At 42.8% G+C, this 103,911-nt stretch overlaps 4 protein-coding genes across 6 annotated transcripts; 1 reads left to right on the forward strand and 3 right to left on the reverse strand.

The window, feature by feature from the left end:
• Nucleotides 1–15,217: 15,217 nt before the first annotated feature.
• POU5F1 (POU class 5 homeobox 1) lies at nucleotides 15,218–40,661 on the forward strand. The gene is made up of 5 exons (XM_089500032.1): nucleotides 15,218–15,832; nucleotides 31,080–31,191; nucleotides 33,776–33,906; nucleotides 38,611–38,775; nucleotides 40,358–40,661. The coding sequence occupies exons 1-5, from the start codon at nucleotides 15,218–15,220 to the stop codon at nucleotides 40,628–40,630; spliced, it is 1,296 nt and encodes a 431-aa protein (XP_089356158.1). The 3' UTR covers nucleotides 40,631–40,661.
• A 7,069-nt stretch (nucleotides 40,662–47,730) lies between these two features.
• On the reverse strand, nucleotides 47,731–54,177 carry TCF19 (transcription factor 19). Its single transcript, XM_089490230.1, has 4 exons — nucleotides 54,126–54,177; nucleotides 52,253–53,177; nucleotides 50,523–51,165; nucleotides 47,731–49,111 (listed from the first exon to the last, which is right to left on the reverse strand). The coding sequence occupies exons 2-4, from the start codon at nucleotides 52,524–52,526 to the stop codon at nucleotides 48,874–48,876; spliced, it is 1,155 nt and encodes a 384-aa protein (XP_089346356.1). The 5' UTR covers nucleotides 52,527–53,177; nucleotides 54,126–54,177; the 3' UTR covers nucleotides 47,731–48,873.
• Nucleotides 54,178–56,688: 2,511 nt separating this feature from the next.
• Nucleotides 56,689–85,179, reverse strand: CCHCR1 (coiled-coil alpha-helical rod protein 1). 3 transcript variants are annotated; one of them, XM_089515005.1, is made up of 18 exons: nucleotides 85,044–85,179; nucleotides 82,161–82,247; nucleotides 80,673–80,877; nucleotides 77,903–78,413; nucleotides 76,704–76,846; nucleotides 76,503–76,623; nucleotides 76,304–76,414; nucleotides 73,372–73,521; nucleotides 72,052–72,162; nucleotides 70,897–71,003; nucleotides 69,636–69,748; nucleotides 65,132–65,210; nucleotides 64,621–64,751; nucleotides 63,455–63,664; nucleotides 58,970–59,071; nucleotides 57,361–57,512; nucleotides 57,161–57,272; nucleotides 56,689–56,890 (listed from the first exon to the last, which is right to left on the reverse strand). In XM_089515005.1, exons 2-18 carry the CDS (start codon nucleotides 82,228–82,230, stop codon nucleotides 56,790–56,792), a joined length of 2,529 nt encoding a protein of 842 aa, XP_089371131.1. In that variant the 5' UTR covers nucleotides 82,231–82,247; nucleotides 85,044–85,179; the 3' UTR covers nucleotides 56,689–56,789. The 3 variants fall into 3 exon arrangements, with proteins under 3 accessions (XP_089371131.1, XP_089371150.1, XP_089371140.1); XM_089515024.1 differs by lacking the exon at nucleotides 85,044–85,179 and adding an exon at nucleotides 84,682–84,702; XM_089515014.1 differs by lacking the exon at nucleotides 85,044–85,179 and adding an exon at nucleotides 82,426–82,692.
• A 6,599-nt stretch (nucleotides 85,180–91,778) lies between these two features.
• Nucleotides 91,779–100,937, reverse strand: LOC149321052 (uncharacterized). The gene is made up of 3 exons (XM_089490325.1): nucleotides 100,920–100,937; nucleotides 93,624–94,127; nucleotides 91,779–92,312 (listed from the first exon to the last, which is right to left on the reverse strand). Exons 2-3 carry the CDS (start codon nucleotides 94,102–94,104, stop codon nucleotides 91,813–91,815), a joined length of 981 nt encoding a protein of 326 aa, XP_089346451.1. The 5' UTR covers nucleotides 94,105–94,127; nucleotides 100,920–100,937; the 3' UTR covers nucleotides 91,779–91,812.
• Between the last annotated feature and the right edge of the window lie 2,974 nt (nucleotides 100,938–103,911).

Consider the following 103,911-nt stretch of genomic DNA (forward strand, 5'->3'; position numbering starts at 1 on the left):
AAAACAATGCCCAAAATATTGGTTGGCATAAGGTGACTTAGCACCTCCCCTGCTTAACCTATTATTCCTGTACTAATGATGCAGGCCTAATATACAAAAATTAAGCAGGCATAGCTTTGCCCACTGCTAAGTCTCCTTGCCAGAAAGGTTTGAGCTCTACAATTTCTGTGTCTGTGTTCTACTAAAAATAATGATTACAGATATTTATTTACAGATTTATATACTGCGTTTTGGCCAAAGGCCTGGTTCCCTACAAGGTATATAATACTCAACAAAACAATTACAAGGCACAAAACAGACCGACCATAGCCAAATTCTTAACTTAAAGGACCAACTCTTGAAAATTTCATTATCTTCTTGCATGTAAAATACACTGCCCATGATTTTCATACTAATAAACCCAGAATGCACAGTTTTACAGATCTGTATTCCCTCTCATCATGTATGGCTGTGGAAGCTGGACAATGAAGAAAGAGGACAGGAAGAAAATCAACTAATTTGAGATGTGGTGCTGGAGAAGAGTCCTGAGGATACAATGGAAGGGCCAAAATGGGTTTTGGAACAGATCAAGCCTGAACTCTCCCTGGAAGCCAAGATGATAAAATTGAGGTTGTTGTACTTTGGCCACATCAGAAAGGATGAATAATTGGAAAGGATAATAATGCTACAAAAGGTAGAAGGTAGCAGAAAGAGAAGATGACCACACACCAGATGGCTAGACTCAATCAGGGAGGTCACAGGCCTGAATCTACAAGTCCTAATCCGTGGAGGCTATGGGGGCTTGGAGATGTCTCATCCATAGGTTACCATGAGTCATGGTTGACTCCAGAGCAGTTAACAACAAACACAGATTAAGATTCCTAAAACCCTTAGGAGAAATACATTGTATATGACAATTCTCTTCTTCAGATGGGTTAGGTTTCCTGCACAAGTTAAATTTGCAGGCTCCCCTACCCAGCGTGGCTATTGAAGCATCCAGAGATTTGTAGTCCAAAACTGAGCTTTAACTACAAATCCACTAGCTGCTGTGTGTTTAGGGCAGTGGTCCCCTTGTGTTCCCAGCACACAGAGGTGCAGCTATGGGAGGGGGAGAGAAGGTAGATTTCAGCAGCATGGCAGCAATTCAGGTGGTGGGGGCAAGAATTGGGAATGCAAAACTCCCACAGGATACCCTTACTCATTCTTGCCATGATGGATTGAGTTTAGTGGAATTCCACCCCACCCCACAGCATCAAATCCCACTCCAGATTAAAGACCCGTAGAGATGCAGGCAGAACCAGATGGACAAGAGTCAAAGTGTTCTTTATTGAATGTCTCCAGATCATTTCAAAAGATGGACAAGAGAAATTGGCTACCATCCTCCTTACTCTTGTTATGTGCTTTCAAGTCAACTCTGCTCCCCATAAGAATTCTGCCCCTCAAATGAAATTCTCCTTCAGTTGCCACATTTCTAGCATTGCAGAGAACACACACTTAGGACTCTTCCTTTTGTCATTTTGTGTCTGCCCCTTTTCTTCAGATAACTGAACTGTATTTTTAAACACTCGGCCAAATTTGTAAATTACTGCAATGCTAGAAATTAGGGGGCTAAAGGAATATTTAATGAAGGGGCAGAATTCATATGGAGTATAATGCTCTCATTTTGATCTCTCTCTCACACACACACACACGCACACACACTACACTCTGCACCACACGTAACTCTGTTGTAGAACCACACCAGTCTCTTTGCCCATTTCCCTGCATTCCAAGAAGGTGCCAGCCATACTCCTGCAGACTTGGGTGTGTCTCAAGGCTCTTTGGGGCTTTGATTAAATCTAAGATTAAGAGGAAGCGACAATAAGGTTTAATGTTTTATTTATTGCAGTCCATTCCTAAGCAGTCTTCAGTAGATTGCTCAAGACAGTCCTATTGAGTCTGAGAGGTTTTCCTGCCAAACTTTTTGCTTTCTTTGAGGAATCAGCAGGCTTCTCAAAAGTGAGTGAGTTGAACTGAGCCTCAAATTGAAAATATTGGTTCTTTGGGGGCAAAAGCAAAGAAGCCTGGGATTGCCAGTTCCTAGTTTCATTCCTTCTTTCTATGCCCTCGATTTTGCAGGCCTGTGTTATGAAATGATTTTAAAAGCTACTGCTTCTGTTTAGTGTTTATTATGACCTGTGTAGTCTTCCTTCATATTGCTGTTGTGTTCTCTGTTACACATAAAACTTTAAAGAAAGAAGGAGCCCATGCTTTGTATCAGTCCAAATTTGTCCCCCTGGAAGGCTTTTGGGTGCTTGGGTTTGCTTTTTTATATGCCATTCGATCCCTGCCTACCTTAAGAACCATGGCACTGAATGTGGTGGCACAGCAGGCTGCTAATGTGACAGTAGGATACAGCCACCAGTGAGTGGAGTGGAGTAGGGGGGTTCTGGGGGCTTTCAGCCCCCTGGAAGTTGCCTGATCCTGCCTGAGAGGAGGGCAGAAAGACTGGCATTCACTCAAGCCCATTCTGGGTCAGAAGACAAGATCTCTTTCAGGCATTTCTTACCTTCCCTTATGATAGCTTCACTGTCTTCCAGTTTGTTTTCAAGCACAGTTCAGCATGTTGACCTCTATGACTTGAGTCCCAGCTATCCGAAGGATGGCTTTCAGCTGTATCAGGCTGCCTGCATCAAGGCCATTCTTTCAATTCCACCACAATTGTGCTTAGAAACAGCCTTTTTGCACTATAGCTCCCAGAATCCACCAGCCAGTGAGGTCAGTGGCAATGCTGAGTGCTGTGACCCTCCCACAAAATAAATTTTCAGAGGTTCCAGAATTCCCTCCCAAACGAGGCTAGACTATAACTCAGGTGTGGGAATCTTGTAACCCACCAGATGTTGGATTGCAATTCCTAGTAGGCTTAGCCAGAACAAACAATAGTTAGGAATACTGGGAGTTACAGTCCAACAACATCTGGAGAGCCACATGGTGCAGTCCTTTGACTGGCAGGTGAAGTCTTTTTTATTAATTTATTTTATAATGCCACCCCAGTGCGGGTCATGGTGTCATCCCCATAGCTATACCCATCATGAGCCAGAAGGCGTGGGGCAGCTAACATAAAGTGCAACACTACACAACCTCCCCCAATAAGCAAGAGCATGCGCTGGGCCTCAGGAAAGCCCCTTTGCCCCCCCCCCCAAAAGAATCCCCTACTACTACCACATTCTTGGCTTGTTGAAGCACGGCTACTCACTGGGTGCCACCCTTTGGGGTATATGGCCAGCCTGACCAGGGTCAGGAGGGCAGCCATGGTGGATTTCCCTTTTCTTTCTGAGGAAAAGCAGCCATGCTGGGAAGACAAACGCAGTGCGGGCCGGTACAGAGGTGCCTCATAATTTGCCACTGGCCACACAGGCTCCGCCAATCAGGCCAATATGTTCTTGGACACCAGACGTGCCATCGCTGCTGCCATCTGCCCAGCAGTATAACTCCTTCTGATGGATGTCACCTAGTGCAGTGCTTAGCCCCTGCACTCCCAGTGACACCAATGCCTTTACCCATCACCAGGCCAGGCCAGAGAATATGGCTATGCCTTCTGTGTCATTTGGTTAACAGATGGTTCAGTGGGCAGGGGGAGATAATCTAACTCCCTACTCCCAAGAAGATTCCCCACCATGGCATAAACTGTTATAAAAATACAAAAGCTTCAGTCTCCACTCACTTCCATGCCAGCATTCTCTGAAGATGCCAGCCACAAATGCTGGTGAAATGCCAGGAATAACATTTTCTAGAACATGGCCACATAGCCCGAAAACCCCACAAAAAACTATGGATGCTGGCCATGAAAGCCTTTGACTTCACTTCAGTCTCCCAGCCTGCCCTAATTTTAGTGAAACAAACTTCCACAGGCAGCAGAGCTAATGCAATATGTTAAAACTCCTTCAACAAGCCTTTTGACCTAGCAAGAGGTTGCTCTTATCGCTTTCAGAAGCCAAGCCAGCAAGTCTGGAGCCCAGCCAAAGAACTGTCAGCAGCACAAACACAGTCCCTTGGCCTAGTAGTGTGTCATTTCCACATGGCATACATTAATTCATATGCATTGTCACTCAGTGACTTGCTCCATCACCATGTGACAATCCCACAGTGTCAACATTCAGAACTGCAATGCTTTAAAATGGAGTCTGTTGGCCCATAGGACCCCATTCAACTCTATGATTCTATGATATTATGTGATATGGAAACTGTTGGCTGTGTTGGCAAGAAAACATAATTCACTTACAAATCACAATAATGCTTGGAAAAGCTGAAGGAGCTAGGAGAAGGAAAAGACCACATTACAGATGAATTGATTCAATAAAGGAAGCAATAGCCCTGAGCTTGCAACATCTGAGCAGGGCTGTTAATAACAGGAAGACCTGGAAGTCTTTCATTCATAAGATTTCCATAAATTGAAATCAATTTGGAAGCACATCACAACAAGAAGTCCTAAGATAGCTTGCCAGTGCTCTGCTTGAACATCAAGCACTATGGCAGAACATACCAGCAACACAAACAACATCAGCAAGAAACATTTAGAAACTGCTTTTATCAAGTCAATTGCCATCAAACTGGTTTTGTGATCCTATAAATGTGAGACCTCCAGGATTTCCTCTGATCAACAGCCCAGCTTAGGTCTTGGAAACTTGGACTGTGGTTTCCTTGACTGAGTCAATACATCTGCAATGTGGTCTTCCTCTTCTGCTAATGCAATAAGCCCCATTGTCTCACAACATGCCCACAGTATGACAGCTTCAGTTTGGTTATTTTGTCTTATAGGAAGAGTTCGAGCTCATTTATTAATCATTTTGACATTCATGGGCTGCATCCGCATTCCAGAAATAATTCAGTTTGACATCACTTCAACTGCCATGGCTGAGTGCTATGAAATTCTTGGAATTGTAGTTTGTTGTGGCAGAGAAGGCTAACAGTCTCACAAAACTATAGTTCCCAGAATTCCATAGCATTTACACACAGCAGTTAAAGTGTTGCCAGAATGGATTATTTCCACAATGCAGATGCAGCCATAGAATCACAGTGTTGCAAAAGACCACAAGGTCCAATCAAACCCCCTACCATGCAAGAATACACAATCAAAGCACCCCCGACAGATGGTCATCCAGCCTCTGTTTAAAAATCTCCAAAGGAGACTCCACCACTCTCCAAGGAAGTGTGTTCCACTGTTGAACTGCTCTCAGTATCAGGAAATTCTTCCTAATATTGAGGTGGAATCTCTTTTCCTGTAGTTTGAACCCATTGTTCCAGGTCCTATTCTCTGGAGCTGCAGAAAACAAACTTGCTCCGTCTTCAGTGTGGCATCAATTCAAATATTTAAACCTGGCTATTATGTCACTTTTTAACTTACTCTTCCCCAGGCTAAGCATACTCAGCTCCCAAAGCAGCTCTTCATATGGCATGGTTTCCAGACCCTTCACCATTTTCGTTGCCCTCCTGTAAACACAATGCAGCTTGTCAACATCCTTCTTGAATTGTGATGGCAAGAACTGAATACAGTATTCCAGCGGAGGTCTGACCAAAGCAGAACAGAGTGGCAGAACACAGTCCATGGTGTCTGTAGAACTATCCTCCAGCACTACATTTCATATGAATGGATCTTCTTTATCTGTCAGCTTTTGTCAATGTCCATTTTCACAACCATAAACAGAAATCAGAAATATGAGGGCACGAGTGATCCTGAGTTTGATTTTCAATTATATCTTAGTACAACCCTATTTTATGGTATTGAACTAAAAACCCTGGCTCATCATTAGTTGGCCTGACAGTTGAAGGCCAAACACTTGTGGAGGGCCACACTGTTCTTAAACGTACAATAAGTCTTAACTATAAGGTAACCAGGAGTGTACTCGGGTAAAGTAAGCAACCTGCTTCGGGCAGCAGATTTGAGGTGTCCTGAAACTGCAGGAATTTGTTATTTATTAATGCTGGCTTTTTACTGCCTGGCAAAGAGATACACTTATGGGATTTCCATCTGCCTCATGTCCCAAAGAATATGAGCCTGCCAGAAATTTGAGGTCTTCAGAGGAGGCCCTGTTGCATGTCCCAGTACTTTGTGAAGTTAGGTTGGTGGGCTCACACTTTCTCTGTAGCAGCACCTCAGCTGTGGAACTCCCTACCCAAGACAGTGGTGTCACTAGGGTTGGCATCACCCAGGGTAATAGCCCATTGTTGGCACACACCCCCCCATTGACTCCTTCCATTCCACACCATACACATTCCTTAGTAATGTTAATGCTACTCATAAATCGTGATTCCCATATATCACTGAATGTAATGGCAATAGTTGACACAAACAACTAGCAAAATAGCCCTGCCCAAGGAAGTTAGGCCGGCCCCATTGCTTTTGAGCTTCTGACAGGCAGCCAAAATGGTGCTTTTCCACATGGCATTCAATGTTTGAAATTGCTACTGGAATTCTAGGACTGTTTTAGACTGCTTTTAGGAGTTTCTAAAAAGTATTTTAATGTGATTTTAAAATATTTTTATTTTTCTATTGTTTTAATTCGTTTTCATTTGTTAATTGTCTTGGGAGCCCATGTACGATAGGAGGCAATACAGAAATTTAAGTAAGATAATAAAGAGGCTATATTTATTACTATACATGCACTTCGATTTGAATTTATCGGTGCCATTTCCTGCTCCACCTTAGGCAACAAAATGTCTTGGGCTGGTCCTGAAGGGAAGTCAATATTATTATTCCCCATCTATTAGAGCTTGGAAGAGTTATTTTTTTGGAATACATATCCCCAAACATCCCAGATAGGTGGGGGATTTTGAAAATCATACTACCCAAAACAAAGTTTCCCAATTCTGCCCATACAGCAGATGGGGTGAGGTGGAAACCAGGTGTGGGAGAATGTGGATTGCATTCATGTCCCTTAGGTTGTGCCGGCTGCGGTGATACTTGAACCACAGAATTTCTGATTTTGTAAGCAATTCTCTTAGCCTCTGTTTCAAACCCATGGAAGTGCCCCTACATTTGATAGTCCTGATCAGAAATCTGTACTTAGGACAAGAGGCTACTGTTAGAAGAGAACGGTTCCCAATTGGCAAAGCGGTCAGGCAAGGCTGCATTTTATCACCCTACTTGTTCAACTTGTATCCTACATAGAACGGGTTTGGACTTGAAAGAAGGAGGAGTGCAGAACGGACATCAACAATCAACAATATGGGGATGACTCTATATTACTAGTGTAGTGGTTCCCAAACACTGGTCCTCCAAATGTTTTGGACTTTAACTCCCAGAAGCTCTGGCCAGTCTGGCCAATGGTCAGGAGTTCTGGGAGCTGAGGTTCAAAAAATCTTGCGGACCAAAGGTTGGGAACCACTGTACCAGTGGAAAACATCTTAGACTTGGAACAATTACTAAGGCAAGTCAAAGAAGAAAATACAAAGGCAGGCTTAATGCTCAACATAAAGAAAACAAAAATGATGACTATGGAGGATCTACACAAACTCAAATTTATTATTTCATTATTTTATTAATTTTCATTATTTCAAGGAAATCAAAATACTTAAAAGATTTCCCGTACCTCGGATCAAACACTGATAGGATCAGGAACTGCAGTGAAGAAATCAGAAGAAGAATAGGAATGGGAAGGGCAGCAATGAAAGAACTTGACAAGACCATAAAATGTAAAGATATACAACTGAGCACCAAAGTTAGAATTATTCAAGACATTGTATTCCCCATCACAATGTATGGATGTGAGAGCTGGACAGTGAAGAAGAAAATAAATTCATTTGAGATGCGGTGCTGGAGAAGAGTGCTGAGGATACATACCATGGACAGCCCAAAAGACAAACAAATGGCTCCTTGAATGGAAGCTGGAAATCTCCCTGGAGAATATAATTGCTTGGATGAGTCTAACTTTAATGCTCAGTTGTATTTCTTTACTGTTTAGTATCTTGTCTAGTTCTTTTACAGCTATCCTTCCCATCCCTAGTATTTTTCTGATTTCATAGAATCATAGAACCATAGAGTTGGAAGAGTCCACAAGGGCCATCCATGCAGGAACTCTCAATCAAAGCACCCCAAACAGATGGCCATCCAGCTTCTGTTTAAAGACCTCCAAAGAAGGAGACTCCACCACTCTCCTGGGGAATGTGTTCAACTGCCGAACAGCCCTTACTCTCAGGAGATTCCTCCTGATGCTTGGGTGGAATGTCTTTTCCTACAGCTTGTACGCATTGTTCCGGGTCCTAGTCTCTGGAGCAGCAGAAAACAAGCTTGCTCCATCCTCAATATGACACCCCTTCAAATATCATATTATCTCTTAACCATCTCTTCTCCAGGCTAAACATACCCAGCTCCCTATGTCTCTGGCATGGTTTCCAGGATCCTGCAGCAGAGGACAGAATTTGGCCATTTTGGTCACCCTCCTCTGGACACGCTCTACTTTCTCACCATCCTTTTTGAATTGTGGTGCCCAGAACTGGACGCAGTATTCCAGGTGAGGCTTGACCAAAGCAGAATATAGTGGCACATGTACTTCTCTTGATTTCCATTCTGAGAGAGCAGAGTTCAAATACCCGCTCAGCCAAGGAAATCCGGTGGGTGATTTCCAAGTCACGCTCTTGCAGCCTCAGGAGAAGGCAATGGCAAACTTCACCTGAAGAAATCTTACCAAGAAAACCCAGATAGGACTACCATAATTCAAAAATGTCTCAAAAGTGGAGAGGCTCCTTTTGGGGCATTTTTTGACCTTGATTTCCACTGTACAGGGGATGGAAGAGGTTGTTTACAACTACAATGGGGTAAATTTGGGGAGGGGGCACTGTCAGAGGGTAGGGAGGTGTGAATGCCTCCTTGTGGGGAGGAAGCTGATGGGTCCTTTTGGAGGTGAACAGTGGGGAGGGGGGCTTCAGCCTCCTGAAACCAGAGAGAAAGGCAGCCCAGGAAACTAACCCAACAGGAGAGCCATCCAGGGCCTGGCAAGAGCTATTGATAACTTGACAGCTCTTTTAGCAAGACAATGGACACTGAAGGCCCTTTGATACATTGTCCTGGTCCCAGGGCCCTTGACACTTCTGGGGGCAGAGGGAGGGAGGGCTTGAGAAAGGAGGGAGAGAACTTGGACTCCTGTGGCTTTATCTCTCAGTCCTCAGTTGAGTTTTTATCACTTTATAGGCCTTGATGAGTACTAAATGCCAGTCAGATCCTCATCAGAAAGTCTGATGGACAATGACACCTACCAGTTAGGATTGTTAAAACTGGTCATTCGAGGATTAGGCAATTTCCAAATAATATGGAGAAGCCCAGCTTGCATTTAATATAAATTAATCATCTGCTTTTTCATCTGCTGCCCCCAGACTGTGGAATGACCAGCCACAACTGCTTTTAAAAAAGCATTAAAGACATCTCTCTTCTGGCAGGCCCACCCAGTCAATTTTAAATCATGACTTTTTCATTGTACAGTATATGTACTCTGAATGTACATATATGATTTTATAGTGTGGATTTAGATGTTTTTAATTGTGTTTTGTATTTTAATGTGTTGTACCCCATCTCGAGCCTTGAGGAGAAGTGGAGGGGGGAACAAAATCTATAATTATTAGTATAAATATTAAAATTAAAATAAATATATAAGAATAAAAATAAGTAAATAAGTAAACATATCCAGATCTTGAAAACTCAATTTTGTTTGTTTGTTGATTGAATCAACCCACCTGCAGTGTGGCCTTCCTCTTTTCCTATCACCTTCTATTGTACCAGGCATTATAATCTTTCCCAGTGAGTCACACTGTCTAGTGATAGGTCCTAAGTACGATAGCCTCCATTGTAGTTATCTGTCCTTAGTTTTGCTGCCTTGAAGTTAACTCTCTGCATGCATTATGGCAAGCCTATCCAACAGTTTTCTCAGCAAGATTTACTCAGAAGGAGTTTGCCATTGCCTTCCTCTAAGGATGAAAGAGAATATGACTTGCCCAAGGTCACCCAGTGGGTTTCCATGGCTGGGGGGGAGATTTGAATCCTGACCTCCTGCACAGCTAGCATGGCATAGTGGTTTAAACGTTGGACTATGACTCTGGAAACCTGAGTTCGATTCCCAGCTCGGCTATGAAAGCCACTGGGTGACCGTGGGCAAGTCACATGCTCTCATCCTCAGTAGAGGCAATTACAAACCTCCTCTGAACAGATCTTGAACAAGGATAGCCTTGGTGTCTGTTGCTGTACTTGTAGGCACCACACTCAGGTGAGTACACCAGGCCGAATCATTCAAGTTGTGCACATTATTTCTAAAGGCTGAAATGCTACACACACTTTTCTGGGCATAAGGTAAGCTCCACGGAAGTGATTTACTACTGAACAGACATGTATAGGGTTGTGCTGTAAATGCAGGTTCCTGCAGGGGAAATGTATTTATTTTATTCACCTCCTATCTTTCTCACGTGTCATCCAAAGCGGCTTACAATATAAGTTAAACCAAAATACAGCTAAATCAATACATAGTATAAAAGTGTTTTTTTAAAAAACAATTTGATTCCAGTATCAATTTGAAACACTTAAAACACTTGCAAAACACAGTAAAAGATACAGCACACTTATAGGAACAATACCCCCAAAGTCTCATATTATCAGAAAGTTTTTTTAAAACACAAGTCATCTCCAGTCCCTTCCTATATAATTCAGGAAAGCTTGTACCACTGCCTCATCAAATGTTTTTTCTATTAAATTACACTGTGTCTTTTTCTACAATATAAGGAAGATTTTACTCATTCAGATGAACTGTTACTCAACTCAGGGTGCATCTACACTGTAGAAATAATTAAGTTTGACACCACTTAAAGTGCTATTTAAGCACTTTAAATGCTGCAGAACTTAAATCTATTGAATCATGTAATTTGTAGTTTTACAAGGTCTTTAGTCTTCTCTGCCAAAGTGACTAAGGATTCTGTAGCCTGGAGCCAAGGCAGTTAAAGTGGTGTGAACCTGCATTATTTCTATAGTGTAGACGTTCAGTGGAACTTTAGAGCACAAATGACTTGGAGGTTGGTATTATTTAGAAATTTGTCCAGTGCTCTTTGCCAGCCTTTTTCAGCCTTTTTACTTGGAGGTACACTTTAAATAATTTTCAGATCTCAGGGACTCCTGTATAAAATTTGTATATCTACAGCTCATGAAAAAGAAATTAAGTTTATTTTTCCAGTCATAACCTCCTACGGAACCCTGGTTTCCAGGGAACCCTGGTTGAGAAATGCTGCTTTACACACTTTTTTTGGAAAGGGGTGCCCCCAGGGAGGTCGCCTCCTCCACAATGCAGAATTAATGCAGTCTAATATACTGTAACTGCCATGACTTAATGCTATGGAATTCTGGAATTTGTAGTTTTGTGAGATATTTAGTCTTCCTTGTCAAGAGATCTGGTGAGCCACCAAACTACAAATCCCAGAATTCCAAAACACTGAGCCATGGAACTTAAAGTGGTGTTAAACGGCTTTATTTTTGCAGTATGGCAGCACCTTATAAGTCTTCAAATCCTCCAGTCAGTCAGAGCTTCTGCAAGTTTTTGTGGTTGTTGCCAGCACAATGTAGCGGTTTGAGCATTAGGCTACAAACTCTAGAGAGCAGGGTTTGATTCCTTCCTTGAGCATCAAAGCCTACTGGGTGAGCTTAGGCAAATCAGAAGAAAAGCAGGATATAAAATAAATAAATGGGTTAAAATTTGACGTGGTTTGTTGCTTTGGGCTTCCTTTTGGAAAGAGGTAAAGAGGGAACAAACAAGAAAAGCAATGCACTGAAATCCAGAGCCATTTGCTAAAGAATAAGGCTGCAGTGCTTAAACCTGGGAATAAGGGTCACTTGGCCATGAAACCCACTGGGTTACCTCAGGCAAGTCACAGTCTCTCAGCCTCAGGTGAAGGCAATGACAAGCCTTCTCTGAACAAAAACTTTCCAAGAAAACCCCATGATAAGTTTGCCTTAGGGTCCCCATAAGTCAGAAATGGCTTGAAGGCACATAGTAGCAACAACAACAACCAGGGGTCACTGAATTCAATGAGTTTACTTTTCAGTAATTATCATGAGAGCCAGGGTAGTGGTTTGGGACTATGACTGGAGACATTTGATTCCCAGTTTGACCATGAAACCCACTGAGTGACCTTGCGCAAGTCACACACTTTCAACCTCTGGGGAAAGCAATGGCAAACCTCCTCTGAAGAAACTCCATGAAAGCCTTAGGGCTGCCATAAGTTGGAAAGACTTGAATTCACACAGGCACATGCGCGAGTGTGAGATTGGGCTTCAAAACTACAGCTGAGATGTTTCTATATAGGAGCTCATCGATTTTAATGTTAATAAAGCATGTTTATTTTTTCCCGTAAGGTACTGAAGACCTTAAAAGTATAGCATTACGTAAAAAACAAAACACTGTATATGATTTGGCAAGGTCTGGCCAGTTGTTTTGGGTTTTGTATCGAAAGGAAAAAAGAGGCCCAAATATAGTAGGCCTTTGGTATCCACTGGTGTTTGGTTCCAGGACACACACACACGGATACATGGATACCAAAATCCGTGGATACGCAAGTCAGATTAAATTGTGTCCCTTATATAAAATGACAAAATCAAAGTTTGCTGTTTGGAAATTATATTTCTTTGAAATATTTTGAAGCCGTGGATGCTTGAATCCATGGATAAAAAAAATCCATTGATGTGGAGGGCCAACAGTATAAACTACAAACCAAAACCAGTTTCCTAAGAAATCAAACTGCAACATTTTCTATACCAGGATGTAGAGATCTTGTAGCCCCCTTTGAGACTAATAGGAAGAAAGATGTTGGCAGCATGAGCTTTCATAGACTTCAGTACACTTCCTCAGATGTATTTGATGGGGTGGAAAGCCAGGGGTTTATGAACTGGGGTTCTGCAAGGGATCGTGACTGAAAAAGAACAGTCATTTTTCTTCCAACTCTGCATAAGCTGCAGATGCAATAATTTAATGCAGTTTCTTTCAGGCCTGAAAATTATTTTAAACTTTTCCAGTGTAAAATGGCTAAGAAAGACTGCTCCGCACACTTACCCAGGAGTAAGTTTCCTTAACTTTGATGAGTCTTACTTTTGAGGAGACCTGTGTGAGAAACAGCTGAAAGGCTGCTGTCATGATTACCTCACTGGGATTAAACCCACTGTACTCACCTCTTCATCAACATGCACAAAATCATGCATGAGACAAACAAATGCAGGTATCTTTTATACGCTGGATGATGGGCAGGCATCCAACAGCTGCTGCTGTTTGTACAGAATAGAAGTCTAGCCAATGGGGGGCTTTTGAACAGCTGCCTGCCATCAGACATTACTGGAGTCCTGCCAAAAATGAAAAGAAAGGAAAAACCAGTCTTTGGTGCCAAGGAACCCCCAAAATGGATGGCATAACTGAGATAAAGGTTTGGCCCTTGAAGAACTCAAAAGTCAAGTGCTAACTACTGTTGATGCCCATTGTTAATTGTTAATAGCCACCTTTCCCATCCTCTTGTTGTTGTTGTTATGTGCCTTCAAGTTGTTTCCCTAGAGCCAGGGTGCTGTAGTGCTTTGAGTGTTGGACTACAACTCTGGACTCCAGGGTTCAATTTCCAGCTGGATCAGGAAACCCACTGGATGACACTCTCTCAGCCTCAGGTGAAGGCAATAGCAAACCTCCTCTGGGAATGACATGAAGGCACACCACCACACCAAAGGGGCTTGCTGGGGCTGTGAGTGTGTGGTTCATCTAAAGTTACCAGTGGGTTTCCATAGCTGAATCCTGGTCCTCACTGTACTATACCACCCTGGCTTTCATATTCCAGAACCCAATATCCCCAGTCCTTTCACCACCTAACCAATACTTCCCCCACATGACACCCCAAGTGTCTTGTTAGCAGTGGATCCACCCATCCACCTGGGGATCTTGTCCTCACTCTTTGGAGGTTTTAGATCTCCTCCCTCACTTCCCCCAGGCTTTGAAGCCCTCTCTCAGTAGCCCAAGCCCTCCATCCCACTCAGCCATCACACACACCATCTCCAGCCTCTTTCCTTCCCCCAGGCGAAGGTCTGGGAAACCTATTGTCTAGGCCTCAATGGGCCTCCCCCAGACCTGCTGAGCTGAGGGACCATGGCTTTGGGGGTGGGGAGGAGCTGTGGAAAAGCCTCCTTTGGAAACCCAACCTTGACTGGGCTTTGAAGCTGGGGGGTGGGGAGGAAGAAGAGATGAAGAAAGACAGCCTAAGGGTGGGGACAAGCCCCCCCAAGCCCCCCTCCTCTTTGACCTCTACCTGCAAGAGAGGAGGAGCCCTGGGTCTCCTTTAAGTTGGAGGGTGGGTTCAAAAGCCCCCATCCTAGCTTGGCCACCTCTTCCTCCTGGCTCCTGAAGGCCTCCTTTCTCCTCCACTCCAGCCATTTGGGCTGGACATCCATCTAGACAGCAGCTGGCAAACCACCTTGGCCCTTGGAAGCTAAGCCCATTGACTTCACCTGCCTCCTTCCTTAGCATCCTGCCTCAGGATCTCCTGGATCCTTTCAAATCCTCATCTTCTTGGATCCACCCATCACCTTCTTTCTTTCTATCTTTCTTTACTTTTAAAGAAAATAACAACTATTAGAGAGAGAGTTTAGAAGGCCTTGCTTTGAGCCTTCTGGATCTCCTGCCAACTTCTTTTGAGGCTCTAAGAAGAAGAAGAAGAGGATACTCTCCCAACCTTGCTTTCCTCCTCTTCACCCCACTCACTCTTCCTCCAAAGCTGCAGAAAGACTCAAGTTGGCTTCCAGGGGAGACGTTTGGCCTTGGTTTTTGTTGCTGTTGAGTGGCGGGTTTTTGGGGGTGACATTGTCCAGACCCTGAAGAAGCAAGGAAGACTCTAGGCCTTGTTCATCCACAGCTGCGGGAAGGACTAAAATTGAGCCTCTCTCCCTTGACCAGAAGTGCAAAAGTTGGCTTCCAGTTTAGGAGCCTAGTCTGCCTTGACCATAAAACCAAAGGCTAGCTTCCAGAGTAAGAGCCTCTGCACCTGCCAGATCCTGAAGAAGCTTGGAAGAGCCAACTTTTGAGAAGAAGAAGTAGTAGTAGTAGTAGCAGCATCTCTGGTGCCCTTGCCTTGCCTCCTTGGGCTCCCTCCTGAGCCCCATCCCCTTGCTTTCTGAGCAGGGCCTTCCAAGGGCCCAGGACTGTCCAGGGTCCCCTCCTTGAGGCCCTTGACCTTCTCCATCCTGAGTGCCCCCCTTCTTCTCCCCATGGCGGGGCATTTGGGCCGGGGAGGGGAGCTGGGTCCCCCGGGGGGCTACCCCTTCTCTGCCCAGAGCCGCCTCAGCGCCCCTCACCCAGAGGCAGCAGCGGGGGCAGCGGGGGGCTTCTTGCCGGACCCCTACAGCGCCGGGGTCACAGCCGGCCAGGCCTTTGGCTTCAACCCCGGGGGTCTGGCGGAGGCCCCGGGGGGCGAGCTGCCCCGGAGCTTCTGCCCCTTCCCCACCGGCGGGGAGCCCTGGCCCTTCCCCGGAGGGGGCCCCCTGGGGCCCTCCTATGGCCTCCCCCAGCCGGGCCAGGCCCTGGCCAGGGCAGAGGTCAAGCTGGAGCCCGACTACCAGCCCCAGCTCTACGGGCCCCAGCAGCGCTACTACCTGCCCCCCGCCGCCCCGGCCAGGGCCAGCCCCGACGACGCCGGAGGGGCCTCCTCCTCCTCCTCGCCCCGGGGACCCCAGCCCCCCTGCAGCCCCGCCGCCAGCCAGCAGCCCCCCGAAGGAGCCAGCCCTTCCAGCAGCGCCAGCCCCCGCAGCCAGGGCAGCCAGAGCCCCGCCGAGGAGCCCCCGGCCCCCGGAGGAGAAGGCCAAGAGGGCAGCGGAGAGGAGGAGGTAAGACCAGGGTGTGGGTCCTCCTTTGGTAGCACGCGTCCTCCATTGGGGACAGGCCCTAAGAAGCATGCATTTACACTTCTATGACTGTTTTGAGCCTTTCTTGGGCCGTGGACGGCTTACCGGACGCGTCCTCATTTCCCCCGGACGCGTCCTCCAAAGTGTCCTCCATTTGGGGCCCGGCTTAAGGCGCGTGCATTTACGTTTCTAAGAGTGTTTCGACCCCACTGGGCCATGACCGGGCACGCCCTCCTTTTTCAGGACGCGTCCTCCAAAGTGCCTTCCGTTTGGGGCCTGGAAGCATAGGCTCAGCATGCCTTGACCTTGCTAGGAGGGCTATGGAGCTTGTCTTTGGCCATGGCCAGCCTTTTTCTAGAATGCCCCCCATTTGTCTTGAATGTCCTCTTTTTCCAGGACACACCCTCGGTTTTAAACTGTTGCAGGTTTAAATTAATGTGTTTTGAGTGATGTTGTTCATTGGTGACTTGTTCTTGCTCCCTGCCTCCATCCATGAGGGGTGGGCAAGACAGGATTTATTATTATTATTATTATTATTATTATTATTTCTTCTTCCTCTTCTAAATTATTAATTTATTTATTCCTTCTTCATCAGGTAAGACAGACGCATTTTAAAACAGGCCACATTCAACATATTACTATACAAGAGTAAGCCTAGTGTGTAGCGGTTTGAGCCTTCTTGGACTGTGACTCTGGAGACCAGGGTTCAAATCCCAGTTCAGCCAAGTAAACACACTGGGTTTACCTTGGGCAAGTCACACTCTCTCAGCCTCAAAGGATGGCCATGGCCAAAAAAAACCCTGAAGAAACTTGCCAAGAAAACCCCATGATAGGGTTCACCTTAGGGGTGTCATGAAGGCACACAATGAAAACAGTACTTGAGTTAAATCTGTTGCAATATCTATATCTTTATCTACCTACCAGGAATAGATAGATAGATTATGGGCCCGAACAGACAGGCCAAAATAAGGCTGCTTCGGGCCATTTTGGAGGTATGCTGTTTAAATGAAGCATGCATCCTAAGAGGCCAGAAGCTGTGCCAATGCGCTCCAGTCCTTAGGACTGGAGTGAGGCTTTGGTGCGGCTTCTGGCCTCTTAGGATGCATGCTTCATTTAAACAGAACACTTCCAAAGTGCCCATAGATATATATTGCAACATATTAACACAAGTATTTCTTGGGCCTCCCTGTTCATGGACTGCAACCCATGTTTTCATGCCATAATGAGGGAGGTTACGCCTAATGCCCCTTGTTAGTCCTCAAGATAAAGCAAGGAGAGTCCTACAGGACTCAAAGACCTTGGCTTATTAGTCTGGAAAAACAGTTTGCATTGGGATCATTCAGCTTCTATCATAGAGGTTGGTAGCTTGAGCTTTTGTAGACTTAAGCCTGTATCCACATACATCTGAGGAAGTAGGCTCAAGTCTACCGAAGCTCATGCTACCAACTTCTGTGTTTCCATTAATCTCAAAGGGCCTGCCAGATCCCTTGGCATACTCACCCCTACAGAGGATCTGTAAGTGCTAAAATGCCTTCTGGCCAGGGAATACACACTTACTGTTTCTAGTGAGGATGCCCACTGATGCCCTTATGCCCTATGAATATGTAGAGAGGATGTTCCCCTTATACTTATGTAAAACCTGTGGATTCTGCCTTATCTGTTTGGTTTCAAGCCTACTGATAAGGTATCTGGCTCTGGCAATCTTTGGAGTAGCGCAAGGTTGAAAAAGGGATGTTTGGTTTATACCCAGGAGACCTGAGTTCAGATCTGTCCCCCAAAACAAGGGAATTTGCATGGTCATGGGTTGCCAGTCAGGAAGGATAAAGCAGGACAAATAGTGATCACAGTCCTAGGTTATTTGAGACACAACCAGAACATACAGAGCTACCTTGCTTAGTAGTGTATAAGGCTCTTTAAAGTCAATATACTGCCTTCAACTTGAGCTAGCCACATGCCTCACTACTGACTATTCCTCACCTTTGACTATGATGGCTGGGGCTGCTGGGAGTTGCAGTTCAGTTATATCTGGAGGGAGGGATGCATGATTCCCACCCCTGGGCTACAGTGACTAGAGAATCTGCATCTAGTGTCAAGAAAGTCCATGAGCACTTTTCTTATTAAATATGTTAGAGGATAAGGACGAAAGGTTGCGTGGCAAGATCATCTTTTATGCGCCAACAACTGCCAGGTTTCTCCATGCTCAGTTTTGGAAGGTAGACAAGAAACTGGTAATAGAGGACAGGCTAACAAAGCTTTATGATGTAATTGTAATGCAACTGGATTTACTATGGAAGAAAGTAAACTCGGACCAAAATGTGGGATTGAAAAAAGATTGGCAGGAAATTCTGCATTTTGTTTTCTGGTGTCTAGTTGTGGTGTAATCCTATAATGTATGTGGGGTTTCGGGAATAAGGATTTGTAATTGTCGCTGGCTGTTAGTATCTTCATTTTATTTCGCCCTGCCCTTCTCAGAGATTACATTTCTTCAGATCCTCCATTCCCAATGTGTATATATATTCCAGCAAGTCTGGATGAAGTAGATTTTTCTATGACTTTTGTGAAGTAATTTCTTAGTCTTTGAGGTGCCACAAGATTCAGCTCTGGGTGTATCACTCTGCAGAATTAAAGCTGTTTGATGCCACTTTAATTTCCATGATTGTAATGTACATAATCCTGGGCTTTGTAGTTTAATGAAGTATTGAGCCTGGTCGGTCCAAGAGTTTCCAAACTACAAAGCCCAGGATTCTTCTTTGATATATATTAGCTTATAATAATTTTCATTAATTCGTACCGATATATTTTTCAAATGTCTTTGTTCCCAAATTTTATTCCATTCATATTCACAAAACTTACATCCTAATTCTTCTTCTCATGTCTCTTTCCAAATATTTTGGTATATTTCTTTACTTTTATTCTCCATTAATATTTTATACATTTTGCTAGTTATTCCTTTCATACTTTAATCTTCCTCTAGTTCTTTTCCTTTGTGAATTATTTGTTCAAATTGAGTATATTTTTTTCTTTTCTATATTCTTTTTCTTCCAATTTTTGAACCATTGTTCTATTTGCATATAATGAAACCATGACATTTTTATCCCCCTAAGTTTCTCTTTTATATTTTCTCTTCCTATTTTTAATTCTATCCATTTTCTATTTTATCTATCTTCCTTTCCTTTAATTCCTTATCTAACAAATTTCTTAATTTTGGGGGGAATGACTTTACCATTATTATTGGTACTATCAATGAATTTTCATTCAACAATTCTTTTTTATATTTACTGTATTCCATATTTCTACTATGTTTTTCATAATTGGGTTTTCAATTTCTTTAATTTCTTTCCTACTAAATTCTTTAAAGAAAATATTCCCTATTTTCATATGTATTTCTTCTTTTCCTGTTTCTAACCAGTCCAGATCTGATATACCTAACATACCTTCTATTACATATCTTAATTGATTGGCCACATAATATCCCTTTATATTAGGGAGACCTAACCCTCCCTTTCCCTGGGATCTATACCAAAACTAGTTCTTTTTCCTCCATTACAATATAGGTTTATTAATTGTTGCCACTTATTTAATTCAGCTTCTGATATTTTTAATGCTATCATTCTAAATAATTTTTTTTTTTAATTTTGGTAAGATTTTCATTTTAACTAGTGCTATTCTTCCAAACCGTGGTAGTTTGATTTCTTTATATTCTACCAGTTTTTCCCCAACTGTAAGCTACTCCCTTTCTTTCTCTATTTTTACTTGTACAGGTTGTCTGTAAAATGATAATGACTGAAAACAAATTATGGCAGCTTCCTAATGTTAATGTGGCACCTTGTGTGTCTGTTACCCTGTGTTTTGCCTGTTCCTTACATTCATGACACGTGCCTTATTTTCTTTTATTACTTGCCTCTTTTGTAATTATGATTTATGGCGTTACTGGTTTGCAATACACTTTTTGCAGATTAATTGGCAACATTTTAAAAAGGGAGTAGTACTTACAGGTTTCAAGTCTGCATAGTAGGAGAAGAGAGAAGCAGGAGAGAGAAGTTGGGTGAGAGATTAAGCAAGGGTAATAAAAAAATTTTAAGGTCTTATGTAACAGCTATTATTTCTGATCACTTTGTTTGCTTTGGGTCACTTTGGAGGTATGCTGTTTAAATGATGCATGCATCCCAAAAGTCCAGAAGCCACACCAAAGCCATGCTCCAGTCCTAAGGTTGCAGCAACTAGTATTCAAAAGTAGTCCACTTTCCATATAGGTAGGCTTTACCTGGCTATCGTAGTGAAGAAACAGATCATCTTTCCCTCAGTTGTCAAATCCCTCTTTCAAGCCATCTAACTCAGCAGTTCTTGCTATATTCTTTGACAGCAAATCCAAAAGGTTTAATTATAATTGCACATCTGAGCATGGAAGAGTTTAGCTTCCAAGATCAGACGTGATCCACTTTTCTCATATCAGTTCTTTCCAAAAGGAAAAAAAGAAGAAGGCATAGCTGTCAGGTAGCTGGAGCGCCCTTAACCCATTCCTTAGGTGTTATCTCCTGCTTATCTCTTTCTCTTTCATTCTGAGAACAATACATGAGTAGTCTTATGGGAGTTCAATGCTAAGTCTCCTGGGATTCCTGAACATTATCTCATGGTATGGAGAAGCAAGAATTGTGGTGCAGGTGAAGCGCGGTCTGCAAGTTCTGCATGTGTCTGTCCAGGGAAGGAGAGTTGAAGCTGTGGTGATAACATGTGAATACATCTTGGCTTTAGCAGCCTTCTATAATTTCTTTGAAAATTCCTGTTTTGCGAGCATTCTTTGCTTAGATCTAAGAGAGTATTGTGGTGAGGGTGAGTTCATGTTCACTTGGGTGTTTTATCTCCCAAACTGGACCCAAGGTGGGTTACAAAAGATACCTAAAAGCAGCAACTGTAAAACAGTACAATCCTAAAACACAACTAAAAACATCACATTAATATAACAAGTTAAAAATATAAAACCATTACAAACATACAAGAACAAGCAAGGTGCAGTTAGATATTAAGATTGCTTAAAGATAAAAGTGTTTGCCTGCTAGCCAAAGGAGAGCAGGGAGGGGGCCAGCCTACATAGCTTCCCATGGAAGGAAGGAGTGGTTGGAGCCTCTGCTGAGAAGGCTCTCACTCTCATGTCCTCACCAAGGCCAAGATAGGATTGGGAGATAGGTCAAGCATCAAAGACTGCTACCTTGATGTTTGACCTCTCATGCTGACACATCCCCTGAGGAATGCCATTGTCACTGATGCTGCTGAATCTTGCTTTTGAAACTGTGACTGGAGAAATCTAGCACAGTGACATTTGTAAAATGAGTGAGGTGCCACAAGACTGTTGTGCTGTTCTTTCAGTGGGAGCAGAGGAGAAAGATCTGGGCAACTACAGATGGGGAGTTGGCTGCCGTAGCTATATAAAGGAGCTGATAAGCCATTTGTAAGCAACCCTTTTGTAGCATCAGCTGCAAGTCTTTTAATTTGACAGGGACAATCCCTATTAATCTACTTTTTCAGTAACTTTTAAACTGTCTCAGTTCCTCTTGTCTTCTTCCACATCCCCCTTTGTTGTACCTTACTTCAGTTGCTGCATACTGACTTGAAAGTGCAAAAGGAGTCTGTACTCAGTCATTTCTTCAAGGAGTAGAGTTGGGGAAGAAACAGAATCTTGCCTTTCCCACTAGGCTCACAAGGAAGAAAACAGCCGCAGCCTTTTCTAGCTTGGGTGTTCTTCCTCATTAGTAACATTTGTCATCTCGGCTCCATTCTGATGTTTGGCCATACATGCCCCACTTTTTATCTGTGGAAGGTTGTAGGTAATTGGTGGGAGATTTGATTTCTAGTAGTCTGCAAGGTTTTATTTTCCTGCCAGATTAAATTTATTACAAACTTCAGGTTTGTCAGATTTACTCCTGGGTGCATTTAAAAAAAAGTGAATTCCAAGTGTGGAGTCAGATATAAAACATACACCCATAGAACTGAAGACCAAGTCCCTTTGAGCGCATTCTGACCTTGCCGAAAAATTGGTTTTCAGCGCTCAGAACTGAACCAAGATGTTTGACACAAAATCATACTCCTGGTTAACTCAAATGTTTCTTCATTACAGCACCCCAATTTAGGTGGCAAAAGACACTCTGTTGTCACTTGTTAAACCACTGTAAGTAAGGCACTCTTGCAAATCACCCTGATATTTGCTAAAACTTCTTCATCTTCCATGTGTCCACTCCTCCAGTGTTAGTGAATCTTGAGAACATCATGATGATAATATTTTTTGATTTCAGAAAATCATCTGACAGTGTTCCCCTTTTCTTAGCAAACTGATTAAATGCAGCTTCAATTGACTTAACTGCAGGTTAGAAGACAGTATTCAGAGGAGCTCATAAGGGCTTGCCCACAGATTCCAAGGAGGCTCTGAATTTGGGGACCGCAGGGCTCTATCCTGGGGTTCTCAGTTGTTGTGTGTCTTCAAATTGTTTCTGACTTAAACCTTAAAGTGAACCTGCCAGTGCTCTTCACCATTTGCATTGGTCACTTAAATGAAGGAAAGGAGGAAATCCTTGTCAAATTTGTGGGTTTCACAAAATGTGGGTGTTGACACAGACCTCAAAAGACAGCGCTAACATTCAAAATGACCTCGAGTCTAAAAAAGTAACTTTCCAAAGCATTCTGAAGCAGAAAAATTGAAGGGTGTTATGATTAGAGAAGGGGGACATAAACACACAGATACAATGTGAGGTCTAGCTGGCTTGACACTGGTAGGTATGTATAGCTTCTCAGGACTAGTCTTTCAGAAACCTAAATCAAGTGTGGTTTTAGTGTAGCATTTAGCAAGAAAGACAAATGCAGTTTTTGACTTGTGCAAACCATAGATTTTTAGGTTGAGGTTCCACAGGATTTTGTATCTGATCTGGAGTACTGTGTCCTTTTCTGGGTGGCACACTTTAAAAAGAATATAGTGGAGCTAAACTCAGAGGAGGACAGTAAAGATGTTTTCATTGGCACAGAAATACAGTAGTATCTTGAGAAGACTGAAAGTTGAAAGAAATGGATGTGTGGTCACAAGAAGAAAAGAGTCATATCACTCTTCAGGAACCTAAAGTGTAGTCACATGAAAGAGGACAAAGACTTATTCTCTGCTGCCCTAAGGGCAGGACTAGATCTAATGATGTAAAGTTTCTAGGAGGGCAGGTTTTGCTCAAAAGATTAGAAGGAACATGTTGAGACTTTTCTCTGCTGCTCTGGAGGGCAGGATAAAGATTACATCTGACGGGTTTAAAGATTTCCCCAAAAACCCAAGACCTGTGTATTAGAGACATTATGGTTGATCCACAACCAGATGGCACATTTTCTCTTTGACAGATGTGTGCATTTCTGCATCCTTTCTTTCTCATGAGAATCTGTAGATTAGATATATGTGTACTAATTTATTTAAGCATGAGTGTGCCCCATTTTCTAGTTTCAGGAGTGGGAATCCTGTGGCTCTCCAGATGTCATTGGACCATATCTACCATTATCAACGTTGATAATTTTCAGTGTTGATAATTCTGGGTTTTAGTTGTTACTGTGTGCCTCCAAATCATTTTTGACGTATGGTGACCCTAAGGCAAACCTATCATAGAGTTTTCTTGGCAGGTGTCTTCAGACCAGAAGCAAATGCATAGTTTGAGAATGTGCTCAGAGGCACCTTGTTCTGTAATCCTGTGTCTTGCCTTCCTAAACTGTTGGGGAAACTTTCCAATGGCCCTGGTTTGAGGACTGCACAGTCTTGGCAAGAAACAAAATAAATCCTGGTTGGACAGCCTCAAATCTACCCGCCACCATTCTAGGTAAAAGTTTAAAGCAACTTCAGGTATCCACTTTGAGTCTGTGCCTAAACTGCAGACTTCATGACCACAACACTTGTCCCAGTTTTGGGTTTTTCCTATTTTCTTTCCCCATTTCATTTTGTTCTGTCTAGCTATCCCAATGAATTATTGGTCAGGAGAAATTCAAAGTTTGCACATTCTTGTGATATTTGGTCATGGTTAGATTCCCCACTTGGTAATGGAAACCTGCTGGGTGACCTCGGAAGAGTCACACCCTCTCAGCCCCAGAATACCCCATGATAGTTTCGCCTTAGGGTCACCATAAGTTGAAACTACTTGAAGGCATACAATAACAACAAAGTCCAGTACAGGCACAGTTACCTCTTTTTCTAAGTTCCAAGAGATCTAGTATCTTTTTCAAATGCAAAAAGGGTCAGGGATAAGAACAAAAGAGGGCAATGAGAATCAGACCCCAGGCTTGCCCAAGGAAGAGAAGCTATCACCACAGAAGTTTCAAGGTTGTGCAATAAAAAAGGGGACATTTTAAAGAGGCATTTTCTGAAAGCTTTCTTGAGCAGTGGATTCCTCTGTTTGAATTTCAGACATGAATCTCCTTCTCAATCTAACCCACCCCATTCTGTCCCTGATACCTTGGTATCAGAAGCAGATGCTTGTAATCAGAAAGAACAGAGGACTGAGTTTTCTCTTCTAGTGCTTGATCATTTGAGGGTGTTATTAAGTGGTAAGGCTTCAATCTGTCTGCAAGCATTCTCTGTTCATTCTCCAATATGTGGAGGAGGTGGCAATACTTTTTTCCCACCAGGCCACCTTGAATGCCATTGAGGGGGGAGGCGAGATATAAATAAAATAAAATGAATAAATAAAACACATAAACGGGGGAAATGGATGTGGAGAAACTGGAGCGTGTCCAAAGGAGACTAAAATGGTGAAGGGTCTGGAAACCATGCCCTATGAGAAAAGACCTAGGGAGCTGGGGATGTTTAGCCTGGAGAAGAGAAGGTTAAGGGGTGATATGATAGTCCTGTTTAAATACTTGAAGGGATGTCATATTGAGGAGGGAGCTGACTTGTTTTCTGCTGCTTCAGAGACTAGGACCCAGAGCAATGGATGCAAGCTACAAAAAAGAGATTCCATGTAAACATTAGGAGGAACTTCCTGACAGTAAGGGCTGTTCGACAGTGGAACACATTCCTTTGGAGTGGAGTGGAGTCTCCTTCCTTAGAGGTCTTTAAGCAGAGGCTGGATGGCCATCTGTCAGGGATGCTTAGATTGAGATTTCCTGCATGGTAGAGGGTTGGACTATAGCCTTTCAAAGAAATTAATTTATAAAGTAAGGCTAGCAAAAGGAGGTATAAAAGAAGACCTTTTTTTATATCACGTGGGCTGCATCAACACTGCAGCATTAATGCAGTTTGACATTGCTTTAACTACCATAGCTCAATGCTGTGGAAACCTTAGATTTGTAATTTTGTGAGCTATTAAGCCTTCTCTGTCAAAGAGCAATGGTACCACAAGAAGCTACAAATCCCAGGATTCCATTGGATGGCACCATGGCAGTTAAAGTGGTGTCAAACCGCATTAATGCTGCAATATGGCAGCAGCTGTGGAAGCCACTTGCTACTTTTATGTGTCAAAGTAATGGTGAATTTAAACCCCTGAACGACCAAGTTAAAGTTTGGGTTAATAATTAGATAAATGTGACTATGATAACATCTAAAGGAGTAGAATGGAAATTGCAGATAAGAGGTTTGACAGAGTAGTATCTCTATTATGTACTAAGGGGTGGGAAGGGGTGGATTGTTGTCAACAAAAGGGAGGAAATTGTAATACTACTGTTAAATATCAATAATATGATTTTTAAAAATTAAACAAGTAGTAAAAACAACAACGGCAGACTTTGTTAGCACTGGCAGGGGAACTGAACCATAGTAGTATAATTCTGTCAACCTGTGTGCAGTCATTTCAGAGTCTGAAAGATTGCAAATCTGAGCCAAATTTTGCCTCCTCCTCTCCCCATAACCACCTTGCACCATCTACCATGTGTCCTAGTGGTTTGAGGGCCACTGTCTGGGAAAATGGGGGGTTGACATTGCTGGAGGGTATGGAGAGGAGAGCGGTAAAAATCACCCTCCCCGAAGCAGCCTCCAGTAGTTGGAATCATCTCTGTGGACTGGGAGTGCTCATCATGTTCTGGAAGAGAACTTGGGATCCAATCCATTGCTTTTAGCAGAGATTGGCAAAGTTAGTCTTTTGAACTACAATTCCAGGATCCTTCAGCCAGAACACTGGCTGGAGGATTGTAGGCATTGTGGTCCCAAGAAGTTACATTTCCCAGCTTTGTCTTTACAGATAGGAGGGCTTACTTCAGCTTCATCTCAAGGATGAACTAAGTCTGAAATAGGAGCTTTTTGTAGCATTCAGATCAGTATTCATGCATTTTCAAGACAGTGTTAGCAAACATTTCCAAGCTGGACCCTGAAGTGTATTAGGTTGTTTGACATTTTTGCTCCTTGAGGTGGAACAGAAAATTAGAGTCTTGACTTTATGCACAAGGAGCCAACTACTTAAGGCCAGCTAAAACATTTTGGCCTCAGAGACAGTTAATCCCACAAGCTGGAAAAATACCACCAGAGTAATTAAAGAACAATTTGTTGCCCTTTTCCTGACACTTGAAATCATCTGCCTGAGGCCTCTGTCTCAATGCTTAATTGCTGTCCTGCCCTGTCCTGTGATCAATATGATACCAGAGGGTACAATTACAACACTCTTGAACTTGTATAATTGTATTTTCAGATTGAAGAATCAAAGCTATTGTTTTTCCCCCCAATGCCAGCAAATGTTAAAACTTTGCCTTTCAATCACCTGGGACATCTCCACACTACAAAGCTATGATTCCACTTGAACTGCCATATTTCCATCCTATGGAATCATGGGATATGCAGTTTAGGAGGGGGACATTCAGCATTCTCAGTCAAGGAGCTCTAGTGCCCCACCAAATGGCAAACCCCAAGATATCACAGAACACAGCCTTGGTAGTCAAAATGGACAATCTCCTCCTTGTTTCCCTTCCCTATGATTTGGATAATGTCTTGCCTGATTAAGATCTTGAAGGCTTGCACACATTTTTATACCTTTTTGTAACCAATCAAGGTCTTATTCAAATATAGATTTTGGGGGGAAACTGCAGTGGTAAATTGCAAGAGGGTTTCTCCCTTCAATTTTTAACCACCATTGAAGAATGTGCTACCCAACTTACCTGCTGAAAGGTCCCCTGATGTCGACCACAACAAGCTCCACAGCTGGAGCATGTCAAGAGGAGTTTGACCAAAATGGTGAAGGGTCTGGAAACCATGCCTTATGACAAGAGACTTAGGGAGCTGCATATGTTTAGTTTGGGAAGAGAAGATTAAGAGGTGATATGACTGCCTTGTTTAAATGAAGGGGTGTCATATTGAGGATGGAGCAAACTTGTTTTCTGCTGCTCCAGAGAACAGGACACGGAGCAGTGGATTTAAACTTCAGGAAAAGAGATTGCACCCAAAAATTAGGAATAACTTCCTGACAGAAAGAGCTGTTGGAAAGTGGAACATACTGCCTTGGAGTGTGGTGGAGTCTCCTTCTTTGGAGATTTTTAAACAGAGGCTGAATGGAGTACTCAGGAGTACTTTGATTGTGAGCTCCTGCATGGCATGGGTTGAGTTGGACTGGATGTCCCTGTGGTCTCTTCCAGTTCTGTGATTCTATAATTCTAAGTATTGAATGACCTCAGGATGGGAATAGTGAACACTGTCTTCAAGTTGTTTCCAATTTATGGTGACTCTAAGGCAAACCTACCATGGGGTTTTCTTGGCAAGATTTAGAAGTGGGTTTACCTTTTGTTTCCTTGTGAAACTGAGAGAGTGTGACTTGCCCAAGGCAACCCCAGAGGCATGTTTAGGACAGTGGTGTGTTCTAGACTTTAGGCTTGATTTGTATGAAGTTTTTGTCTGGCAGTTGCTTGGTGTCCTTGGTTGGCACATCCATCATAGAACATGCTTGGCTCTCTGTGGCTGCATGTCTTAATTAAAAGCTTTGGCCGTGCAGGCAAAGTAACAAGCAATCTATGTGACATTTTAAAAGACTGGTGAATTTATTGTCTTGTAAACTTTTGTGAACCAGAGCCCATCTGGTGATGTCGTCTCTAAGGCCCTTTACTATAATGAAAAACTGGTTGGCCAACATCTGAATGTCTCTGAGGTTTTCCAGGGCTCCAGGGAATGCAGGTTCACAATACACAAAATATCATGTATCCTTAGATTACATAAACCTTGCCTTCTCCATCTTCCCTAGAAGATAATGAGATGCATGTGGTGCTCTGCATTACAACTAGTCCGCATGTACCTATGAGCTCCTGTCAGTAGTCCCAGCTCCTGCCAATCTAGCAATTTGAAAGCATGTGAAAATGCAAGTACAGTAGATGAATAGGTACCACTTCAGTGCTCTTTGTCTTAGTAACAGAGATGAGCACCATCCCTACTGCCAGACATGACTTTACAACCTTGTCAAAGGGGAATACCTTTACTTTACCTTTACAAATCCCTATAATAGTCTCACCATAAATCAGAGTCGACTTGGAGACACATAACAGTGTTGGATGTGGTGTCATAATTTCTAGGAACAAGATTTTTTCAAGAAAGAAAAATCAGAAATGTTTAAAAGAACACTGTATGAAGTGTTTAATTAAAAAAAAACCAGTACACAAAGACCTGCATTCCTTGTGGCTCTTTCTCCACCTGCCTCACACCATTTTAAAGAAAAAATCCTTTTTTGAGTAGGAAATGGTTAAGCTCTCTGATGGGCCATCTGTCTGGGACAGGATCATCCCAGTTACCTTTAACTGAAGGTAACTTGGTAGGCTTGCCAAAGGCAAAAACAACAAAAGGCACTTGTTTGCCCGTTTCCTTATCAGGGATGATTTCATGGCAATCTGCAGAGAGCAATAGAGGTTGTGTATTTGCAGGATGGCATTAGTCTGCAGGAAAGATCTAACAGATTAGAACTGTGACAGTTCAAGGGAAGCATGGAGCAGATTTGTCTATGGAGTTTTCAAGCTTTGTGAAGTCGAAGGCCAGCATCCATAGTTTTTTGTGGGTTTTTCGGTCTATGTGGCCATGTTCTAGAAGAGTTTCTTCCTGACGTTTCAGCAGAATCTGCAGCTGGCATCTTCAGAGAGTGCTCTCTTCCAGGTCAGCATTCTCTGAAGATGCCAGCCACAGATGCTGGCGAAACATCAGGAAGAAAATCTTCTAGAACATGGCCACATAGCCCGAAAAACCCACAAAAAGCATTTCAAGCTTGGTAATTGTTAAAGATTTTGTTGTTGTTATGTGCCTTCAAGATTTATGGCAACCCTATCATAAAATTGGAAGGGACCACAGAGGCAATCCAGTCCAATCCCATTCTGTCTTGCAGGAACTCACAATCAAAGTCCCCCCCCCCCCCAACAGATGGCCATCCAGCCTCTGTTTAAAGACATCCAAAGAAGGAGACTCCAACAGAAAGTGGGTTCCACTGTTGGAACAGCCCTTACTGTCAGGAGTTTCCTCCTAATGTTGGGGTGGAATCTCTTTTCCTGCAGCTTGCATACATTGCTTCATGTCCTAGGCTCTGGAGATGTAGAAAACAAGCTTGCTCCTTGTTCCATATGACACCCCTTCAAATACTTAAACAGACTTATAATATCGCCTCTTACCTACCCTGATCAGTTGTGGCTTTCAAGGACAAGGACGATCAATCTGTGTGAGGGGAGGCAGCCCAGACCTAATACTGTAGCAGCTATGATGTAGCCTTTATAGTATGTGGAGAGATTTTGTAGCACCATTGAGACTAACTGAAAGAAAGAAGTTGGCAGAATGAGCTTTAGTAGACTTCATTCCTCAGATGAATATAGTATTTAGGAGTAGTTAGGAGTGACTTTGTCCTTCCAATGAGTGCTATTCAAAGTAGGGGTCCATGGACTGGGGCCAGACTGGGAGCCATCAGCTGCTAGTCCTTAAAAAGTTTCCAGAAAAGAAAGAAACAATTGTAGCCAATGGTGCCAAGCATGGTACCTGTCCCTGGCACAGTGAGGCAAAATTGCTTAAATCCAATATCAGATAGCTTGAGACTCACTGTTCCAGATGACATTGTTATCTACTAGTTTTAGATCCGGTCTGTATGGGGGAAAGCACCATTTTGAGTTTCCACAGATTGGAAATGGAGAGAAGAGGGATACCATATTTGTGTAGAATGCATATAAGCCCTAATTTCCTTTCTTTTCTTTTCTGATCTTACTTTATTTTCCCAGTTTGGGTGGTTGCTAGACTAAGCTTAATCTGTGCAGAAAGTCATAGATAAGTGATTTTTCAAACCACATTTTGGAAAATATCTATGTAATGCTGACTGGGCAACTTGCATATTTCTGTCTCAGCTTTCATCCAGTTTAGGACTTCAGTCAGCTTATAACACAACCCATTTTTAAATGATTTTTAGTCTTTTCTTTAAGGACTGAATTAGTTTCAGGCTTCAATGTACAAAAAGAATCCTAAAGACAATGCAATGACCCAAAAATGCAGAACAGAATATTGAGTGAATATTTCTTGTCCAAGAAAACCATATGAAATGCATGGGGTTGCCATAAGACGGGTGACTTGGAAGTGCATACACATATGCAAGTTATAACAAAATCAAATATGAGGTATTTCAGTGATTTACACTGGCTTCTGTCACCACAATATATTACTATGATGTTTATCACACTATACTCTTAAAGTGCTACTATTCCACTTTGACTCCTCTAGCTGCCTCCTGTTGCATTCTGGGATTGGCAGTTTTAAGGAGGGGTATTTAGAATTCTCAGGCAGAGAAGTTCTCTGCCTAAGAATTCTAAATACCCCTCCTTAAAACTGCAAATCCCAGAATGCAACAGGAGGCAGCTAGAGGAGTCAAACTGGAATTGTGGCACTTTAAGGGTATAGTGTGATAAACATCTAAAACACCTTGTGTTTGTTTGTTTTGACTTGCCTGTTGCATCACCAGTGTACTGATTTACAAAAAGAGATTTCTAATCTGCAGAAACTATTTATAGTAGCTGACCAGTGGCTAAACTAATCATAATCTGGTTTTTACTGTCAGAATACTTATCTTATAATTGGGCTAATAAAATACAAATAGTTGGCAACCTAAGGAGGAGTTAAGTGGGACGAAAGGATGGCTTGGGGTTATGGATGTCTGAGGTGTGAGAGAAAGCTATATAAATTGCCTGGCTCCCTGGGAAAGGGAAGAAATAAGTGGTGTGGGATGTTATTGGTGTGTCTTCTCTGCAGAGAAACTGGACTTTTTTCATAAACCTATCTTTTCCTCTATTTTGCCCTCCTTAGGAGAAGACATCCTCTGCAGAAATGGAACAATTTGCCAAGGAGCTGAAGCACAAAAGGATCACGCTGGGCTTCACCCAGGCAGATGTGGGAATGGCCCTGGGATTGTTGTATGGTGGGTATAACAAAGGGGAGCTTGGAACTGCTGAGGGTTTTTTGCTTTTTTGGGGTGGGGGTGGTGGTAGCAGTCACATCATGTCTGACAGAATTTGAGCTGTGATTTGGATGGTCCAAGCCTGACAAGCTTATCTCATTACTAATAAACCCAAGGGAGATTTTAGCCAGATTTTTGCCTGGATGCAGTCGGGAGGTGGCAACGACGGCGGCAAAATCCCTGTGATAAAACCTGGCTGCATCCTGAATTTGAATATAACTAGGAAGAGGTAAAGCAGGTTTATTAGTAATGCATTAATCTCCTAACTCACTGGATAATTCTGCAGTTTTTGGCACTGCAGACAGAATTAATGCAATTTGACGCTGCTTTAATTTCCATGTCTTAATGCTGGGATTTGTAGTTGCCTGGAACCCCATAAAACTGCTTCACAAAAATCACCCTAAAACTCAAATCCAGGTTGCATCTGTACTCCAGAAATAATGCAATTTGAGACCATTTTAATTTCCATGTCTCACTGCTATGGAATTTAGGAATTGTAGTTTTGTTAGCTATTTAGCCTTCTCTGTCAGAGTTCTGCTACGGCAACAAACTACAAATCCCAGAATCCCATAGCAGTGGAATTCTTGATGCATGCATGTGTGTTTCTGTGTCACTGCATAACATACCCTCCAACTGTCCCAATCTGGCAGTGACAGTCTTAATTAATCCTCTGTTGTCCCACTTTTTCAGCTAAGTCTCAGTGTCTCTCCTCCTCCCTTTGTCCTCAGCTTACTTCAATTGCTGCAAACTGAGTACAAAGTGCAAAAGCAATTTACACTAATTAACTCAGCAGAAGGGAGTGAAGAGGAGCCGCTGGAATCTTGCTCTTCCCAGTCAGTTTTGTTTAACTTCATAAAATCAGAGTTAGAAGAGACCACATTGAATCAAAGAGTTGGAAGGCAGCACATAGAATCATAGAGTTTTAACATAAATATTCTAATTTGCAATTAAAGTAGTATACATTTAGAAAACAAAGATACAAAGAGGAAAAAAGAAGTGAAAAAAGAAAAGAAAAAATACATTAAACTAATACAAATATAGAGGTCTGACCTCCCTCTCAATCCAAACTGTAATGCAAAGAAAAGTATAAGAAAAAAAAATAAAATTTAAAAAATCCCATTTTATCAAATGTTCACTTTAAACACATGAAACTATGCATATGGAAATACACGTAGGCTGTGCATATGATATTGTAATTTAAAGGCCTAATTTTAATTTTGTTCGCTGTTTTATGTGACAGTTATTGCCATGACATTCAGTGATACACGGGAATTCATTTGTAAACTTTTTAAATTACACGGTCATCATCTTTACACAACCCTAAATAAAACTCATTTCCGCTAACTTCTATGGCTGCATTTCTCTTGTCTGATTAAATTTGCCCTTTCTTGGGAATCATATGTCCTGATTTGAGCTTCTAGCTGTTCTGTTCAAATACAAAGATCTTCATGGAGTAACCATTTCCAATTTTTAACTTATTATTTCCTTTTAAAAAAAGAGGCTTCTTGCAGTGAGGTGGCTAATATTATCTTATGACAAAGTATTTGTTTATACTTTGAATTCAGCATGTGCTTTGACTTTATCATACAAAATATAAAATAACCATTTCCAAAATTTAACCTATTCTTTCCTTTTAAAAAATGCCTTCTTGCAGTGAGGTGGCTACTATTATATTATCTTACAAAAAAGTCTTTGTTTATATTTATACCAACCTTGTAGGAGAGACTTTCTAATACAGTGATTTTTAAAAATTCAGCATGTACTTTGACTTTATCATACAAATGTAGCATAGTCTGCATCTGCACTGCAGAAATAATCCAGTTTGACACCACTTTGACTGCCATGGCTCCATGCTATGGAATTCTGGGAACTGTAGTTTTGTGAGACATTTAGCCTTCTGTCAGAGAGCTCTGGTGCCACAACAAACTACAGATCCCACAATTCCATAGCATTGAGCCATGGCAGTTAAAGTGGTGTCAAACTGGATTATTTCTGCAGTGCGGATGTAGCCATAGTTATAATAACCAAATGTAACAGCCAAATTTTAAATAAGGGCCTTCAAGTTCCAAATAACCAAGAATGTTTATCAGTTATCTTCAGCTTTTGTATTAAAATTATCTGTCTGATCAACACCTTTTTGGTTGATTAAATATACTGACTGATTAAATTTTGTAACTCTAATTTGTCTGTAGAGTATCGCATGCTGAGGACCTGCTTAATTTAATCTTTTGCTCTAGTATTTGTATAGGGAATGGAGATAAAAGGATATACTTCTGTATTTGCTGATTTGGGAGCATACGTATTTGGAGGAAAATGAACAGAACTGGAAAGCTGTTAGTAGGAGTTAAACTTAGATACCTCTCCAGTTTTGCAATTATTAGACTGAAATTATAAAACAAAAGAAATGGGTACAGTTGCCTATTGCCCCCAGTGATTCTCTAGTTAGGACTGAGGCCTTTCTGTTTCACACTTGCCAGATTCCTGTCTCACAATCCAAACCTAATTCTTGCCCCTTCCCTGCCACCCCCTTTTCTTCTTCCTGCAGGGAAGATGTTCAGTCAGACCACCATCTGCCGCTTTGAAGCTTTGCAGCTCAGCTTGAAGAACATGTGCAAGCTGAAGCCACTTCTCCAGCGTTGGCTGCAGGAAGCTGACAACAATCAGAACTTGCAGGAGGTGAAGTCCTGGGATGGGGAGGGTATAACTTCCATTCCTGGAATCAAGTATTCATGTATTTGTGTGTGCCTTCAAATTGCCTGTTGACTTCTGGTGACCCCATGAATGTCATAGGATTTTCTTAGGCAAGGAGTATTCAGAGGTGGTTTTGCCAGTTCCTTCCCTTGAAATACAGCCTACAGCACCTGATAGTCATTGTGTAGAAAGTGGAATTTGGGGAGGTGTTGCTTGTCACACAAACAGGTAAAAAGCAACACTTGCTGAAATCCCCTCTTTTTATACAACCCTTAAAGGAACAGGAGTCCTCTCAAGTTCTTAGTCTGGCAACACTGCATGTGCGTGCCTTCAAGTTGCCTCTTGATTTAAGGCGGTTCCATGAATTGGTTTTCTTAGGCAAAGAATACTCAGTTCCTTCCTTTGAAATATAGCCGACAGCGGTACCTAGTATTCGTTGGCAGTCTCCCATCCAAGTGCTAACCAGGGCTGACCATGCTGAGCTTCTAAGATCAGATAGGATCTGGTGACTTCAGGGTATGTAGGTTCCCAAATGTTATTTATTTAATGTATAAACTACCCTTCAGTAACACACATCTCCTGAGACTCGTGTAATAGTTTGCAAATAAGTGGCAGTCATAAAAAACAAAACAGATAGCAGTAAATTGCCAAAGCCCTAATGAGAAAATTAAACACCAGGAAACTTTAGGAGGTTGGAGAGATTAAGGTAAAGACAAAGTGTGATGGATCCCCTTTCCAAGGCTGGGCCTGTAGTTTCAACCCTTGCACTCTGTCCTTATCCCCTTTTCCCTCTTAATACTTTCCTGGATTGGGTACTGTGTGGGGCAGTGGCTGTGTTGTTTTGGAGAGTTTACAGTGGTAAGCATAACTAGACTCTCCACAAATTCATAGGCACAGATGAAAGCAGTTGTTAAAAAATAAGCAGAAGTTTATTAAGACACATTTAGATACTGTAATACATTAAATCCTAAAGTACTCAGTCATTGATAGCTCCCCTAAACCATAGTCAGTTCTTTCTTCTGGCTGACTGTCCTGGTTATCATCTTCTCTCTATCTCTGTAATCTTTCCCCTGTTTCTACCTGTCTCCACAATCTTTCCCCTATTCCTATACCCTGTCTCTCAGCAGTCTTTCCCTTGCCAGTCTATACCATCTTTTCCATCTCTCTCAGCAATTTTTCCCTGCCTCTGACCCATCTTTTCCCCTGTCTCTCTGCAGTCTTTCTCCTATCACTATACTATCATTTTCCCTGTCTCTGAATTCTGCCCCCTGTCTCTAAACCATCTTTTCCCTGTCTCTCTGCAATCTTTTCCCTGTCTCTAAATCATCATTTCCCTGGAGCTTATCGCTCAGAATTTTAAACCGGTTTCAGCCTCCTGGGTTGGAGCCAGGACACAGGATGGAAGCGGGGATTATCACATACTAAATCACCTCTGAATTGCTGGCTGCCATCAGCCCGGGTCCCTGTCGGGTCCAAGCTGTGCTCTGCCAGCACTTTTAGAAGTCAGAAGGCTTTCCAACTTCTAAAAAGTGCTGGCAGAGTGCGGCTGGGACCCAGGCTGATGGTGGCTGGCAGTTCAGCGGTGATTTAGTGGGCGATAATCCCCGCCTCCATCTCGCATCCCGGCTCCACCCTGGAAGGCTGGAGCCGGTTTAAAATGCTAAGTGATAAGCTCCCTTGTCTCTCTGCAGTCTTTTTCCTGTCTCCATACCATGATTTCCCTATCTCCCTCTGTCAATGGCAACCCTCCATTTTGTAACATTGGGCTGTGCTTGGCTGGTACCAGCCAGGCTTGCCCAGCTTCTACCTTCATAGGGAGCAATCTGGATGAACATGGTTAACGTACTAAAGATTTTGTCATGGTTGAAGACAACATAGGAAGCTGCTGTTATATACTGAATGGGATCCCTGATCCAGCTACTCTGCCTTGCTAACAGAGTTTGCCAAGGTTTCAGGAAGGATTCTTTCCAAACTTTACCTGGCCACCTCCCATCCAACTGTGGGTATACCTCCATTAACAAAACAGGTGTGTTCCAGGGCATTACTACTTTAACACAAACAGAAATAACATGGAAAGGGTACCACATAAAAGAAGAGCAGTTCAAGAGGATTTAGCAAACAGTTTATCCCAAACTAACAAGATCGACATATCAAATGAAACACCCTTGCATAAGTCAATTAAAACATGTTAAATCTTCTAGAGATCACTTGAAAACTTCTTCCAAAATGTAACCAGGGATTTCCCCCCTTTCTTTCGCTAGCCTCCACTTTTCTTATGATTTTCATTTTGGTGGCCAGACTTATAAATGTGTGCGTTTGTTTTTAACATGTTGGGGGAAGCTGGTGAGTCTGGTTGTCTGGTGTCTCAGTTTCTCTCTATATTGCTGTTCACTGATGGGATTTTCACTAAGGGATTTGGGCAGCTGATGCAATTTACCTTGCCTCTTGTAGACAGAGGCACACAGCTACAGTAGGAGTGACTAGAGCAAAATCCTATTCCTTCCCAGCTCAAGTTTTATTGCCTTGTTTATTGCATTGTCAGGATTATATGGTGTTGGGTCAAACCCAATAGAATATTGAGTCAAAATTTGCATTTGCTAAGGCAGAAATTAAAATGTATGAGCTTCCTTAATTTAAAAGTAAACTCTGTTAAGTCACTTCCCTTTGTAATTCAAAAATCTCCATTAACACATTTTAAAAGAATATATTATTTCTATTCTCTGGGAGTGAATAAACAGAATTGGTGAAAGAGGTAGAGAAAGTGCATTAACTCCAATATCTAGAAAGGGTTTTGTTTTGTTTTAGGTGAAAAAGGGGAAAATAGAGAAAAAAGTCTAGATAGAATACAGGCTGAGTCTCCCTTACTGGAAATTCTTGGGACCAGAGGTGTTTGGGATTTTGGCTTTTTTTGGATTTTGGAATACCTGCATTTGCATATATGTACATAATGAGATGAGAGCCAGCATGGCATAGTGGGTTGGGTGTTGGTTAATGACTTTGGAGACCAGGGTTTAATTCCCACCTCAGCCATGAAACCCAGAGTGACCTTGGGCAAGTCACATGCTCTCAGCCTCAGGGGAAGGCAATGGTAAACCTCCTCTAAACAAATCTTGTTAAGAAAAAGCCATGATAGTTTTGCTTTAGGGTCACCGTAAGTCGGAAACAACTGAAAGACACACAATTCAACATGCGCATAGCTTGAAGATGGGACCCAAGTCTAGACATAAAATTCATTTGTTTCATATACATTTTATACACGTAATCTGATGGTAATTTTATACAATATTTTTTAATTCCTTTTATTTTGTTAAAACAACAATCACAATTTAAAATTCACAATACATGACAAATATTACATACACAAACTACAAATTTAACAAAAGTCAAATGACAATTCATAACTTAAATCACTACACAACCCCCCCCTAATCCCCACACACTACACACCATCCACAATTACTATATATCTAACACTCAACGATACACAAACTGACTACAATTAACTGACAAAAAACTGGTAATTTTATACAATGTTTTTAATAACTTTTTTTGCATGAAACAAAGTTTGTGTAGATTGAATCATCAGAAAGCAAAAGTGTCACTATCTTGGCTAGCCATGAAAAAAAGATTTGGTTTTTTGGATTATTTCTGATTTTGGAATCCCAAATAAGAGAGACTCAACCTGTATAAAACTTTAGAGAAGACACTTTTGGAAACAGTAAGCGTTCAGGGTGGTGTTGCTTGTTGGCCAAAGGAATAACAGAATATGCTTTGGGATCATTTGAAGTGTCTCAGGATCCATTACAAAGACCTGAGATTATTAGTGAGACTTCTGCTGCCTCCTTGTGGCTGCTGTGAACAGCAAAGCTGGCAAAGTCCTTCCCTAAACTGGTGCCCTCGCTTTTGCTTGGATAGGGAAGGGTGGTACATCTATTGGGTTCAAAGATGCATATGAGTGCACCCAACTGGCACTTTCCCCCAGGAGCCCAAATGGGAATCAGAAATTTGTACATTTCTCAGCTTGTGATGCAGTCTGCCCAACAAAAGAAACATTTGAAATACATACAACAAGAAAGGGATAAACAAAATATCCACAAACACATTTTAGGCAATAGGAGGAAAAGTGTAAACTTGAGAAATGCACACAAATGCACACCAGTATCTGCCTGTATGGGTAGAGGAGGAGAAACTCTCATTTGATGAGTCAGAAGAAGGAGCTTGAGGTGGAGATCGAAGAAGTTTGACTAGCTCAGGTTCGATGGCATGTAGAGAGATCTTGTAGCACCCTTGAGACTAACTGAAAGAAAGAAGGTGGCAGCATGAGCTTTTGGAGATTCCAGTCTACTTTCTCAGGAGCTCATGCTGCCAACTTCTTTCTTTCAGTTAGTCTCAGAGGTTCTGCAAGATCTGTCTACATACTGATTCTACATACTAACACGGCTATATCTCAGGTTTGATAGGTTTGCACACCACCAGTTATGGACTGTGACTCCCATGAACCCCAGACAACTTTACCAGTGAAAGGGATGTATAAGTCCCATACAATACAACTAGTATTGTCCAATAGAACTATAGTTCAATGCAACTATAAGGTAGGAAGCTATGCCCAGCTAATAATTGGGGGGGGGGGGCACTGTATGATGTGATGTTCCGATAGCATCACCCAACATGGGTTTCCTCTCTGTGCAGCAGCTATGCACCATGGAGTCGGCCATGATCCAGGCTCGGAAGCGCAAACGTACCAGCATAGAGAACACCGTGCGAGGTGCCCTTGAAGCGTACTTCCGACGCTGCTCCAAACCCACCCTCCAGCAGATGGTTCAGATTGCTGATGAACTTGGCTTGGAGAAAGATGTGAGTGACCCCATCTTCCTCCATCTCCCCAGGCAGCACTGCCTACACACACACAACCCTTGCCAGTTCTCAAAAGCAGATTTTGCATAGCATCTGCTGTGACAGGTTTAATAATCAAGACAAACAGGAATTGTGGTTTTCATCTCTATTCTACACAGATGATTGCTGTAGACAATTTGATCTGTGTGGCAGCAAATTTCTGGTTTTAAGAATCTTGACTCCACGTTTGCTTTGATTTCTTTGTATCAACACAGGTCTCAGTTGTCTCAGGATGAAGACAAAGTCCTAGTGTTATCTTTCTAAGGTCATCCAACCATATTGCCCTGTTGACATTTTATAAAATGTCCTCTTTTAAATCAGCCCTGATGATGCTGGTGTACCTTCAAGTTGTTTCTAACTTAATCACAGGGCTTTCTTGCCAAGACTTCTTCAGGAGAGGTTTGCCATTGCTTTGCTCTAAGGCTGAGAGGGTGTGACTTGCCCAAAGTCTGTCAGCGCAACTGCTGGGGTCCAACAACCACTGTCAGCAACTCAAATGAGTTCTGGGGTTAAATCAGACCCTTGGAGCAGAGCTGGCAAATTTCCAGAAGCCGAAGCGTGGCTCCAAAGTCGCAAGTTGGGATGACAGCAACTGGATGTCTTCCAGGAACTGCAGCAATGCAGGAACCTCCAGGGACACACAGCAAACCGATGCTGTAGCTTCTTCTGATAAACCACCAGAGAAACTAAGTCTCCCAAAGTGCTCTTTATTCACAGTGCTATTATAGAAAACTAGATCTCTAAAACTCCAAACCATACCAATCCAACTCCTTCTACAAACCCACACCACACCCTTGCAACCCCTCCAGACCATGTGGTCTCTCAAACCCAGTGAGTTCAGGTGTGTAGCCATGTCATGTGTTTCCTGTGCAATCTAGACACATGGTTTCATCATCCATGGCTACATGCACTTGGGCATTGAAGTGTCCTTGAGCCAATGAGCTTCAGCTGTGCTGATCAACCTTGCCACTCTGCTGAATGCTCATGGCCAAACACACACACATCAAGCATTTCCCTGTGTGCTGTGTTTTAACCCTTCAAATCCCTGACAAAGTCACCCCTGGGTTTCCATGGCTGAGTGGAGATTTGAACCCTCGGCTCTCAGAGTCCTGGTCTGACACTCAAAACACTACACCGTGCTGGCCCTCTGAAGTAATGTGCAGTGCCTAATGATAAAATGATAGCTGGCAAATGCAAAGACCCTCTTATTCCTGTTTTGAAGATGGGAACTGAGGTTGAGGGAGCAGTGGCTTCTTCAGGCTAGCCAGTGGGCATCTCCAGATGCAGGGATTCCAAAAACTGGAGGCACTTTGTATCACAGACACCCTGGCACTGGTGCAAAGCCCTCACCCCTTAGAAAGGGGTTTGCAGAATTCTCTTGGGGCTGGGATGGATCCTGAAATGGGGAACTGAAGGTAACACAGAATGCGGCATATTTGGCACCCAACCCTAGGGACTGAGATAAAGGAGATTGCTTTGACAATAATGTATGTCTCCCCTCTTTTTTCCTTGTTTCCTTTTTTCCTTACCCTTGCTTATGTAGGTTGTCCGTGTCTGGTTCTGTAATCGTCGCCAGAAGGGCAAGCGCAACACCGGACCTGGCCCTCGGGATGAATGTGATGCTTTTGCTGCCCATGGCTCACTCCAGGGTCCATCCCTGGGCCTTGGCCCAGCTCATCACCAGCTGGCCCCACCACCTCAGGGCTTCAGTGCCCCTTTTGCTGCCTTCTATCTGCCTGCATTACATGAGGGGGACCACTTTGTCCCAGCCACCTCTGGCTCTGCAGTTATGGGCCACCCCATGCATTCTAGCTGAAGAGCTCTGTTAACAAGCCCCTCCCTCTGAAAGGTCAAGGAAGAGGTCCTCCAGCCACTTTTTAAAGGAATGGGGGTAACCTTGATGAGGGGAAGAAGCAGGGGCTATTGGGTCTCTCGGGTCTCTCTTTTTAAATATAAATCAGGGATGTGGGTCTTCTTCAGGATAATCAGCCTCACTTTTTTTAGATATAAAGATGTGTTATCATGATTTTAAATAGATTTCTCATTAAGTTCCCAAAGTGAAAGATGCTTCATGAAGTTGCAGCCATTTTAAAAATATCTATCAGCTTTTAATTTTCTTAGAGCCCTTGGCATGTGTGGTCCACCCTTACATTAACATTTATATAAATTAAGGAAAAATGAATCCAAATATGGCCCTTCTCTACCGTGGTCTTTACCCTCCTCTCAAAAAATGAAAGAATCTATCGTTTTAAAGAGGGGGGATATAATGTGCCTTAGATTCAGCCAACCTTCCCGTCAGGCACTCTCCAGATGTGTTGGACTACAATTCCCTTGCTAACTTGGTGGTGATGGGAGTTGTAATCAAACACACCTGGCAGGTATCAGGTTGTAGGAGGCTGTTATGCACTCAAAAGTAACACTCACTGAAATCAGTAGGGCTCAGAAACGCTTTGCAGTCCTTAGCAGATGCAAAATGTATGCAGATACACAAAACCAGACTGCTTTGAGTTTGTAGCTCAATGGTTCCAAACCTTTGGTCCTCTGTGTTTTGGACTTCAGCTCCCAGAGGCCTCAGCTAACTTGGCCAACAGTTAGGAATTATGGGAGCTAAAGTCCAAACCATCTGGAAGATCAAAGGTTGGGAACCAATTGCTTCAAACTGCTTCTCTGTGAAACAAAAATTATCAGCCCATATAAACTTAAGCTAGAGCTTCCCTCCCGCCTGCCTGCCTGATATTCCACATTATGCAGGCAGAGCATCACATTCTGTCTGTGCAGCTTTGGTGGGTAATCACCTCTGCCTCTTCTGTTGAAGGAAGCTTCTAAGTGCCAGATTGTGCCTCAATGGCCATTTAGTGGGAGAAGTGTGCAGGGTTTATGTGTGTGGATCTGACCAGTGTTTGGATGCAATTCTGAAGGTGGGAGGGGAAAAACTGTGTGCAGTGGTGGTGGGGTGTGTGTGGATATCATGTAAGGAAGTACTGAATGCCTCCTTGTGCAGCTAACATAAAAGCACCTGTGCTGCCTAACCCCAGAGTGCGCAAGTGTGTGCTACCAACAAGATCTGTGTGTAGAGAAACCTATTCAGGAAATATACAGAAGTGTTCCAGGGTTAGATTTGAGAACGTGTGAACTAAAGTAATAGTAGGACTTCACCCATTTTTCATTTGTTATCTTGCCTTTAAGGTTTGTCTATCTCACTCATCCGTGAGGTTTTAAAAGCAGTGACTGGCGGAATATTGTGTCTCTGAAAAGTAACACCTCCAGAATTTTAAAAACTTTTAAACCTTGACTGTTCCTCAGAATAGCTTTTATTCCAGATCAGGGATGGGGCATCTCTGGTCATCCAGAAGATGTTGGCTTCATATTTCTAGACATCAGACCCAGCTAGCTTGGCCAGTGGTCAGGGATAACAGGGGTTCTGGTCCAACATTGTGGAGATCCACAGGTTTTGCTACCCCTGTTGTATATGCTGACTTTCTCTCTTGAACCACACAGAAAAAGATATACAAAGTCAGTTTTAAAATCCAGTGTGTGTTGTTTGTGGAGAGATGGAACCAGGATTATGGGTTTGTGTTGTCTCCTCTCCCCGTGTCTTGAAAATTCAAAATTTGGGGCTGTAACATATCTGTAGCCCCTCCTAAATTGTGTGATGCAAGATATTTATATAGCACCTTCCCCCATGGGTTTAGCATGATACTTGAACTTGCCCTTTCCCTTGCTGTGTTGAAACGACCCTTTTAAGAAAAAACAAAATAAAACTGAAAAGGAGCAATTTAAGATCTTCTCCTTCTTTCCTTCCTTCCTTCCCTCCTTTCCTTTTTTTTTCTTTGCCCTTTTCTGTTAACTATTTGCTTTGGTGTGGGAGAAGAATTGTGTGGGTTTTTTTAGTTTTTGAACGATAGCCACTTGATATCTGTACTTATGTTTTATAATGTGCTCCTGGCACTCATAATTTTTTGCATGACATGTTTTAATCAGAGACCCTTAATAAAGATTGCTAAGTATGCTGTGTGTATCTGTGTCTTTTGTTTGTTTGTTTGGGCAGGAAACCAGGAAAGGACATACACTGGAATTAGTGGTTCACAAGAGCTTAGCTATCTGTGTATCCCATGGCTCCTGTTGTTTTCAGCATCTGCATCTCTGAACTTCTATCATGATAGCTGACATGTATGTAACTGCCCTTTGCTTTCTCCTCCCCAGTTACTTTGCTGGCATGCAGGGCCTGCTAACCAAGAGTGGGTAAGGGGGAGATGTTTGCCAATGCTACCGAACAACCAAGACTTTGGAAAAAAAAATACCCTTTTAGTAGCCATGCTAGTTGGGCAATTGTGAGTGTGCTATAGTCCAAAAAGTTAATTTTTCAAAGTTCCATAGTTGCCACTTTCTAAAGAAAGGTAAAAACAGTCTTGCTTAGGGGGAAAGACTTATTATAGGGAGTAGAGAAGTAAGCATTGGTCACTTTGGGTGATGTGTTTCCATCATTTGGCACTGGCTGTAGAAGAAGCCCATTGGCTTGCATGTTCCCATTCTCCACATTGTTAACACATCTGATGATCAGCTACCTGTGTCTATTAAAAGCTCGCCAAATTTTGAAGAACTCGTCCATCTGATGTGAGCATTATTTCACCCACAGAAGAATTCTGTGTGCTGTGCTGCTTTATATTTATAGAGATAATAGGATACTTGTTGCCTTTGCCTGGGAGATGAGTGGCAATAAAAGCAGTTTTACACAACATATGAACAGAAAACTGTTCATAGCTGTTTGAATGACAATCTTGTCATTTATTCATTTTATTTATAGGGTTTCTATCCTGCCTTTCTCCCAAAATGGCATTCAAAGTGGCTTGTGTAAGGTGTACCCCCACCCAGAGGTTTTGGGACTACAACCCTCATGCCCAGACAACTTGGACAGTAATCATGGAAGATGTGGTCTAAAACATCTGGAACATACCATGCTATCCCCTTCTGACTTAGTGAATGTTATATTCCATGCTATATTACTCTTGCCAAGAAATAACTCTTAAAGATTTTGAACAGGGTTGGTGAAGCTGTTGCCCTGTGGATGATATTGGGCAGGAACTCCCATCAGCCCGAACACCATCTAAGGGACATGTGAATCATTCTCACCAAGTTTTGGGGCTTTCCTGGCCCATTTTAGGTGGTTCTTGTGTGCCTTCAAGTCATTTCCGACTTACGGCAGCCCTAAGGTCAACCTATCACAGGGTTTTCTTGGCAAGTTTCTTCAGAGGGAGTTTGCTTTTACCACCCTCTGAAGCTGAGAGTGTGACTTGATCAGGGTCACCCAGGGGTGTTTTTTTGTTTTTGTTAGCCACCCTCAAGTTGATCCAGACTCATGGCAACCCCATGGATGAGACATCTCCAAGACTCCCTATTTTCCACTGCTCTGTTTAGGTCTGTAAATTCATGCCCATGAGATCCTTGAGTCCATCCATCTAACATGTGGTCTTCCTCTCTTCCTACTGCCTTCACTAATATTGTCTTTTCTAATGAATCTTGCCTTCTTATGATGTGACCAAAGTAAGACAACCTCAACTTTATCATCTTGGCTTCCAGGGAGATTTCAGGTTTGATTTGTCCTAGGACCCATTTGTTTGTCTTTTTGGTTGTGCACAGGATCCTCAGCACTCTTCTCCAGCACCAAATCTCAAATGAGTTGATTTTCCTCCCGTCCGCTTTCTTCAGTGTCCAACTCTCACATTCATACATGGTAATAGGGAATACAATGGCTTGTACAATTCTAACATTCATGCTCAATTGTACGTCTTTACATTTTAGGATTTTTTCTATTTTCTTCATAGCTGTCCTCATTCCTAGTTTTATTTCTTGACTACAGTTCCTATTCTGATCAATGTTTGACCCAAGGTACAAGAACGCTTCAATTTCCTTATTGTCTAGGTTACATCTGTGGTCATGATTTTTGTTTTCTTTATGTTGAGCAATAAGCCTGCCTTTGCACTTTCTTCTTTGATCTTTCTTAGTTGTTCCAGGTTTGTGATATTTTCTGCTAGTACAGTGGACCTTTGTTATACGCTGGGGTTTGGTTCCAAGTCCCCCCCCCCCCCGATAACAAAATCCATGGATGCTCAAGTCCCATTAAATATAATGACATAGCAAAATGTTGTCCTTTATAAAAAATGGAAAATCAAGGTTTGATATTTGAAATTTATACTTTTTTAAACATTTTCAAACGGTGGATGCTTGAATCCATGTATAAGAAATCCGTGTATAAGAAGGGCTGACTAGTATGGTGTCATCTGCATATCTCAGATAATTGATACTCCTGTTTTCACTCCTCCTTCTTCTGTGTCCAGGCAGGCACAGGCACATCTTTGTGTATTTTCTAGATACAAGTTGAACAGATGGGGTGAAAGGATGCAGTCTTGCCTGACCACTAGCTCCCACAAAATTCTCTGTGCAATGAACAAGAAGATCAGAACTGGCAGGCAAACTGTCAAATATCAAAAAATTGTCTCTGTATACCGATGGTTCTTATGGTGGACTGGGATTTTTCAGATCACAACAGAAAATAATTATTAAAAAGAAAGGCTTTGGATTCTTGACCATCTTGAAATTCAGATGTGGCAATGAATGTATTTCCAGAAGCTCTTATCATTGCCTACACTTGTTAAGGCTAATGGGAATCACACTGCAACATCTGGAGGGATACACATCACCCACCTCTGATTTAACAGCTCAGATCCCAAACATTATTGGAGCGGCCCATGAGGAAAATACAGGTGTAGCTTTTTTTGTGATTCAGCACTTTTCAAAGGCAGCAAAGGTAATACTAGTCTCCTAGCAATAGAGGGCACAAAAGCAGGTAAACACTCCTTTGTGCTACTAAGATGAATCCCTAAAGGATGAAGAGAGAAAAATGGGATGAAGCAGGAGATCTCTGCCCATCAAATTGCATTAGTTTACCATGGCCTATAATGCAAGGCTGTTGTTACTCAACGGGGGTGGAATAACTGTTAAGCCACATGAGGCAGTATTTCTTTTTAATATAGTTCTTGAAAAAGGTATGCTTTGCCCTACCCTTATAGTTTCCCATACTAACATGCAAGGACTTCCAAGAGTTGGACTTGGCTTTTGATTAAACAGTTTTCTAGGTAAGTGGTACTTAAATTTTACTCCTCCAGATGGATCTGTAGTTCAACTTCCAATAGACCCGAACACTAGAGGTAAGCCAGGGATTCTGGGAGTTGAAATCCAAAGCTTCAAGACCAAAGGTTGAGAACCACTGCACTAGAGAAGGTCCCTGTATGTAAAGCAGGGACAGGCAACTCTGGCCCTGCATGCTTTTGGATCACAACTCCCATAATCCCTAACCACTGGTTATGCTATTACAGTAGGTTGATGGGGAATGTAAGCTACCAACAGCTGGAAGGTCTTAAAGGAATGGCTCTAAACATCGGGAGGACTTCAGTTCAACTGCTGTGTTTTCCCATTCTGCCCCAATCCACTTCATACCATGTGTAGATGTGAGGCTTCACCATTTTCAGCATTTGCTTCTCTTCAGCTTGTTGTGCTGTTATTTTTTTAAAAGGGAAACACACGTACACAACCTCTTGTCTGCATGCTCATCTAATTATACAAGTACAGTGATCCCTCCACATTAGCTGGGGTTAGGGGTGAAGGCCCTCTGTGAATGTAGAAAAATTGCACATTAAAAAACCCCCCACATCTTTTTACCTGAGAGAACACCTCCAGTACAACTCTGCCAGAAGCTAACCATAGAGTTGTGCTGGAAAACCTAGAAATTCCTAGAGAAAACACTTCTCTATACATTTGTAGATCCTCCAGCATGATTCTACGATCAGCCTCTCGCAGATGTTGCCATAGAGTTGCACTGAAGGACCTGGAGATTCCTAGAGAGAACATATTAATCAAAACTGCAAATAATTAAATGTGCAAAAGTCAAAGCCAAAAATGTGGAGGGCCAACTGTACCTCTGTATCTGTTTCTGTCAGACAAATTGCCAGCCTGGAAAAGTTCCCAGTCTCTCTGCTAGATACTGGAATATGACTAGTATTCGCTAATGAATAAATTAAAGCCACAAATATGCTTTGCCTTCAGTCGTGAAACTTTTAAGGGGACACCATCCACACCTCACAGCATACTAGAGTGAGGACACACTTGCCTATTCCTTGGGAGTAGGGCTATGGGCCACCTTGATGTATGGCAGGGTGCAGCTCACCTTTTAAAGTTCTAACTGCACCTTCCCACCCCCGAACCAGAAAGGCACACGGGGTGCTGGAAAGGATGGGGGCCGCCTGCAGCTCACACTATCCACTCCTTGTGCATTAGATTTGGTCTCTACTGGCAGATCAGAAAGCCTTGCTTTGCTTTAAATGTCACTGATTTTGCCCTCACTGTCAAACATGTTTCCCTCTATAACTGGGTATGCATACATCACAAATGAAAATACTTCTGGCATCTGAGCACTAAAAACAACAACCTCAATCCATATGTTAGCCTTTAAGGGTGTATCCACACTGCACTGTTATAGTACTTTCTCCATGGCTATATCCCATAGAATCCTGGGTTCTATAGTTTGGTGAAGTACTTAGAATTCTCTGCTAGATAGCTCTAGGGCTGTAGTACAAGGGAGTCTATGTACCTCCTCAAACAACAAACTCCAGAATTCTATAGGACGGAGTCACGGCAATTAATGCGGAGTCAAACTGCAATTACTGTACAGTATGGATACCTTCCGAGATGCTAGAAGATGGTTGCTTGGGCTGCATAAGATTAATGGCCTCATTAATGGAATGGAAAGTTGCTGCAACTGTTTGTTTCTGTTCCATTTATTTATGCAAGCCGACATGGAGAGGCATTATTTCATCCCATTATTAAAGCAATAGAAATGAAAGCAAGTGTTGGGATAAAAAGGGAGTGAAAAGTTCTTATATTATTCTCAATAATATCACATACACGCACTTTAGATGCGAAGAGGGTAGAGACATGAACACTAATTGTGGCTGAATCTTCATCCCAGTTAAAGCTGCCTTCCTGGAATTTTGTGGCCAAAGATTCCCACTTATTTCTTCATCTTTACTATTCATTGTTCCATATTAAAGAGGACTCAATGATTTTCATCATGTGTAACAGCACCCTTTTCTTTTGATGACTGTCCCACTGTCTTGTCACTTCATATGAACCCAATAGAGTGTTAAGTTCAGAGAGTATTATGGAGTTACAACAGGTAAACTGCATCCTCACAAATTCATTTCAGGAGCATGAGGCTGTGAGGCATTTCTCTAAGCTGGACTGATCAAGCAAAAGCAGAAAGACTGTTAGTGGGCTGGTTTCCCAGGCAATCGAGCTATTATTCTTGTGTGACAAGCCCAAAGCAATCATTTACACAAACTACTTTGGTCAGAAAGCATGCATGCTTGCATCAATTCAAGTTAATGCATTCATGTTTTCATATAGGGCTCCTCAGTCAGCTTGTGTGCAGACAGGCCTGTTCTACATTGCAAAACCTGTAGTTTTCAGCCCTGAAAAACACACTGGTGGTGTGCACACTCGTATCGTTTGTCCCTCAGCACTACCTTTATGCTTATGTTGGCTTCTTCCTAATGACTTCCATGAAACTAGGAGTCAGTCTGATACATAGGTGGGCATTCCAGAGTCTCCTTGTATGTCTCCAACAATGAAAAGATCTTCAAGACAGATGGAGCTGACACATGGAGAGTGTGACCAGCTTTACACAAGAAAGAAAACCAAAAGGAAAGGCAGTATTTGGCTTACTGCTGGGTAAGCCTTCCCACAGTTCCCCCTGAGACACTCCCATATTCTCAAACAGGCTTTTAAAAAAAATCCAATCCCTTGTTACACTGCCACTCATCCCTATCTTTTTCTTCTGTCTTGTCCCTGAAAGTAAAGAATCTCTGTGCAAATTTTAACTCATCCTTGTGCATCCACACCTTGCACTTTAAAATGTTCACCTGCATGCCTCCACATGTGCACTTTCCATTTGGGTTGTGGAAGTTACTCCTCATCTAAGGGGAGCCCACTCTGTCATGCCAGCTTCTATGATGAGCGGCAGGTAGAGCAGCGAAAATCTTCCTCTTTGACAGCATTATAGCTGCAGCCCACACAGGCGACGTGGAACCAGGCATCACAGCCATCACACTGGACCCAGGCCACCATCTCATCCTGGGGAAGGTGGCACTGGGGTGCTGCACAGGGCTCCGATGAAGAGAGAGTCTGGGAGAAAACTTGGCATGTTCCTCCCAGAGGATTCTTCCGGGGTCGACCGCGCCGTTTCCTGCAAGGGCACAGAAAGGGATACAGGTAAATAAAGTCAATGTGTTCCTGCACATTACTTCTTAGCCTCCTACACCACAAAACAGAAGAGCAATTCAACATGTTCCAGCAAGCTATTGTATAAAACTAATAATATGCCCAAGTTCAATGAAACAACTAGCTCAGGTAAGCATTTTCAACCTTCTGGAGTTCACTCAAAGGCTTCTTCCAAAATGGGTCCAGCCTCCACCTTTCTTAAGATGCCCATTTTGGTAGCCAAACCAACAGATTTATGCTGTTTAAAGAAACTGGTGGTAGCTGGTGAAGCAGCCTTGCTTGCTCCCTCCTTTTCTCTTTCTTTTGCTGTCCACACATGCTCAGTAATGGATTCTGGAGGTAGCTGATATTTATCTTGCCTGTTGCAGGCAGATACACACACCTACACCTAGGCTAGAATGGAATCCTGCTTTTTCCCAGCTCAAACCTAAGTACATTTGTTTAATGTACTGTTTACCACAGAATGGCTGCTGCAACCCCACACTAAAAGTCTGTGTCTCTCCAGCCCTGCTTCACTATCCTCCCAATTTTGATACTGCAATAAAGTTTCCAGTAAAACAGAAGATGGGGAGCAAAAGCAGGATTGGGGTGCAAAAAGAAAAGAGCTTCTTTATCAAATTTTGTTAACTGAGGTATACCTGTACATACTAACTTGTATTTCCTAGCATGCCCTTTCTGTGGCTATATTTACTTCAAGTTGTGTTTATATTTCAGGCTAGAAAGACAAATATTCACTGTTTAGAAGACTTTATTACTTTAGCAATGAATAATGTGAATTTTGCAGATGTCACCTCCAAGAAAATGTGTTTTTGGAAGTATAGGGCCTGAGCAGAAAGGCCAAAATAAAGCTGCTTCGGGTCACTTTGGAGGTATGCTGTTTAAATGATGTATGGTGCCAGAACAGGGGAAGAAGGCTTACTAGCTGTGTTGAACAAAGAAGATTCTGACTACTAGAAGCTCCATCCATATCTAGTTTGATTTGACTGTAAAAACCTGTGTTTCATGACGTTAAAACATGGGCCCATTTAACCCAAGTACTCTTGGAAGCAACCACCCTTCATGAAGGTCAGAAGATCCCTAGGTCAGAAGATCCCTAGCTATTCCTTTTAACCAGGGACAACGAGAATTAAACACTGTACCTCTGAGCTAAGCCCTCCATTTACTTTAGCATAGAAAGTGATCACAGAATATGTTCCCCTCACCCTTATGAGAACTGGAGACTTAAAAAATTTAAAGGTGTAAGACAATCCCTGAGCTGACTTATACTTTAAATTGGGGGGTGGGGGAATTAAAACACTCCAAGAACTTGAACACTGTGATGATACTCTCTGATATGAGGTTATGTTAAACATACTGCAGACAAAGATGGGACTCACACACTGGGTACAATGTGTAGTTTTGACCGTAGATCCTCCTGCAGGTTCTTGCTTCCCTCTGACACTCCTCTGGGCTGGAGCCGCAAGGGGCTGTTGTGGCAGTGGGTGTAACTTCTCCCCAATCGCTGCTCCTTATCTAACAGTGGCTGTTCCTCTTCTAGCCGTGTGATTTCATCCTCCAGCTCAGGTAGCACCGTGTGAGCTGACTTTCGGCGATTCCGAGATGGTTTTGGCTGGGCAGGGGGTTCTGTGCGCCGCCCCTTGTCCACAGAGAAGGTGAATGGCTGAGGCTTTAGTTTACTGAGACTGCCGATGGAGCTGAGGATAAGGGTGGCTTTGGAGCGGCAAGAAAGGGAGGTAGGCGAGTGACGGGAAAGTGGACGGATGCGGTGGTTGCCGGAGGGCAGCACTGGCCGGAAGCCACTGGAGGAAGCCCAGGGGGCTTTGGGCTCTGTAATAGCAGCAAAGTCTTGGGGTCGGACATGGACCTTTTGGAAAAGGAAGTAGAACTCGGAGTTGCTGTGAGGGGGTGGCAGGGCACAGCCTTCAGGCACTGGATTGGGGTGGCCAAAGGTCAGAAGATCCCCATCATTCAAGTCCACCCGCTGGCTGTGGGGTATTCGCATGGCATTGACATAAGTACCTGAAGGAAAAAATTGAATAAGAAAACAACACACTTTAGACTGGGATGGATACTGTGGTTTCCAGGATGTTGTTGGACTTGAATTTCCATCAGCCCCAGCCAGCAGAGCCAGTGATGTCTACCTCTGCTTTAGCAAAATGCTCTTCATTAAAATAGGTCTGTGTGAAAAGAGTGTTATCCTTAGTTGTTGGAAAACAGACACACACATACACACACTTGGGTTAAGAGATGAGACATGTGAACAGCAAGGCCAAAAATTCACCTAAGCTTTTCACAGGCTAAATCTCTAGCATTTCATAGCCATCTGGCTCCACTGTTTAACACTTTTTCCTCCTATATAATTTTCTGTGCCAACAGAAGATGACACTTCATAAATTAGTTGAAGTGAACTTTGTCTTAAAAGGCTCATATGGTGCTTTAATACAACTCCTCCTGGGAACTGCAGTCTATTTGTTCAGATTCTTCCTTTCTGAAAGCAGAAATGGATAACGGGAGAAGAAAGTGCAAGTCAACATTCCTGTTTGCTAATATTTATATATGCACTGTCCCATTGTGCTGGGAATACTGCAGTTCAAGCAAAGCTCTCTGCATTGGGGAAAACATCATGAGGTTTCATCTATGCACTAGTTGACACACCATGGAGCAATGTGCAGAATCAAGGCAGGCTATCAAACATCTCAGAAAAAAGACAGGGAGAAAGGAGGAGACAGAGAAATTAGAAAGAATGTAAAAGGGAGAAACTAGATCTCTAAATTCTCATCTAAAATTTGTAACAACTTCAAGTATTTCAGAAAACTGAGTTTCTATTTTAGAAGCAAAATTGAAAATTCCACATTTTGCAAAATGCTTGGAACTGCTTCCACAAATATTAGCGATACTAGTATTAGCAATAACTTTTCACCTTTTAATTTCTGACTGATTTCTCCTAACAGATGTGAAGCCTTTTCCACCCTTTCACTACACACCATGCAACCCCAGTCCTGCAAACGTTCAACATCCACAGGCTTAGGAGCCTTCACTGCCTTTGAAATTGGTGGACAAGAATTCACTCCCATCCTTTCAGGGCAGAAGATTTCCAAAGACTCACCATGAGTGCTGTAGTCTACCATGCTAACCCGCCACTCTCCAGCGGTGCTATCAGCATCCCTCTCGGCATGGATCTCCGCATGGATCCGCGAGATCAAGGTTGGATTTTGCTCTGACACCAGAACGACGTCGCAGACTTCAGCTCGGCGACCCAATCGATAGGTGCAACTGGGCCTGGAAGGTCGGAAGGTATAGAGATCCCGGTTGGGCGCATCCCCTGGAGAAGCTGGGCCCATCCGGAGTAACTGGAAACAGGGTAGTGCCTCTGAAAGCATGGCTGGCTTTCTCTCTCTTCTGGTTAACAAATGGGGAATAGCTGCCAGAGCTCCTTACTTCACTCAGGAGGAACGTCTGGATACAGGTTTAACAGATTGAAACAAGACTTCAATGGCAGTGATGGATATTCAGATAACCAGAGGACAGGCAAGTTTCACTATCTGTGCAGCAAGCCTCCTGATCCAGCTGTGATGACAGAACTTTTTTTAAAGGGGCATAACATTTATAGAAAATATAGCAGCATCGGGTGCAAATTGGAATTGCTCCGAGAAAAGATTGCTTAACCAGTTGTCCAAGAACACACACTGTACAATAATGGGTGAGAAATTGGGGTGGGATCCTTTCATCAACACAAGCCATTCACAGTAAATTAACTGCTATCCTGATTAGCCTTATTGCACAAAGAAACAAACCCTCCTTCTCACTCCCCTGCAACCCCTTTCTTCCTCTGAAAATCTAGGATGTCCTTCCTTAATCTCCTGGACTACCACAACTGCAGCTTCAGACGTCCTTCAAGTGCAATTCGCTCAGGAGCTCCTTCAAGCTGTTCCTCTGCAAGTTGCCTGGAGACCCAAGCTTGGCCAGTGCCTTCCGGGGCTCTCAAAGCCTCTTCCTTTCGTGCAAGGATGGATGACGACTCTGGAGAGCCTCTGCTAAGTAAAAGAGCAAGAGTCACCTTGGTCCCCTCATTGCAGTTCTTGCGTACCAACAGCCATGCAGCATGTATACACAGATTTTACACACTCACACATTATATATTATACCCAGAGAGATATAGTATATATTATACATAAGCTCAATTACAGTATTCTCTCTAGGAATCTCTAGGTCTTTCACCGCGACTTTTAGTTAAAGTTGACCATAAAGATGTATTGGAGGACCTAGATATTCCTAGAGAGAACATATTAATCAAATCTGTGAATAATCAAATCCACAAATATGGAGGAATGAGTGTATTATACACTCACACTCAAATAAATATTGTGTGTATATATCAAACTCATGTATATATATAGGCCCTCCATTTGTGCAAAAGATCCGTTCTGGACCCCCCTGCAAAAATGGAGGCTTGCGCATGTTCAAGCCTCATAGGCTTGACTAGGGCGTGCCCCTGGGTGTGCACACCATTGGAATTAATGGAGGTCGCCCCTCTGCACATAATCGGGGCTGCGGATATGAGATCCGTGAGTTAGGAGGGGCGACTGTATATTATATATGCATATATAGTATATCTTATATATATATATATATATATACACACACACACACATATATATACACACACAGTATATTATACATGCATATACTCTTCTACATATATATATACACATACACATATGCATATATATATATATGTAAACACACACATATAGTATATATTATACAGAGAGCAATATACAGAGAGCAATATACTGTAGTATATATAATACACACACACATATAGTACATATTATACAGAAAGACAATACAGTATATATTATACACACACACCTATGTAAACATATACATATAATATATATTATACAGAAAGAGAAATATGGTATATATTATACACACAGTCATATCTATATATAACATATATATAATATTATACACACCTGCAGCCCAGGCCCGGGAAATAGTGCGACCCCAGGGCTACAGCAGCAGCAGAGCCTTTGGGCAGAGGAACAGCAGATCCAGCCTGGAGAGCAGCTGGAGGACGGAGGCCGAGAGGGAGAATGACTGCGAAAGGGAGCCTCCGCCTGGAGTCTAGCTCTGCAGCAGCCAGCCCCTGCTGCCCGGGCTCTGAGCGGCGCGCGCTGCCCCGCGATTGGCCCAGACGCGGCACGAGAAGACAAGGGCGGGGCCGAGCTCCGTGTTCTTATTGGCCTCTCGGAGACAGAACCTCACCTCTCATTGGCTGGGACTCGGAAAGGGGGCGGGCGGCGGGCGAGGAGCGCGCGAGGAGAGAGAGTGGCGCGTCCCGCCGGAGGAAGGAGATTGGAAATGGGGGGGGGGGGGGGGGAAGCAGCCGCGCATGCTCAGAACAGGAGAGGGAGACCGAAAGAGGAAGGCATGCGCAGTTGGTTCCCCCAGTTGCAGCGCCCCCTGCCGGCAGCTCCTTACATTCCAAATCCCTGGTTCTTAATCTGTTTAGCTTTGTTTTTGTTGTATATTAGTTTTAGATTTATTTTAATCGTGTAATGTTGTTGTTATTTTAGATTGTGCGCCACTCGGCAGGTCTTTATTCTTCTTCTTATTTCATTTCACTCTTGCTATGTAAAGCGCAGTGCAAACTTTACAGTGCTCTATAAATAAATCACAGGATCATAGAACCCTAGAATTGGAAGGGACCCAAGGGCCCTGATCCAGTCCCACCCATTCTGCCATGCAGGAACTCTCAGTCAAAGCATCCCCATTGACAGATGGCCATCCAGCCTCTGCTTAAAGACCTCCAAAGGAGACTCCACTACACTCCGAGGAAAGAGTGTGTTCCACTGTCGGACAGCCCTTGCTCTCAGGAGGTTCCTCCCGAGTCCTGATGTTGAGCTGGAATCTCTTTTCCTGCAGTTTGCATCCATTGCTCCTGGTCCTCTTCTCTGGAGCAGCAGAAAACAAGCTTGCTCCCTCCTCAATATGACATCCCTTCAGGATTATCATATCACCTCTTAACCTTCTTTTCTCCAGGCTAAACATCCCCAGCTCCCTAAGGCGTTCCTCACAGGGCAAGGTTTCCAGACCCTTCACCATTTTGGTCCCCCTCCTTTGGACACATGGCTCCAGTTTCTCAATGTCCTTTTTGAATTGTGGCGCCCAGAACTGAACACAATATTCCAGGTGGGGCCTGACCAGAGCAGAATAGAGTGGCACTATTACTTCTCTTGATCTACTATACTTCTAGCGATGCAGCCTAAAATCACAGCACCATGGGCTTGCTCAGTTTTGTTCTCTCTGCAGCGTAGGAGGGAAGCCTGGGCTCACTGGGCATCATCTGGGCCCAAAATGCAACGAAAGCTCCCTCTAGAAGCAGAAGTGGCACTTGGTAGTTTTTTGTGGGGTTTTCAGGCTATGTGGCCATGTTCTAGAAGAGTTTTTTTCCTGATGTTTCGCCAGCATCTCTGGATGGCATCCACGTTTCGCCAGCATCTATGGCCTGGTGAAACATCACAAAGAAACTCTTCTAGAGCATGGCCACACAACCCGAAAAACCCACAAAAACTATGGATGCTGGCCATGAAAGCCTTTGACTTCACAGAAGTGGCAATTGTTTCGCCCTCCAGATGTTGACTGCAGCCGCAGCCAGCGGGGAGGGATTCTGAGTTGCAGTCCAACCCCTAGAGGACTGTGTGATCCCAACTATTTTAAATCTAAGGTCAAAGCATTGTTGTTGTTAACTGCCCTTCAGTCGTCCCCAATTCATGGCGATCCTGTGGGTGAGACATTCCCAAGTCCCACTATGCTCCACTGCTCCACTTAAGTCTTGTAGATTCATGCCCTGATCTCTCTTATGAGTCTAGCAGAGCACAACTCTTTCAAAACAAATAGTATATGCTGCCTTGATTACTGAATACCAGTTGTCTTGTACCAATAATAGCTTCCACCTTCTCCTCCTCCTCTCCAGTTTCTATTGACATGTTGCCTAGTACAAAACCATACGAAATATGCATTATGTGCAGCAGAGCCATGCTCATGAGCACTAGCACTTTTTGACTGAGAGGGACAATAACTTCAGCTGCCAGCTCTCCTCCCCCTCTTATTCCCTCCAAAATTAGGTACAAATCCCTGCTTCCTATGTAGAGGGAATGGATGAAATTTCCCATTTGCTGGAACTAGTTTGTTTATATGCATCAGCAAACTACTTGCTTTTTCCGACTCTTCTTGGTCACATAGCCTATGGTGGCTGTCATGGTGACCCACTGCTCTTCAGCATTTACCACTATACCATGGATTCTGCCAAATCAGTTCTGCAGACACAAATCTTTCAGTCATCCTGTGATAAGGACAGTACATTAGATGCACTGTTAACATATCTGGGGTTATAGGCAGGCTATACTACAGTATCATTTGACTTGAATGTCAGAGGACTGTCAATTAAAGGTTTTTGAAAAACAAAACAAAAGACAGACCAGAGAAGGAAACTCAGGTATTCAAAAACCAGGACACTTCAAATTTATGCCCAGGGTGACTACTTAAAATAATTTTTATTTACAAATATCAATCTAACCATTTTCATTCCCACATTCAAGCAATCTGCAAGTACATTATTTTCTTCAAAACCACTCCTATGTGTCAGCACTGGTGCTTCCTTCTTTGTCTACCTCCTCTTCACTTAAGATAGCAGCACCCAGAACCTGCAGATCATCCAGCACAGCAAACAGGGACTCTGTGAAAAACATGGGGAGAGAAACCTGTGAAGACTTGGAACAAGCAATAGCAGAGGAAGATCCCAATAATGGCTCCCTCAGACCAGAGTCTGTTGAGGCAGGGAGAAGAGCAAACCAAGGATCAGGAAAAGAGAAATCCAAGGTAGAAGGCAGTAAGAATGATGGAAAAGGAAGAGAAATGGTGCACATGTAGACAGTAAAGGGAAAGAATCCAAACTTGTTTCTTGAAGCATCAGCAGCAAAGGAATTTGTGGGAAAGGTTTTTTTACCTTTAGATGGAGGCTTAGGCCCTGTCCTCCCAGTTGATTCTTCTGGGCCCCGAATTGCTAACCGTCGATTTTGCCTGTGCTGAGCCAACAGCCCCTCCTGTTTCAAGGTGGCCTGGACAAAAAAAAAGAGAGAGAGACAGACTTTGGTGCATACAGCAGTCCTCACTGGGGAAGCTACACCTTTTATTCTGTGAACATACCATCAGCAGGTTCTTGTCCCTCTCAAGCTCCTGCATGCGCTTTTCAAGCCGTGCTATTTCCTGTTGTGTAGCAGATTCTTGCAGCTTGGCCAGCTCCTCGCTGCGAGCCTTGTCTCTCACTGCCTGTCGCTCAGCCTGGCGTAAGGCAACCACTGTAGAAGTGAGAAAGAATTGAGGAGGAGTGAGAAAGAACTCCAACAAAATGGATAACCTGAATTAAAAGCAAGTAGCACAAGACTCCAGCTGCAGTGGCAGGCCATGAAGTGATCTTTTCCAGCCCTGCTGCTTTTTCAAATGAAAAGAACAAGGGGACCAAACTCAAAGTTTTCTGTCTGAAAGTATTTATTTTGCCACTGAACTGTGGCCCTTGGTGCTGACTAGAGATGTGAAGGCCTGGGGGAAAAAAAACCCAGTATTTGGAGGGAAAGCCCTACATGGCTTGGGCCTGTGTTACTTGAGGGAACGCCTCTCCCCATACAATCCGCCCCGCACTCTCAGAACTACCGGGAAATGCTTACTTGAATATCCTTAAGACGAGACTGGCATCAACTCGCCATAAAGCATTTTCATCTGTAGCTCCCATATATTGGAACAACCTTCCAGATGAGATAAGGCTTAGTTCCTCTCTAGATGCCTTCAAGAAAGCCTTAAAGACTCATATTTTTCAGTCAGCATATCCTCCTGACCCCCATTAGAAATTATTGCCTGTTGAAAGATGTTTTTTATGACTGACATATGTTATTAATGTTCTTACATGTGATTTTAAGGCTGTTTCTTAATTATATGTATTTATGGTTTTCATGTACTTTGCATTTGATGCATTATATATTTGTATTGTATAAATTGTACCTAATGGTGTTGTGAACCGCCTTGATCATTGCGGAAAGGCGGTATACAAATAAAGTTTTTATTTTTTTATTATTTTATATTTCCTGAAGCAAACTGAAAAAATGGAGAATGAAATATTTTATTTTAAAATAAATGAATATAATGTTTAAGACAAGATATTTACTCTCTGGCTGCATTTTCTCTGTTTTACTAATACTGATGGATTTCCTTTGTTTATCTTTTTTGAGGGGGGGCAGATTGCCTGTTCTAACTGTCAAAGCAAATAATGTTCCTTTTAGTTCAGGCATTCCTTACAATTCAGGAGCCTGTAGCTCTATTTGTAACAAAAAATAAATCAATAAATTTAAAAGTAAGTTTAACTTGGAATTAGATTCTGAATCAACTGTATTTTTAATAGATCAAACATAAACATTTTTTACCAAAGCAGTTTATTAGAACATTTTATACCAAAGCAGTCTCATTACCACCGAAGTCTTTAAGAAGGCACTTAAGACCGATCTCTTCCGGCGGAGTGAGGCAAAGGGCCAAACTGTTGTCAGTTATCTTATATAATGTTTTTACCCAAGGAGAAGTATAGTTTGCAAAGGTTAGTGGGGGGATTACAACTCCCAAGCTCATCCTGCCAGCACAGGCACTAGCTATGGTAGTGGGGAACCTCTAGAAGTTGTAGTACAAAATAGTATTTTTGTCAAGCTTTAGGGAGATCCTTTGGATTTTATTGTCATAAGTGCCAAAATTTCAAAGATATTATTCCACACACCTGCCTTGGTATGCTCCCTCCGTGCTTCGTTGAGACATTTTTCCATTTCTGAAAGATCTTTGCGCAGCTGCGTTTCAACTTCAGTCACCTTTTCCTGCAGGGCTGCAAAGAAAAAGTATTCCTCATCAGTGTAGGCAAGTTCTTTATAGCACTAAAAAAGTGATCCACACACCATATCCGGATGTTTGTGACTTCTCTTACAGCCCACCAGCTCTGACTCTCTCTTTCTAGATAGTAAGTGAAATTCTAGTGGTTTTTGATCTTGAAGGAAGTGTCATGTCTACATTCAACCAATCACTACCAATTAGTCCTGCACAAGCTGTGAATGGTCAAGCCAAATGCAGCCCATCTGTCAAACCTGCAACCTGTCCTCTTGATCCAATTCCTACTCCTCTTCTAATCTCTACAGCTCCCTTTCTGCCCTCGCTTCTCCATATCTTCAGTCTCTCTCTCTCTCTACAGGCTCCTTCCCGTCGGACTTCAAACATGCTCTCATTTCCCCAATTCTGAAAAAACCTTCTCTTGACCCCTCCTCTTTGTCTCTTCCCGATTTCTCTTCTCCCCTTTCTTTCTAAAGTTTTGGAACGGGTTGTTTATTCGCGCTGTCTTGAGTTTCTTGAAACCAACTCCATCCTTGATCCCTTTCAGTCTGGTTTCCGCCCAAGGCATTCCACAGACAGCTCTCACTAAGATCTCGAATGACCTTTTACAGGCCAAGGCTAATGGTCTTTACTCTGTTCTCATCCTTCTCGATTTGTCTGCAGCCTTTGACACCGTTGATCACTTTCTCCTCTCTGACCTTGGATTCTCAGACTCTGTTCTTGACTGGTTTAGATCTTACTTGTCTGGCAGATCTTTTGCAGTAGTTGCAGGGGGTCAGACTTCTTCTCCTGTTCCCTTATCTGTTGGAGTTCCCCAGGGCTCTGTTCTGGGTCCCCTTCTGTTTTCTCTCTACACACTGTCCTTAGGAAAACTCATTAGCTCTTTTGGTTTTTCCTACCACCTCTATGCCGATGACACCCAGCTGTATCTTTCCACCCCTGACCTTTCTCCAATGCTTCAACAGCAAATCTCGTCCTGCCTCACAGCTGTCTTGCAGTGGATGCGCCATCGGCGTTTGAAGCTCAACATGTCTAAGACGGAGCTTCTTGTCTTTCCCCCTAAGCCCACCCTTCAACACTCTTTTTCTGTCTCTGTGGACAACATTTCTATTCAACCAGTCCAGCAAGCCCGCAGTCTTGGTTTTATCTTTGATTCTTCTCTGTCGTGTATCCCTCAGATCCAGACCACAGCCAAGGCTTGTAGATTCTTTTTATACAATATTGCCAAAATCCAACCATATCTCTCTGCCTCTACTACCAAGATCCTGGTCCATGCCATAGTGGTCTCATGACTTGATTACTGTAACGTCCTCCTGGCTGGGCTTCCTCTTTCTCACCTCCGTCCTTTAATCTCTGTCCAGCATTCAGCTGCACGCATTATCACTTCCACCCACCGCTCTGACCACATCTCTCCTGTGTTGGCATCCCTTCACTGGCTCCCCCTCCCTTTCCGCATTCAGTATAAGCTCCTGCTGTCGATATTTAAAGCCCTCCATGGACTGGCCCCTCTTTACTTATCAGACCTTCTTTCTCCTCACCTTCCCACCAGGGCCCTCCGTTCCGGTAGCCAAGGTCTGCTGTCCCAGCCCAGGATTTCCTCTGCCCCATCCCGGATTCGCCCCTTTTCACTTGCTGCCCCTCACTCCTGGAACCTTCTTCCCCCACAAGCAAGAGCCATCACTTCTTTAACTAGCTTCAAAACGGAGTTGAAAACCATCCTGTTCAGAGAAGCCTTCCCAGGCATTGCATAATTGTCGCTTACCATCTGATGTTCTTTTAGTGCCTGTTTATCAAACCATTTCCTGTATTGCTATGTATTGTATTTGTATTATCCTACTTGAGAGTATATATTTTCCCTGGATGAAGATTAACCTTCCATTTTGAAGCCAAGCCCTCCCTCAGTCCATCTGCCTTGGTCCAGGCCTCGGAGGTAGAGAGGAACTGCTGGACCTCTTACCCTTTCCCTCCACCACTCCCTTCTCCTTTTGTGTCATGTCTTTTTAGATTGTAAGCCCGAGGGCAGGGAACCGTCTAAAAAGATTGCATGTACAGCGCCGTGAAAATTTACAGCGCTTCATAAATAAAGGTTAATAATAATAATAATAATATACTATCTTTATCAATAACAACAATATGGCATTACTGGCAGAGATGGCAGGACTCTACATGTAATAAGTTGATGTTTTTCTACAGTACAACAGAAGCCTCATAACTCAACAAGATGGTGACTCTGATGTACTTAGTTTGCTGGTGACCAATCTTTTTCTTACATTATTTTATTAATATATTTACATCCCACTAAGTCCTAGAATCTCAGGTCAACATAGAAATAAAGTCAATGTAAGCAGCTTAAAGCAATTTAACATTTAAAACAATAAAAACAAACAAAACAAACAAAAAGCATATTATCAATTTAACAAGTTAAAAGATGTTTAAAAAGTTTACATGTACACATGCATTCTGGAAATCAATTTGGCTTTAAGGCTTTAATAAAAAGCCATGTTTTCACTTGGCACAAGAACTAAGCCAGCAGGACTCCAAGGGGAATATATTCCAAAAAGGGTGCCAAGCTGAAAAGCCTCTTTTCTACATCCTTCACAGTGTACCGGCCCCCACTGGCATGACACATATGAACTCTCCTCCCCACAGACCTTAATGTTTGGGGAGTTGTATATAGGGTAGGGAAGGAATGGGTATTCAACTATTTCCCAAATGTGGTTGAAATTTGGTGCTCCTGACCAGTCGTGAAAAACTGGCAGGAGTTAAAACAGCACTAGGGAAGAGCTCACAACTTGTGGGGACTTTTTTAGGTCCTCAGTGCAGCAAAACAGCACAACTTTGGCCCATTAGAGACCGCCTGAAAGTGGCGGTCTGCCGGTGCCTCCGCTTGCTCCGCGAGGGAACTGCAGCTTCTGTACCGCGTGGCTCCCTCGTGGAGCAAAAAGAAGCCGCAAAAAGCGGCTTTTTTGCGCCGCCAAAATGACGCGGCATGGCGCCAATGGCGCACTCGCCACGCCATTTTTGAGGCGCAATGTGTGACGCTAAGCGTCCGTGACGTCAAAATGGCGGCGCCCATCTGTATAGGGCGCCACCATTTTGTACGCGCTCCGCGCATACTAGGGTTAAGGATGTTCAAAAGGGATGCCCCTTTCTAACCCTAGTACACGCAGAGCGTGTACTTTATGCCCGTGCGGAACAGGCCTTTGTTAACTTTATGCAGCCTTAAAAGCTGCACAATTGGAATAAAGCGCAACTTTCCAAGACAAAGTTGCCAATACTCAGAGCACTACACCATGCTGGTAACCCTCAACCAACCCACCTATTTCTACCACCTCAGATCTGGTCCTCCTTCAGGCACATTGGCATCTGCCTGTTATCACCAATCTATCACACTAGGGGTCAGTGTAAGGAAGGCATTTGGGGGCAAATTCTGAATTTTGGGGAAAAGAATGCATTTACCAGGGAGCTTCTAAAAGTGGTGGAAATGCCCTCCATTTAGGGCACTGTGATCCAAAAACAAATAAAACAGAATTGGGGGGGGGGGGGCTTTTCTTTTTTACTCCCAGGCCATCCCTGTTAGAGAAACCAACTGTTAGAAAAGTAACTGACACAGGAGATTATCCTATGTCTCTTTTCACTTGATCCAGCCACAGACTGGGCACAGGCTTAAACGGATCCTCTGTGCCCAACTTGGCTGCATCATGTACCCGATCTGGAATTTTGGAAAACTTTTGGAATTTTGGAAACAATACTTTCCTATAATTTTAAAAGTACACCAGGAGTTTAGATCAGGTACTCAATGTGGGCACAGGGGTGTGCGATAAGATCTGTTTAAGCCTGTGCCCAGCCCTTGCCTGGATCATGCGAAAAGAGGCGTGTAATAATCTCCGTAGACATAGGCAGGAATGAAACTGGAAGTAGATTGTTCCTCCATTAGGGAGTGCACTTCAAGTCTAATTTACTTATTTCTGCCAGTCAGAGCAATTAATCAAAGCTATCTCCCCCATTGCAATAGAAGTCAGTGACACAAAAACTTTGCCACTCTAATTAACACCTGCCTCCTATTTAAGAAGATATATATTGCTACATGTGTGCAGCAACTGTGCTCTATATGTCGAATTGAGATTTTCCCCCCTGGTGGTCATATAGCAGAAAGAAAAAACCCAGGACCAAGGTTTAAAAAGAGGGACAAGAAATGTTGAGCCCTTCAAGTGTTTTGACATACATCTTCCAGTCAGTGTGGCTGACAATATGGGAATGTAGAAAATGAAGTATAAAACACTGAAACGACCAAAGATTCCCTACCCGATTTAAGAGCATTTCCTGCTCAGATCCCAAGATTAATTCCTCCTGTCCCAGAAAAACTGAGAAGGTTCTAGCATACCTCTCTCATATTCTTCTCTCATTTGTCCTAGCTCATGTTTCAAATTCTCTGCAGTTTCCTCACTCTTCTGCAGCTCTTGGCACACCTTGTCCAGCTGCCTCTCTGTGTCTTCCTGCTGTTGCCGCAGGCCCTTCTCCACCACTTCCTTTGCCTCCAGTGCCTCCTGCAGACTCCATGACTTCTCCCTCATTTCTTGGAGGTCAGACTCAACTGTGGAAGGGAGGAGAAACAGTCAAGAGATGAGACAACACATAGCAAAACCACTATCTGCTAGAGATGGGAAAACTGTCAATTGGGACAGTCAACTGGATGCCCAGAATCATTTGTCCTGTCTCATCAGATGTACTTTCCATGAACATTTCTTCAAATATGTGTATTTTTCATATGTGATTTTTCAAATGTATGCTTTTTTAATCCAATTTCCTAAAATGTACATATTTCCCTCCATGCGATAAAGGCACTCTAATTCTACCCACATTTTCCCCAGTGTGCATATTTTACTAGTATATGCCTTTGTTTGTGATTTGCAACTGATGGATTTGAACATTTTGAAAAGTACATATTTCAAAATGTACCTGTATTCATGCTTTGGCTACAGGAATGTAAATTTTTGTATGAAAAAAATTCTCTCCTAATCAGTTTCCTAGAGGCTTGGGGAAAGCTAGGTATTTCCACACTGAATTTCTGTGTGGTTCTAGGGAGAGACCAGGGCCTTGCTCTACATTCAAGCCATGCTACATTGTACAGACTTCTCCACAAAAAACAAAATCCCCTTGTACATTTAAAAAAAACCTAGCAGATCATGAAGAAGAGAAGGTTGTTCAGTATCTGCCAAAACTGAAGGGATTTACATCACAGCCTTCTATTAATCTTTCTCAACAAGGAACCTAGCACTGCAGTTGCAAGCTGGCACTGCAGTTGCAATGATGGAATACCATCAGTTCTTTCTTACTGAGTAAGCAAAAGCCAGACAAGTAATCACTGACCCAGAGGCTAAAAGAAGAACAGGATAAAAATCACTATCTTCGACTTACTATCTTTCTATGTGCAGAAAGTCCTATTTTGTATGGAGAATAATTCACACTAGCACCCACCTGCAGTCTGAATAGGGATAGTTCAGGAATAGTTATGTCACTTGAATGGGAACTAGAGGTAAAGATGGTCACCTTTTTCTCTTGCTTCAGCAACCTTCCGCTCTATGAGTTGAGCCCCACGTTTAAGCTCCATTGAAAGTTGGTCTCGTTCTTCATGGAGCATCTGTAATTCAGCTTTCAGGTCTTCATATGATGGCTGGATCCTGGGAAAGAAGCAGGTGAGAAGTACAGAAGTAATTATGTAATGTCTTTGTTTTCCAAATGTGCCTCTGCAGCATGCCTTACTTACTTACTTTTTTTTTTTTTTGATGGATGAGGCAAAGAAGAATACATATAACAAATGCACAAGGTCTAAAATACTTTCCCAAGAAATCAGGGGCATCTATTTGAACGGATTGCTCTTCCAAGATATAAACCACCAAACACTTGAGAAAACAGAAACAACTAGCAACCTCTTGACCATCCTGCCTTTCAACCCACTCTAGATGTTCTGGACTACAGTTCCCATCAGCCCTAGCCAGAACAGACAGTGAGGAAAGATGGAAGGTCACAGTTCCTACTCCCGCATTAGTTTTGAACTTACATCTCCTGGGTTAATTTCATGATAGAAGCTTTCTCCTCTTGCTGAAGTTTGGCTAGTGCTATTTTCTGACAAACCAACCCTGGAAAAGAAGATGGTTGTTATCTACTAAAGAGAATCATAAGTCTCATTTCTAAAAAGGCAAGAAGAGTCAACAAGTCAAGAAGAAAATTATTTTAGGAACTAGTTGCTTATGCACAGATTCCCCCAGCTGGAAAATGATCAAGAAGACGTGTGTACGTACACGCACGCACTCTCTCTCTCTCACACACACACACACACAATAGTGGAAGAAACATGTTGTCTGAAGTAATTCCAGATGTCTGGAATTTCCCCATAGGGAAAGGCTTTTTTAACTGTTGTGTGCCTTCAAGTTGTTTCCAACTTATAGCGACTATAAGGCAAACATATCATGGGGTTTTCTTGGCAAGATTTGTCATTGCCTTCCCCTGAGGCTGAGAGCATGGGACTTGCCCAAGGTCACCCAATTGGTTTACATGGCTGAGCCAGGATTCAAACCCTGCTCTCCACAGTCATAGTCCAACACTCAAACCATTTCACCACACTGGCTCTCTAATATGGAAAAGCTGCAGAATGTAAAACTTCACATAAAACAGAATGCAAAACTTAAGTAAAATCCCCCAAATCTTAAAATTTCATTAAAAAACACCACCACACCAAGTTTCTTGTCCTTAACATAGAAATACCTGGAAATATAAAAGCTATTTTAACTTTTGAGGAGGTTGGAACACAACATAGAAATAGCCCCAATAGATGTTCCAATGAGAACAAAGGTGCATTGAGACTTTTTTTTTACTGCTATGGATGAAGGATATCCTTGGATACAATATCCTCTACTTCAGGAAAAGTATACTTTTTACCCTGCTGAGTCATTATTAACCCTTTTCATTGTTTCCTATTTTTGAATTTCTAGCATATCAGCTGAACTCTGTATGAATGAAACTTTTATCAAGCCTGTTTTAACTATTAATGCCCTTTCCTGATTAAGAAACTGTGGCCACTGTAGTTTTCTGAAGGGAGTAAGAACTGTAATAGAGATTGCTAAGGAAGAATTCACAGCACTAATTTTACCACAGTTTTTGCTATGTTTCAATTCTTTTATTTTAAGTTGCCTTGAGAACATTTGTTAAGGGCCACAGTATAAAATTTTCTTTATAAAGAAGAAAACCTAAAATGAAGCATGGAAATCCTACTTTCCACCTTTAGACGGGATAGTAGAAATACTAAAACCGACATCTCCAGAATAAGCATATTGGACAAAGCTAAAGTAATCTAGAATGCCTAATCTGGGGTGCTCTGACTACCAAGACATTATCTCAGAGCAACAAGTTTATTGGTTGATGAGACTCCCTTGTTCAGGTCACACACACACACACACACACACACACACACACACCTGTTGATTTTCTTGTCTATCGTGTTATCTATCATCATATCTCACTAAAAGCAAATAATGGGTTTTCTGTATTTCTACAAAAGCTAAACTCCAATATCAGAGATATAATCTGAAAGGCCTACTTTGCTCCTGACAGCTTAGTACCACAGTATATTTTTACAACTTTTAGATTTGTGTTCTAATATTAATTACTTTTCAACCTGACATGTTTCTCTGTCTAATGTGATGGTAAATTTTAAAGTGCAGGAACTCATAATGACCGTTTCCATGGCTACAAGGAGAGCCCAAAAGCAGGCAGCTGTGTTGATTCATTTCAACAAACTGGTTGTTGATCAACATTCATATCTATCAAGATCAAATCTTTTGTAAAGTGAACAGGTTTTAGTTGTTTATTCAAGATCAAATTATCCCAAAATCTATTACAGCAAAGGATAGGTAACAACAACTAGCATGTGTGGATGGGTGAATCTGTTACAGCAAAAGCAGCAGAGTCTTGTGGCATCTCAAAGACTAGCAAGTTTCATTTGGCATAAACTTTCTTGGACTGTAAAGCAGACTGTGAGTTACCAAAGCTTATTCCACATAAAACTTCTCACTTATAAAAATGCTGTAAGAATCTTGGTTTTCACAATTCATCATTGCTGAGAAAGTTATTCCTCTTATCCCAACACACAGTTAAAGTTTGGACAACAGAAATCTAAAAGGAATGATAAAGCCTAATGGCAGATAATATCATCATCCATGCTTATAAAAAGGTTATAAAAGTGTTATGATCCTGCAAGACCTGGGTTCATAACAATCCTGACCATCACATATTCAAAAAGGATATATAGTACAATCCTATCACAAGCAGAATAACCTAAAATAACAGGAGATGCACAAAAAAGAGACAAGTGTATTCTGTAGGGCAACCTTCCACAACTGGCTGCCCTGCACTTAAAAGTTTTGGCTCAGGCTACAAATGAGAGGTAGAGGTTTGGTACTTTTACTGAAGTCTCTGGCATAACACTAGCTACACTATGGTGACCCACAGAGTAGTGTTGTTGCTGAGGCAGAAAGAATCTGCATATAAGTTTCTGCCAACCAGCTGGAGAGAACAACAGGAGAGAAAAGGAACCCAATATCCTACATGGAACATGCAAAAAAGTTACACACTATGTGGTATACCACCAAAAAAATGCAGATTATATGCAGAGCTGACAAGCTGCTGACTATGCAATTTGGGATTCTTTGTACAGCACAGAGCAGGATAGGAAACATTCTTCCTGCTGAAGCCCACATTAGCTCTTGAAAAACATCAGGGTTCACATTTCAGCAGTGAGATGGGACTATCTAGAATAGGCAGATTTGTCACAGCTGGTTGTACCACTCCTTCCCAATCCCGGGAAGGGAGTAAGTGCTGTGGCGCATCTGGGCTCGGAGACGAGGGTTCTCCCTCCTCCGGCCCCGCCAATCTGGGGGTCCCTGCTTGTGCCACTGTGCGGACTCGCCGCAGGGCACCCTCAATCTGCGAGGAATCCCCGGACATGCCGGGGCTCTCCTCCGCGTCCTCCATGCTGTAGCTCCTGACTCCCTATCTAGTCCCGCACTCGGAAGGAAGGGAGGAAGGAGAAGGAAAGGATTATTATTATTCTTGTTTGTAAAGATGGAGAAGGAGAGAAAGAGGAAGAACGACCTATCTGGAGCAAGGCAGGAACAAGACTGGAAGGTCAGGGGCGTTCCCTCCTTGACATCACCTGCAACTTCCTAGTCCCTGCCTATTGGAGCGAGAGGAGCGAACTAACCCAATTGAGGATTCCCTCCCTCCATCGCTGGAAAAAGGCCAAGTCTCACCCATAGCCCTTGGGTCACAGGTACCTCACTTCCAGCCTAAAACATCTAAGGCTATTGAAATCTTGCATGCCAGTATGGAGGTATGTTCATGCTCTGCAGATTAAGGTATGCAAATAATTATGGGATTTCCTTTGGCATTTCCTTTGCATATTTATTCAAAACATGTATGCTTCGTGCTGAATCTGTCTCTGAAGCTTTGCATTCTTTGGCAATGAAGAGTGATTGCAGTGATAAAAGCAGGGCAAGTAGGCAAGAGTGTGCAGAGATTCTAAACAAGTGAGAGATCTATAGCATGCTACAAATATACATATCCTGTGTACCAGATCCATTGCAGCTTACTCCAAACATTCTGGGAAGTGTAGGTTGATAAAGGTGTCAAAATCTCTACCTTAGCCTTCCCCAGACTGGGGCCCTTTAGATATATTGTACTGAAACTCTCATCCACCCCAGCCGTCTTGGTCATCTGCTAAATTGACTGATGGGGGATAATAGAATTAGTCAGCACTAGATAGAGGAGAAGTACTTCTTTCAGTATCCCTGCTGTTACTCATAAAATTACAGCTCCCTATCTACAGAGAATAACTTGAATAGCCTAGGTTTCTGTGTGCATTTACTCAAAAGCTAAGGCCAATGAGATTTACTGTCAAATGTACATAAGATTATAATGCTGGGCTGTAATTTCAAACAACTGCATCAAACCATTTGAAAGAAAGGGAAGAAATCCTACATATGCTGGTTTGAAAGTGAAGCCCATTAAACTTAGTGGGATTTACTTCTGCTTAAAGATAAACATGCACAGCAAAGGACTGGATTGTTTGTGTGTGGATCCAAATATATCATCAAAAAGAATGGATCTGCCTGAAAGTAATCTGAAAAATCTCTGGCATGATGCAAAGAGAAATTATGTTAATAGCAACTTTTACCAGCCATCAAAAGAAATGGGCATCAGTTCTTGTGAAACTCATTAACTTTTAGGGATATAACCTTGTAAATGATGTGGTCTGCAATTATTGGAATTAAGTGCTTCTATTATAAAATTCAATATTCCTCTAAATTATACATGTATACAACTATCTCAAAACTAATACCCAAAGAAAGATATTTTAACATCAGAGGTGATTTACCTTCACGAATCATATGGAAGTAATTGGGCCTGGTTTGGGAACAGTTATGCCACATAAAAATATGATAGTTAGAGTGTGGTTATGGTGGTGGATTGCATTACTCTTGGATGACTTTAGACCTCTGCACTCTTACCCTGGATGGTGTCAACTCTCTTGGCCGCAAAAGCAACTCTGTTTCCCAGACCCACCAGGCGTGACAAGGCTGCTTTCCATGTCTCCTCCTGTCCCAGCAGTTGCTGGCTTAGCCTGTGAAGTAACAAGATACAGACAACTGGTTAGATTACTGTTGTGAACAGAATGAGGTACCAGACAGGCCACTGATCCAGTATGGTTCTTTCTATATTCTTATGCATCTCATTTTGGAAATTAATGAAGAGCAAAGATTTCTTTGAGAGTCAACCAAGAGAAAGACTCTGAAAAAAGCATGATTTTTTTTCATATCACAGAGGTGTGAAACATAAGGTCCTAGAGTCCTAATGAGGAAGCAGAAGGGATGGATGTCCTCAAGTATCCTTCCTGAATTCTGAACAGTGAGAATGTAGACCTCACCCTAAAAAAGGCAAGCTACAGGATTGTTTTTGTAACCAATTAAGTAGTTAGACTTAAAGTCAATTATTTCAAAAAGCTGAGTAGTCTAATTAAATGGGAATGGCTTTTTTTATTAATAGCTCAAAAGGACTAATTAACAATAAGGACTAATAACCATTGCAATTCAGTCAGCAGATACCAGAGGGTGAATTTATAATAAGAGATCATCATTCTTTTCCCCTTGCCATTTAGTGTGGCCCGCTGTTCAGTTGGATTGAAGCTCCCATAACCCAGGCTTGTGATGGAAATATTGTTTAAAATATTGTAGTGGTTTTTAATGTATTTTGGGGGTGCTGAATTAAAAAAAAACACAATAAAATTTTCATATCTCACACAGATATTTTTATCAATTCATTTCTTCCTCAACTTGATTAAGTGCAGATGGTGATATTCCAATGCAATTTCTTTTAGCACTTTTGAATGAATTTTTATGTTTGTTATCAGTGAACTGAAGTGTTCTGAAAGTCTATTAGAAGATTTTAACCACCTGCTTAATCTTTGCCTTACAAAAAGAAGGATGAGAGAAAGACAGCAACAGGAATGACAACAACCAGTCAAGATGGCATTGAGAAGTACAGTTTAAGAGCACATAAGATTACACTACAGTGATACCTAAGAAAAGGTATTCTTGAGGATGGATAAGGGAATTTGACAAAAAAAAAAAAAAAGACTGAGAAGCTTTTCAAACAAACCTCCTAAGTGTGGAAAGCAGAGACCCACTTCAAAAGAAGATAACCAAAGAATTATGAAGTGAAGTAATACTTTATGGAGAGTGGGAGACCCCCTTCATTCTTGCTTTACATTACCTGCTGACAAAGTCACCCAGTCCCTTAAGGGCACTTTCAGCAGCCTCTGCCCTTTGTTGAAGTTTCTGTGCTAGTTCCTTTGAGCGCAATGCTTCTGCCTGGAGAGTCTGGGGGGGGGGGGGGGGGAAGAAAGAAAGCTCAAGAACAATACTGCCTCTTGACATGGACAGTCTGCAAGAACACTTTTTAACCTTTGTACAGACAAAACAAAACTTGCAAGACTATGATCCTGGAGGAATTCCAGGCCTAATGGAACATGTGAATAAAATAAAATCCTCCAGCACAACTCTGTCAGGAGCTGAACACAATCATGTGGTAGGACCTAGGGATTCCCACAGAAAACACTTCTCTAGGCATTTGTAGGTCTGCCAGCACTATTCTATGGTCAACTTCTGGCAGATGTTGACCACAGATTTAAGCTGGAGGAACTAGAGCAGGCCTGCACAACATACATGCTGTGGATCACAAGCGGCCCGCCAAGATATTTGCAGTGCCCTGTGGCCTCAGGTTCACCCCAAGCCTCCTCTCTTGCTCACCCATTCCCCCTCCTCCACAGCCCAGCTGTGTCCTTGGGACAAAGCTGGGCTGTGCAGCAGTGGTTGGTGGCAGCAAGTGAGGGGGGCTGCCTTGCCCTCACCCCACCACTCAGATCGCCCCCCCATGCCCTCTGAGTTCCGTGAGGTGGTTGATACACAGGGCTCAGAAGGCACCAGCTCACCCCCCATGCTCTCCAAGTCCCTTGGAACTGGGAGGGTACCACCACTCCACCTCCCCCAATGCCCTCCAAGTTCCTGGGACTGGGAGAGCACCGTCTCACACACACACCCATGCCCTCCACGTCCTGAGGACTCATAGAGCACCACCTCACAGACACCCAATGCCCTCAAAGTCCCAGGGACTTAGAAAGCACCACCTCACCCCCGCCATGAGGTGGCTGTAGTGTAGGGCTCCAAGGGCATCTCCACCTCTACCCCCCATCTGCCCAAAGAAGTCAACCTATTTTAATTTTGGCCCCTGCCTACTTCCAGGTTGTGCAGGTTGGACCTAGAGATTCCTAGAGAAGGGTTCTCTCAGATAAAAAAGTGATATATTATTTTCCAGTTTCACATTGGTCCTGCAGCCTTAACCCCAACAAATGTGAATGGCCCACTGTACCTTGTTTCTCACTTGCTCCACATTTGCCTCAGCAGTCTTGTTCTCCAGGCTGTGGAGTAGGAGTGCCACCTTCTGTTCCCTGGACTCCACTTCTTCATCTAATTCTTTTATCTGCAGGCAAAGAATGGAAATCTCATTTGTCATTGCTTAACATTAGCATAGCCCTTACAAGTGTTGAAAACTCTGAATTGTAAGATCTTATTTGTGAAATGTAAGATCAATCAATATTTTTATTCTCAAGAATGCAGATGGAGAGGGTGTGATGGGATGTGGGTGAGACTGGGGTGCCCACCATCAACACTTACTTGGTCAGAGTCGAGATGAGACCAATGCCTAACAGGACAGCCGGTGGAACTTCACCCACTGCCATCACCCACCCAGGTGAGTGTTAAAACAAGAGTGAGACCTGATGGGAGGGGCAACAATATGAGAGCAACTGGCAGAGACAACCCCAGAACACTTGGAGCTGGGATCAGGGCTGATTGAGGAAAATAGTTGGGGCAGGGCAGAAGGTGGAGAAGGAACGCAAAGGACAGCAGAGGTGAGGTGCAGGGCGAGGTGGACGCAAGGAGAGGTAGCAGTAGCTCAGTACAGGGATACAAGAGAGGCAGACATGGTGAAGGAAACGGTAGGAAGCTGTAATGCCAGAATTTCTCAACACTGACATGGAGGTGGGATCATCAAGTGGGATGGTGAGAGACTTAACCCTACAGCTGGGAGGGGGTGGGAAGGCCCAAACAGAAAGTGACTGGAACTCATACCCAGACAAGACAGTGGCAGGAGTTCTAGCAGAGCTAGGCTGTCACACAGGAGGGGACAGCTGGAGAGGCAGTGGAGAACTGATCCCAGAGGGCTGCCTAGAGTGGGCTGGGCACCAAAGAAGGTCCCAGGGGACTCCCAAGAGGACTGAAAAGGCAAACTGGGAAGTCCTTGAGAAGGAGATGAAAGGGAAGACCAGAGGTTGGTTGATCTAAAAGCAATGATGTCAGAATATCAAAAGGATGCCATTTTCTTTAGTCCCTGGAGAGGGGGATAATGGTTCTGGTTCTAGTTTTAAAAAAGTGACTGTTACCTTGGGGGGACTCTCCCACTTGGCTGTACCCTGAATAAAGCAACACAGCAGAGAATGCCATTGGGATATTGATTACTGTCTGACATGGATCCAGGAGTAAGAGGCAACCTGTCTTAAGCGCCTAGGCATTCTGCTTTCAAACTCTTCAACTTAGCCACACTTCCATTTTCAGAAAGTCCAGGATTACCATTTCTCTCTGTTCTGATCTATGCCTCTTTCGAGTTCTCTCCCCCTATTCAAGAACATACCTTCCAGTCTAGCTGTTTAGTGGTATTCCTGTGACTAAGTTCCTGGGATTTCAGCTGCACCAGAAGAGAAAACACTTTCTCTCGCCATCGGGTCAGCAGTCCCTGGAGCTTCTGAGATGACTCAGGCTGAAGAGGGTCCTGGAGCTGCACCTGAGAAAGGATTCAAACACAAAATCAAATGTGCCATAGCAGCTGTTTTGGAAAGTGACTTAAAATTGTGACAGCTTTACCTGACAAAAACATTAGAACCGCAGTTTCCCAGAGAACAATTCCCAGAGTTAGAGGGAAGTTATGACAATTTGTTGTTGTTGTGTGCCTTACAGTTGTACCTGACCCTAAAGCGAAGCTAACATGGGATTTTCTGGGGCTGAGTGTGCAACTCGCTCAACATTACCCAGTGAGTTCCATGGCCAAGTATGGAACTGAACCCTGATTTCGTCATAGTTCAATGCTCAAACCACTTCACCACATTGGCTGACAATTACATGTATTTAAAAACAGCCTAAACATATAGTGCTGACAGGTCCTAAGAGTCATATTCTGTTTTGGTTCCCCTAACAAAGGAATGATAGAAGTGTCATGGCTGGTTCCTATGGAATCCTAGGATTTGTAATTTGCTGAGGCACTAGAACTCTCTGGCAGAGAATTTTAAGTACCTCATAAAACTACAAATCCCAAGATATCACAGTTAAAGTGGTATCAAAGTATATGGTGTAATGTGAAAGACACCGTTCTTAGGCCCTGTACAGATGGGCCCTTTGCGGCGTGTCCACGGCGTGCTAGGGTTGCCTCGGGGCGGTGCGTGCACATGCCCCGCAACCCTAGCACGTCATGCATGTGCCGCCGTTATGCAGCGCCATACAGACGGCGTGCGTAACGATGATGTCGCAGCTGCGCCACCTCCAAACGGTGCCGCAGCTGTGACATAACTGTGCCATCTCTGCCGCTTTGCGGTGCCGCAAAAAGTAGCCGCTTTTTGGAGTTCCTTTTCTGCTGCGCAGCAGCACCACAAAATTTGTATGCTGCGGCACTCCTGCACCACAAAGAGAGGTGCCGAGGAGGCGCCTCTTTCTGGTGGTCTGTACCCCGCCTTAGTTTCTTTCTTAGCATCTGAATTCATGTTCACATTTTCTCTCTCTGCCTCATGGTTCCTCCAACCAAGTGTGAGCTATTTGACACCATGAGCAAAAGGAGTAATTGTTAAGGAAAATGCAACATGGGATATACAGTGAAAGAAATAAAACATGTATGTGAGAGTCAGGATGACTCAGCAAAAGCAATTAGGAGCCACACAGGTGTAAATGGTAATGGAATTAGCAAGTCCTAAATGCCAAGGACAGAAATGCAAAGTGGATAATTGAACACACCTGAGAATTGTTAAGTGGTCAAGGTGAGATGATGAAATCATTAATTGTAGGATGAAACAAGAGAACCAATGAAAATGGTTGTACACGCCCACTGGGTGGAAACTGACAAGAGTGGGTGGTGTTTTCCAATGACTATAATAATTGCTATGAATCCCAATGTACTTTGTGGGTAGTAGTGGAGTTGTGTTGGATAGTTTTGGAGCTGTATATAGTAGAATAAAGTAGATCTTTTATACAAGACTACTGAGTTGTCTGGTGTCTTGAGTGAAGATACAAGAGCCAGCTGGATCCTGAAGAAGTGTGAGGACTTCTGTGGAAGCAAGAGTGAGAAGGCTTGGAGAGTTTGTCAGGGTCTTCAGCCTATTCTCTGTAACTCTGCTGCTTTAGAGCAAAGCTTTAACCACTGGCCAAAACTGGTCAGCGCCGGTGCGTAACAAGGTGGTGAGTTCGAGCCAGAGGTGAAGAGCTACAACTCCCATCATCCCTGACAGTAATATCCACTGGGATGCAGATTGCCATGTATATAATTAAGGTTTGGAGGCCCACTCACAGAGCCTAGAGCATATTTGCTAATGAGAAAGTTGAAACCTCAGAGTATGTACAATGCTTTCCAGCGAATATCTCTCACAACAGAGAAACCAAAAGAGAACAATACAGTCATGCCATGAAGAGGACAAGAAGAGGGGCCTGAGAATATGGGAGGTACAGAGCACAGGACTTCATTTGACTATAGGACCCTGCCTTCTAGAACAGTAGGAGGGCCTAACATGTCCTAGACATCTCTCCTCTATTGCTGGAAAGAAAAAGCCTACACATGCACAAGCACACATGCACGGAATGAGAATGGGGAACAGAGACCAATTCCCCTGCCCCCTCAAAAAGCTTTACAAAGGCGCGTTACAGACCGCCCAGAAGGGGCAGTCTCGCGCCGCTGCTAGTTGCTGCTTCCAGGAACCACAGCATCCAAACTGCGCGGTTCCCGGATGCAGCAAAGAAGCGACGAAATGGCACTTCTTCTTCCGCCCCGCCACATCCGGTGCACGACGTGCGGATGCTATGCATCCAGCATGTAAAGATGGTGGCGCCCGTGTGTATAGGGTGCTGCCATCTTTACGCCCTCGTCACGTGCTAGGGGTGAGGCCAGTGTGGACGCTAGGTCCTCAGCCAACCCCTAGCATGTGACGGGGGTGCCAGAAGAGCCCGTCTGTAACGGGCCAAAGCAACTATTACATTGGGCCCCACCAACTAACTGCCAGCATGTTTCCTCCACCTTCAGGAATGCATCCCTCAAAATAGTTCTGGGGTTGAATCATGCAACCATCCAGATGTTGTTAGACTGCAGCTCCCAGCATTTCTCTCCTTGGCTATGACAGCTAAGAATGCTGGATGTTGCAATATAATGACATCTAGAGGGCCACACAATTCCCACCCCTAACTTAGTCCAACAAAGAACACATTTCATTTGTTTGAAATAATCTAGTCTTTGGGATCAAGTGAGACCATTTTTGCCCATTTGTTTATATCTTTAGGGAACAGTGCCCTTAGCCATCCTTAAGCATAACTACCTTTTTGTTAAGCTCTGTCTCCTGTAGCGTCAGGATATCATTGAGGGAAGCCAGGCGAACCTGCAGAAGCTCCGCTGTAATTTTCAAAGTATCTTTTTCATCTTCCAGTTGCTGAAACAGAGGATAAATAGTGAGGTCTTGCATATCCATACATCCATGCAGAAAAGACTGTACTTGTTCCTTTCTCTCTAAGTCTCACCTGTACCCTGCTTCTCAGCTGTTCCTGCTCAGAATTGGGTTGCCTTGCCTCCTGCTCTCCTACATACGTCTTCAGCTGCAGCACCAAAGCATTCTGGGAGGCCAACTCTGCCTCAGCCAAACTGGAAGAAAGAAAGCAGACATTGCCTTTACCTGGAGACAAGATCAGTAGAGGAAGGGAGTCTAGGAGAACCAATCCTACCTGAGCTGGCTCTGGAGAACATCCCTGTCCTTCCTTAACTGGACTGTCTCCTTATGGTGTGTTTCCAGATCCTGTTGTAGTATACACACCTGATGCTTCAGAGAGGCCACTTCAGCTCCATGGATTTCAGAGAGCCTGGACAACTGTGAGAAAACAAGAAGTCCTATGATGAAGCAACAATACAACTGCCCACTCATTTTATTATTGTATATTGAATCTGTGTGCAAGCATCGTGTAGTGGTCTGAGTTCTGGACTAGCACTCAAGCAAACCAGAGCTCAAATCCCCACTCAGTCATGGAAACCCACTGGGTGACTTTGGGCAAGTCACACTCTCTCAGCCTTAGAGGAAGGGAATGGGAAAACCCCTCCAAACAAATGTTGCCAGGAAAGCCCTATGACAAGGTTGTCATAAGTCAGACATGACTTGAACGCACATAAAAACAACTATACTAAATCTCACTGCTTTATAATGAAGCCTCAAAAGTCATGCTTTCCACAAGTCCTGGTCACAGGATGGAGAAAAATAAGCCCTCCAGATGGATTTCAGCTACCTGAAGCCAGCATAGACAAAAACCAGGGATTGTTAGATCTGTATTTATTTATTAAAAGAGCCTGTGATGTTCTGTCTCCATCTAATAACCAGGCTTCATGGATGAACCAGAAAGAATTTATTCTAGCAGATCAGTACAGAAAGCCATTCCTTGTCAGAACTGGCTAAGAAGTGTTAGTTTCACAATTATAAGTCCCTGCAAGCACTATCCCCTGTCAATGCTTACATTCTTTTATCAGGCCAAGTAACTTTGGAGCTTCTCAATAATAGACTATGTCTGAAACTCCCATCCCCATAGTTAGGTCCAGCAGCTGCTGATAACAATGAGAATTAACAATTATAAAAACCTTAAGCGAATACAGTCATATCAAGACTTCCCATATGTGGACTTGAGATCAAAGGACGGGAAGCCCCATTTAGATGCCGCACACAGAAGCACACCCCATTCATCTAAATGGGGCTTGAGCATGCACAGAACTCACTTTATGTGTGTGTGTGGGTTTCCAGAATGGATCACCCAGGTAAAGCAAGGGTCCACCGTATAAGCATTATCAATAACATCAAACTTTAAAATCATGGCAGAGGGAAACTACATAGGAGACCCTGACAGACCTCCATTTCCCAGAATGCTTTTCTTTCGCCGCTTACCTCTACCTGGTGCTGCTTGACTACTGTCTGAAGGCACTCCTGAGCCCTCTCTTCTTGACGCTTCTGCTCATCTTCTGCCTCTTTAACCACTCCTTGCAACTCTCCCCGTGCCTGTCCAAGTTCACGGCCATACCTTTCTCTGATCAACTCAAGCTCTTCCTTCAGGGAATCTGCCTCCACCTGACTTCGCCTCCTAAGTTCCTCAAGCTCCTTTCTCAGAGCCTCAGTCTCCAGTCTGCTTCCCTTCTTGGCTTCTTCCAGTTCTGTTTTCAACGTGGCAGCCTCTGCCTGGCTTCGGCTTTTGAGCTCTGTCAGTTCTCCTTGGAGGCTGACAAGGGCATTTTCCCGACTAGCTGCCACTGCCTCCTGCTGGGCTGAGGCAATCCGGAGGGTGGTAAGCTCAGCTTCCAGCCTCTGGATCTCATGAAGCTGGTGAGAGATGATCTCAGCCTGTTGGGACATGGCTAGGGTGCGACACGCATTCAGAGGCTCAGCTTCTCTATCCAGGGACCTGTAAGGTAGAGAAAGATGTCAGAAACTCCTGCCATGTCCAGAAGATACCATTCTAGGTATCCTTACTTAGGATAAAGGTAAAGACTCCACTGTGTTTCCCTTTACGTCCTAATAACCAAATAATGATTTCTAGGCAAACAAAAAGATGACCATACAAATATAACAAGTCAGACCAAAATAGTTGCCTGATAGAATGCCACATTGGGTACTTATCATGAAAGTGTATTCTGGAATACTAGACAGGAGGAATCCACAAAAAGAGGGGTTCACCCTGTTACCATTCAGAACAGGCAAGGAAACAGCTGATATCATCACAAACCAAATGGATCTCCAGCAACAGCCATTTTAACAAGATTAAAGAAATATAGATGCTCCCTCATAGACAAGGATGAAAACTCAGAAACCTGCCTGGATGATGTAACAGCAACCAACAATGCCCCCTTCAACAATAGAAGCCAACGAGAGAATACAGATAAGATACAAGAGGGGAGACAAAGGAATTACAAACCCAAATGATGAATAACAAACAAGAATACAACAAGAACAAGGAGTTAAGCAATGGAGTTCTGCTCTGGGCAGAGGCAAGGAAGAAGAAGAGCCCTCCCTTCATCCACCATCTTGAGGGAGAGAGGGGCAGGCTAGCTCCAACAGGGCTAGCTTGAAAATAGAATGCCCTCCCTGCAGTCCATCTGCCTTGGTCCAGGCATCAGAGGGAGAGAAGAACTGCTGGACCTGATCCCCTCCCCCTCACCATTCCCTTCTCCTTTTGTTTCATGTCTTTTTAGATTGTAAGCCTGAGGGCACGGAACCTTCTATTATCCCCTCTGTTGTAAACCCCTTGGATTCCCAGTGATTGGGCGGTATATAAATAAATCCTATGATGATGATGATGTTACCGTTACTGACCTACAAACCCCTAAATGACTTGAGCCAAGGTATCTGAAAGACCTCATCCTCCCATATAAGCCTGACAGAAATTTGAGATCTTCCAAGGCAGCTCTTGTGTGTCCCCATATTTTGTTAAGTTAGTAATAATAATAATAATACATTTTATTTTTACCTTGCCTCTCCCACAGAATCGAGGCTGCTTACAGTCAGAATAAAATACAGTATAAAATACATCATTCATTGTTTGTTTTATTTTATGGAAAATAATAAAGAGATTTAAAAAAAATACAATGATTGTAAAATATATCCCATTATGCCCTCCCTCTCACCATACCATAAAACTACCAATTTATCAGACAGTCAAGACAACAAACAGTCAAAGACAGTGATAGAGAAATTGGTCATTTTTGCTTGTTCTACATAATAATCTGCAAGTTAAGTTGGTCAGCATGTGTAACAGGCCTTTCTCTGTAGCAGTGCCTCGACTGTGGAATGCCCTCCCCGAACATATTAGGCTGGCACCATCTCTTTTAAAATGGCAGACAGCCAAACTGTGCTTTTAGGAGCTTTTAAAGAGTATTTTTAATGTGTTTTTAAAATGTTTTTATCTTTGTATTGTTCTAATTGGTTTTTATTTGTCCATTGCCTTGGGAACCCTTCTGGGCCAGGAAATGATCCAGAAATACTTAAACAAAACAAAATAAATAAATAAACTTAGCCAACAACTAAATCAGGGCTGATTATTGAAGGCACTCCTGAACTCTTCAAGCTATTCGGGGATCTAGTTCCCACCATCTTTTTCCAGACTGGCCAATGGCAAGGGAAGATAAGAATAAAGATTCCATCAACTGTTGCAAGCCCTATGTTCTCCAATCCTAATCTAAATATAATGATAAAACCAGGGATCTTAAAAATTGCATTCCACAAATAAGGTATCATTACATATTAGGTTCTTTGCACAGTGTAAGAACCTGTGAGGATTATCTTTAAAACGTGTGTGTGTGTGTTTGTGTATTGTGTGCCTTCAAGTCATTTCTGACTTATGGTGATCCTAAGGCGAACCTTTCATGTGGTTTTCTTGGCAAGATTTGTTCAGAGGAGGTGTGCCATTGCCCTCCCCTGAGGCTGAGAGCATGTGACTTGCCCAAGGTGGTTTTCATGGCCGAGCGGTAACTGAACCCTGGTTTCCAGAGTTGTAGCCAGTACACCGTGCTGGCTCTCTATCTAAAAATAGGACAGACACATATAGGAGGAAAAAACCCTACAAGCAGGAAAATGTTTCATTGTTGTTTTTGTTTTATGTATCTGCATCACAGATTATGCAGTTAAATGGATTGACAGGAAATGACTGATACACACGATTGTTTACCTGCTTTTGTTTCCAGTTTCTTCCATCTTCTCCCCCTTTGTGCTCCATCTATGAAGTTCATCCTTCAGCCGCTGGTTTTCTCGCCTGAGTTCAGTGGCCTCCCAATTAGAGAGAGGTGTGGCACTCCAGGGCAGCGCAGCAGGCACTGCCAAAGGAGGTGCTGACCGGCTTTGGAAATGTGAAGGTGGGATCAAGCCTCTGGGCTCTAAAGGAGAAACAGAATAGTAACTGGACACTAAAGCTACAGTCAGATCTATAAATACTAGAAATATGGAGAACTGGATTTCCTCTAGGACAGGGGTAGGCAATCTTTTTGAGCCGGGGGCCGGGTTGCTGTCCCTCAGACAACTGGGGGGCCGAAATAAAAAATAAATAATTTTTTTTAAAAATTAAATATATAAATAAACCAGGAAAAATGTAGGACAAAATTTTCAAATGGAAGATACTTTTTTTTTAAAAAATGGAGGACACGTGTAAAAAATTTGCTGATTTTTAAAAAAATGTTAATATAAATGCATGTTTCTGAGGCTTCTATAGACAATTGCCCCCCAAAGGCCCCGGCAGCAATCGGCGGCAGGACCGGGCTGGGGCTGGTCCCAAGGCCTTGCCGGGCCGCATCCGGCCCGCGGGCCGCAGGTTGCCTACCCCTGCTCTAGGAAATACAACAGATAAGCACTACTGGGGTTCATACTATCAGGATTTGTGCCGGATTAATCCATATTGTTGCCAAATTTGGACAGCAATTGCAAGATAATTGGGTACTGTTGCCCACAAAACAGTATAATAATAATAATAATAATAATAGGTTTTATTTATATACCGCCCAATCACTGGGAATCCGAGCGGTTTACAATAGAGGGGATAACAGACAGTTCCCTGCCCACAGGCTTACAATCTAAAAGACACGACACAAAAGGAGAAGGGAATGGTGAGGGGGGGAGGGAATCAGGTCCAGCATTCTTCTCTCCCTCTGAGGCCTGGACCAAGGCAGATGGACCGGAGGGAGGGCTCTTCTTCTTCAGGCTAGCCCCTGATGGAACTGCGCCAGCCTACTCTCTCCCTCAGAGGTCACACCAAAAAATAATAATTAAAAAATAAAAATTAAAAGTCTGCAGCCAAGTGGAGATAAATGTAATAATGCAGTGGCAATTATGTGCCACTCCAAATATTGTTCAGCTCCCAGCATTCCTTAACATTGGGTTAGTGCTAGGTTTGCTGTGAGCAACAATCCAAAGGCAAAGTATGTGCTCTATGAATGGCCAGCTTAATAACCAAGCTGTCTGGTACCTGAGCTTTTAAAGAAGTATTCAAATGCACCTCCAATGAAACATATCACAATACAGTCCAAAACAAAGGCCACTATGATACTAATAATTACTGGTAGGCTGTTCAGGACACTCATACTCTCAACTTTCCAAATAAGAAAATCAGCATTAATAAATATGTCAGTGTGTATAAGGAAGAGATCACAAAGGTCCCCTTTTTTACCAGTGGCTCTTGGGACTCCGAACGCAGCAGGAGGGTCCAGCTGTTTGTCTGAATCTTTCCTTCTATCCATGGTCCCAAGTCATAATCCTTCAAAAATATACAAACAACATTTATATGATTACACTGGGCATATTGAAATTTGAATCTGTCTTCTTCTTAAACAGCAGGTCGACATCATTCTGAATAATAAAAGGTGTGTAACAATGGCTCCACTATAAATCAGTGACGTATTCAGAGGTGTTTAAAAAAACAAACCCACACCTACCCTCCGCTTTTGACTACTTCATCCAATCACAGAGGCTGCTCTACAGAACCAACTCAGATCCAGCTATCATCCAAATATGATATCACTCTGCACAGATTACCATAGTCCCCAGAATACTTATGCCTAGGCAGAAACCCAGAAAACCATGTCTTCATGAGCACTTTCTAGCTTCCACATAGGCAAATCCAATGAAGTTCATAACCTTCAAATAACCTCTGGATGGGTTGACCTGCCTGTCACTGTCCTATCCTTATATTTCGAGTTCTATAGGGTGCCTTCCTTGCTTTCAGTACAGAATTCTTTCATTCTACGATCAGCCTTCCGCATTTGAGGCTTTGGTTATTTGAGGTTTTGATTAATATGTTCTCTTTAAGAATCTCTAGATCCTCCAGTGCAACTCTGCTGGAAGTTGACCACAGAGGTGTGCTGGAGAACCTAGAAGTTCCTAGAGAAAACACTTCTCTAGGCATTTGTAGGTCCTCCAGCATGATTCTATGATCAACCTCTGACAGAAGTTGACCATAGAGTTGCACTGGAGGACCTGCAGATTCCTAGAAGGGTGTTCTCTTAGAATGAAAAGAATGGTACAGTATTTTTTAATTTGTGGTTTTTCCACATTCACGGGGGTCCTTCACCCCTAACCCCAGCAAATGTGGAGGGACCACTGTAGAAGTAGCCTTTTCTACACTGTTTGAATGTTAGCCATAGGAGTTTATCACATGGGAGGCTAAGTGCCTAAATCCCATGCAAAAATGGGATTTAAATCCAGGAAAAATCCCGCAAAAGCATTATCATGAGGGGCACTGAGCATTAACACAAAAATAAACCACACAGAAAGTGTCAACGCTTAATGCCTGCGACGTCATGTGAAAACGATCCCGCTTTTGCAAGATTTTCCACTTTCTGTACATGTAAATGCGTGACGTCGCATGAAAACAATCCCACTTCTGTGAGATTTTTCAGTTTCTGTACGTGTCAGTATGCGAAGTCGTGTGACAATGACCCTGCTTTTGCAAGATTTCCCTGTTTTAAATCCCGTTTCTGCATGGGAAAAACTCGGTGTGATAAACTCCAAAGACTCTAGAGAACAGGGTTCAAAGCCTTGCTCTGCCATGGAAAACCCACTACATGACCTTGTGCAAGTCACACTCTCGGCTTCAGAGGAAAGCAAAGGCAAACCCTGCTGTGAATAAATCCTGCCAAGGAACCCACAATAGCCTCGCCCTAGAGTTGCCATAAGATGGGAACAACTTGAAGGCACACAACAGCAACAGCTCCTTTGCATTTTGCGGCTATGCAGAACAAACACAGTGAAACATCTGGACCTTGTATGGCATTTTGTGAAAAGACCTTTATCACGGTGTGCCTTCAAGGCGTTTTCCAGCTTGTGGCAACCCTAAGGCAAACCTATAATGCGTATTTTTGGCCACGTTTCTTCAGAGGAGGTTTGCCACCTCCTCCCTCTGAGGCTGAGGGAGTGGCTTGCCAAGCGGGTCTCCATGGAGTTGGAATTGAACCCTGGTCTCGATTCCAAGTCCAAAAGCCAAACCACTTTCTGCTTGATCACACTGGGGGGCAAGCGGGATTAAACTAGAGGAAACCAGGAAATGCCTGATGTTTATCACATGACATTTCCTGGTTTTCTCTAGTTTAACTCTTGTTTAAATCCCGTTTGCCCGCTAGTGTGATAATTAAAGCAGTTTGTTACACTGGCTCACTTTGGCTCAATCCCTGCAGCTCACACAGGAGCCTTGCCAGGAAAATATGGGCCGCCTAAGCAACCCACTCCCGACCTCAATGTAGAAATGTTGATGGAATCGATGTTTTAGGGGAGGGAGGAAATAATTGGGATTACTGTTGTATTGTATGGATTTTTTTTTATTCTAAACCGCCTCAATCCTCATCGAGAGGCAGGGTAAAAATACATATGTGTGTGTGTGTATGTGTGAATATATATATCTACAAGGATTCATTATCTTGATCGTTCTGATTGCTATTTCCGTGCTCCCCCCCTTCTGTTTTTATTTGTTTATTTTATTTATAGTATTTATACCCCGCTCTTCAGCCAAAAGGCTATCAGAGCGGCTTACATTTTTTAAAAATTAGACATTTCTGGATTTGTCACCTTTTGTTTTATTACTATTATTATTTTCCTGTTTATGTTTTTTCATATACTATTAATAGTGTTACTGCTTTTTTCTATTATTATCATGTGTGTGTGTGTGTATATATATATATATACACACACACACACACATGAATGCAGTTTGACACCACTTTAACCACCATGGCTCCATCCTACAGATTCTTGGGATGTGTAGTTTTTGTGAAGCAAGCACCAGCACTCTGTTGGCAGAGAAAGCTAAAGACCTTGTGGAACTACAAATCCCAGGATTCCATAGGATGGAACTGGGGCACTGAAAGTGGTGTCAAGACTGCATCGTTTCCACAGTGTAAATGCACCCCTATTCCTCAGTAGAGCCTCCCTTTCTTTTTAGTGGCTCCCCTCAAGGCCCCTCCCCTTTTTTTACAGTATCGAATCCCTAACCCCCCCCCCCGCCGTTTCTTCTCATTGGTTCGTTCCTGCCCCCCCTCCGCGCTAATAGGTCATTCCAAACCTTCTACCAACGGTCACTAACGTTCCTTCGAACGTTCAGGTCCCATCAACTGCTCATGCGCGCCATCGGAGACCCCCTAACCGTGGAACAGCGTCCGAACTTCCAAGGCAGCGAACGCAGGCCACGCCCACCCGAGAGCGCTAAGCCAATGAGAAGGGGCGGAGAGGCATAAATTAAGACAGTGCGAGATAGGAGGGAGGGAGGGCTGAGGAGAAAGGGAATCGACTCCACCCCCCATCGATCAGCCAATCAAAGAACGCGATGACCCCTCCCTTTCAGAACCAAAGGAGAACGTTTGTTTCACCCCTGGTTTCCCGCCTCCTGACTAAAAAGGGCGCCCGCGGAGCCTGAGGACACGCCCCCTTTTGTCAACCGACCAATCAAGAGGCTGCCTAAACATCACCTTCCCATTCTCAAAAGGGAGATGGCAGTTAGGGTTATTGTCAGTTAAGAAGTGTCACAGGAGGGCTGAGGGTGTGTCTACACTGTATAAATAATGCAGTTTGACACCACTTTGACTGCCCTGGCTCCATCCCACAGGATCCTGGGATTGGTAGTTTAGTGAGGCACCAGCAGTCTTTGGCAGAGAGGGCTAAAGGGCCTTGTGAAACTACACATCCCAGGATCCCATGCCACTTAAACGGTGTCAAACTGCATTTATTTCGACAGTGTGGATGCATGGCACAACCTGAGCCCTAGCAAAGGCCTTTAGCGATGTTACTAAATACAGTACAGCAGGAACCACAGTTGCTCACAGCTTGCCATTCAGACACACAAATGCCACATTTCTCTGTTTGGGAAATAATAATAATAATAATAATGACATTTATTTATATCCCGCCTCTCAGTGCAACACAACCGGTGCGGCTTACGCGTTAAAATACACAACCCCATATCCCAATAATGTGGTCCCTCCACATCCGCTGGGGTTAAGGCTGTAGGACTCACCATGAATGAGGAAAGCACGCAAAATATGAAAGCTATCACCTTAAAAATAACTCATCCTATTGGATCTGAAATGCCTTGTTTCTTGGAGGTGTTTGTTTCTGTAACATCTTTTAAAACCAATAAAAAGGCTATTTTCAGATCAAGGTGGAATGAGGAGATTATTCCTTCTCCATTACTTAGGAAAGTAGGATAATAAAAAACATTTATACTAGGCTACTTTCTTCTGGCCAAAAGGTGAATGCGGAGCAAAGCAGAGGGTGAGCCCTGGCACCACAATGACTGAGAGGGAAGAAGGAAGCTAACTACGGAAATTCGTAGTCTACTCCTGGAAAGTCTTTGGATATTGCAGCAACAAATGAAGTAATCCTTGCAAAGTGTAGCAAGATGGTGCACTCCTAGCTGTGGGGGAGATTTGCACACAGTCCTTGAACCAACAAAACCACCTCTGAGTACATCGTGCCTAATATCACACTACACTAGTATAGTGCTCTTATCCCACTTTTGCTGCTATGGCTGCCTCCTGTGGAAGCCTGGGATTTGCAATAGAGGGAGGGACATTTAACATTATCAGCCAGGGAGCTCTTAGGCCTCACTAAACTACAAGCCCCAGAATGCCACAGGAGGAAGGCATAGTAGTTAAAGTGGAACAATAGCGCTATAACAGTGTAGTGTAATACTGTAAGAAAACGTGAAATGCATGGGATCGCCATACGTTGACAGGTGACTTGAAGACAGATACATAATGTTGTTTAGTTTTAGGGAGGGGATAAGGGGATTATGTAATTTTATTTATGTGTGTAATTATATATTTTATTTATGTACTTTTTATTGTTGTAACCCGCCTTGTCTCTGGGTTGGGCAGGACACATACAATCTAGACTCAAGCTGCATTTGCACTGCACAAATAATGCAGTTTGACACAGCTTTAACTGCCATGGCTCAGTGCCATGCCATTCTGGGATTTGTAGTTTTGTGAGATGTTTAGTCTTCTCTGACAGGGAGCTGTGGTGCCGCAGCAAACTACAAATCCCACGATCGCATCCCATTGAGCCATGGCAGTTAAAGCAGTGTCAAACTGTTTTATTTCTACAGTGCAGATGCAGCCTCAGGGCCAGACATCTGGCAATTCAATGCATTGAATTTAGACCAATGAATCAGTGATTTGTCTGCCCATACCTTTCCTTAGACTTTGGTACTGCTGTGAAACGTGTTTTTTGGCAGCGTCAGAAAAAAGGGGATTCCCCTTCCTGGAGCATCCGTTATGACTCATTTAATCTTCCTCCTGCCATGTCGCAATTTCAGTGCTCTGCATTAAGTTGCTATCCCCCCTTCCCACATATGAAGGTTCCTTTGTGCTTTTCATAGGAGTTTATCACACTTGGGCTGATTTCTGCATTAAAGAGAGATTAAAGCACATTTAAAGCATCCCGCAAATGAAGCGGAAATGGCGAGTAATTGTGGAAACGATCACATGCAATTGTGCAAATAAAGTGATATCGGAAATGCATTGTCACTGAAATCCCGAAACTAAAAAGATATACATTAATGCTTCTTTGTGACCACTTTAATGCAGGTTTTGTGCGACGTTGTGTGAAATTGTTACGAATAATTATGCGACTTTTCCAGGATATTCACTGGATAAACTCCTGATCTCTTTTGTGTGACAAACTCCATAGTGCCATTGGTGCCATGAATGGGTCCAACCGTTGTTAAAGGGACCCTACCTGTCATAGGAGGGGAAAGTAGCCAATGTGTTCTAGGCAGTGGCATCACTAGGAGAGTACAAGGGATATGGACCGCACCAGGTGACACCCTAGGAGTGTTAACTTCATCTATTCAGTTGATTCCATGGGCAAGATGTCATATCAGGGTTCTTCAAAGTTTTCTTTGTCCAGATTAGTTGCCAAAAATAAAGAAAAAAGCATGTCCTGGTAACAGTCCCCCAATATGTGTTGAATGATATGAATTGGTGGTTGAGGGAGAAAGTGATCACAGGGGTAGTCCTTTGAGGCATGAAGAGAAAATACTGAATGCAAGGGATGCCAGCCTGTTAGGCTGAGAAGCACATTGCGAAGGTCAATTTGCTCAAAGGCAATGGTCAGTGTCAGAAAGGTTCATGCATATCAGCCGATGTCCCTTTAAAATGCTGAAGAGATGGTGTGAGTGGGGTAAGGCTAAGTGGAAGGAGAAAGAGGAGGCCCCAGGATTTTAAAATTTAATATTTAAAAAAAAATTAAATTAAAATTTTATTATATTTAATTTTTATTTTAAAACATCACGTTTTACCAACTACATGAAACTATGTAAATGTAAATGCATTTAGGCTGTATGTATGATATTGTAATGCACAGGCATAATTTTAATTTTGCTAGTTGTTTTAGGTCACAGCGATATGCAGGAATGATGATTAATGAGTAATGTTACTACAGAAAACATTACTAAGAATTCTGTATGATGTGGTTTGGGAGGAGGAGGAAGTCAATAGAGGGGATGTGACAACATGAGTTACCACACCGGATGATGCCAAACCTAATGACACAACTGGTCCTAGGCAGGCTTTGGCACAAAAGATATATTGGTTTGTTCATCAGCTCCTGTGATAGGATCACTTTAGGGTCACCATAAGTCCTCTGAGTCTGAGAGAGTGTGACTTGCCCAAGGTTTACATGGCCAAGCTGGGATTCAAACCCTGGTCTCCAGAGCCCTAGTCCAATGGTCAAACTACTATGCCACACTGGTTCTCATAACACAGAAATCGCCCCCCTTGAATGACCATTTATTGGCTGATGGAGAGCAGAAGGGAGGATCAGAGAAAAATCTGACTATTCTCAACAGCTGAATGTAAACTGATGGCACCATCCACAGAGATAGCTGTTCAAGGGGGCTATTGCAGAAAATCTGTGAAAAAGGAGAAACAGCAGAGTTCTACTTGCAGAACTATGCTAGGCAGTGTAGGATCTCAGCCACAGTTTGTCCTTATTCAAACACATAGCTATTTGAAGCAGAGCTTGGAAAAACTCAGGACTTCAGCTTCCAGAAGACATAGCCATGCTGGCTGGAGATAGCAGGAGTTGTGGTCCAAAAATAGCTTTTCTAAGGGTGCAGAAATGGTGCAATTTGATACCACTTTAAGCACTGAAGCTCCATCCTATGGAATCCTGGGGTTTGTAGTTTTGCAAGGTTTTTAGCCTTCTCTGCCAAAGTGTGCCGGTGCCTCACCAAACTACAAATCCCATAATTCTGTAAGATGGAGCCATGGCAGTTCAAGTGGCTTCAAACTGTCTTATTTCTATGGTGTAGATGCACCTTGAGTTCTGGTTCCCTAACTGCTAGAGGTTTGTGTGAAGGAAAACTAATGAAGGGTTGTGTAAGTTACATACCATACACATCTCTGTGTACAGTATCTCGGAGCTAATCCCACTCAATTCCATGTCAGTGGATCTGTCTTCTGTATAAACACATATAGGAATGTGCTTTAAGATGCCAGAGGATTACAGGTCTGCGTTTTTAAAAATGAGCTGTTCTGCTGCCCAACACTGCATCACAGTTGTATGTGTGCTTTCACATAAAGGATCCTTCCAGGTGTTTATTTTTTACGATGTCCTCTTTCTTGGAAATACGATCCATTTAGCTGTAGTCCTGCAGCATTAATGCTGGAGACTGTCCTCATGTCATGAATTAAGGAGTGGCAGCTTTGCTTCAGGTCAAAACTGTACTTAATCCAGAGAAAACACTGTTAGTTTTGTTGAGAAAAATAATAGAAATCTTAAAGACTAAAACGCTTACTTACAAGATTAGATTAATAAACTCAAGTTCTCTTTTAACTATACTTTGATTGTTACTTTTTTTAGAGATGAAGAGCATGTAATCTTCAAAGACTAGGCTGACCATATGTATCTTTTTAAATGGGACAGTACCTTTTTTTTTTCATATTTCCAGACCATCCCATTGTTATAATATAAATGTCAGTTTTGTCCCCTTTTAAAGAAAAATGCCTTGTTACATTCTGAAAATGGTTTAAATAAATAAATAGTATCATGAAATGCGAGAAGTTTTATGATCAGGTATTGAAATGCCGATATCTGCTGCTTAAGATCACTTCATGGAAGAAATATTCATGGTACGATTGTGGTGAAATACAGTCTACCTAAAGTTTTGTATGAGTTCTGTCACTGAAGAATAACTGTTAGCTCAGGGACATAGCCAGGATTTTAGGAAGGGGGGGGTCCAGACTAAGTGCCACCATTATAACGGGGCTTGGGTGTGGCGGCGCAGCTGCACGCACCATTCATTTTTCTAACAGAGGGGGGTAGGTCCGGACCCCAAGAACCCCCACCCCTTGGCTACGTCCCTGGTTAGCTTAATACAGTATGTTTGTGTAATAAAACTTTTCTTATTGTATTTTCATGAATACGGAATATTACATAACCTCATCCCATTTTTGCTATCTCAATGTCCTGTTTTTGTCTCAAGCATATATAGTCAGTCTACCAAAGAGTTATAAAAAGAGGAGGAGAAAATGCACAAAATTTCATGTTTTAAGTTTTAAAGGAATATTTGAAGATTAGCAGTGCTGGTCATAATATAGAAAAACAAAACGACATCCAAAATCCATGATGTGGTGATATCTTTATTGGGTTAACCAAAAAGTGCAAAAATATATTGTTATAGCCTTCAGACATCACAAGCTTCTTCTTAAGGCAATAACTGCAAAATTGCATGCAGAGGAAAGAAAGTGACAGTGTGGACACATTGTCCACATTTTTTGCTTTGAAAAGTTGCAAAAAATGTTGTTAGATTAAATAGGAATGGATATGCATAGCACTCCTATATCATGTAATAGCCAAAGCTCTAGCTAATTTTTCTTCTTTTTTTAAGAAAAAGAGGACACAAGAAGACAATAGATTCTACATTTTCCGAGCAACAAGACACAGCAGCTCACTTACTAAGACAATGTGACATTTAACATTGCGCTTTATGCAGAACCTAACATTTACAGTACATTGAAGTTCTTTTCCTCGACACCAGCAGTTGTCCTGATGTATATTCAGTGAAGAACAGGTTGGTTAAGAGAGTATGGAACCATTAATTCCTCTAGTATTTATAGGAAAAATTATCAAACTTTTGAAACAGTCCAGATATACATTATCGGAACACATATTTTTATATTTGGGGTCAGCGGGGAGAGTCAGAGAGAGAGAATATGCTGCAACTGAAAATGGTCAGCATTTTCTGAATTCTCATTGTGCAAAGATTGTGCAAAATGGCCTCATTCTCAGAACCTGGGTATGTTCTACATTTACTAGCAAAACTATCTCAGCCAGATTCCATGTTGGAGTCTGCCTCCATCAGCTTCTGTTGTTGTTGTGTGCCTTCATTTCTGACATATGGCAACCCTAAAGGTTTTCTTGGCAAGATTTGTTAGGAGGAGGTTTACCATTGCCTTCCTCGGAGGCTGAGAGCACCACTTTTCTTTTTCATACCCAAAAGCAGGTCCTAGGAAAAAACAGGTTTTTGAATTACAGCTCCCAGTATCCCCAGCCATTATGGCTGTATGATTCTGAAACTTGTAGTGCAAAAACCTAATTTGTCCTAGCTCTGCAATATGGATGGAAGTTTGTGATTTCTTACTATGCATCATTTTCTTACACAATATTGCAGTAGTGAAAATAAAAACAAAACCCCCACAAGAACACCACCGTAAATAATTTGCTGGTATGTTTCACTATATAGGTTCACATTCAGAAAACAAAAGAAAGAGGTGAATGGTATGAGAAAAGTGTTTACTAAAAATAGTATGATGAGAAAGGCCATGGATGGATTAATAAGCAATAGGTGTGCTTCCTCCTGCCCTACCTCTCAGAGATTTCACTGCATTTTTTATTTCCAGAACTGAAGTCTGGATTTCCTCATTGGCACAGAATGCCACCCCATGCTGCCCTTCTACCACACCTGCTATTTCTTCTAAAATATCCACCAGGATCCCAGGGATACAGGCATGGCGGGACATCACTGTAGCCGCATGAATCTTGCCTCCCAACAGATCTAACAGCGAAAGGCATTTTCTGATCCAAGACTGCTGCATTGTTAAGGCATTGTGGAAAGCAAGTACTTCATCACACTCAGCTTGAATCTGGAGGATCTTCTGGCTGGTAGCATTTATTCCATCTTGTACCGCCTGCTCCTTTTGGGACAATTGTGTAATCTCATTCCTGTAGCGATCTACCTCTGCTGTACATAGAGCCACAGACCTTTGGGCCTCAGCTACAAGATTCTCAGCTGCGTCCAGAGCTGCTTGGTAACCAACAACCATCCCAGCTCCTAAGAAACAAAGACAAATCAATGAGGAATTCACCTGGGCTTGCTGAGTTAAAATGGTGGGGTGTTATTGGGTGCAGGGGTAGGTAGAAGGCAAATCAGGATTCAGCACAGTGTTGTGGTTGAAGTTGCATCAGACTACAACTTCAGAGATTCCACCAAGCCATTAAAACCACCAGGTGCCCTACACCAATAATTCTTTCTGCTCACTTACCTCATCAAGTTGTTGTATGAATAAAGCAGAGGGGAGAGAAAGCCACCTATGCTGTTCCTAGAAGAAATGCTCAGACATAGATGTAACTAACAGATCAACAAATTTCAGTTTCTGACTCCTAAATGTTGTAACAGGAGCAACAAGAAGACTATCTATTTCCCCTCTCAGTTAGGCTGCTGAAAGGAAGAAACTTGGATGTTTTGGGGTAAGAAAGGAAGAGTGTGAAAAGAATGAAAGCTCACCTCTCCTAAAACTAAATGCTGGATCTGAGCTATGCTAAGGGTAGATCTATACTGGCCAAAATACTCTGGGCTGTTCCTGGAATATTCTGGCCCCAAAGTTGCCAGAATCCCCCCCCCCCATACCCATTACCTCCACACTCCAGAGTGATGTTGGGTGGCTGTCTACACCACCCCAGAGTGTGTCTTACTTTGCTACCATTGTGTGGACAAGGCATTGTGAAGGCAGGAGGGAAAGGGTTTAAATGGTCCATGTAGACAAGCCCTAGGAGTGCATTTATACTACATAGTTATAACAATTTAATACCACTTTAAATAATAGCATCCCGACCAATTCCTGGGTGCCACCTGGTGCAACCCGCACCCCTCACACCTGCCTAGTGATGTCACTGACTTTATCATGGTGTGATCCTGTAGAGTCTTAGGATTTGTAGTTTTGTGAGGAACTTAGATTTCTTGGTTAGAGCAACTAAAGTTCCCAACGCATCCTGTCTGGCTGTCTGCACTGCAGAATTAAACTAATGTAATCTTTAATCCTTCTCATCCAGGGAACTTGGTACCTTCTCTGTACCTCACCTACCTACAAATCCCAGGAATCCATAGGATGGAGGCTTGGACAGTTAAAGTGGGATCAAGCTGCTATAATTTCATAGTGTAGATAGATACACTTCAGATGTATATCTGCCCTGAATTGGTATTCAACACCTGCTTCACACTGGTGAATCACAAGGTTTAAGTAAAGAAGCAAAGTAGATCCTGAAAGGATGATGCCCACCCTTCCTCTAGTAGCACTGTATATTCTGTTGTAGGGGCCCTCACTTTTACTCCAGGACTTTCTAACTCACAAGAAAATAAACCTACCAATGAGTGACCCAAACCCAGGCAGGAGCAGTATCCGGCTTCCGATTTCACGTCCTACACGGTTCTTGGCCACTTCCTCCTCAGCCAATCTAAGCTGCTCCCTTGTGTTTTCTAGATGCAACTCTGCAGCTTCCAGCATTGCCTGGGACTTCTTCTGAGCTTCATCGAGGACAATGATCTGGGCCCTTAGGTCTGCCAAGTTCCCGTTCTTCTCTTGCAGATCGTCTTGCATCAGTTTCTTCATCACAATCAGTGCCTCTGACTGGGAATCGACTAGCATGAGACGAGATTCTAGCTTCTCCTCAGCTTCAGAAAAATGGTGGGATGCACTATTGATGCAATCACGGGTTTTAGTACAGCTCTCCTCATTGTGTGGCCATGGGAGGAGCAGAAAGCCAGCTATGGACACAAGCTCCTGCAGTCCTGCTGCCAAGTATTCCTTGATAGATGAGCTGTACGATTCATCTTGCAAGAGAACCATTGTGAAGAGTGACGGATTTAGAGCTAGAAAGAAAAACAACATGGTGGAGATGTTTAAAAAATGAGGAAACAGATTTAGCAAGCCTGGGAGCCAAAGTCTATATGTATCCTCTCTGGAAACAGGACAATGGATAATATAGGCCCTCTCACACTACACAGTCATAGCACTGTATTCCACTTTAACTGCCATGGGGAGCAGTGCAGGAAAAAGGCCTTTCTGGTGCTCAGACCTTGTTGCCCAGGTAATTTTAAATGTTAAAGTGTATTCCACTTTAATTGCCATGGCAAGATCCCATGGAATCCTAGGATTTGCAGTTTGGGGAGAGGTATTTAGAATTGTAAGCCAGAGAACTCTAGTTCCTCACCAAAGCTCAGGAGTCCACAGGATGTTGGCATGGGAGTTAAAGTGGAATATTCTTGTTGTTGTTGTTGTGTGCCTTCAAATGCGGGACCTCATTGGCTGCTCCCAGAGGATTCTTGCCCTGAAGCTTCTCTGAATTCCTCCTGTTACCAGGGCATTCCTAAGCGATGCTAGGCAGTTGTCTACACAGGTGTCCTGCTGTGCCACCATCCGCCGCGACTGGTGTGAGTAATTTCCTCTGAGGTCAAAAATGAGGAGCCTAGTCTTGATCATATGGCTTGGTGATTTGTTGTGACCTCAGAGGGCACAGTGGCAGCAGCATCACTGGGCACCTGCTCAGTGTTGCAACAGAGTGCCCAAGGGGTCATCAGAGTATCTTTGGGGCCAGAATACTCTCGGCTGTTCGAATATTCTGGCCCTTGCAGACGTGACCATAGAAACTACCTATTGCTTAGGGTAGAGCATCTACAACTCCATGAGGACATTTATTTAACAATGATTTAATGAACCCACAGCTCCCACCCAGCTTTGCCTCCCTTTGTCAACAAAGAGTGGTTTTATAACCCTATAGTAGTATGAGTCAAGACGATCTTGACTGCTGAGTGGTAGTTGCAAAAGTAGTGAGACACAATTTAGATCACGTTTGCATCAAGATAGTACAATCCTATACCTATCTACTTAGAGGTAATCCCCATTCAGTTCAGTAAGAGCTACTCCTGGTCATAGGATTGCCACCTATGGCCTTGATGTGGGTCATTGAAGCCCACTGACCACAATGGAACAACAACCATGGAGAAGCCAAAGAACACTATCATTTAATCCAGAAGTGCAACATTTTTCTGAGAATTTTATCAACTTTTGCAACCTTGCCAGCTATGTAGGCTTCTATGACTCTCTTACGAACCTAAATCAGATACTCTTCTCACTCTTGGGGAGAAAGCAAATTCCCTTCCCAATTATTTGGAAGGAGATACTGGTTTCTGAATGGAAGGAGAATGTCTCATGAAATGAGTAAAGCTGTGTCAGGTGCCCCTGCATTGACCTTCAGTCACATTCCTTTTTACCTCCACAACAGGTTTGCCTGTCAAGTTGGTCACGTAACAGATAAAAATGGTCATAATAGTGATAAGGGATAAACCCAGGAGGCCCTGAGAGGCTACTAGTTCTTGTAGGAAGGAAAATGGACTCCAAAAGATTCAAATAAAGATTGCATACCAAGACTAGGGAAGGAAATGCTTAAGGAACAGATCCCAGAGGAAACCATTTTGCTGACCTCAGGGGCAGGGAAGAAATAATGGACTGGGTCATGTTTATTCAGATGGAGGAAAATATGAAATGCTTGTCATCTTCTGATATAGATGCTTAAGCTGAATATAATATAAGCCTAAGGTACAAAGTTAAGCCTTATCCAAGTGAGCAAGATCCCATGACTATCTTTGGCTATAATCCTGTGGTTAGCTTAATATATCTATAGTAGACCTTTTGAATCAATTGGTGATCATTTAGGTAAATCCAGTTGATTCAGTAGCTCTACACTAGACATAGAGCCAGTGTGGTGTAGTCATTTGAATGTTAGACACGGGAGTTCAAATCAACACACAGCTGTGGAAACCCACTGGGTGACTTTGGGCGAGTCACACTCTGTACAAATCCTGCAAAGAAAACCCCATTATAGATTTGCCTTAGGGTCACCATAAGACAGAAATGACTTGAAGGCACACAAAAATAACAATCTGTAGGCATGAGTAAAAATAATACTTGTTTGAAATGGGATAGTGGAGCAGAATTTTGGGTTCAAATCTCATGGCTGGCAGTAAAAACTGAGGTAGAGGAAGGCTGCATCGCATGCCAGCAAGTAGGTGGCTAGAGGGTACAGCTCAAAGTTGGCAGAACCAATGCTATAATGCACTCCCTAATTTTTACACTCATCTCATTCTTCCCCCTGATACATAACTTGTCCAAACACAGCTTGTAACATTAAAAAATTGCAAAACAGCTTCTCGCTTTGTAGACTTTTTGTGTGCAAAATCCCCCTCCTTTGACACACATGGTTGGTCTTTGAAAAGTGTCATATTTAGTGTGTGATGTTTCACTTACCTAATTAATGCTGCACAACAGTGCTTAGGTAAGTGCAACAATATAGACTAAATATGCTTAGAATCATAGAATCATAGAGTTGGAAGAGACCACAAGGGCCATCCAGTCCAATCCCCTGCCATGCAGGAAATTCAGATCAAAGCATCCCCGACAGATGGCCATCCAGCCTCCGTTTGAAGACCTCCAAGGAGGAAGACTCCACTACACTCCTAGGAAGTGTGTTCCACTGTCGAACAGCCCTTACTGTCAGGAAATTCCTCCTAATGTTGAGGTGGAATCTCTTTTCCTGCAGCTTGCATCCATTGCTCCAGGTCCTAGTCTCTGGAGCAGCAGGAAACAAGCTTGCTCCCTCCTCAATATGACATCCCTTCAAATATTTAAACAGGGCTATCATATCACCTCTTAACCTTCTTTTCTCCAGGCTAAACATACCCAGCTTTGGACACGCTCCAGTTTCTCAATGTCCTTTTTGAATTGTGGTGCCCAGAACTGGACACAATATTCCAGGTGGGGCCTGACCAGAGCAAAATATAGTGGCACTATTACTTCCCTTGATCTAGACACTATACTTCTATTGATGCAGCCTAAAATCGCCTTGGCCTTGTTAGCTGCCGTATTGCACTGTTGACTCATGTTCAACTTGTGGTCTACTTGGACTCCTAGATCCCTTTCACATGTTGTCTCCTTAAGCCAGGTGTCCCCCATCCTATATCTGTGCATTTAATTTTTTCGCCCTAAGTGCAGTACCTTACATTTCTCCCTGTTGAAGTTCATTCTGTTAGCTGTGGCCCAGCTTTCTAGTCTATTCAGGTCGTTTTGAATTTTGATCCTGTCCTCTGGAGTATTAGCTATTCCTCCTAATTTGGTGTCATCTGCAAATTTGATAAGTATCCCCCCAATTTTTTCCTCCAAGTCATTGATAAAGATGTTGAACAGTACTGGGCCCAGGACAGAGCCCTGTGGGACCCCACTGGTTACTTCTCTCCAGGATGAAAAGGTGCCATTGTTGAACACCCTTTGGGTTCGGCCGGTCAACCAATTACAAATCCATGTAACAGTTACTTTGTTTAGCCCACATTTTACAAGTTTGTTTGCAAGAATGTCATGGGGAACTTTGTCAAAGGCCTTACTGAAATCAAGATATACTATATCCACAGCATTTCTTTCATCTACCAAGCTGGTAATTTTATCAAAGAAAGAGATTAGATTTGTCTGGCATGACTTGTTTCTCCGAAACCCATGTTGACTTTTTGTGATTATGGCATTGCCTTCTAGATGTTCACAGATTCTCTGTTTAATGATCTACTCTAGAATCTTTCCTGGTATTGATGTCAGACTAACTGGACGATAATTGTTGGGATCCTCTTTTTTCCCCTTTTTGAAGATGGGGACAACGTTTGCCCTCCTCCAGTTGGCTGGGACTTCTCCTGTTCTTTAGGAGTTCTAAAAATAATTGCCAATGGCTCCGATATTACATTTGCCAGTTCTTTTAATACCCTTGGATGTAGCTCATCTGTTCCTGGAGACTTAAATTCATTTAGGTTAAACAGGTATTCCTGTACTATCTCTTTACTTATTTTGTGCTGAAATTCCCCTATTCTGTCCTCTGCTCCATTATCCTCAGGTTGAGCACCCTTTGCCTTTTCTGAGAAGACTGAGGCAAAGAAGGTGTTGAGTAATTCTGCCTTTTCTCTGTCTTCTGTTATCATTTTGCCATCTTCTCCACTCAGTGGCCCTACCGTTTCCTTCTTCTTCCTTTTGCTGCGGACATATCCAAAAAAGCCCTTTTTGTTGTTCTTAACCTCTCTAGCAAGCCTGAGTTCATTTTGTGCTTTAGCTTTTCTGACCTTATCTCTACACATGCTAGCTATTTCTTTGAATTCCTCTTTGGTGATTTCCCCATTTTTCCATTTCTTATACATGTTCCTTTTAAAATTTAGCTGAGCTGAAAGTTCCTTTGTCATCCATCCTGGGTTCTTGCGACACCTCCCATTTTTCTTTCTCACTGGAACTGTTTTAATTTGTGCCTTCAGTATCTCCCTTTTGAGAAACTCCCATCCATCTTGAACTCCCTTCTCTTTTAGTATTCCTGACCATGGGATCGCCCCCAGTATTTCTCTAAGTTTACTGAAATCCGCTCTCCTGAAGTCTAGAATGCGTGTCTGACTATGCCTGTCTTCTCCTTTCCACTGTATAACAAACTCCAGGAGAACATGGTCACTTCCACCTAATGATCCCACCACTTGCACCTCATTAACCAAGTCATCCTTGTTGGTTAGGATCAGATCTAAAATAGCTGATCCCCTTGTTGCCTCTTCCACCTTTTGGACCATGAAATTGTCTCCAAGGCAAGTGAGGAATTTACTAGACCTTGAGGATCTGGCTGAGTTTGACTTCCAACAAATAACAGGGTAGTTGAAGTCACCCATCACTACTACATCTCTCCTTTCTGAGTGTGTGGTCATCTGTTCTAGAAAGGCATCATCCAATTCCTCCGTCTGACTTGGGGATCTGTAGTAGACTCCCACCATAACATCCTTGTTGTTTCCCTCCCCTTTAATTTTTATCCAGATGCTCTCCACCTGGCTTCCAGGATTGATGTCCTGGATCTCTTCACTGGTGTAAATGTCCCTGACATATAGGGCTATTCCTCCTCCTTTCTTTTTTGGCCTGTTTCTCTTAAAAAGGTTATACCCCCCTATTTCCACATTCCAATCATGAGACTCATCCCACCAGGTTTCAGTGATGCCTATTATATCACATTTGCTTTGTTGTACTAGGAGTTCAAGTTCATCTTGCTTATTTCCCATGCTCTGTGCATTAGTGTAGAGGCATCTAAGACCATATGTTCCCTTTACTTGCTGCCTGTGCAAGTTCTTTTGCCTCCCACTGTTGGGTCCTTGCACTGTTTGTCTTGTTCCCTCTCTATCAGTTTGACTATCTTCTCCAGCCTTTTTGCCTTCCAGAATACTGTTTCCCTCCCCCACATAACTCAGTTTAAAACCCTCCTGATCAAATTCTTGAGGCTATTGGCAAAAATGTTTTTGCCAATTGGCGTGAGATGCAACCCATCCCTTGCCAGAAGTCCCTCCTCATGGAACCGCAGCTTGGACAAATATATCCCAGATCTCTGGATTAGCAATTAATACTGGCTCTGTTGACATAGATACAGAATTCTGTGCTAACATCAGCAGAAAAAAGCCTCAGGACAATAATGCATAAAAACTGCATGCGTCTTGAGAACACAGTCTACTATGAATGCATGCTAAATATTCTTTGGTCATTTGGCACATATGATAGTTGAGGTTACAGCATTTTACAAAATTCAGTGAGTAATTAAGGGTGACTTTTATTTCGGTAAGAGTAGCAATGTTATTTGCACTTGGATCATTGCTAGAGTGTACCATGCAGTGTAAAAGTAATGCTGATTTTAGTTTTCAGATTAAAACATTTTCAAAACATTTAAAATATCTATCTATCTATCTATCTATCTATCTATCTATCTATCTATCTATCATCTATCATCTATATTCCAGATATACAGGTTAAGTCTCCTTTATCTGAAATTCAAAATCTGAAATACTACAAAATCCAAAAATGTCTGCATGGGAGGTTGAGCTACTGATACCTTTGTTTTTTGATAGTTCAAGGTACACAAACTTTGTTTCATGCACAAAATTATTTAAAATATTGTGTATAAAATTTCCTTCAGGCTATGTGTATAAGGTCTATACAAAACACAAATGAATTTTGTGTTTAGACTTGGGTCCCATCTCCAAGATATCTTATTATGTATAAACAAATATTTTTAAAAATCCAAAAAAATCCAAAACCCAAAACACTTCTGGCCTTAGGCATTTTGGATAAGGGAGACTCAGCTTATTCTCCATTTTCTCTTTGTAGGCTAAACAAATCCAGTTATGTTTCCATATCTGATTTCTCTTCACACCCAAACTCATATCATGCAGGCATACTTTTATATACACATTCTTGACTACGTCTGCTCTGACAAGGGATTCTGTGTTATTTGGAGGTTTGCACAGGGAACATAGGAAGATGCTTGGTCTTGGGTCTGACTTTTTGTCTACCTAGTTTATTATGGTTTATTCTGCCAAGGGGCTCCTTTTCAAGATATCAGACAGAGATCTTTCTCAACACCTGCTATGTGATTTCCCCTTTGTTTTTCACCGTAAATGCCAGGAACTGAAACTCTGGTCCCTTTCATATTACCTTTCCATACCAACTTACATTACTGCAAAAGGAAAGTATCATCTGGCATGTAACACGAAAGCCCGTTCTTTGGAACTCAAAACTAATGTCCTTGTCCACCCACATCTTTCTTGGCTATGAAGACTTACCCTGCTGAAAGCTTTGTGTCTGTGAGCTTAGATCCCTCTGGGTTTCATCTGAGTTTGACTTTATTTTCCAGACACACTGATAGCAAAGCTGGAGATACACAATCAATGGAATCTTAAGTGTGGGATGGTTGTCTTCGAGGGGTTGGACTCTTCCTTCCCACCCTGCAGAAACATCCAAAAGGTTTAAACGTCACTTTAGGAGGAACTTGCACCTATGCCTTTTGTCAGCCAGATATTTCAAAATACTTTGAGGAGGGGGGTGACGGACACTCCTACATCCTATATATGAGTCCCTACACTGACAGCTGAGCACAGAGCATCTTTGGATTTTGCTCCATAAAAGGTGAGTGAACTTTAATGCAAGAGGGGATACCTAAAGATTTTATCACTGATCACCATCTGAGGGTAAGGTCTCTTTCACATTACCCAATTATAGCCCTTTGATGCCACTTTAACTGCCATGGTTCCATGTTATGGAATCCTGAGAGCTGTAGTTTGGTGAGATATTTAGAATCCTTTGCCAGAGAGTTCCAGTGCCTCTGCAAACTACTAATCCCAGGATCCCATAGGATGCAGTCATGACAATTAAAATGGAATCATAGTGCTACAATGGTATCATGTAAAAGGGGCATCTTTTCTGGGCTGCATCAGCACTGCAGAATTAATGCAGTTTGACATCACTTTAACTGCCATCGCTCAATGCTATGGAGCTCTGGGACATGTAGTTTGGTGAGATATTTAGCTGCCTCTGTCAGAGAGCTCTAACTACAAATCCCAGGGTACCATTTGGTGGAGTCATGACAATTAAAGTGGTGTTAAAATGCATAAATTCTGCAGCATAGATGCAGCCACAGGCACTTGAGCTCTCTGACAGAATTTTAAGCATGTGTGTGCGCCCTCAAATTACCTGTCGACTTATGGTGAAACCATAAATTTCATAGGACTTTATCAGACTGGCAAAAAAGATTGTGCAATACTAAGATTTTCACCCGATGTCGCACAACGTCACGGTTATCACAAGATTATCCTGTGAATAAAAAGGGATTCTAGCGCCGCTTTTTATTCACGGGATTTTCCTGTGAATAAAAAGCAGCACTGGAATGCTTCTTTATTTAAGGTATAATCATGATGTTACATGACATCATGTGAAAATCTTAGCATTATTCTGCGATATTGATGGGAGGATATCGCTATGCTCCCATCTTTTTTGCCAGTCTGATAAAGTCCATAGTGTTTTCATCGGTTAGGAATACTTGGAGGTGATTTTGCCAGTTCCTTCCTCTGAAATATAGCCCACAGCACCTGATATTAATTTGTGGTCTCCCATCCAAGTACTAGCAAGGGCCAACCCTGCTTAGCTGCCAAAATCAGACAGGATCTGATGCCTTTAGAGTATTAAGTTCCTCCTTCCCTAAACTACAAGCCGTGGGATTCCATAGGATGTTGCCATGGGGGTTAGTGGAATCATCACACTATAAATATTTAATGAGACCCAGCATGACATAGTGGTTTGAGCATTGGACTATGACTCTGGAGACCAAGGTTCAATGCCCTGCTCAGCCATGAAACCCACTGAGTGACTTTGGTCAAGTCACATGCTCTCAGCCTCAAAGGAAGGCAATGACAAACATCCTCTGAACAAATTCTGCCAAAAAAAAACCATGATAGGTTTGCCTTAGGGTCACCATAAGTCAAAAACTATTTGTAGGCACACAACACATACATATGACTTTTGTTGTGCACATGTCCTGCCTTACTCAGTTAATTTTATGAACTGTCCAAATTACCTAGCTTTCCCTAATGTTTTCCCTGCATTTCTCCCCTTTTTTTTCTTTCCAAAAAATCTATTAAGGGAGTGGTGGGGTGGAAGAGTCAGCACAGAACAGTTGCTAAATCCCTTTAAATTGGGACGGCTTAAGAGCCTTCTGTTTAGTCAGAGGGATTTGTGAGGAGCCAACTTAAATCAGCCTACACAGGTTGGTTTATCCTATACTGGTGAATTTCCTCTTGTTACTGGAAGGAATGGCAATCCTTAGCATCCTTTCTTGAAATATAACTCAATCAATAGGACTGCAGAGAAAATCAGCACTTGGAAAGTTATTATTAAAAAGTAATTAATTATCACAGAATATTCAGCAGTAATTTGATTTTATTGCAATGTTTAAAAGTAACATGTTTTGTTAATTCTTATTTCTTTTCTTTTGTGTTACTTCTCTTGAAAAAAAATCTAAAAGACATACCGTACAATTTCATTCTAAATGCCTCTCCAAAATGGCCTAGGATGTGATGGGAAAGCAGCTGGATAACATTATACATTATGCAGTGTAAGCATCTCTCTGTGTGTGGACTCACACAAAAAGTTTTAGTATGGGCACATTACTGTATCTCTTGCAAGAAGAAACATCTTAGAGAAAGCTTAATCACTTTCTACTAAAATGCATTTCCAACTTATGGTGACTCTAAGGCAAACCTATAATGGGGATTTCTTGGTAGGATTTGTTCAGAAGTATGGCATTGCTTTCCCCTGAGGCTGAAAGAGTGTGACTTAACCAAGGTCACCCAGTGGGTTTCATGGTCAAGCTGGGACTCAAACCCTGGTCTCCAGACTAGAGATGTGAAGGCCCATGTAAAAATTAGGAAAACCCCCATTTTTGTCCATGTTTTCCTGAATCATGCTAAAATTAAATATTCCATAATTGATTTTCTTCCTTTTTAATTTTTTTCTTGCCCCCCCCATTTCCCTGGTTTTCCAGACTCATAATCCAACACTCAAACCACTACACCACACTATCTCTGCTGTGTCCGCTTCTATGTTGTTAAATACCACAAAATCAAACATCCACAAAAGATGGATACTTTTATTAGCGGAACGTGTCAATATCACACTACACTGTCATTCCACATTAACTACTATGGCTGTCTCTTGTGGATTGTAGGTATAGGGAGGCTGAAAAGTGCTCTGGTTGCAAATTCTAAATACCCCTTCCAGAAC

This window comes from Sceloporus occidentalis, unplaced genomic scaffold (genome assembly GCF_023333645.1).
Source record: "Sceloporus occidentalis isolate IW3139 unplaced genomic scaffold, rSceOcc1.0.p SCAF_1, whole genome shotgun sequence".
NCBI classification, from domain to species: Eukaryota; Metazoa; Chordata; class Lepidosauria; order Squamata; family Phrynosomatidae; genus Sceloporus; species Sceloporus occidentalis.

What these genes read in the sequence shown, in the direction of transcription:
- POU5F1 (XM_089500032.1), top strand. Translation starts at nt 15,218, where the DNA reads ATGGCGGGGCATTTGGGCCGGGGAGGGGAGCTGGGTCCCCCGGGGGGC. An exon ending in GGCCCTGGGATTGTTGTATG is followed by an intron (nt 31,192 to 33,775) that starts GTGGGTATAACA and finishes TTCTTCCTGCAG; the next exon opens with GGAAGATGTTCAGTCAGACC. An exon ending in AACTTGGCTTGGAGAAAGAT is followed by an intron (nt 38,776 to 40,357) that starts GTGAGTGACCCC and finishes TTGCTTATGTAG; the next exon opens with GTTGTCCGTGTCTGGTTCTG.
- TCF19 (XM_089490230.1), bottom strand. Translation starts at nt 52,526, where the DNA reads ATGCTTTCAGAGGCACTACCCTGTTTCCAGTTACTCCGGATGGGCCCA. An exon ending in GGTAGACTACAGCACTCATG is followed by an intron (nt 51,166 to 52,252) that starts GTGAGTCTTTGG and finishes TTTTTCCTTCAG; the next exon opens with GTACTTATGTCAATGCCATG. An exon ending in CTACACATTGTACCCAGTGT is followed by an intron (nt 49,112 to 50,522) that starts GTGAGTCCCATC and finishes GTGCCCTTGCAG; the next exon opens with GAAACGGCGCGGTCGACCCC.
- CCHCR1 (XM_089515005.1), bottom strand. Translation starts at nt 82,230, where the DNA reads ATGGATAGAAGGAAAGATTCAGACAAACAGCTGGACCCTCCTGCTGCG. An exon ending in AGCTGAGAAGCAGGGTACAG is followed by an intron (nt 76,415 to 76,502) that starts GTGAGACTTAGA and finishes CCTCTGTTTCAG; the next exon opens with CAACTGGAAGATGAAAAAGA. An exon ending in TGGAGCAAGTGAGAAACAAG is followed by an intron (nt 71,004 to 72,051) that starts GTACAGTGGGCC and finishes CCCCCCCCCCAG; the next exon opens with ACTCTCCAGGCAGAAGCATT.
- LOC149321052 (XM_089490325.1), bottom strand. Translation starts at nt 94,104, where the DNA reads ATGGTTCTCTTGCAAGATGAATCGTACAGCTCATCTATCAAGGAATAC. An exon ending in TGGGTTTGGGTCACTCATTG is followed by an intron (nt 92,313 to 93,623) that starts GTAGGTTTATTT and finishes TTTGTTTCTTAG; the next exon opens with GAGCTGGGATGGTTGTTGGT.